This window comes from Trichoplusia ni, chromosome 8, assembly GCF_003590095.1.
Source record: "Trichoplusia ni isolate ovarian cell line Hi5 chromosome 8, tn1, whole genome shotgun sequence".
Taxonomy (NCBI): domain Eukaryota; kingdom Metazoa; phylum Arthropoda; class Insecta; order Lepidoptera; family Noctuidae; genus Trichoplusia; species Trichoplusia ni.
The window spans coordinates 56,067-200,245 of NC_039485.1; the positions used below are offsets into that span (position 1 = coordinate 56,067).

Sequence of the window (144,179 nt, forward strand, 5' to 3'; positions counted from 1 at the left end):
CCAGTTACGAGACGTAGGCTTCATTATTTACTCGTGCTCACACGTTGCTTCGCTCTCTGCAAATATTTACCTCTTAACGAGAAACCTGACTTCACCCGCGGGTACTGTAATAAACTTTTCTATTGTATGCTGCGGTTCGCGTACGTACCGCCGGATAATCGTTACATTGTCTACAGGGTTTTCATTTCGCCCCTAATTAACATTTGAATAGGGGCAAACTTCCCTTATTACTACAACTAACGTTTCAGAATATAAATCATAATTTGACTACATTCTGCTTGAACAATGTCGCGTCGGTCGGATTTATTGAAAAGGAAAGTTGTGAAAGCCAGGTGCTGGCGCCATCTGTCGTGCGTGCGACGAATTTAGCTTTCATTTTCTCTGCGATGAAAATAATTGTTATCGAAGTGGGGCTGTATTAAAATGGAGATTGTTAAAGGGATTTGTCTTTGTTGGACTTTCTGTTTTTATTCGTTTTAAAGGGGTATTAGGTGAACATAAATGTGAAAGCAAGCTGCTTTCGTTGGGAGCGAGCTAAAGTGGGAGTTAAGGAGTATTACTTGATCCGGCACTCGTTCTCTGTCCGTCCATTACTGGTACCTCGTTGCATCACTCTTCTGTGGCTTTACGAGGAGTTTCGAGTGGTAGCGCGGTAATGAGCGTCGCTCAACCATTCGTTTGTATTTATCGTCTACATTCAAAGTGATAAAATGGAACTATGTTCCTAACGATGGTAATAACTTTTAGGGGCAGCATTCTGTACTCACTCTAAATTGTGAATTCAACGTCGTTTCCAAATTCCTTTGATACTTCCAGTGAACTATAAAAGCGATATGTTGAGATCGTCGTTTACCCTACTACGAGTATGTGTGTACACATACACTTCCAACACAATCTTGCGTGAGTCAGATAATGAAAATCCACCTCCATCTATCGGTCGAATTTCTCATTATTTGTTGATCTGTAATGCTTTGAAATGAGCTTCTTTTTACTTACTTCTTTGAGTTACTTACATTCGTTTGTTAATCTTTTTACCTGTATTTGATTACAACAAACACAGTATAATTTTATTTTACTCTTCATGTTCTCTAGAGCTCACGGGTATATGTATTATATATATGTATATTTCATACATAAAATCTCTTGAATACCAGGGCCAAAATACTTCTATTTACGGTGGCCGATGAGTTAATAGAAATTGTATTAAATTGTCACTATTCCTATTATTCTTCCTAAGTATTTTTCCAACACAGTAATTGGATATTTAGCACAGGGCTTACCACTCACAACACAATGAATTTAAAATGATTGTGTTAAAATATGCTTAAAAGATAAGAAATCGTTTTTAAATTTAATCCAATTGCCATTTATTCATCGGCCATTGTAATAGCTGAATTGGGGCCCAGGTGAGAATACATTAGTAATCTAATGCAATATGAATGAACTGAAGCTTTCAGCTGTGACATCCACTGGGTTTCGTTTAATTATTAAAGAATCTTATACTTAACATTAGAAACTAGCCATTTTTCTTAAAATATGTGAGCTGGGTATACGCTAAAGCGTTGCCGTCGGCGAGTACTATATACCCACGCACACCCAGCGCTTTGGGTACATTTCTTTATGTAACTCATACATTTTTTAATTAAATTTTTCACACCTCATTGAATTAGATTCAGACATCTATTTTGTACCGCCTTGTTTGAAAATGAAATAATCATATTTATGTGTCAAGGAACGCCGATATTGGCGTCAGGTCCAACGTCATTTCAAGGTAACTAACGATTTTATGCAATTAATAGCTATATTAATAATCTTACTAAACTTATATTTTACATTTTTTAAAGCATTTTGAGTACTTAATCAAATCGCCAATCGTTTACGACTTCAAATCTAAAAAGAAAACATTAGCAGTGGTCGCTCCCCGCGCTACCGGTGCCTTGCTAACAATGTGGTGGACTCGAAAACGAACATAATTTTCCACAAACAGAATGCATTCGTTTGTATCTTTCATGACATACTTACAATTTCATGTCCATACAGCTCGTAGCCGGTACCGTCCCCCTGTAAGTTCAACAGTGGGCATAAAGATTAACAGTTCACACAAGTTCATTCATTATCATTTCGTGATACAAGTTGGGTGACTTCAAACTAGTCCTTCATCAAATTTATTCCCGATTTGGAGGAGATAGTTACCTGGCGCCGCCTCAGCTTGCGGTACTTCTGGTGATCCGCGCAGCGCCGCGCACGCGCACCCCGACCGGAAACAAACAACGGCCACACGTTACGCACGCACCACTGCAACTGTATCACTAGGCAGGCAGATCCAGGACAAGACTTGTGCTAGTCCGCACAGGCCAAAGTAAGTGTGTCAATAATGTGAAGATTGGCAGGTCGGAACACTCACCGAGTCGCCCTTGTCCCCCTTCTCTCCCTTGAGGCCGGGATAGCCGGGCGGGCCGGGCAGCCCCGGTGCGCCCAGCATGCCGGGAGAGCCCATGTCACCGTATTCGCCTTTTGTGCCTTTAGGGCCCATTTCACCCTTTATTAACATTGAAATAAGATTAAGTCTTAGAGTAAGAGTGATAGTGTTGTAAGTAACATTAATTCTGTCTGTGTGGATGGTGGTGGATGGTCGCAAAATATACTGGAAAGGCTAATAGTTATTGTTCGTGTATTTTAATGACGTGTTTTAGAATAGTGTGTTGCACAGGGAGCATCACAATGAGTGTACTGACCGGCTTCCCGGGCGGGCCCTGCACGCCGGGCAGGCCGGGCGCGCCGTCCACGCCGGGGGCGCCGCGCGGGCCCGCCTCGCCGCCGCGACCTGCAACACACGCGCGGCTTCACTAATGTGCTACGTTCGCTCCTAACTTAATAAATCCACCCTTCAGCTCGTTAAGATTTGTTAAGTTTTCAAGTTTCTCGAGCTTTTTACGTAACTCGCTAAAAGATATTACCATGTGTCGAAAGAAAATGTAGCTATAACAGAAAATGTGGCTAACTGAAAATAGAATAATCACAAATAAATATTTTCACTTAACCACATTTGCCGTGCGAAATATACTTAAGTATATTTAAATTTTGTAAGTTAATAATTTTAAGATGTGTTAAGTACATGTACCTATACAAAAATACTATACAAAGTCCAATCACTTGTAACTACAGACAAAAAAATCGACTTACCTTGGAGCGGTGCGAGTCCTGCGGCTCTTGCGGCCGCGTTGTCTTACTTCGTCTAGTGCCGTCAGTTATCACTTGTACCACAACAAAAGCTACGCGTGAATTAATAAAGGCAGGTGTAACAGAGTTCGGCGAGGCATGCAGCATGCAGCATGCGGCGTGCGGCGTGCGCGTGCGTGCGTGCGTGCGTGGTTACCCGCTTGCCGCGCTTGCCGCGCGCGCCCTTGTCGCCGGGCAGGCCGGGCGGGCCGGCCGCGCCGCCCTCGCCGCGCTCGCCGCGCGCGCCCGCCGCTCCTTCGCACAACACCACTCACCGTCACCTCACGACTCACTCTCCCTTATAAGCGCTACTCTACAACTGCACTACGCGCACTGCGACCTACCGCCGACCTTTACTGCGCTATCTACCAGATATGCATTATAACAACTACACTAGCGGCAGCGTGCAACTTTGTCCGGTTATGTAGATAAACCTTAGAGTTTTATTCATTCGGATTAATTAATCTAAAGTGCACGCATCTTTTTCCGTTTTTGCATTTCATTACATATTTTATTACTGCTCGGCTCCTATTGGCTATAGCGTGATTATATGTATTCGATAGCCTTTCAAAATAAATGTCCAATTTAAAACTGAAATATTTTTTCATATCGCATACGTTATTCCCGAGATTTATGCGTTAAAACAAACAAACAAACAAACAGCTTAATAATATTAGTTTAATTGGTGCCCTTTGCATGATTTATGGCACTATATAGATATGTAGGTTTAATGGATGGCGTTTTAAAAACGTTTCTGGATGGACTTAAAATTATGTTAAAATGCATTGAGCGCTTCTTTTATTGACGTTACTAGTGTGATCGCTGATAAGTCGCTAGTGCATTAATACCGTGGCGTAAAGCATCTATCTAGTACAATACTGGTTACTAAGTTAATAAAGTTACTATTTAGTGTAGTGAGTGCTGGCTAGCCTCATGGTGTCATTAGCGTTAGTTCTCTACGCACGCTGTGCGCGCCAGGCGCAGTGGGCGTGCGTGTGTGAGTGTTTGTGTGTATGTGTGTGCGTAAGTATTCATATGCGTGTGGGTACCAGGGGGGCCGGGCGGGCCGGGGGGGCCCTCGATGATGCCGGTGGGGAAGGCGTCGCCTTTCAGCGTCGTCGTGAAGCCGCGCTCACCCTTGTCACCCTTATCACCCTGGAAGCATCGTTATACCTGTTACTTACTCCATGTCATGCTCTAAGCGTTACTTGCATGATTACTAAGGTACTAAGGTTTTGTTTAGATTCGTCAGTGTCAATGTGTCGGCGTACCTTAAGTCCAGCGGGCCCGAGTGATCCGGGAGGTCCCACGAGGCCAGGTGGCCCTACAGGACCGACTGGTCCTGGCGGCCCCGAAGGACCTGGTGGACCTGCGCGGCCCTCGTGGCCTGGCAGGCCTTCAGCACCCTGTGGCCCTGGAGTGCCTGGAGGCCCTGGCTCACCAGGTTCACCCTGAACATCATGCAGTTGAAGTCAGTACAAGAAGTCAATACAAGTCAGTACATGAATACAAATGTTGGAATCTTTTAGATACAATGCTTTTGCAATACAAAATGGTTATATAAAAGGTAAAGCAAGTCGCATTGTGAATACCGCCCCTGGGATTAGAAATAAACATAATTCTCTCATTAAACAATATTCTATTTCATTATGAATAGCTATAATTTTTAGAGTAGGTATCTGGGTTCCCTTAAGTTATGCTGTGCACAGACGCACTATCTAAAATAATTATAACCATGTTGTATGACATTGTGAACCATAACTAAGAAGCAGCTAATATAAGAGTAGCACACTCGATGTGCATCGTATTCAGAGCACAGATATCAGTGTGACAGTTGTGTCTGCCGCGTCGCGCAGCGCGCCGTCCAGCAGGAGCGCGCATGCGGCTTGCGCTCGAGCTGGACGGGCGCGCGGCGGCCCTACATACTCGTGCAGCCACTCTCAACACACATGCACTACTATACAGCTTGGGTGTTACAGTAGGTACTTGTGCAAACCCCAGAGATCCATTACTGAAAATAGGCAAGATTGTAAGTGTGGCCATTGTAAGATAGTGTTTCTGGACATAAGATTGTATGAGCATTAGTTGTAGTCGCGTAGAGCGGGCGACTCACCTTGAGCTGTATGACGGAGTGCGCGGAGATGTTGTGTCCGGCGGCCTGCAGCCCCTACGTGTACAGAAGCGAGTGAGCGGGCATCACAGTACGCGTACCCGCCGTGAACATCTCTTCATATCGCACTATTCCTAGTAATTGTATCTATCTTTAATCCATTGTTCACAGCGGGTAGGTACACAGTAAAACTTGTGCAAACATTGTATACAAACTACAACAACAAATAAAGCACAACAAAATAGAAGCGTAAGTCGCGGCGGGCGCTAACTACGAGCGAGGAGGCGGCAGTACCTTGACGGCTATGATCTCGGCGCTCGTGTACGGACTTATCTTAAAACTGTCCACGGATCTTTTCACGCCCTGCAATTCCACCAAATGTGTTTATATTCTCACAGAACTCCGATTACCTACGAAGTGATCGTCGTCGGGAGCTGGGAGTCGAACCCGTGTGCTGATCACCAATCATGGAAATCATACAAAAAGAAAGTTTTCCACTAATTAAGGTTAGAATATTACTAATTTGTTGGATCATAGAATGCTTGGGCTTTATCAATTAGATGTTAGTGGTGTGTACCTTGACGGCGGAGAACACGTCGAAGCCAGGACTGCCGTGCTCGCCCTTCTGGCCCTTGTCGCCGGGCCGGCCCTGCAACAGTACACCACACTCACAAACTTCTGCTAATAATATGAGTGAAGCATTTATGTCAAAAATATTTATTACATAACTTCAAAACTAAAACAAGATAATCTAGAAAGAATCGTCCATTTATTTTTCTGAAAAACGTGTTTTAGCGAAGGCGTAAGTTGCGTATTGAAATTATAGCATGGAGGCCCAGTAATTGATAACGGATTTCGAAAGAACGAATAAGACACAAAATTAGTTTTATCTTGACTGCACGGGTAGCCGAGTTGCGCCTACTACAATACCACAATTTAATAGAGTTTTTTAGCTACCTTGAGTCTGTTCTTCTATAGATCAGGGGTTAAAGCAGCCTAAATGTTATTCCATTTCGATTAAAATTCTCGATAAGGCCTCAGCGTGTATCTGTGTCCCTGTTTACGCCTCTGAGGCGCGTGAATACTTCATTACGTTATGACATAAATAATAACAACTTATTATTCGGGCTCTTTAGAGATAAGTATGAGTGCTTACCGGGTCTCCTTTCGGTCCGTCCAAGCCGATAGGTCCCTGAAATAGAAAACAATTTCAGTAGGTATTACAAATAGTTAAAAGATGACTTTCTGATTGAGCTGATTGTGATTTTCCCACAAAATACCAACAAAGCATTAGTCGATGAGTGCACCACCACCAGAAGAGACGGCACTCGGCGGCTCTCGGCGGCAGGCGGCCGCTGCGCTAGTTACTGTTAGTGGATGCACGACATATAGGTACATGTTATCTAAGCACTCGATACCTACAGTTATTAACAAAACAAACTGTAAGTAGATCGTAGTGTTGTTTTGTTAAGTTATTAACGCAAAATGCCTCAAAATGGTACGAACGTGTCTGTCAGTACACTACATGTAAAGCCACACAACACAGCATTAAGCCAGACAGGGACACCAAGCCACCGGGACCTCAACAGCGCCGCAAGCCGCGACCACTTGTAACCAATTATAAAGATCCGGTGGAGCGAGTTAGTAAAGGCGAGCCGGGGAGGGGGGGGGGAGGCACACTATTGCACTAACTGCTTGTTGTCTTACCATAAAGCCTCGCTCGCCCTTCTCGCCCTTGCTACCCTGAAACGTGATACGCGCATGATGTACGGCCTGGTGGGACAGTGTCACCGGTACCAGCAACGACAAGGGGCACTCTTGTTTAGGTCTGGCATTTTATCATGACAAGGTAATTACGAAAATAAAAGTAAATTAAAATAAAGTAAATTAAAATAAATACCGGGAATCCGTTCTTCCCAGGGGCTCCTGTCAAACCCTGTAAATAAAACGTGAAAATAAATGAAAATAAAATAACAATAAAAAATAATTAACGAAGTGATCAATTTAGTTTTTAAGGCAAACTATTTTTTGGAGAAAGCTGGTCGCCAACAGGTTGAGTAGTAGTGTGTGTTATAGCGTGTGCCCAACAATATAGTCGGTATCAGCTGTGTGGTGTGAGGGCTCTCACCGGAGGTCCTGGCTCGCCGGAGTCGCCCTTCTTGCCCTTCTTGCCGCGTTTGCCTGGCGGCCCTGGAGGACCTGCGAACAACGAAACCATATTAAAAAGATGGTCCTAAACATAGTGTTATTCTTCAACGACTAGGACTCTCATAAAGACTACAGAACTAGAAGGGTAGCTTTTGAACCTGCTATTCTTTTCCTGAGAAAAAAAAAACATGAAATACCAATATGCTAGTTCTATGAGGTGATCGAATCAGTGGCCCATCGCGCACTGGTAATTGACGTGGTGATTAACATCACTCTTTTATCCGTGGAGTCGAAGTAAATATAAAGACAACATGTCTACACAATGTACCTATAATGTAGTAGGTACAGTACTAATAGAAATCCAAGTATAACGTAGTAGGTTGCGTTTTCTACAAATGAAGTATTCCCGAGATGTGATTTGATAATTTGCATTGTTGAGGCAGGACCATATCAGTCCGAGTGTTGCCTCTGGCGGAGCGCTGCGGCGCGGCGGCGGTCGAGGCGCGGCTGTGTAGCTTCCTAGTTTGCAGCTAAGCAGGAAGATGGCGCTAGATACACCAGTTTCATTTTAGTTTTAGTTCGTATTAGTTTTTTGGACTCGGTTTGCGCATACTTATTTTCTGTACGACCATTGATCATATTTCTCCATGGATAGTTTACACTCAATAGAGGTGAATGACACAAATCCGTGCACGGCGGATTAGCGTCAGGTCAGCAGTATGCTGTACACACTACGTCTGTTGAAGTGAACGAGCTACGAAAAGAAAAGTATCATTTCGTAGCGTTGCCGCGTTGTCGTGGCGCCATGGCGGCTACGGCCGAGAGAACCTGCACTCGCCATGTTAGAGGGAAGGACGTGACCTGACCACGCCGCCGCAGGCAGTGACGACTACAGGAGCATGACGCAACTGCTGCCGGGATAAACAATGAATTATATTAAAAATAAATTATACCTCAAACCTGACTGCAACGTTTCCCAAAATACCTTGAAATAAAAGTACCAAGTGTAAGTTGATCATTTCATTAAGACACTACAAAGATCACTACAAAGTCGCATATCTAAAAATTATAATTTGTTTTTTTCTGACATTGATTTGTTCAACTTAGCTTATAATAAATTTAAAAACATCATAATAGAAAATCATCACAATATTCATCATCAAAATTAACTTAAATTATAAGCAAATATATTTATTTCATTTTTCAGGCTTATAAGATTCACTCGTTTAAGCTAGTTCCAAATTAAAATATGTTTCTAATTAATATGTGGATAACGTTGTGATTTACACATTTATACATTACTATCTGTAAAATTGATTATTAAGACATAATGTGTATCGGTTTGTTTTCCCGAAAGCGACTGCAGACTTTAGAACATGTTAATTCATTGACTTGCCTGTTGTTGCAGTGATTAGCGCCCGTGGCGTGGGTTCGATTCCTACCTAGGACAAATGTTCTGTGTCTGGGTGTGATTTATCTATATTTATGTATTTAGGAATACCTACGATGATGATGATGAAGAATCAAATATTGAACAATAGACTATAACTCTACTAAGCACTACACTATTTTCAAAAGATAACGAGCTTGTAGCAGTTGTCTTATAAGATTCGTAGCCTATGTTAGGGGCTACGAGTTAGAGCTACGCCGGCCGTAACGGCGGTGACGGCGTAGCGGATGGTGCTATTCCTTAGATTTAGTAATAACGCTCAAATATTTTTAATTTATATCTTGTGTAGTTGGTAGTGGTGAGGTAAATCTATACTCTATACTAATATATAAAGCTGAAGAGTTTGTTTGTATGTTTGTTTGAACGCGCTAATCTCAGGAACTACTGATATTATTGAATAGACCATTCATCGAGGAAGGTTTTAGGCTAAATACCATCACGCTGCGACTAATAGGAGCGAAGATACAATGGAAAATGTGGAAAAAACAGGGCAGGTATAAATCATAACTTATATCTTCTAACCACGCCGACGAAGTCGCGGGGAACAGCTAGTTACTACATAAGTGAGGACTTGTAATTGGTGTGGTCATGTGTATTTATGTAACATTGTATGGAATCATTTAGCTGTTTGTTTTCGATAGTATTTTAAATGTAAGTTATTAGTAGTTCAGTAGTAATTATCTACGATGGTGCCGATATAAGCTGAACTAATGTGTGAGTTAATTACTTTCATGTTTATACTCGTTGCTCCTGAGCATAACAGTTTTGTCCATAATGGTACAAGAGTCCCTTAACATATCCCTAATATAAAATAAAGGTATGAATGATCGTCACTGTAAACACTCGCGGTTAGCTGACGGCCAGGCTGGCGGGAGCCGCTGCGCGGGCTAGTGTCAGTCAGCACCACGTCACAGCGCCATTACCGGCGCGCTCTCAATCTCATAATCGAGTTAATCCACGGCGAGGGGCAGAAATATGTCTCTCGCAGCCCTCCGCGAGACAATTGAGACAAAATCGAGTTAGCCTTGTTTAAGCGTCATTTCGTTTTGAACTTTAGAAAGTAATCTTGTTTTTTTTTTATGTAGGGTGGCCGTGGAGGCTTTGATGTTATACTAAAAGATCTGCAGCTCTCGCTTCGCACAGGCATACGTAAGTTTGTTTTCTTCACCTTGCGCAAGTGACGTGGCATCTTAACTAGTGTCGCGTCGTGTGACGTCATCAGTGGCGAGTGTCGCTGTCAGCCGGAGTGCTGCGGAGAGCGTTCGCGACGAGCACACGCGACGCCGAGTACACTTCGTCAAAACTGCTGTTTTTAAGCTCAGAATTGTCTAGAATAGAGTCGGCCAACTAAACTGATTTTACTAACTGAGAAAAAATAAACGTGAAATATGTTTTCCTTTGCGTTGTGGATAACAGTAGCAGGGGGTGAAAGAGAATATAACGTGAGTGAATTATAAATCAGCCGCTAGTGATAGTAGTATGGTGCTGAAGAGGCTGGCTAGCTCTGCGGATGGGAGCAGGCGGTGCAGGTCGCGGGCTCTGCGGCAGCTGCTGAAGGATGAGTCTGTGACGCGTGACCGATGTGACCTGTCTTGCGATTACCCCCCCCCACCCGCGCCCGCACTCACCCCGCCCCGGCCCGTGCCCGAACCCGCCCCGCCGCACTTAACATTCGTCAAGTTAATCTGTGCCGTCAGTCATAAGATTCGTCGCGTCCGCTGTTGTCTGCTGGGCATCAGCAGTATCTATAAAGTTACAAACAACCTGTTGGTGGCAAGTGTTTGAATTATGATATTTTGGTGTTAGTTGGGCATAACTGGGTAACTTTCATGGAAATGCTGCAAATCGTACAGGGAAAGCAAATCTCTATTATTAGATATTCACTTACTAGAGACGTAGGTCATCCTAATCTCAGATACGTTGTTCCAAGCCGTAATTCACTCACCGTACTTTAGCAGTCGGGTAAAAAATGACAATCGCACTTCAAAAATCGGCTGATAAGTATAGATTGTTACGTAACGTATATGTTAGAGTTACTTTCTTAAATCTCTTTTATCTCGGCTCTCAGATTGCCAAAATCAGTAAAATTTTCAGTGATTGTTTGTTAATATAGTAGCCATCACTATTGACACCAATTTCATCTTTTTACATCTGGGCCCGAAATAGTATGAAAGAGCATCCGTCTCCTTTGTGGGTGGGTATTAAATTCGCCCTCCATGCCACGAGTACGACTCGCACTAGTCCGGATTTTTTAAGGTAAATGAAGCGATGCCAGGCGTCACGTAGGGCTTACAATGTTATTAGATCTCACAAGTCAAAGTCACTTCGTGGCAGCTAGATAGTGCTTGCATAACGCGATGCTTTTTTCCGAGCATACGATTTTTGGAAGGCAAGGCGCTTTCTATTTGCGCCTTTTAAAGTTTTGTTTGCAGTAGGTCCTAACAGCTCGAACCCTTGCCTGGTGCTACTCCATCGCAATTATCTCCTTGTGGACTAACACTTGGTAACAAGTTACTTTATCCCTATGTAAGCTCAACCAAATGCCGGCAACACGCGAATCATATAATTTTAATGGCAATTTAAAAATGGAGTCACGAGATTGCACCCTTTGCGAGAAATATATATATACCGTGGGGCGGCCTCCTGACCACGTGGAAATGTTTTCTATTTGCTGTAAAGCTAATTCAGAAAGTGCGCGTCGTCTGGTCTTTGCAAAAGTTTTTTTTCTCAATACTGAATATATTTTTTTTTTGCACTGAATTCCAAAAAAAAATTATATTGTATATAAAAGATGATTATATTTTGAACCACGAAGAGCTAAACATTCAACAAACCGCAGCACGGGAGAGGCGCGGTCACGTCTTATTTTATGCAAACGACCAGCCTTTGCTAATTTCAAAATTTGTCCAGATTGTTTTAAGTACGAAATTCAATTATTTTTAATTTTAATAATGAAGTTTTCTTCGTCACTGATCACTGGATCACAAAAAACAATACTTACATAAGCTGGAGGATTGAGTCAATCTAAACTTAGGAATACCTAGACTTAGGAATTGAATCCTTTTGTCACAGTAACATTCACATGAGATACACGAAGGCACCTGCACCACGTATGTATCAGCTCTCCGCGCAGTCGAGCCTTCTCTATGGTGAGTGCGAGCACAGTGGTGGTGTTACTCATTACTGTCCCAAAGCAGGACAAAGGCCTGCCTTCGATTACTAAACTTGGATTCATATTAAAATATTCATTTTACATATGCTCACGCAGAAATTAATAAATTCTCAATAGCTACTTCACTATGTCTCAATAGGTAACTGTTTCGCTGTTTAACTGTAGTGTTAAATTCAGTAGAGTAATAAGTAACGTAAAGTAAGTAACTAATTTTTCCGTTGTCATGAGGTACTGCTTAAACTATTTAAAATAGCCCCGCGCTGCATTGGCTCTTTAGCGCGGTAAACGATTATTGCTGCAATCATATCTCTTGTACGTTACAGACCAACAGGTACTGATATAAAACGAGTCGGCAGCTAAATAACAAAAATACCACTCATAGTCGTATTTTTTACGTAAACTTTGTTCAAAGTTGCATTTTTTTAATTTTAAATAATTCCGTAATTTTTGATATTTATTAAAATTTTATATCCATTCATTAATTTATTTGTATTACTAACAAAGGAGCTTATTGGTGATACTCTTTTTGATACCAATACTGGTAATACCAATAAAAATTATGAATGATCATATTGTTACAATAAATGACGGTGTTACTAAAGACATATGTCATTGTTCCTGATTTTTATCAAAAATTTGTTTCTAGCGCTTCGCATGCCTTCCGCAGCTGTAACTTAGCCTACTGTATAAATATAAATCCTACTACTATTATAAAGGCGAAAGTTTGTAAGTATGGATGTATAGATGTTTGTTACTCTTTCACGTAAAAACTACTAAATGGATTTAAATGAAACTTTACCACAATATAGCTTATACATCAGAATAATACATAGGCTAAAAATTTTGAGGTTTCTAATGTTAGGTCGTAATAAAACACATTTTTTGCGCTTACATTGCTAACGCTGACTGAATCCTACAAGATGGATAGAAGGAAGATAGATAGAAGGCAGGTATAAATTATAACTTATATCTACAACCACGCGGACGAAGTCGCGGGCAACAGCTAGTATTAAATATTATTAACATGTCTCTATCAATATTCATTCAAGAAATATATAAAACTAATATTAATTCATAATTCGACCGAATATTCGGCTCGGTAATTAAAGTTGGCACCCGAAATTTCGGTGCATCCTTAGTTCAAAGAATTTTCTAGCTTAGTATAGGCCTCACGTTATTTCATGTCCCAGGTGCACGCGTCACGCGGCGCGTATTACCGACAACCTGCGCCCGCAGTCCGCACTCATATTAACCACGTTTAACTTTTTGCAGCGATTACTAGAGTATGTTGTCCTCGCCCGGTGACGCCGCTGGGATAAACGATGATTACAACCTGAATTAACAATCGTGATTACTTTAATGCTTTAATTTTGTCCTTTCGTATATACGACGGAATTTCATTTGCGGACTATAATAAAACTTTTTCTATGTCAACTAAAGTCATGACATATGAAATCTATACATTATTGCTAAGATTAAGACAAAGGGGCAAGTTTGAGCAAGTTTGAAGTAAACAGCTGGGAGTGTATTTGTAGCGCGAGAGCACTTATGTTAGCCATCTGTCACCGGGATCACTCATTGTTTTCATTTTGTAGGTACCGTGTATGCACTAACCGGTATGGTTTTAGATACCTTAGACTAGTGGGATTGTGACATAAAAAAATGTCGTCTCTCGCGTTAAGAAATTTAATCGTTGTGTCACGGTGGGTCATCACACACAGTATAAGACTTTGTGAACAGTTTGGATTTCACAGTCGTAGTAGGGCAAGTGCGCGATACAAGTAATGATTAAATTGCTGGAGACTAGGAATTTAATATAGAATCCCTTAGGGAGCGGGCGCGAGCCGCGACCGCCAGCGCGTGGCCGCTGCGGCTGTCTGCTTGTACACGAATCATCTACACTATATAACAAAACTTTATTCTACAAAAAGTAGTCGACCGATCAAGGTATCCGTAGGTTAGTTATTATCGGGCGCTGCGCACAATGAGTACAAAGGGTTGCGTTTAAAAATATGCGGAATATTGATCAGAAAGTTATCTTTATTCAAGCGACGCCGCGGGTGATACCGCGCGATCCAATTAAGCCGCGCGTCGCAGTTTACAATAAAACAGGCCGCGATTGCAGAAATCTGTCGCGGAGTAGGCCCCGCCGCCGCGCCGCCAGTCACGCAGCATGGGCACGGGTGTACTCACACGCTTTCCACAATAGCTATCACATTAAAGAGATTATTATTCCCAATAGTCATATACAAATTGACATTGTTCATCTTTTCGTTAGGGGAAATAGCTAGTTGATTGAAAAATGAGCGAGCTAGCGAGACTGTTAGCCACTGTATGCCTCGTAACGTATGGCCCATGCCAAAAGATGCTTCTTAAAATCGACAGAATAGGTCTTAGTTTCATTGGTATCCTGGCTGGCATAGTAAGCGCGCGTCCACACGGGCACTCAGCAGCGACCCTCGTCGCGCGATGCGACAAAAAGTTTTTCAATTAGTTGACCAAAACCGCGCCACCCCTACACTACTGATATGTCTGACTTCATCCTCTTTTATACTCCAAATTGAATTAGTTTCCAACGTACAAATACATCCGGTCCTACACTATCGGTTTTATCCGAACACTCAGCTATTTGATCTACTAATAGCATTTTAAAGTTTACATTTGTAGTTGATGTATCGTAGTGGTTGATATACCATCGGCGCGCGGCGTCGCGGCGTCATGTGCGGTATTTGTTTACCTACTATTGCATGGTTTGTTTGCATTAATTTGTTTTAACATATTCTGGGAGAGGATCACGCTTGTCATTATACAAGCATACCATCTTAATGTTCTCTCGATTAGATAAATTTTCAATATAGCTTCATTTGAAAAAGCTATTAAGATTATAATCGCGGGCGCGCATCTTTAATGCGTCAATTTGTATGCGCGCGTGTGATAGTCTCTTAATAGATAAGGCCGCCAACGCGTATCGTAACTTCAGCCATTACGATAATTACAAGCGTTATTTCTTCGTAATTGACATCTGAAGATAAAACAATCTGAACCGAAGATTAAGGAAGTGTAAGTCGCGTTTACACGAGACCCGCCTCGCGTCGCCGCGGCGGAGCGGCGGCATTCCGGTAATGTGAGTACGATTAAGAATGCACTCGTGGTTGAGCGCTTATTGAAACAAACTTGCACAAAATGCATCAACCCATAAAATGAAAAGTTCGCTGTGAGAATTCTGTGACCGTCAACAGTGTCCAGCCCTTACGGGCCGCGAGCCGCTGCGACTGAATTATGTTATACGAAACTAGCTATTAACTACATTGAAGGAGTGACGCGAGCGAGCCACGTTTATAGCCCGCTATGATGTATTATAATTCATTACTCGTATAAATTACTCGCCGCCCCGTGTTATTACTGGCTTACATTAATTCGTCAAGTGTGGTCCGGTCCCGCCCACGCGTCGGCTTAAATTAAATAATAGTACACGAGAAACAGCGTCCACTAGCCACGCCGCCAACTCGCCGGCCCCGGGCCGCGCTCCCGCAGCAGTTCCACTTCCACCGACACCGGGAGGCAGAGACTAGCGCAAGCTCCCGAACTATAAAAAGTCAGGGCCACGCGGCGTGAGACTTCTGCGTGAGGTCGCCTGGCGAGTGGCGCCCCCTCCGGCAGAGATTAATAACGCCACGGTATCATTTACCGGGCAGAGTGAAGCCGCGAACTGCGTAACATCTATGAAACCTGCCCGATGTGTTGCTGAACTGAGTTACCGCGGCGGGAACGTATCCTATCAAACCTACTATTACTTGTACGAAAATATGAAATCAAAGCGGATGTTAATGTTTGTTTTCAATTGATTATTTATATGTTATTTATACCAAGTGATCTTACGGTGTTCGTGTAAGTGATCTTACGCGCATAAGAACTACCACTAATAACTAGTATCAGTTTTTGTAAAGTTATCGACGCATGAAACTTTACCTTACAGAAGCAAAACATTAACTCCTGTGACTGCTGCCGACAGGAAGTTCTGTTTTAATCGTTTCAGATCGACTTGATACTCTGGGACCCGACACTAGCGCCAATATGAGCATTACAGTTAGTTATTGGACTGAATAGGTACAGGACTTGCAAGTGACACACATACTATATAGTTTTATTCTTCAAAATTCTTCAGAATAGTCTATACTTCTGATTCAGGACTAGCCTTCCCTGACTGTTCGCAGTGCAAGTCGGATTTGCGCCCTGCTCTAACTCTTGTTAGTCCTGCCGCGGATGTGAGTGGTAACCTGCAGCCTGCGGGCAACGATAAGCTTACGTGGGGCCATCCAAGGTCTTTTCCATGGGAGGGACATTTTTGAGTTCAGCACAAAGACTCAAGGGACCTTGTTCCGTAAGCTAAAGAGCATGTCTTAGACAATCAGAACAAAATAATGGTTGATTTGATGTGACAGTTATACTATACCCATAACGTATCTGTTGTAGGAACTGTAACGGTTCTGTTAATCAGTAAAGCTCCATGTATCACGAGTGTCGCCGTGATCGAGTATTTATGGACGCGTCAGGCGTCGGCCGCGGGCGCACCGCTGACTGATGCTCTAAATGTAAATTGACTTGTAGATTATCTGTATGGACGGAGCACAGCTGATTGTAATTCAATTAACCTAATTAACCTGAGAATCACAGAAATTAGAAGTACTCATTCTGTGGGACCATCTAGCACCGGATATCGGATGACATTATGTCTCTTGACGCTTTTATAGTTATTTCGTGTGTAATGTCACTGATGCTTTGGGTTACTCGTCGCTTGAGGCACCCGTACTAGCGTCAAAATATTCACCTAAGTAACAGTAAAATTCTAGTAGGAAGGAAATTGATTAAATAAAATGCCACGATGACATCAAAATTATCGATTAGGTACTATAGAAAATCATTGTTTTACGAAAATTGCAAAGTAATTAAATAATACGTTGGTTGGAGCGGCTTCACATGAGTGTTAACTGAAAAACAGGCAAGGTCGTGTGGGAGTGCTGCGCGCCCGCCACGGCCGCCACAGACTGCCCTGCACTGACTCTTACTTGACTTGGTCGCAGATAATATGCTTGCTCTGGCGTACACGAGGCGCATGCAGGTGCCCGTGGCTGGTACCTAATGCTGACTAATTGTGCGTCCTCCTCGCTTCACGGTAATCCTTCAGCGCGGGGCGGTGCGGAGCGGAGGAGGGGGGGGGGGCACGGTCAGCTTGACTGATTACACGGACATCACCGTTATTGAGCAAACTGCCCCTCATCTATTAATACTATTCTTAAGCAAATCGCTTCTTGACACTACATTCAAGCTAGAGTTTCTAACAAGTTTGTAACAATGACAAGTTGAACAGGACTGTGTTCTTTTTTAGTTTCAGTTCTCAAATGATTTTTGAATTAATTATTATTAAAGCGGCAACAGCAATTCATGATCGGTAAAATGTGTACGGTGAAAACTTGTAACGAACTTGAATAGACGCCAGACGGCGGTATGTATAGGATCTCTGTATAGCGTTACGGTATATAGCCTACGACCACATCCGTATGTCTACGGCGGGCACGCGCTACGAATTGTAGGAAGTTTGTCGATATTTCGTCACACATACCGATCCCCACATTTCGGACCTCAATCGCATGACCTCATTGAAAGTACTATGACTCCGATATAAGTGAGTCATAAAGTAATTCTAGTTACAATTTAATGAATGTTACAGTTAAGGTGAATAAATAGCAGTTATATAATGTCTTTCAATCAGTTGATAGATTGACTAGTTGGAACATTAAAATTGTAAGTACATGAAGGCAGAATAGAATATAGAATTATTTTTAAGTGCAAGTTTACTTATATTTAGTACATCATTCAGGCTTTTTAATGAGCTTAATTCAGTACAATTTATTCGCCGCCTCTTTGAATATTTAAACGTGTCTTGATAGAATATCTAGATTAAGACTTTGGCAGTCGCCTGTATACATACACGTATGTAACTAAAAATTGATGTAATTGCATCTCATTGACAGGCTATACCTGTCATTATCTTCAGTCCCGCCTGCATGTAGGTGTAGATACTACGGCCGCTACTTAGCGAGGGTCGGGAGCATCGCCAGTCATGGTGACGTCACACTGCACCTCAAAGTGTCCCGTGACAGCGGCGTGCCGGAGTGATGGATTATACACGTTAGCGCGAGCGCTAGCTGCGTGAGAACCTTATCAGCAGATCCTGGACTGAGAGTGATAACAATAAAGGGACTTATCTAATAAACGGAGAGGACAGGACCATATTAAAAAAAATGTCGGAAGACGTAAATGATTTCACACTCACAAAACTAGTTCGCACTTCTACAGCGAGGTGACTCGGGCAAAACCCATCTTTCATAAGGCACTATTAAATTTGTGGTGTTCGATGAATGCTCAAAGGACCGCTGCTCAGACAAATTCTACGACAAAAAAGGAGGCCGCGGCGCTGGGCATACTGTTGCCATTGGCATGGTGGCCTAAACCCTCGGCTATACGGGCAGACATCATTAGTTAAAAGTAACAATGCTCACGATCATAGTTCGAATGCACTCATGCATTGGATCTAAAACTGAAATCTAAAAATGCGATAAAATATACGTGCGAAAACCGTGATTAAATAACTGCTGTACAGGCGGACGCCGGACAGTCCACGGACTGGACCAGCATATTCAATCAGTTTATGTTTGACGCATATCATAGATTACAAATGAAAAATTAACTTTCTGACGTATAAGTCAATAGATCTATTTGTCCGCGCTTCTAATGCGTCGCCTCCCTATGTAATCTAAATAATATCGGAGTCAAACGCTGCGTGAATTCCGCCAAACAACAAGGATTATAATGTAAATGTATGCTAATGCTGGGAGGGTGGACTCGGACTGGCACCGGGCGCGGCGCAGATCAAAACATGTCCTCCGCGGCGTCGGCGGGGGACTGATAACGACAGCTTACGTCGTGAAAACGTGAGGCTTTGCGCTAAATTGTTGAAACATGACTTGTTTCGTTAATTCCAGCGAACTTGCCTGGCTAAATGTAAATTATATAAAAAAGGACAAAGGACGTTTTAATGAGATTCCCAAATGTTCTAATTATAAATGTATAATTGCAATATGCATTATGAAATGGAAAATACAATGAGCACCGATAATTTGGCTCAGAATACATTAATATCGATTGTCGTCTATATCGAAGTAAGTTCGTTTGGCGAGCGCGGCGCGGCACGGGACGGCGCGGAGCCGTAACGTCTGTCTTTCAAATAAATGTAAATTGTAGAGACGGTTCTTTAGATCGCATAAAAGCTCAGCTCTGCAATGAATCCATTTAAATGCAGAGTTTACAATTTTGACAGCGCGAGTATCTCTCGACGAGCGAATGAGAAGAAAGAAGAAGTGCAAATTGACATAAAAACTAAAATATAATGAACTTGCTCTTTTAATTGACAATAGTTGTGGTTGTTTTGTCTGCGCTTGATATACATATATTGACAACTAGCTGTTACCCGCGACTTCGTCCGCGTGGTTAGAAGATGTAAGTTATGATTTATATCTGCCCTGTTTTTTCCACAATTTCCATTGTATCTTCGCTCCTATTAGTCGCAGCGTGATGGTATATAGCCTAAAACCTTAATCGATTAATGGTCTATTCAATACAAAAATAATTTTCAATTTGAACCAGTAGTTCCTGAGATTAGCGCGTTCAAACAAACAAACTCTTCAGCTTTATATTAGCGTTACACAGTGGAGCGTGTGGCACCCGAGCGGGGCCGTGCTGGGGGGGGGGGGGTGCAGCACGGCGTTGCCGGAATATAAATGTCTGAGAGGCGCAATACTTTGGCCATTACGCAAAAAACCAGTCGAAACCACAAGTTTTCATACAATTTAAATAGACAATTTGCCGCTTCACTTATTTACGCTTACGGCGACACCCGGCGCGGAGCTTCCTCGCCCTCCCCTTTTTGGAATAATTGTTTGTTTGTCATAATTGGATGAAAAAAGGATATTGTTTGCCTTAATTTAAAACGAAACGCTTTCTTTACTTTCGGATAGAAAGTCTATATTTTTGCTTGATTTTTATTGTTGATTAAAATAGTTGCCAATTGACGCAGTGTGCGTGGTGAGTCTGGAAAACTCTCAAATGTGGACTTGTTGTGTGGTAAACTCGGCAGTTTATCATATTAGAATCCTACTTCCGTAATAATGACTTCTATGAAAGGCGTCTTTCTTAGTTTGGACCTCATAACACTACGTTAATAATGTACGGTCGGAGACCTTACCGGGGCTCTGGTCACAGCTCCCGGCTCCCAAGTCCACAGGGCCCAGCGTGCGACGTTGCATATACCTATTACTCACATAAATAAACATTCGCTGTGAGGTTATCTTTCAGATTGCAATGAACTGTCATCTTGTAATTTAGGCTAAAAGGCTTGTAAGAGGCAACAATTTACAACAAATTAAATATTATAAATGATAGTTAGCCTCTGCAGGCAGTATCGCAGTATTTATGAAGTCTACGTAAAACCAGCGGTCGCCACGCGGGCACGACGCGGCGTCACATTTATCACGTCACGCGACTATGACCTCTTTGTAATTAATATAAATAAAGAAAACGTTGTTTTTACGGAATAAGTGTCAGAGGAGACACAAGATTCACTCTGCGCGATAGACATAGTGTTTGTAGCGCGCTCGTTGTAGCTACAGCGTGCAGCGTGTTATACGAGGACAGTTGTGTCCTGCAGCGAGGTGCTGGTGCTCACCTTCTGTTGTGTCTCAGTGTCCGGTGTACTGTCGCTACCGAGGTGTATACAGCGCGCGGCCAGCGTGCAGCGCCGATTGTTGCATTTTTATACAATTTCAAGAGTATGAGTGTCGCGACACCGTTATAGCTCGACACTTGAATTATTTACGAAGTTCATTAAAATAAAGATCGAGGTTAAGCATAAGCAACATTTGTTTCGATCACATAATTATTTGGTGACTAATAAATTACTGAGTAAGGGTAGTCCATTTTCTTTAGCCTGTTTGTACAGTGCCCTTAGTCGCGGGTTCGACTCTCACTTGTCTAGTTATTTTTAACGACGTACATTGTTTACTCCGAGATTATTTTTCTGCTCGATGCTGAATAGCTTCCATTTGACTGAGTAAAATTTTATCTAATTTAAGAAAAGTTATTTATAAGGAGTCCTTATAAACATTTATAAGTACCGTTTATAGTTACTTTATAAGGCTCGTATTCTGAAAAGGTAAAGGACAAAACTAAAAACAAAATGTACTTTATTTTTAACAAAACGAACAAAGGGGGATGCCCACCTACCAGAGTTATTTCGGCCCTGGATGCACACATATAATAGCATACAGAAATGATATTATGCATCTTAAATAAGCAAAAGGTTAAGGAATTGGTTTTTCAAAAAGTCCGGGTTTTTAAGATATAAATTGGATTTTATTTTCACAAATACACTATTTTAACAATAACTAGCCGTGCCCGCGAGTTCGTCGGCGTGGTTAGAAGATATAAGTTATGATTTATATCTGCCCTGTTTTTTCCACATTTTCCATTGTATCTTTACTCCTATTAGTCGCAGCTTGATGGTTTATAGCCTAAAACCTTCCTCAATGAATAGTCTATTCAACACAAAAATAATTTTTCAATTTGAACCAGTAATTCCTGAGATTACCACTTTCAAACAAACAAACTCTTCAGCTTTATATAATAGTATATATAGGTAAGAGAAATTTGTCGAGGTCTATTTAGAAACCTTTTTTCTAAACGAGAAAACAAAATAATACAAACGTTGATGTAGTTGTCATAACATAATATAATAATGATGATCGATGTTGTCACTTAACAGAAAAACAATAAAGAGTTTGAATTTGAAAAAAATCGAGAGATGATGTCGATTTTGTTTGAAATAAAAAAATCTATATATTCGTAGTTAAGGCTGTTTAAAAGAGGTGCAGAACTTTCTGCGCACCTATAGAGCATTATAAAGACGTCTCAAAAAATCAGGCGAAATATAATCGATTATCTTTTGAGGAAATTATTAATTGGCAACTTTTTCAAATCAATCCACAAAATAATGAATTCCGGATGTCAACAATTTCATTTTTGTATTTTCAGTACTTTTTATTACAGATATTTTTTGCCATCTTTTTTCGATAAATTAATACCGTGACTAACTAACGTTAAACAAGACATTTAAAAAAAAATCTCATTGTTGGGCGTTTCATCGCCAAAAATGGGCCCTTTGTATAACAAAACAAATTATTTTTGGTCGGTAACAAATGTTTGTTTAACTTCCCACCTTTCCCACATAACGTAATAATTGTATCGGATGTACATATGTATAAATAAAGATCGCTCTAAGTGATAAGCTTTGTCGAATCCTGTAATTATAAAGAATATTCCATTCTATAATGTGTTTATCGGGCAGCTGGTGCGAGCTGGTCGCGGCAGGCAGCGCGGCAGCGGGCCGCCAGCCCCGAGCCGCGCGTCCTGCTGAGCGCGATGCTGGGCGCTGCTCGGCGGTCTCAGTGTCGTCGCTGTTCGCGCTTTAATTATACTGAGTGACGTATAATCCGTATTTGTATTTGGCCGCACTCGCCTTGCTCTTATATGGTCGCGTGTGGAGCGTTACTCGCAACTTTACAGCCGCCCTGATGCTGATTTATATTTGCTAATAAGAGTAAAGCGATGTCTGCTTTGTGTCTCCACTCGCAAATAAACACGACCTGCCCTCTGAACACTCCGCGTCTGAGTTTCGCTTCGCGGAATCAGTAATAATAACGTCACACACAATGTCTCGCGACTCACGGTTGGATCTAATAAGAGATCTACTCCCGATTAGTCTCTATTTAGACTTGTAGTAGAATGTAATGTATGTTAATGTAAGTTATCGTCGCATATCTTTTTGCTATAACTCACTCTATTCTGTGACTTCGCTAATAAAACATTAAATCGCAAAAAGAGAAACTTACCGGCGACGGCTGTTTTCTGCGTCCCGGTGACATTCTACATACGCCCACTTAATGCCCTCTTTGAATGATAGCAGATTAATTTTATCCATTTAAATGTTCGCATTAAGCTCGCATGATGCCGTGCAGTATAGTTGCACACATACGGCATGCATATAGACAGCAGCACACATACGCAGTACGGAGCAACTGTCGCAAGTGAACAAAATAAAAGATTGGAGTTTTACAATAAGTAAAAGTCGTTTGTAGACGATGAATTCGTTAGCGGAACGCGGTGATATATAATCGCCGTGAATGCGATCCATTAGTCTTCTTGTCGAGATTGTCGACCCAAATTATTTGTTACAAAAATACATGCACGATGAGTAAGGACGGGGCGGCGCGCGACGTCAGCACCCACCACTCACATGAGAGGGCAGCAGTCAGCTGCGAGCGTGCTGCGCGAGCGCCGCGCCGCGTAGACAAGTGCGCCCGCAGAGGGTGAGAGATCGCTCGCACCAGACCTAGCTTAGTTACTAGGTTACTACAAACCAAACTGACCAATGTTTGTGTGATTGTCGCATGCTTATCCTTAGCCTGGGTGTCTTTGTGCATGGGACTTGAATATCTATAAAAACTCGTATTACACTCATGTACATACATATATGTACATCCATGTTTGGGTGAGGGCAAATTGGCAAATGAATGCTTGCCCTCGCCACGGTGGTGCTGTCGGAACTCGGTTCCCGACATCCCCACCGCGTCAGATCATGACTGAGGACTCTGAAACTAATTGGGCCGCCCCAATATGTACACTAGCTTAATCGTTAAATCAAATTATCACGGATCCCAACGGTAAGTACTAGGTAGATATTGAAAAAATATCAACCGGTACAGAGATTCGACATTGTATGGATTGACATTATTTACCTATTTAAGGTAGCATTTCATGGTGTAGGTAGAGTTTGTGTGCAAGCTGCATTACAGTATCCGTTGAGTATACGGTTAGCAATGTAAAGACGGTCCGGCGATCGGGGATCGGAAGCGAGCCGGCCAATATCGACGATTGCGCATTTCCTCGGCTCTGCTCGGTCTCATGAATTTGGAAATGTGCTCCTAACTTTAATCGCGGGGTACCACTGAGAGAACAAGTTTTATGTATTTATACAATAAAACGGAAACAGAATGAGAATGGTAACGTAATTGTACGAAATTGTCGGTTCTTTTTGTCTGTCTTTTTGCCGCTGGCAAAGTAACAGTCAAATTCTAGGTCTAAGAGCACCACTACTCTAATATCCCAACACATCAGTAAATACTTCGCGTTACGTGAGGGTCGGGGCGCCGAGCACGCCGCGCGCCGCTGAGGCCGAGAGGTATCGCGTCGTAATGAGATCTAACGCGTAGCGGGTAGATGAGGTATGTTGCCGTCACAACGACGCTGTGATCACAATGTTATCACTTATACTCAACGACAGCGCTATAAATGCATGGCTCAAATATTCAAAGTGTCCGGTGTGGGGTCGGGGAGTGCGGGGGCGGCGGGGCCCGGGGGCGCGCTGCGGGGGCGCGTGACTCGAATGCGAAGCTCCCCGAATGAAGACGAGTTATTTACTCGAGTGACCCCCATAAAAAGAAACGTTCCTCCAGGATTGTGCCCCACGTCTCATCGTTTGAATTTTAAACAAACACGCCAGTACAGTATTTCAGTGATTTCCGAAACGTATTTCAGTTCCGACTGCAAAGGGGAAGTAATGCGTTTGTCACACGCTCCGCAGTTTATGTGTCTGTGCGCCGATAACACAACGGTGTCTGCACTGCCTGCAGGGCTGAATCATCAACACCACGTCATAGGGCTTGCCCCAGCCGCCATTCAGTCATAGCTGAATGCATGAGTATGAGACACCAAGACTCTATAGTACGAGAGCAGGGTTTACAACAATTTATTGCAATTTACGTAGTTCTTTACAGTTCATAAAAATAATGTAGATAACGAACTAAGGACGACATTGGCAAATCAAAATGTGTTAAACTCAGAATGGGCTGCGTTGTGTGACCGCCCGACGGTCTCTCCACTCATCGTTTAATTAACTTGCTTCTCTTTCAAAGTCCGCACGTCAATCGACCTGGTCTGGTTTGCGGACTCTCTTGCTACTCGATGCCACAGAGTGTCTACGCCACGGTAGTGACAACACTCGTAATGTTTACTTCGACCTACACCTTAATATGTTGCACTCTGTAAATATCAGTCCATCAGTGTAACGCTACAGCTACAAAGCACATCGTTCACAGTGGACACAGCTCCCGTGATCCCGTACCTATGATGACAGCACGCGCTTCGAACACTCTTCGAACGAAGATCAAGTCTCGCAATCAAATACGATGGTGATTCAAGATATTTCAGTTTGGACGAAGAGGCGGTGTTATGGTTTTTTGTTTAAGTGTTCATCTTCGTTCTTTTATCGTAGTTTAGTCAGTGGATTCACGTTAACAGTTTCTTTAAGGCACAAGTTTTTGTAATGCATAGTTTGTCTGTTCCCTGGGGTTTCTAATTTTCCGTTACGTTAGACAAAGACCATTCGCATCGCTCCCTCTGCGTCCCGCGTTCGCTGTCTTCCTCTTGCACAGTGCAACCCTCTTAATACCTTGAATGTATGCGAGTGGTAACATTGGCTGTTATTAATAACGTTTACTTTGGAACTCTCTTCCCCCCAAAATCAGGATGTCCACCAACCGTTTGGCATTTAAAGTATGGGTTCGTAAACTGTTACTGGAAAGTCTAGCTGAGTTGTCCCTACAACCTTCATCTTACTAATTCTTAAATTTAGTATTATTTTCCTTAGTATATAAATAAGTAAGTCTACATATTGCACTTTATGTATGTATAATTAGGATTTTATATTTTTTTATATTAGCATAATTTTTATGATTATATTATGACTTTTATTTATAGGTACATTACCTCTTGATATCTCCGCCTCACCCTATGGTTGACTGGTAGAGAATGCCTCAGGCATTAAGTCCGCCATTGTACAAATATTGTATAAATAGTGTAAATAAATAAATAATAACAAATCGTGTAAATAAGTACGATCACAGATGAATGCTTAACGGTAAGCTCCGGCGCGACCAAACAGTGCTGCGCTGCTGTAATTGAAATCTTTTAGAGTCACCTTAAGGTTAAACATATTTCATGCCACGGTCGCTATACGAATTGAGCAGTCAGTGATGCATGCGGTGGACCCAATACGCCACGAGAGATCTGACTGAATCTTAAGGTGGGTTTTTTCGACGACGACGATATACACTAAATGCTAGTTAGAAAAGGTTGATTTATAACTAAAGAGCTCAGTACTTAACACCTCTGGAAACGTCCGCGACTGTGTCACTGTCTGGCGAGGCGGTGCAGTTCTTTACAACTACAGGTGCATTCCACCGGAACGACGCGACGACTTTGTGCCGGAGTGAGTCATAAACAAGTATCTATTCATTTATATGTTAGTAGGTGTAGAGAAGTAGAAACAGGAGTGAGATGAGCGCTCAGCAGCTCAGCGCACGTGTTAACCGCATTAGGCAGCGCCGCGCCGGGCCCGGCGGCAATCGCATCAGCTCCCGTGACGTCACTCCCTGCGTGTGCACGTCACGCCTCATTACTGCACGTCTGGGCGCTGGCCACACTGCAATCAAATGTTAGCACGCCCGGACATCGATCTACTCGCCTGTATTTGCCGATATTTATGGAATCTTTTGAACATTGTGTTGTTATCAAAAGATTAAGTTTAATTAAAAAATTACCAATATCTGAAGTCATTTAAACTCTAATAATGTTCAATAGCCTATTGAACATCAAGAAAATGCCTAAAATACTTAATTCTATTTACAATCCATACCAGCTTCTTTAAAATGATAAATGGGAAATAGAAATATTTCTAAACTTAATAGTAGTTAATTATTGTAATATTTAGATAACGTTATCTTGAATTTTAAAAGATGGCGGCGCTCTTCTCTTCCTATTTCTCTTCCATGTTTTCACATTCGTGCTGTCGACCCTAATTACATTACTGCTCCTTTAGGAAAGATGTTCGATTTTCATGGTCGCTGCATAGTTAATATTAATATTGACGTCATAAGATTTTTTTATCAGCTTAAGACGGTAATGAAATGAAGGCTTTTTTACTGGGTTTTTCCTGTAACTAAGTAATAATCAGTTAATTAGCTTTCGATTCGAATTGGTGTGTTACGGTGTGAATACGGAAAACTTGCCTTCATCAGACCAAGAGAAAGTTTGTCATCAAAATGTCTTGGACAATAATCTTAGTTATATGATGAATGTGTAAAAGACTGTAAATCGTAAGAGAGAGAGAGCTTCCAAGACAGGATCATTTATAATTAAAGAAGGTTGTTTTCCCTCATTGAAAATAGAAATAAGAAGCTGTTGCCCGCAACGCCGTATGCGTGCTTAAAATATATAAGACACGGTTTTTTAAATCGGTTTTTATAATCGTTTTAGAGTTATCGTGAAATATAAGTAACTGGTTGTTGCCCGCGACTTCGTCCCCATGGGTAAAAGATATAAGTTATGATTTATACCTGCCCTGTTTTTTTCACATTTTCCATTGTATCTTCGCTCCTATTAGTCGCAGCGTGATGGTTTATAGCCTAAGGCTTTAGGCTATAAACCACCAGACCTCGATGAATGGTCTATTCAACACAAAAATATTTTTTCAATTTGGACCAGTAGTTCCTGAGATTAGCGCGTTCAAACAAACAAACAAACTCTTCAGCTTTATATATTAGTATAAGAGTATAGATAATAAGAAGAAATACTTGAAAATCCATGAACGCTTGTTCTGAATGTGAGTGTCTTGTGCAAGTGATTTGAATGTTTGTGAAAACCCTCGCGAATGAGCATTATTACTATGGTGGAAATTTTAAAAAAGAAATATTTATTTTTGTATTTAATAATACTGTTTTTTTAAAAACCTCCGAAATAAGCGTTGTTGATAGTAAGACTGGTTTCGTACCCAACCGAGTCCTTAATCATGGCTGGTATGAAATACTCGTATTTGTAAACATCGATCCTACTTTTTAAAATACATTTTATCGGTGTAATCTTCCACAATTTATTTCAGATAGTGTTTCCAAAATCTAAACAAATTTTCAGAACTAAACGAATTAGAGTTACCTTGAATCTCTAATTCGACTGGCCTAAATAAAGTCGGGTCTCATTGTTCCCTAATAAAGAGTTCGCCGACTCGAGAATCAAGCGCGTTATCGAGTGAGGCGCACGTGCCCGCATCAGCGATGCCGCCCTCGCGCTCGCACTCCGCGGTGCTCGAGAATGTCAATTGCACCAATTATTGACACTCGGCTATTACTCCCGGAGCAGGTAATGTGGCCATCCTCCACCCACAGGCGAGGCGAGTCGCAGGCCACGCTACCTAATATGACCTTAGTATTGTCTAATTGAGAGTGCACACATCTAACCGGTACTGCAATCTTCGAGCCCAGCCACAACTCGGTACATGTTTAGTATCCATTACTCGGCTAGTGCACGTAGCTATCTCCAATTACCTTTCACGGGCGGCTACGTACGTGAATTGAACGCAGTATAGTCGTCTGACGGTGTGCCTGTGTAGCGGTTCTAGTAATTGAAATAGCGCGCGTTGGTAGAGATGGCGGCGGAGAGCTGAATTCATTAGACGGATATGATCGCGTCGCTCGCCAGCTAATCAGCTTGTTTTGTCGCCTAGTTAGCATTGTTTACGCGCGACCATACTGTGTATCACAGCTGAGTGGACTGCGGCTACTCGGTTCGGGTTTATTTACTTACATTCATTTAGAAAGGGCGAGTAAGGGGCTGCCTAACGAGAGAAATCGAATTGCTAAGTCTTCGCGTTCACGTAACACAATTTTATACCTAAATAAGATCTCAGTATAGAAATTTAAATAGCTTGTTGTGTGTTTGTGTTCACAGAATATAATAAGTATAAGTGCTTATTTATAAATAACGAATTGCCAGCGACATACCGTCTGAAGCTAGGTCCACATAATCCTGACACACAGAAACAATTTGAACGCAGGAAGTAATTTACAAATGATAAAAAGAAGTCATAAGAAGTGGGAACTGCTTACTAATAATATAATTAAAGTGAGGCTGGCATATGTAACACATAATCAAATATGAGTTAGTGTGAGGCGGCGGCACACGCGACGGACGAGATGATGATGTGAGAGTTACAGTCATTACACTATAAACAGTGTTAGCAAACCTACGAGTGTGCCAGCGAGCGCCGCCTTGTAGAGCCGTCTGTGTGTGAAGCCAGCCGCGGCGAGGGACTATATGTTCAATTCTAATACTTCGCCTTAAAGGGAAACACTGGCTGGATAAAGATTTAGTATAAAGTTCTGCCAAGATGTCATGTCGCGCTAGTCGGGGCCTGACGTTCGTATTGCTTGGCTGTTATTAGACTTCGTGAATTATGATCGTGCTGCTTGCCCTCTACCTGCGCGATTACGAAGCCAAGTTTATATTAATGATTATCTGTGAAAACAGGCAATTGCGCCTTGGGCACCACCACAATAGTTCCACTAGACACCTGTGTGCCTGCAGGTTGTCGATGCTGGTCTCTAATATTTTCTCTACGTAGAATGTCGATCCATCCTGAAACAATGGATGGTTTTGAACGTAGTGCGTCGCGTCGGTGCAACACACATATAAATAACAGCAATCAATTAACAATTAGTGCATTCCTCGATGCCGTTGTCAACCAAGAATGTCCGTCACCGCCATGTCTGTGGCTAGGTACCTGCTATGTCAACTGTACGGAATGCGGAGCGACCAGCGCGGGCTAGTTAATGTATAGGTAGATCCAACAGCTAACGGGGTCATTCACACGCACACACACTTTTTGTGCCTCTGCAAGGATGACAACATAGGTACATCCTGCAAGCTAATAATCAGCAATTATTGATCATTACCCCCAATCAGGATAGATTACGACGGTAAACTGGAAATGCCTACGTATTGGGATTAGATGCTTCTGGCAGTCCCACCGGTAACGTTGCGTTTCCGTCGCCTTATCATTAGCTCTAATTCAGCTCTTTTGCTTGACCTGCACAGCTTGAGTAATACAGGCAGTGCAGGCCCGCGCCCGCCGGTCCAGCAGCGGGTCCGTCCGCTACCGACACGAGGCCGCACATCATAGTTCATTGCGCACTCAGCGTCGTAAATAGCGGAGCGGCGATGTACGACGCGTCGTGAGTATTCATTACACGCGCGCCGTTACGACCTGCTCTAATTGAAATATCTGAAAACGTGACACACATATGTAGTGTGAATTAGCGCGAGTGTCCGCTTTGCTCTGCAGCGGTTTAAATAACAATACACCGCCGGCTAACGTATCGCTCGCTGCCTCGTAACCTAACTCTACGAAGATATTTAGATTAATTATTGTGTAATCTACCGACACCTACGCAGTATTCTATCGGAGGTGGAAGATACATAATGAGAACTGCGAATTATTAGATTTAGAAATATATGATCTCTAAAACTTTTATTTTTATACAAATAGTTTTTCATGTAGTTTTTTTCAATCTTTATCTTTTTTAATAGAACTATGAAAATGTTTGCTTACCCCTAAAATAGAAAATTCCGTTTAAGATATGGAATACAATCAATTTACAATATTTTTAATAATATGAGTGCGTAAATAATATACCGAGATTTAAACATATACTTGAAGTCGATGTAAGCCACTACGAGATTTAACTATAAAGTACCAATATAAAGATCAGCAGACCAACCAGGCACCGCCAGCTGCACCCGTTGGCATTACCAAATGTGCGGGTATGGTGCTGGCCGCTCACCGCGACGTACTGCTTCACCTGCCGCACACACCGCGCACGCCGCACAGAACATCCACTCGGCAGTTACACGTAACGAGCGCACATCAACTCGTGCACTAATTGCACGACAGATAAATCACTTACATGCACGATGATTTAACTTAGACATGAGTTCATATATCACAGATATGTTATCAGTACAAAGTATTTGTAAGTTAGTGTTATACTCGACTCGATGTGTGTACTGTCACTTTTGCAGCTGCCTGTAGAGTGCGTTACCCGTTGCTCTGCAGGCTGCTTAGGATTCTGGCGCGGATAAGCAGCACGCAGCTTATTAGACAGCCGAGCATTCGAGCACCGCTCTAATAAACAGGAGTATCTGTTAATTAAGCTCTAACGGGAAATACCGCGACCTTAGCAGGCGCAAGATAACCCACTCCTGTTCAATACTTGCCTGTATCACGAGATTGTGGAATGATGTCATCGCAGCAGTCGTGAGATCATTTCCCGACGTGTTATCTCGATCAAAATGCAAAGTATGTTTATGTAGAGGTATCTACACCTATTATTTTGTATTATTTGACTAAGTGCCTCTTTGACAATCATTGATAAGCCGCTATCTGGCAGATAAATTGAAAAATTTAGCTTTCTTTGTATGAAAAAATCAGTCAAGTAATTTAACGGGAACTTATGAGACGATGGTGAAACAGGCCCACACATTGTGTAAGTGAAGTGAGGAAGAGCAGTAATGATGACTACTAGCCTCGAATTGCTACAACTAACAAAACAACATCATGTCACTACTCACTAAACAGCATCAAGCATTCCAATCATAAGATGTAAATAAAAAAAAATCTGATCTTGCGTCTGTGCTATGGACGTTAATCTAAAATTGGTAAAATTACCAACTAAGCATCCTTCCCTTAAGCAAGCTCCTCCCACTGAGGAGACAGAACTGGTGGCGACGGATGACGTCATATATTGAGTTAGTGACTAGTTTGTGTATGTTTAACCGAGGACATGTTAGCGGGACGTTAGGGCGAAACGTTCCGACGCGCGGGAATGAGGATTTCTCGTAAGTTTCGATAGAGAGAGGACGGTATACGTGTGTACCACCGCACTCGAAACTCGAAACGAACGAGAACGTCTTTCATATGAATGAAGCCCCGGGCCCGATGGAGTACCAACGCGTGCGTTGGCACTGGCCCTGGGGCCATTGGAAAACCGTCTGCGGGGATTGCTCAACTCCTGTTTGGAGCTGGGCAGATTCTCCGCCATCTGGAAGTCGGGGAGATTTGTCCTCCTGAGGAAGGAGGGACGTCCGGCAGTTCGCCATCCGGCTATAGGCCGATTGTCCTGCTGGATGAGGCGGGCAAACTCTTCGAGCGCATCATAGCTGCCCGCTCTACGCCGACGTCGAGAGGGGCGGCGCAGAGCCGCGCATGAGCGCGCTCTCCCGCCCTAACTAGGGTTCTGGGCGACGGCACGGGGGTGTCTGTCGTCCGAGTATATTACCCACGGCGGGGGGCCACATTCGGTGCTATGGATGCGGTCCCAATATGAGGCGAGGAGGCCGACGCTCTTTACACGTCGGCCTCCACACAACACAAGAAAGTGACCTACCGGCCCACATTACTGGCCGGTGGAAGCCCGCGGTCGGTGTATGAAGGATTGCAACGCATTGCCATACACCGACACAAAAACGCGGATGACGTAGCACGGCGGTTCAGATTTAGTCAGTAAAAGTATGACACTACCCATTTCCTCCCCCGAGGGAGAGGGTGTCCATGAGGATTCCCCCGAATAAACAAAAAAAAAAGGGCTAAACGTTCCCTTTTCCTATGTTTGGTTAAGCGCTATAAGATTACAGTCTTATGTCTTAACCAAAAAGCGCCGCTAAATTATTAAATTAAATACCTTTCTGGACGCCATTTAGCCAAGGGCTGCTATGATTTCAAACACAGGAGAAGGACTTATCGCAGAAATAACGCCAGTAAGTCAATAACTCAGCTGCCAGATAACTTAGATTAAGGGACGATTAGGCGTTTCACTGGTAGCCAAGAGGGTTTCGCCACTAACCTACATGTTACATGCACTTGCTATGTATTGAATTACATTAATAGGCGAGTTGACTTTCAAGAGCCGACAGCGCGATTCAACTGCATTCGTTCTTGAGTTAGCGCGTCCCCAGCAACGAGACGCGCGTACCAAATTACAAATCAGCACACACCCTTGTCCCCGCGGACGAGGGCGCTGGCCGGGGCGGGGGGGGGGGAAGCATTTGAGAGGGGACATTGCTTATGGCTCGTATTACTGAACGGTGAACCTTGATTATCTAAAAAGCCACATGACACTTGTCAGATGACAGATCTAGGTAAAGTAAAAGACGCAATATAGTTACTGGCCCGTTGTTATAAGACTAACTCCATTTTTATAATACTTCTTCGCAGTGCGTATTTGAATGAGATCCACACTACTCGGGAAGGGTAGGTCGGGGCCGGGATGCGGGAGGGGGGGGGGGGCAGAGCCGCGACGCGACGTGATAGATCGTTCTCGTTGACGACTGCACCGTGCCGTGTGTGTGCGATTTTATTAAAAAAGTAAATAAATTGCCGCCATTCGACGCCCGCTACACGATCGAGTGGAGTTCTTCGCTAAATTAAATTGCTACTTGGCACTTCTGATTTCCTCACTTTTCGTGCCGACGCGGATCAAAGAGGATACGTTTAAAATCCTGCGTTATTTGTTATTAATCGGCGCGTCAATAGTAGGGCTTGTCCTGAACAAACAGCACACATCGATCACGCCCGCGCGGGGTCCGCTCGCGCGCCCGGTATGACCTCTTCACACTCGGTTACTTGGATAATAATTAAGACACTTTTTTTACTTGTTTTGTACGCAAATTTAAAATAACAACATTAAACACTTTTCAAACAGGGTAATTCATGACTTGGATATACAATAATATATAATTTACGTAAAAAAATGAGTTCATTGAACTGTTTGTTTATCGATATGATTAGTGGCCGACAGGTTTGTTCAAACAACAATGTGGTAATATTTCCGAGAGAGGGGCATCAATAACGCTCCGGTCGTATCTGTGACGACGACGTTTGTGACGCGTCCTCTCGGCGATCTGGGCTCATTGTACTCGCTACACCGACAGCTGCTCATTCTTAAATAGTATTAAGGAAGTAGAAAGTGGTATTACTTACGGACGGGTAATACAGAGATCCTTCATATATTTTGTAGACGTACCTGCAACAGAGAATCATTGTGGTTAATAAGGATGCACAACTAGCTGTGTCACCTTGTCCCAAATTATAAAAACCTTATCACATAATATTTATTCAATTAATCATACAAATAATACTAGATGCTATGGTAATAATACTAGGTGTTAGTTAGACCTTAGCTAGCAGACTATCAGTATCGGTAGTGTTAACAACTAGGACTAGTTATACAAGCGATACGTAAACATTGATTGTTTAGGTGCAGGTATGTGCACCTGTTAATGGCACATTGTCAGTAAGCAGCGCGGGCCGGCAACAAGTGCAGCCACCCGCTCATTACACGCCCGCGCGCGCCGCCCGCCGCCGCCGCGAGGACCTGATATAGTGTACTATATCACGGTCTTCACAGGATCGAACTCGAATGCATTATTACACTGCTAACCGAAGATCAAGCCGAATCGTTACGGTCCGCACATAATTATCAATAGGTAAAAAGCTCAGCGAAGTCTAGTCCATAAAGGCTTATGGAAGCTACCATTTCATGATGATATGTATTGTATGAAGTAGTGAATACAGATTATTGAACTGTTTTTGTAGAAATTAATTCATTTTGGCTGAAAATGAATGAAATATTTCAAGAAAGTTATAGAGTCGAAAGAAAGGACTAGGTTAACTGATATACAGCTAGCGGCTACTAGCGTCGCGGCCGCGATGTTTTGTAATTAGTTTGTTCAGGACTTCGGCACTCACAGGAATTTGTTAAAAAAACCTCTTTCAGTGGAAGAACTGCGGGAGAGGTTTATTATGCGAGTTACAATTTTAAACTTCGTTCCCCAAAATACATTCACCTATATGTTTCTTTGTCAAACGCTAAATATGTAACGCTTCGATTAAAGTCCATGTAATGGAAACATTTTTAATCCTTTGAAATCTCTTTGGCTGCTTTGTCGCGGGTTCCTAATTGCGCCGGGCAAAAAGTACCACAAAGTCTAGATTAAAATGTGCATCCTCTGTGCTAGCCGTGCCATCAAATTTCAACTTTAATTACTGAGTTGTAGAGCTCGTTTTCCAAAAACGACAGTAATAACAAGCAGCGCTTCTTAATGCACGAAGCTTCTAGGAGCAATTAAACGTAGAGAGGTCATATTCCGTCAGCGATATTAAAAGTGTACAGAACCAGCGCTTACTGGAGAATGTGGCTGCAGCATTACGCCGACCGGTACATTGCGTAGCGCGGGCAGTGCATCGCTGTGCGAAGTGCGGTGGGAAGTCAAATTAGGTTATAAAATAACATAACACGTTAAAATGCTATATAACTATGACCCAACTTTGATAGAATGGTCCAGGCGCCGCCCGAACTCAAACAAAATAAACGACTGCAGGAGGAAGACAAAAGTCCATATTTGCATCAGTATGAAAATATTACCATGATGTAAACTGTGGCGGATATCTGGTTTTATGTGGCGTGCATAAATAACGCAAATGATTTTATTGTTGGTGGCTGAAAAGTTGATGTCGTAAAGTTTAATGGGCGCTGAAATGTATTCCGCGACAGAGGGCAGGAGGCGGGGGGGGGACCCTGTGCCTCGCGGTCTGTCTGACTGTATAATGTAAGGAAATGGTGGACGTTACTCCAGACACGGCATGATCTGAACAGGTTGTTATTACTTACATCACGTATGATGTTTTTTTTTCATTAAAAATAACGTTCATTACAGCAGCTAAAGTTATTAAGCAATAGCGTCAAGGAATACGGCTATGGTTATATGAATAATATCGGTTGTTCTATTTTCCAACAGTTACAGGAAGACCTCATGAAACTCTCCGGCCGCGGTCACCACCACTGCGACTGCACGTACCACTCGTATGTAACACCATGGACCCCAGCTTAGTTAATTTCAGGCGTCTCTGCCCGCACCACTAATAATCCGACAAGATCATCGTTATTTATATGTACATATGCATCCTGGTAATGCGCTGAATCTACGAATATGGGACCTAGGCTCGTATTAGATTAAATACCTACATACATACATCCCACAGACAAACTGTGCAAACAGTTTTGTGGGGTTTATGCAAAGCAAATAAGTATAATGTAAACAGTTTAATAAATAAAATAAAATAAATGAACGTTACTACCGGAAAATTATTGGATCCACAAGAGCTAATTGAAATACTCCGCTGAACATTGCAAAGGAGAGTTCATGAGGACGAGGTGTACCGGACTCAGCAGGAAATTCACGGAGAATACAATAATTAGTTTAATTACTACAGCAGCTGAACTTTATCAACAATAATTACACTATTTACAATTGCAATCAATGAAACACAGTTGATGGTACAACGTCGTGCTAATAACACGCGGCGACGGAGCTCGAGAGATTACCTTTGATGTTGTGGCGTATTTATTATTGGCAGGTTGTAATGTCGTTATTCAAAAGAAGCATCGGTAACTTTATTTTAGTATAAGTTTGCTAAGTTTTGTCGGAGCTCTTTTCTTCACATTTTGAGTGATTTTCATGAATGATTTAGATTTTAGAGCTTCTGTTCCTAACAGTACAAACTGGCAAAAAACGTTACGTAAATTAATGCAAAATATCCAAATTGACCAAAACAAGACTTAGTTCAAACTCGTTCGCATTCATTGTAACATACATTTATACAAGAATTACATTACGCACTTCCTTTGAATTTGTAAAATATTGTATGTATTTCACAGTAATAAATTTAATATAAACCGCATTTCATGCACGGTTACACGATTATATTTACGAATGTTTATTAAATGATTATCCAACAAATTGTATTTAGCCGAAGCTAATTCAAAGTTAATTAGTCTCGTCGCTCAGAATGTTCCTGTACTTAATAATTATACCAAACGTATAATGTGTCTTGCTGGGGAGTAACGCAGGCGAGCGCAGAAGGTTTACTCGTTACTCGTCAAGTCGTTACATTATCATGTTATCAGTGAGGGATCTCAGCGTAGAACACAGCGTTATGTCTTAGAAAGTTCTTTTTTTATTAATGACTCATTTTAGTATTGATTACCTGTTCAAAATTAGCATAATTAAATAATTAAATTGCTTATAGGTTTGTAACCGCATCAACCTTGGGTACTTGATGGAAGTGATAAGTTGATCAAAATCGACAGTGATCCTTCGGTACATGGATATAATGTAGTGATTTACTCCCCCCCTCCCCTCCTACACCTACCGGAGCGGGCTCGGCGCGGCACAGCCCTGCACCTAATTGCTGTGAAAAGCGCCACTTGATAATAAGCAGCGACGGACAAAAGACGTGGTTTCCACTCGATTATGACGCGAGAGGTCCCAGTGCAAGGCTTGGACTGTAGCGGGTAACATTTAATTTACATTTACTACTGCTTAATTTACATTATTTTAATAGATTAAATCACAAAGTAAATACAATTGAATATTTCACAACTATTAATAATTATCTATCCTTCGGTATGTTTTCCTCCACGAACTAGGTGTGTGGTATATGCCTTGCCGCTGTGTGAGGTGCTGTCGCCTGGGCCAGCCGCCAGCCTCCGGCGCTGCCCGTCATACCAACGTAGTCCTCCGCGTTGTTTAGTCCGATTATAATTTGCTTAGTTTCTAAACGTTGAATAAGTCTGCAACGTGTTTTGGTAAAACTAATTCGTATTTCATTAAAGACCGCTTCTGTGTCTAGAAATAATGTTACACTGCCTAAGAAAGAATTAGTTGATTCCAAGACTGCTGCCGCCATACCTACAGAGTTTAATAAGGATTGACTTTGTTGATGTCGGGTGTGGAACTTCTGACTTTGAAAGCGCAAATCTCGAATGTCTTTCACATTCTCGTGACGCGATTACAATCGCTTTCAACCCGTTAGATATCGCGCCTGTTATTATGGAGAATTAATTTATGCTGCTTTATTAAACGATTTTATCTCTCGATTATTAATTTAAATGATTATTCGCCAACAAGATATAATAGGCGTTGTCTCGATAATCCACAACCTAGTAACAGAAAACAATAAATACAACTAAGTATCTCTATGGAATATCTTTTCTCAATATCAAACAGCTAGAAGTGTCCCGAGCAATTGAAAGCGGCAAGCGAAAGCTTTCCTAAGAATATTGATTTGGGGACATGTTTGAAGTAAAGTCCCCATTCGATCTTCAACAACTTCGACATAAATAAAAGTGTCACGGAAGGAAGGCGGTTGGTAAAATCTCCGCGGAGCGCGTCCCCTCGGCGGCGCCGCTCCGCACCGCACCGCTCCGCTCCGCACCGCGCCGAACCTATTCAAATCGGATGACGCGTCACCGCCGCACGTGATCGGCTCCGCGCCCCGATACATGCCACTTCTCGGAACAAATAAAACGTGTGGCTTGTGACACCTCGCGGTCCGACTACACAATATTTATGTGATATCTGTTGTTCTGATACTAAATATAAATTCTTATACCTCAGTGCGACGATAGAGGACACTCGTAAAAACCAATTAAGATAAAATGAATGCAGCAATTGGATCTTTATTAGAGGGTAGTGCTAAATGTATTCAGTCGGTACGTCGGCCACTGTCGATCAGATAAGATAGTGTCTGTATTCGATGCTAAGTTTGTGGTCATTTATTAAGTTATGAGGTAAACATGTAGTTATGTGCATCCGACACGATAAATCCAAGCGATTATGAATTGCTTCCTTAGTAAACGAGCGTTCCTAATTAAGATCTTATCTCAGGTCTGACTGACCTGTCGTGGTACTTAATTAGATACATAATTGTGATGTACTGATCGTATTCAGGACACCCAGGCAGTGTGTAACGAAAGACGGTAAAAACATAGGCAATAAAAAAGTAAGGGATGGGTGTCAAGGGTTAGAGGCAGAGGAGAATGACATAAACAAAAGGAGTGCTTTGCCCAACAGTGATAGTTTGGCTTAGGCTGATGATGACAAATAATTTCAGATTAGGCAGTAACCATAGCACCGTCGAGAGCTGACATTAGTCTAATCTTCGCACATAAGTTGTTGAGTAGATCATCAGGGGCGACGGCTGGCACAGTAGACACAAAGTCAGGCAGACAGGAGTATCATGCACAAAAGTGTCAAATTAACAGCATGTAGCCATTAGTGGATATTAAGCTTTTTATTTTGATTTTTCGTATTTCGATAATTCGGTACAGCGATAACATTAGAAGTGAGACAGGGTCTGTTCAAGAGCGCGGGTCGTCAAGAGTGGCGGGACACAGACGTGTCACGTCGAGAGCTTGGCGTGCGCGTCACGTAAACAGATTACCATCAATATTGGCGCGTGTCGCGAGCCGCGCCGCGGGAGCGCACATGTATCACTCATAACTTAGTGACAGAGGATTTGACTCACACGGAGCAGCATGCACACGTGGATGGCACTGCGGCTCTTGAATAGCAAATAACATTGATATTCCTCAATGGAATTGGTTTTTAGTATTAATACGGAACCCTACAGGCTATCTGTTCCAATAAGAAACGGGAACATTTTACTGAGCTAATCACTGTCTGCTCGTCTGTCCGTTTTTTCATTCGTCTTTCAGAAGAGTGAATCTTATGAATCGTTAGACAGTTTAAATACAAAAAAAAACTCGAGTTTAACGGATGGTACGGTCATGAAATGATGGATGACCAAATATTTTAGTCCATTTGTGCGGAACCATCAGAATCGCAATAGCAACTAGTACTTGAGCACTTTTAAAAATATTATTAAAATTATATTATTAATTCATGATTTGTTAATTAATCGCTAATCGGAACATAAGTTTTCCAATTTTAACGAACATCCTAATTAAGTAATGTTTGTTGGTGCAATCAATGATAAATTAGCAAGTAATTACACGAACAGTACGTTATTAATATTGTTGTTTATTTCTGTTCGCGGTCGACCGAGTCTACGCCACGCCGCCGCTGGTGGGTCACATTCCTACTGCCGGAATAATCCTGTCCAATACTCTGAACTCATTCCTTTTTCTTTAATCACCTCTGAAGCTGTAGGTACTTCAAAAATATTTGTTTTGTTCAATGTGTATAATTTAATTGTATCTGAGGTTAGGCTAGTGCTGATTACCCCGTAACTACAAACTCTACCAAAGTAATTATGAAACCCAGCAGTACTAGTAGCGTTTATTAAACAATTTTGCAATGTTGTTAACATTGTGAGAAAATTATAATAAATTAATGTTGCCGTAATGTGGTGTCACTTCATCAGTGTTTATAGCGTTGTAGTTCAGTGAGATACGTTTATTGACTACAAATGTCAACAGAATCTTGTAATTTGCTTTAATTGACATTTGTGATATGGAGGGAACGAGTCGCCGGAGTTATTTGATTACAGCGGCTAGACTAGCTCGGGCTGTGCTCTGTGCGCGCAGCGAGTGGCCTGGGAACTGCTGCGGCTGACTACCTAGCTACTCGTACCATATCGAGGTGTAGCAATTATAATTCTGTTAATCATAAGTATGACTTCTCGATAGATGAGTCAAGAAGTTTTCAATGGACAAAAGCAACTTTGCCCATCATACCAATCCTGGATTAGATTTACCAGTCCTGTAAACAGATTTTTTCGTCGCAACACCGTTTATGTACGAGGTGGTGGCGAGACCGCGGAGCAGTCTGACTAAGAAATGAAGTCCAAGCTAAGCGATTTCTCGATGTGAAAAGTATGGGCGGATATCTCAGGGTATTTTTATAGCATTTTTTATATTATAGCATAACTATGAGCTGCCGCTATGTAGGCAGTAGCGTGCCCCCGCAGAGTTTCCTGTAGTTCTCGGTCAGTGATCACAGCGAGCCGCGAATATTCACTACTCCTTTTTGCCTATAGAAAATTTCTCTAAAGAATTCTTGTAACTGCTTAGTGGCTCCACTGCTATGAACATAACTGAGGGACATTATTGTGTCAAAAAGTTATTATCCTCAATAATTACGACCCAAGTTATGGTGGTGCTTATATTTTGCTTATTTGATCTTTTATTACATTTTTATTTATTTATTTATTTAAAAAACACCTTAAACTATCTTTACAGGATTTCTTATCCTAATACGACAGCTAAGAACTAAAAACTAAGTATTTAAAAACTAGATTATTTACAATCATGGTAATCCACTAAAGTTAAAATTATATACTATTGTGTTTGTAACATAAAATAAATAATAATTCCTTTGCGAATTCACCAAAACAACATGTAAAAACATCAATGCTGCTATGTAGATCGTTTATGATACAGATGGCTCTGGTTATGGGTGCTTTGGCGAGTAAGTTGGTTCTCGCTGTAGGTACCAGTAGCAAAGGCGGGCTTCGCCGCCGCCACACGTAGCGGTCCGGCACACACAGGCTCAAGCGCTGCAGCACTGCCGGGTGACTCTCCAATCCGCGAAGCACCTTCATCAAGTAGGCAACCAGTGCAAACTCTCGTCTGACACGCAGTTGATTGTAACCAACCATGCCCAGAACGAACAGGGTGGGATACATCAGTGGGTAAAACGGATATACCCCATATAGTTTCCTGTACAGGTGGCGAGTAAACTTATTTTGAACGCGCTCCAACATTACCGCGTACTTCGCTTCATGTGGGGCCGAATGGCGCAATAACGACATCAAAAAAAGAGTTTGAACTAAGGCCTTAATACGTGCACGTTAATTTACTTAAAAAGTATGAATCATTACAGGTTTTCACGCCCCGATACAAATCTGACGTGGCATAAAAAAAACTAAAGTCCCACCTACACATGTCACTTGCAGTGAAACAATAAAGGTTTACCGTTATCCAATCAATCACAGTTGATGACCGCGAGCGAGGCGGCTGGTGTGACGCGAGGTGACGCGCGAGCGCCGCATGGGTGGTGATACCACTGACACTAATACAATATTTGAATACAATTATTTTGACTAAATGCATCAGATAATCACAGAAATTATGTAAAGTGCAACAATGGCTAAAGAATCTCGTAGGCATTATCTCTACTATTCAGCGACGGCGCTCAATGATTTTATTTAAAAGCTAGGGCCAAAGCTTTTGCATCGTCCATTTTCAGACATGCCGCCGCTTTTCCGGAAAACAAAGAAAACGTTGCAATTTGGACAATATGTGCATTTGAAAATTAATTATGCAATTAAAAAAATCACACCCCAGACCTTAGTTAATCTAAGCCCCAGACGGACCCGCCAGTCACACATTTCTGCCGAGAAATGTCAAAAGATTTGACATTTCTCTGCTGAGAAATGTCTGTTCAAAGGTTATGTGAGTATAATTTAGATACAAAAATAACCGTAACTGCCTTGTTTAATTTACTGGTCAAGTTTAATCACGATACAAGTACTTCCATGACAGCCTTGTTGGAGAATTGACATCAATGTGCTATTTACATCACACCGTCGAAGATGATTATCTCATAACGTACATCAAATGACTATAATTTATGTAACAAATAGACATTTTAGGACGAAACCTTCATAATGAATCGATCCTTCCCTAAGCAAACCGTTGTGACACGCTCAATTATAATGCTAAATAGCTTCAAACTGCGGCGATTAATTTAGTGAGGGCCAGGGAGGTGCCGAGTCTATTGGTGGTAAGTGACCCGGAATTGAATGGCCACCGCGTCATCATAAATAACTCCACAGATATGATAATTTCCCGAATGCCCCTCAGCATTGTAATAAATTAAAAATCCGTAGAGAATTTAATAAAAGTAGTCAGCTGTAAGCGCGGCGGCGGCGCGGCGGGCCAACGCGGCGAGGCGACTCAGCGGCCGAACATATCGACGCGGAAAATTTCACCGCGAGCGAATTTATTTTATTTAAAACCGAATAAGAGATTTCAGTAAAAAAAAAATCGCAAGTTCGGGTCGGTTCCTTGGCAACGGGTTAAAGCGGTGTGATTAATACGGTGTTAGTAGCAGACGGCGAGGGTTTTCATGCAGATTTATATCTGTTGTCACTATCTTTACAGCAAATGGGTATGACACAAGATAAATATGATTTCAATAACTTAATCCGGTTATGTTGGATGATAAGATGGATCTGATTAAATGGATCTGTTACGCTTCTTTCGATTGCTTTCCAATACGAAGTATGTTTGAATACAGATTATGGGCGATATCATCACAAGTGAATACATATGCGTCGATGCGAGCGTGGCCGCGCTCATGTCATTCCGAATCAAGATTTAATGTCAATAAAGTTTTACGCGAACCGGCGAGCCGCCCTCCGGTCCGGACGCTCGTAAAAATTATATTCATTTGGACGTCGACGAGCGCCGGATAGCCGGCAGGGCGCGCGCCGCGCGGCTCCGTGGCAGTCCGCAGGACGGAAAGTACGATTATGATACAATTAGCAATGTCTATGACACTGCGTACACTGGATTATGAGGGGAAGGAAGTGCTCGATGACGATGGTTTAACTACTAATAAGTAGCCTCAAACTGGAATTATAACGCAGTTAAATTACTTAGTTGAGTAGTTTCGTTTATGCAGATCTTAATAACAATGGAATATATTGACTTCAGGCACCACTCAGTAAAGGCAAATTGAATCGAGTTCCAACAATCATTGTAAGGGCCGAACAATAGTAAGCGCTTTACGTTACAAATGTTCTATTTAGCAACGCTCAGCTCTATAAACAGCTCGTAAATTGCTTTCAACCATTTGAGCAAAGCAAGATTAGATAAATGTGATCGTTTTATCTAAAGTTCAATTAGAAGTACCAGCATCGCTTAGCGCTGCAGTAATGTGTAGCGGAGTTACGCGTTATAGCTTTACAAATATAAATTTATAAAATGTATATCTTAATCATTTTCGAATTATTTTACAAAAACTGCAGTTCCTTAGAAATCAACTGACGATTGAATACAACCAATAACTGTACTAAAGTGAGAAAAAAACAATATTGGATCCAGCTAGGCAGCTGTCGAGTTCATCAGGAATGCTTTTCATTTTGTCAGTTCTTAAATGCTACAAAACATTTAGAAGAAGCAGTAGCAGCAAGTATCGTTAACTGTGGTCCTGTTTGACGGTCTACTCGAAGAAGTATTGGAGCACAGTCTACAGGATATTTTGTACTGACATTCCCTAGCGAATAGTTCAGGGAGCGCAGTTAATTGTCTGCAACTAATCAAACCTCTTTACTAGCCCTCACCAGTCCCCTGAGAGAAGGGCCTCGCCTGGAATTTTAATTGGCATTGTTACAATTGTTACACACTTCGATATCTTGATACATTAATGTCCGTTTATGTACTAGCAGAGGTTACTGGGTAGTATCATAGCTATGTACACAAAATGAGAGCTACTCAAGTGATATGAGAGATATTTAGAATAGTCCTCGCATCACATACTCGGTGTGTACACCAGTACCAGTGCGGAGCGGTCTCCGCGTTCCTCATAAAACTTGCTCTTTTATGGATATGAGTGTTCAGTGAATCAGCGAGTCGTCGCACAATCCCCGGGATATAGGACATCGTTTACGGAACGACGTCCGTTTCACGAGCTCTACCAAAACGATTTTTCTATTATTACTCTACGGTAAAGAGTAGAAAAAATATATGTTGATTGAATGAAAGCTATCGATGAAACTGTAAATAGATTTATTGTTATGTCGAGAGTGTGAGAGAGAGAGAGAGAAATTATATTAATTTTATGTTAAATAAAGTGAGTTGGCATCGGCAGGCGTCAAATATCACCACTTCTATTACGTACGAGTACCAACCTCACACGTATTGAGACTACAGCCCTAGGACCTATTAGATCCAGTTTTAATTAGAACTTGATTAAGATGTCGGTGATGACACGCGTTCAAAAGTCTGATTAAATTCCTGGCTTTTTCACCATTGCTTGCCTTTGCTATGTTATCTATGTATAGTGACTAGGTTTACTTATAATATCGACTTTCCAAGTTCTAAACAATTTTTGTCATGAATGTGATGGCTATAAAATTGCATTGACATAGGACACGGGCACGGGGCGGGCGATGGGCGCGCGGTCAATTCCATCACGCTAATAACATTTGTGTAGCGATCGGGTTACCGCCGCCGCGAGCCGGGCGCGGGACGGGCAAGCATGCTGCGGACATTATTGGTGGGTTCTCTAATACAAAAATTGACAATATACTTTAATTAATACATTAATGAGTGCAGTAAACAGAATACAAGATTTGTCTTCTAAAACACTTTTGCTACCGTGTTACTTGTGGTGGTTATGATTAAATTTACTTAAAAAGATAGAAGCAGCTTCATTGTATTTGATAACTTAATCAAGAGTTGGTGGCGAGGGTTAAACAATGCAGACGGAGAAACGAATAAAATACAGTGCGGAGGCGCGCGGTGCGGGCGCGGTCTGCTCGCTGCAGCTACATGCGGCGGACTGCGGCCGGGTCCCGCCTTGTTCATAATTAAATAAACTAGTTTCATACTATTACAGTCTTAAACAGAACTTCTGACAATAATTCACGATGCTTCTCATGTTGTTTTTGCCAAATATTTGTGAGAAACAATTCAATTAGGGATGTACATAATACACAGTGTAACAAAGTTTGGTCTAAACAAACGCAGTCGGCCACTTCGCTCCGATTGTTTGTTCCGACTGTCTGTGCACACACCACACATGTACTAGCTTGTGTACATGTCTACATACCTAGTACTACCACACATCGACATGAGTGACTAAAACTTATGACTTGCCCTTGAAACACACCATTTCAAAATATATGGTTTGTATGTTAACTGGCATACGTTGAGTGGATCTTTTCAAGTTTGATAAATATTCGTGGGTAACGGATAAGGAACCAAGGTCCCCGATGTAGAATACTAAAATGTCTAGCAAAGTCCATCGTTACTCATCCCTTCGACACTTTCAGTCAGCCTCCACATTGACCTGACGCAGATGTAGAGCTGTCGCAGATACAGTACCTCTACATGAGTCTAAGCCGCTGAGGCTGTAGTAATAGCACATTTATGTACGACTTAATGTTGATTTATTGTCTGATGTTCTAGTTTCGTAAGTCTCGGTTTGTTAGCGATTAGTCGCGCTGCTATGTACACATAAATAAGATAAAGCCGTGTAACATTTGAAATGTAAATTATACAGATTTCCGAATAATCCCAGGTCCGTTAGTTATATTGATTAATTAATCGAGTCTTGTTCTGACTTGTTATTTATGAGCGGTTTCACCATCGTCTTCATAAACAATTTAAGTGAAATCTTGGAGGCTGTGACCATTAAGACGCATCTTTAGGAGCTATCGATATATAGCTTCGAATAACATGGCTTATTTGCTTGCTTCTAGCAATGTATCACTCTTTAATATAAACATCCCAAAAAGGACGTTTGACTCGTTTTAGATTTTCAATAGAGTTACTGATTACTTCCTGTGCCAGCAACAAATAAAAACAAGGTGTTGCTACAACAATAAACTTTAACCGACGCTCGCAGGCCGCGGGAGAAAGGACCCCGTTATTAAATTATTAGCCATTGCACACTATTTATACATTGCAGTCGACTTTATAAACCAACTGAAGTGACCGTAGGTATGTTGTTCCCTGCTCTGTAGTATGCAAATACGTAAGTAAGTAAGTAGTCTAATAGTTAGATGAGAGTTTGAAATTATTTTAATTGTTTTCCTACAGCTACTTTTATTGTTTTTTTATATTACGTCATTTTTAAGCACTCTCATCGATTGTTTTGTTTTCAATTATGGATGTACGGAATTAAGGTTTAAAAGCTAATCCTTTTTTGATTTAGATGAAGATTGTTAGTCCAAGAGATGCGAGTCGCCTTTAATTCATATCTGGAATATCAAATTAAACTAAACTCTCTCTGTAATTGGTATAGGTATGTAGCCTGACTACATTATTATTTATTTTGATAGCTTATTTTGAAAACAAAAATCTATATATATAAAAATGAAATGCTGTTCGTTAGTCTCACTAAAACTCGAAAACGGCTAAACCGATATGGCTTTTTTGAGTCTTGAAGTATTCGTAGAAGTCCAGGGAAGGTTTAAACGGTGAGAAAATTCGAAAAAAATGCGGAAAAGGCGAAAGAATAACAAATTTAATTTACTAAGGTAAAGGCACCATATTTCGATATTGTAAAAAAAACGGTCTTATCAAAGCAAGGTCTTATTTAATTAATAATTTAGCTGTTTTTTAATAATTTATGTACACACACAAATAGTCTTACAAATGATGGCTTTAGTATGTGTAGGTTTTCAAATAATCGCTCAGTTTAAGGCTAGCAGCTACTTGAATGCATGTTTCATACTAAATTTGCTAAATAGTGTTTTAGATGATAGTTTTATATTGTGTGAGTTTTTGTTTAGTTCAAAATATTATATCGAAAACACTTAACTCTTGAGTATTTCTTCACGAATTGAGGATTCATGGCTCATCAGGAAATTAAGTTTTTAAATACCGAGCCTTTTTAAATACTAAGATTGATTTAAAATCCAAAGACAATAAAGAGATTTGCCTTTCTCCTTTCCTAAATATTTTTTACACTCAGTATTAGGAACAAAATGCATTGGAATTAGAATTTTTAAATCGGAATAAGGTGCCTCAGACGTCTTTACATTTTTCACTATTTAACATTTTTTATCTTTTTTACAGTCAATCTGTGAGTATATTTCAAATTAAGATAAATAACACTTCTAATAAAAAATTCCAATTCTACGGAAAGGTATATTAAATACTCAATTTATGTTCTTTTAAGTTATAATGAAAACACCGCGGAAATAGGTGCCTTTACCTTACTTTCCTGTCAAACATTTGACATATTTTGATGTCTGTCATAATAATAATAAATAATAATAATAATAATAAATCCTGGGACAACTCACACACGGTTATCTGATCCCAAGCTAAGCAGAGCTTGTGTTATGGTAACCAGACAACTGATAAACTTACTTATATATTTCTAAATACATACATATTATAGATAAATTACACCCAGACACCAGAACAAATGATCATGCTCATCACACATCATTTGTCCTGGGCGGGAATCGAACCCACGACCTCCGGTATAGCAGTCAGGGTCACTAACCACTAGACCAACAGGCCCGTATGTCATAGTTTGAAAAGTAAATTAAAAGAAGTCTTTATTGTTTTATATATTGTCATAAAACCTACTTAGTAGCCAGCGGAGCAGTCACTTACATTTTACTTGATCAGGTAACTTCACAATAAAACTATGACGATGACCAAAAATGGTAAATCTTGCCCAACGTTTCAAAGGAGCTAAAATATGGATGATCTAAGGTCCTAAGAATCTACTGAAGAGCGTCAGGAGAGAGTTGATGCTTTTGGAGAACATCAGGCTGCAACTCGCTCCGTAGCGTTAATTGCGTTTGATTTCTCAGCGTATCTAGAGACAAGTGCAGAACATGATGCGCGACAGTCCGCTGATCGTGAACGTCACGCATTGTATCGCGAGTTGGAGACGTTAATTTACTGATGGAAAATTATACTTGAGTTCTCAGCGAAATCGCATATCTACTAATAGGTCTTTTGAAACAAGTGATGAACGTGATGGTGAACAGTTTGACCGAGATAAACATAAATTTTACCGAACACTTACACAACAAAATATTCATAATCAATTGGAAAGTCAGAAAGAATAACTGGACAAGAAGAGACAGAAAAAGAGCGCAACGAACATTTGAATTCTGATCGCCTTCGACATTCTTTGAACAATGTCGAAATCATCTGACATAACGTATCAGATGTGTCTCAAAATGTTGCCGTAAGGCATGGCGGCCTTCCTTAAGTTGATAAGGAACGCAGTGCATTTTCCTATACTCCTATGATTGACTGCGCTACAGATTCCACCATCAGATATGGTTCGGTATATATTATGAAGGTGTTAAATGGCAAAAAGAAACAAACGGTATGTTCTTCTCAGTTCGGAAAGTACATATTGAAATATTAAAATCCTTCAGAAATATTAAGACTACTATGCGGTGACCATTCACATTCCATCTTTTAGTTCCACAGATTTAAGAAGGCCGATTTATGCTGACATTTTAAGTGCAAGCCCAAGTTTACCACCTTATTGGTTCGGATGATGAATTGACCTAAAAATTATCCAAAGTTTTTACAAATATATTTCGTATCGAATTATCATGACCAGACATAACACGAGAAAATGACCTACCGGCTCATATTTCGGACCGGCAGAAGCACGCGACCGGTTTGTAAAGGATTGAAACACTCTACCATTCACGGACACAAAAAACGCGTATTACCTACATAGCATAGGTTTAGGTTTAGAAGTTTAAAATAATGTAACTTTCATCACAAGACTTGCTCCCATGCTATTAGACGACTTTGTTTGGGTATATACAGATTATACAGTATGTATGAAAAACCCTGTCCGAGCTTTGAAGGACAAGTGACTTGCCAGACGTGCAGAAAAGTAACAAGGTTTTCTATTTAGTAAAAGAATTTCCAAAATCGGTTCAGCATATTATGTTGAGATTACCCCCCACAATATCACAGACTCACAAATTTTACCTCTCTATGATATTATTAAAAAAATATACCTTAAGTTTATTTTTTCCTATATGCACATAACCTACATATACCGACTTATATTATAAAGCTGAAGAGTTTGTCAGGCCTGAACGCCTAATCTCAGAAATTACTGAGCGGTATGAAAAAATATTTCAGTGTTAGCCCATTAACTGAGGAAGGCAATAGGATATATATCTACCATCAATCTATGATGAATAGGAGCAGGTCAGTAATGAAATATTTTACAACTAAGGGCAGAAACGCAGAAAGACTAATCCGATTTAAAAAAAAACCTACATTATATTTTCTAACCACGCGGACAAAGTCGCGGGTAACAGCTAGTATATAATAATAATCAAAATATAAAAGTTCTGTCCTGACTTATTCTATAGCCCTTGGTACACAGTGATAAGTCTTAAATATAAGATCACTGAGCAGGTACTGTTATAATATTGAAGTCGTCGATGCATGTAAAGTACCAGGGCAGCAGCGCGGGCGCGGAGGTGCGCGCTGCGAGCCGCGACGCGTGTAATCAGCGGGCTCGCGGAGGTCGCCCAGCGCGACGTCTCTATTGAACACTGCCAGCCTAGGGTCGTCAAATAATAATATAGGAATAATTCTTAAGTAATAGCCTCACATTTAATTAGCATCCAACCTTATTAAATTGGTAACTACCAAATGCAAAGGAAAGCAATTTAAATGCGCACGGTGCATGTATGTTGGTCCCGTAACTAAGGACGGGGGCTAAAGGTCCGACTTAGCGGAGACTTACCGCCTGCGACAGTCGCCGGCAGACAAGTTTGTAATTATGTCTTCCGGCTGTTGCCAATATTAGACGTATTGAGCACGCTTCGCAACTTGGGGTTCCTGGATAATAAATCCATCTTACTGTTCCGTGTCTATTTTAACTGTAAGATAGTATAAATCACAGTTTTTAGTATTATTTTGTTGTAGATAAGGGACCTATTATTTTCAGTCACAAAATAAGATGCAATCGTAAAATTCACGACTAGCAGACTCGCATGCTTCATATAAGTTGGTGGCAGCCCTGCCGGTGCGGACTGGCCAGGTATGATTTACCGCGGCTGCTCAACAAGGGCGGGCGCGACAGCCTCGCATTACACTGTGATGTACCGCCGCGCGCCGCACAATATCATTACATTCTGTTTACATCGCTGACTCAGCATCGGCTCAACGGTCATTGCTAACAACTACCCAGTAGCAAAAAAAATATTGTTACATATTTTATTAATACGTACCTGGTGCTATCTCTGTTAATGGTAAAGCATAACAACAAGAATCACTATTTTATTTTAATTTTATATTTTATCTCCCAAAAAGGAATATTAGTAAACTTCTATTTGATTCATCTTCAAAATACGTATGCCAAGAAAACTTGAAAAGTAATGGTAGGTACAATATTAGCTATGGTGTATATGTAGTTATGTCAGTACTTCATGGTGAGCTGTCCAAACGCTTTGCGAAAGATATTCATATTCTGTGGACGTCACCATATTACCGTAATGTCAAATAATAACAGCAGCAAGTATCACAGATATAGGTGAGGGGTGCAGCTTGAGTGCGGGCGACATCGTCAGGCAGTCTGCGAGAGCGCCGCGTCATGCATGACAAGTCCATACGAATGTCGAGTCCCACTCGGACGGGTATTAATATAGCACGGGATACACCGCCGGCATACGGAGCGTAATCAACGAACATTTAAAGTAGCAAAGCGTACTACAACACATATAATTAATGATCAATAATATGTATAGGCGTCAACGGTGAACACACTCATAATCATACTATAAATGGGTTCATAATATCCAATTTCCGTAGACAGACAATGCTCAAGTATTTCGCGGCTCTTATTAAGTTGTCCGGGTGACGGCGACATCACATACGTCATCCTAATGGCACGCATTGAGCTTGTCGCAATCAACGTTCTCTATGTAATTTCCATAAGGCGGCCATTTCGCTCCGACTATCTACTAGATTAGTTAATTCATACAATATTAATCGCTTACGAGCCGGTGAAAGAAATACGTTCAGTACAAATGAAAAGCTATCAGCGACATTACGAAAACTATTTAAGTACACCTTGTACCTTAATCCCAGGAGCTCTTATATTTTTTAAAGCTTTTCCCGTGGACAGAAGCATGTCATGAACATGGCATAATCGCAAGCGTACCTCGAGTAAGTGAACGCATGCTCAATATGTCGAACACTGAAACTGACAGCCATCCTAATTTTTGTCCGATAACTGGGGTAAGACATAGTGCCTAAACAGGGGATCATCATCGGCCTAGCCTTTTCCCAACTATGTTGGGGTCGGCTACCAGTCTAACCGGTTTCAGCTAAGTACCAATGTTTTAAAAGGAGCGACTGACTATCTGACCTCCTCAACCCAGTTACCTGAGCAACACGATACCCTTTGGTTAGACTGGTTGTCAGACTTTTCAAGCTTCTGACTACCTGTAACGACTGTGATCGATGTGAAAAAAGCCGGGACCCACAATTTAATGTGCCTTCCGAAACACGGAGGAACTCGTTATGACAAAGACGGTCACCCATCTACGGACCAACCGCGTCAAGCATAGCTTAACCTGTGAACATTTAACTTATGCGGTTATAGTTTAGCCACCAGCTTCCTAAATTATGACCAGACAAAGTGAACAATTATATTTTATTTAATTTCCATTATACAATATATTTTTCCAGTGCCATTCTAAATTTGCATGCGCTCACTTGTTCCCTTTGACTCTACGTAGCCAATTTTGGAATTAGCAATGTAAACAGTCAGTCATTTTACAAATTAAACCTGGCCTGTGGCTAAACTGAATGATCGTTTCATGCGATTGAATGCAATCATTGTCCGCTTATTACGTAAGTAATACGAAATGTTTAACACGAGTTAAACAAATTGTTTATGTGGAGTAGTTTCCATAGTTATTAGTCAGTTTTATGTAACTGTGCCTTTGTTGCTGTAGTATTTTTTTTTCTTGTAATAAAAGTGCTACAAGTTGTAGTAGTTCGCTGGCGGCCCTGTGTTGCGCCGCGCGCCTGCCGCAGCCCGCGTCGCTCGCAGCGGTCGGGGCGTGCCCGACAGGAATGTCTTTATAACGACGATGTCATTACGACCATCAGATAGATACCGACAATTAATACAGCCACCCTCCCCCTCTCTCCACGCCTCACCGTGCCTCCTCGCAGTGGACAGACAAGCAAACATTATTTTTTCTTATTACTTAATGACATTCCTGGGCGGATAAAAGTGAACTCTTAAAAGGATTAGCGAAAATCTAAGTAATATTACAGTTTAACTTGAACTTATTGATACTTCATGATTAACTGAGTTATTTTAGTTTAAGTTAGTGAAAGATATAAACAAGGTAATAAAAATTATTGAGCACCTTAGGAAAAAAAATAAGATCACAGCTACAAGTATGTACTAAAAGACATGTCATCGTTTGACTTAAATATTCCATTGGATATATATTTAAGTTAAGCACCCTTAAACACCAGTGAGGGTCAACAGGACATCACACTTAATATAGAATAAAAACTATCCGGCCGTTTGATAGTGGACTGTACCAGCGGTAATGATAGCTTCCAACCGTCGTAATTGTATGTCTACTCAATGATATGGAAGTACGAGGCGTGGGGGGGGGGGCAACACGTCACACACGGCATGCAGGCCCACGATACGAATGAGTCGCCTTTACAAATAATCCAGTTCTGCAAGTTTGCTATAAAAAGTATCTAGTAAACAGGGAACAAGGCGGTGCCGATACCAGCCCGAGTTCGGATTTTGTTAATGCGGCCTCTTCCATCAAAGTGCCTGGGACCAGTCAGATAACTGTTCCAGGATTTAGTAAACAGTTTTCCGCAATAAGTTTAGTCAGTTTGTTTTTATACTTATCCCAGCCATAGAGGTACGAGTAAATAAAGGAGTCGCATAGAATCCTTAAAATAACAGGATTTATTGGATACTATAAGTAGAATGCTAAAGACAAACAGTGACAGTCATTGATTTCTTGATCTCAGTAGATAAAATTAGCCAATGTGTTCTGTGCGGCTAATTAGTAAGAAGTGGAATTTCGAACATGCATTCTAATTATGCCTTGGTCCTAGTTGTAGCAATATTTTGGGTGTCGGACAATTTAGTGCATAATCTATGCGTGATAAAATTTGGACCAAACAGGATAATGTATAAACATATCATCAATCTTTATGATATAACGTTTGCACAAAGCAGTATTACATTACAGTGATAAGTAGCAGACGCAGGCTCACCGAGAACGTCGACACTGAGACAATGCTTGCGACGATTAAGAGATGGGACAAAAAGACGGTCAATAATAACATGTACTAATACCCATTCATTACTGATGAACGCCGAGCGAGACACAAATATGTCGCGTATTGGGGGAAGACAGGGATGGTGATAATTGTGATGTAATAAAAGAGAGCTTTAGCGGGAAAGCTCGGGTGTTGAGTAATGAAGTCGCTCTCGGAGGGAAGATAAGCCAGCCCTTACCGGCCGGCGAGTGGAGCGAGCTACGGAACCTGTTCATACTTCTTCATGACTGTTTCACTTTGTCCAAAAGAGTACCTACGTATTTTCATGTTTATTGTCTATTGAATTCTAAACAATGTCTACCAGTACATAATGGATATGTAAAGTACTTTCGATCTATCTAAAGTACTGTACATACAGTGATACTGGTATACTTTTGTAAATACATATATACCCACGACCGACTCTGAGGATGTTCGTCTTTCAGCGAGCCCTCATTATAAGTTGCCTCGTCGATTCTTCGCCATAAATCAATTTGATAAATGTACTGCTGATGTTTAATTATTTATGGCTGCAATACGTCATAAGTACCATCGAAGATATTCAGATGTGAACAATGCCATAGAACACAACTCGGCGTGCATTACTCATAAGTAAATATTACAATTCGTGATTTCCAAGTACCATGCACGATCAAAGCTAATCCGCTTACGAACAATGAAATGAAAATGAATGCAGTCGTGTGGTCAGGAGGCGCCTTGACCTAGATGTCGGGAGCAGAGCAACGCGCCCAGTGACTGATGTACGGAGAGAGGGCATGTCATGAATAATTATAAGACACTCAAGCTACTGGTGAATTACGGACAATGACCGACGCCGAAGGAAGCCAGAAATGAAGGAAGCTTAATCATGAGGAAAGTTCTATATCATGGACATAACTTAGGTAGTACATATACTTGCAAGTTCGTTTAATTATTAAGAAGCATCTTCATAAAGATTGATAGAGATCATGAAAAGTATGTTTCCTATTTGGTTCTCTTATATTTATTTACATTTTCAGTTGATTCCATAGAAATCACTATAATAGCGACAGAGAGAGTGGGCCGATGCCGCGATGTGAACAGGCTCGGCGCGCGGCGGGTCGCGGCCGGCCCGCGTCGCCATGGCGATGGATGTGCGTTAGTTCATAGTAACCTACTTTGCGGATGCTCGCACGTGTGGGAAGATAATCACCTGATATCGTATTACTCTCGTCCTTTGAGAGATACGTCGTTTTCTGATAATATTGGAATAATATTCTAGGTAGAGTCCACTTTTATTTTCAAAATATGCTTCTAACATCAGTCTATCATGTATCATCAGTAAAAAAAAGTACTTTAGTATTATTATAAAATATTGCCTACATTCAGTTCACCGTAAACGGGCGCAATTTGAGCGCTGCTCACTTTCCTCGTAGTATATTAAGATAACATTACACGGAGCTCGGCGGCCACTAAAGACGATCTAGAGTTTAGAGTGGTGTAGAGTGCGCTGTTAGAGAGCACCGCGGCGAGCAGGCCACGTGCACACCGCGCGCCGACACACCCTGAGCAACTAGGTACAGTGGGTGGGGAAAATTAACTAAATGTATTTGTGCGAAATCTATTTGACGTACTATTATTTTTCAAATTTTCTTCTCCTTATCCGTGATGAAGCTTTATGACCTCCATACAGGCAGCTGCATTACTAAATACAACAATATAATCGACAGGGGAAAGCCTGTCTTAAAATGTCATCATATTTATAAAACCATGCCAAATCTCAAAAGATGCAAGAAATATAAGCGCTATTTATTCTCTTGAAACCCTTATAAGTGTTCAGTCGGGAGGACTGAAGACATTCACTGTAGTAGCAAGGTCTCGGGTATCGCATCTATCCTATTACGTGCGCGATTCTCGGGAACACATCAACGCGGCGATTGATTTGCCACAGGCTGCTGTATTACGCCGGGATTAATACTTTAACTGGATAACAAAAGGGGAAACTCACTCCACATTAGAATATAATGTGCAAATTGTGAGCTATGAAAGTTTTCCGTGCGGAGTGCTGCAGGTAACCAACCATATAATGTTTGTAGTACGAATGCATGAGTTGTGCGGGATACGGTAGCTATTATACGGTAGGTCGCAGAACTAAAACTGCTCCATTTACGCGATCCTTCAGAGTGTGAAACTCAATAGAACTCGCCTTGTATTTGGTTGTTGACTGTGTGTTAATTCGTTTTGGTATCGGTCTGATAAGCTTCTGGATAAATAGAGATCAGTATCGTGCACATATCTAATAGATATTCATAATGTATATTTAAAATTATGAATCTGTCGAGTTTGAGTTATCATTTCTTTTTCTTTTTTTCAAGTTTAATGTTAACAAAATTAATAGTTCAGTTTTTTTATAAATTTTTATTTCCAAATCCCAATTATGTAGTCGACGTGGCGCTCGTGGCTAAGCTATAACCGCATAAGTGATTCGATCACAGGTTAAGCTATGCTTGACGCGGTTGGTCCGGAGATGGGTGACCATCTTTGTCATAGCGAGTTCCTCCGAGTTTCGGAAGGCAAGTTAAATTGTGGGTCCCGGCTGTTATTCCTACATCTTTGACAGTCGTTACAAGTAGTCAGAAGCTTGAAAGTCTGACAGCCAGTCTTACCAAGGGGTGTCGTGTTGCCCAGGTAACTGGGTTGAGGAGGTCAGATAGGCAGTCGCTCCTTGTAAGACTGGTAGCCGACCCCAACATAGTTGGGAAAAGGCTAGGCCGATGATGATCAATACATAATTAAAAATATACATAATTTACAAAGCGTCAAAAAAGACATCTTCATCCCTGCCAAAGTCGGGAAACGTGCCCAGAAGGCTGGCTGCATTGCCACGTTGTATTGCAATCTTGGGTAGAGTCGACCAAACGCTTTGCGAGTTTGTTATAAAGAACTCGTGCACCAGGTCCCCATGTCCCGAACGTTTCTACCCGAAACGGGTCAAAAATATGATTACCAAAAGGTTGTTGTATTTCCTCCGTAGTCCTAAATTGTGTTAACAAAACTGATACAATAAGCCATCGGCACAGAATATAGACTAGTTCTAGGTACCGACGGTGCCATGGTTTTCGGGTGCAGGTAACAGGCGCGCATAACCGCGAGCGGTCATCGCGTGGGCGACCGTCACGGCTACTAGAACAATGCCCTGACAAGGCGCACGTCTAATTGACAAGCTCGCCGCTCGCCGCAGCTTTATGCAAAGCTTGAACTTTATCTGTCTCGTTATGCTGGTGCCTCATCGTGAGCGGGGTGACACCTAACTTGTATTCTCATTTTACAAAACGCTAAAGTAAAAAATAATTACTGTCAACGTTGAAGATTAACTTAATTTGGCTGGCAGCCGCCATCTTCTTGAGCTGATTGATAGAGTTAGAGATTAAATGAAATGAGAGATTATAAATCCCTTAAGTTAAACTGTAAGTATAATGGGGAGCATTTTAAATAGTCCTGGTTCTGTATTGGAGTAATCCTCAGCCGCAACACAAAACATACACAAACGTGAAACAGCACATTAAAGTCTCACACGGTCAACAATGAGGCGAAACGCGATTGTTGCAGTAACGCACAATGAACGTCAGGCGGCGCACACCACACCACAACGTTTGTCGCAGAAGGTCTAGCGAAATAGGAAAATACAAATGTTTGGATTGAGAAAATTCAAGCCATTGTTCCCAATCAGTTAATAATGTTGACAATAATAATAACTTGTTTTTGGTGTTTCCATGCATAAGTTACATTCATTCAGACTTTCCGTACGAACGAGATCTCTTTGCTTGTCTCGTGGGATCTCTGGCAAGTTACGTAATAGCTGTTCTAACATACGCTTTGAAGAATTTCTACTGAGTTTTACTTGATGTACCGAGGGAATCACATATTCTACAGGTACTAACGTTTTCTTTCGCTGTGACCTAATTTTTCATATTCAAGTATTTCACTTGATCCCAGATCCCTTACAGTGTCGTTGCAAATTTTAATTTTGAAATACTTTGTAATAAAGTACCTAATACAAATACTTTTTAATCACTAAACTTTATTATTTAGATATTATTCGTGAATTGTGTTGTTGCACCTACTGTGCGGCCGGGGCGCGCGGCGGTTTGTTGTTTCAGTGAGGGCCGGTGCGGATTAGCCAGTTAATTCCGTACTGGTGTCGCTACGATTGCGTCTGACGCCATTCGATTTCCTACTAGACGTGGTTTAAACATTTATTTGTGAATCCAATTACGTAATGTATAATTTTCTATCTTCGAGGGAATAACATCCATCCATCGTCGAAGGGTTATAACATAGGTGTGTTGCATATTCTTAATACTAAATAGCTGGATCGTGCTAGTGACGCAGTACAGACCAGTACAACAAGTAAGTTAGTCCTCCCGGTGCGCGTCAAAGTTTCTCGTCAGCAGCGAACAATACGGCGTGCAGCGCGGTGAGCGGCGCCGCAGCACAATGGCAACAGCGCGAGAGCGGCCCCGGTCAGAGGCGCATTACCCGGGTAATCCGGCCGCATGGCGCGACACACTGTCACATTGTGCCAGCAACAAAACATTGCCAGCTCACGTCTGCAGAACAAATGATCCCGAGGCTTAAGATGCAGCTCCCCAACATTAAGTCAGTCATGTTACTCACAGTCGCATTGTTATATTGTATGTTAACGAATCAATATTCACAGAGCAAACAGTACTATATGGTTTGTAGCGTACACATTTTCAAATCCAAGACTGTGTTTGTACGTTTTGTGTAAGTAAACCATTGTACCCTAATATTGTATGTATTAAGAATCACTGCTGTAATTCCATGGTGTACAATAAAGAATATTCTAATCTAATCTAAACGCATATTTTTGTATACGTAGGGAAAATAACCTATTCTTATTAATATAAGCAAAAACACATTTTTAACAACATCAATTAGTTGTTAAACTATGGATAAGGCAAGGTCAACCCTCAGGTGTGTGTAAGCATGGGGTTTGCTCTGAGGGTTAGCACCGACTACAAAGCGGGCTGGTGGTGTGGCGAGCCGCCCCCGGCAGCGCGTCACAACACCCGCGCGTCAACTGTCACTACACCGCAGATTAAACAGAGCACCGATGCTGTGACACACGCTACACGACACAAGTACGCCACTCCCGGACTATTAGGGGACTGTTGTATTATATACAGTCCATTTATAAATGAAAGTTTGCAATTAATGCGCTCAGTTTCATTCAGGTCATCGTTGTGTTGTCGTCTACCTGAGCAGCTTTAAGACATGGTTTTGGTACAGATAACAGTTTGTGTAGTCTTGGTCTTTTTATAAATAAAATCCAATAATACTGAATTAATTGACGATACTACAAGGTACAGCATTATAAAAAATAACACTTTGGCTCATTCATAAACACGTGGGTTGCTGTGGTTCGTAGGCTGAGTTTACAATAACATCGCGTTTGGAGGAGCTGCGGCTGTGACAATGGTCCCACTGTAATAATACAAATGACACGCCGCCGACTGATGTTCGGCTCATGCCTTTATCAGGACCGCACAAAGGCACCGCCGAAATCTTAGCGCTCACCGTCACACTAACCGCGGACCTCAGCCTATCATAACCCTGATTTAGTTTGTGTGAAACACCCTATAAAAAGATAATTTCGCAAAAACGGTGTGATAGGAAAACACGACATTAATCAGGTTGAGATTTAAACCAGTTGCACAGTTTGAAGACATCCATAATAGTACTTACAGAACAGTAGTTACACACAGTCATTGCAATGCATTACACCCACCATCTTTGTAACTCAATATTAGTTCGCACCTCTTTTACCAATATTATTACTTTCTCTACTGACTATAAACGTGTCCCGTTGTCCAATACTGTTAAATACTGGGTTTTTTTCTAAATTGATTGGGTTTAATCAAACATTACACGTTAACACGTTTGTGTACAAACACTTCCCAATAGAAGCATGTTATGATGTGAGTTGGTGATTCACCTCACTCACGAGGACGTTACACGCAAACATATTAGCTAAACACGCAAGTTCTGGTTTTTTAATTTTTTTTTATTTAGCTTCAACTGTCTCATTTTCTATCTGTAGTCACAACTCGATTGACAATTTGACTCGAGTTTGAGTTTGCAGTTTGATCTCATGGAGAGATTGCAAGAACTCATTCAGTAGTAAAGCAATTGAGAACATTGTTCGACTAGAGTATGTTAGTGTAACGCAGTCCATGTGTGTGTTCGTTAATTCGGAAGTCCATAGTATCAGTGGCTTAGTTATATCCTTACAATAAAGGAGCAGCGGGTCGGATTACCCTGACTTAGACCCCGAGTGGCCCGCAATATGTTTAGTTACACCCCTTCCCCCCGCGCGACCCGCACGCCCCTGCCTCGTCCCCGCACACCCACACACCCGCTCTGCAAATTGTCTACGTCTTGAGCCCGTAATTGAATTTATAATGGGTTAGTTTAAGAGGTATTTAGTGTTTTGCACGGGAGATATACGGGTTCGGTGCCGAGTGTATAAACGCCTCGTTATCCAACTGACTGCTCAAGCGATAAGACAACTCAAAAGGTACGCGTCTAGCCAGAACCACAGCAAGCACCGCGGTGGTGAGGGATGAGAATAGTCGTTCATTATGTATTGGCAAGTCTTAGACTACTCGCAATTCAATTGTTTTGAAATGCGTTATTATTTCTACTGTTAGTTTGTATGTATTTATTTAGTATGAAAGGTGGAGCAGAGTGGATTTTCTGCACCTGTCCTGCAATAAGCACTCACTTAGATCCCCGACTTTAAGCTCGGGAATTTTCTTAGCGACGTTTGGGTAGAATCGTAGCGCGGACCGCTTGTTGGACCTTTGTTTGTGAGGACACGGAGCTCAGCTAAATAAACTCTCGGTAATGAAGTTTTGTTAATTAGTTTTCTTCGGTGAGCAGCAGACAGCGAATACAAAACATTCTGTTATCTCAGCGGGTTTGAGAAATAACGAAATACTAAAGTTAGTATAACAAGCGGTGATCTCGGAGCTGCAGATGTTGCCGGACTCAGCTTGTTGTTTACTCAGATCTACAGACAGCAACACACAGTGTGTTTTTCTTAGTTTTGCGAGAATTCAGATAGGAAATTCATAATTGCAATTTTGTGTTTGCTACGACAGTCAAGTAGCCCCTTTATGTGACGGCTATTTTCTGAGAGTTGAAACTCTCAGGTTCTTACTGGAACCAGTCATAATAAATAGGATTAGAATTATCTCCAGTACCAAACCGTGCAGCCTTCATCCTCGCACAGTGGACATGGACACAAGTTCGTGCACATGCATATGCATAAGCTTCATGTTTTTTTTGCATGATTTGTGCATCTCTACAGTCGGAATATTTTATCATTGAATGCCAATGTGTTTCTGTAGCCTCTAGGGCCAGCTGCAGCAAGACGATAATTTCATAACAGCATTAGCCTGCAGTATGGTAAGATCCGGAGCGCGGGGCCGCCGCCCGGCCGCCGCCCGGCCACGAGTTTAATTGTGTTACAAAACAAGGCGAGAGCGCCATTAGCTTTATTACTGATCATCCAGTTTCTGTTAGTTTCAAACTCGCGGACACTGTTACGGTTTTTGTGGCGGCCACTGAAGTGACCTACGGAACTGGGTTACGGGCCAAGACAGTCGACTGCGGAAAAGCGACTAATTTCATATCTTTTAATAGTTTTTTGGGTATTTACATATTTGATCAAGTTTAATTAGCTCTACGTATTTCAAAATCAATCTTATTGAAGGCACTGAATCAAAAGAAATTGAACTTGACTCTAATAATAAATTAATTTCGTTTAATTTATATTATTTCTCCACATTGAATCAACTAGTTTATACAATAATATTATTAATAAATGTTGTACAAATAGTTTATTCTTGTGGGAAAAAATTGTCATTACTTATCAGAAGCTGAACTCAGGTACTTAAAAAAAAAAGAAAAATAGTCATAGCTGTAGTCGCAAAAATAACAGGCTAATTGTGTTTCTTCGACGAAATTTGTCGACGTACTACAGGTACTACTAGTTCTAAATCGAAACATGTTACCTACTTACGTTACGGGAGTGTTTCTGTAGTGCAGCGCGTACTGTGTGGTAACGCACCCGTTATCAGATTCAGCTCGGCAATGTCAGGCGCGCTCATTCAGCGCCGCAATCCCGCTAATGGCGCGCGCGACACGACTGCGACACGTCGGCGTCGCGTGACGGCTACTTGACGCTGACGTGACGGACTTAATGCAAGCTATCGCCGCGCGAGTGTTAATGCACCGGGTCTCAGTGAAGTGCGACAGATTTAATTACTATTCCGTTAAGTGACTACCATATTTACATGACAATACGAGCTACTGAAGCTACGAGACGAGGTTTATGTATATGTAAAGCCCGGTGCCCAACCCTGCGCCACTCTATGTTAAAGTGGAATTTTAGCCTTACTGCATAAAACTACGCTCAGGTTGCGATTTTGAGAACTTGTGGTCTACTGTTAGGCATGTATTGCAATTAATTTATCAAGGGTCTTCCCGCGTTACGACTGCGTAGCCATACGCGCGCGGCGAGCCGGGCTCTGCCGCTTCACGACAAACTTTTGCATTAACCGAACTCTCGCACTCAGATCCGCCACTTTCTTGCCAAAGTAATATTTCATGTTTCTCAAAATATATTTGCAACATGCAAATCAGAAGCATCTCAAAGTCGAAGAAATTAAGTGCTATTAAATGAACAAAAGAGCTAAAAAGTTGCGGAGTTGGTGCTTGTATCCCCCGGGACGTTGTTGTTCAGCCCGGCGCTCCACTAAACTGAATAATTTATCGGACTTAACAAGAATTAATACGTCCCGAGAGCCTTTAGTATCATCCAGAGGGTGAAGGGCGAGGGGCGAGGGGAGCTGATACGCATGTAAAAACGGAGCTTCTGATGAAACGCACAGTTATGATGAGTCAATAGGAGGTATCTCGATCAAGTGAATGAATGAAATATCACATCGTGTCGGCCTACGTTAAAGGTTACGAGGAAACGTACGGAGGACTATCAGCGGACAATGGCTGGCTAAACATCTGTTTGGAAGGCTGAATTCGCCACAGGTATCGGTGCGCAGTTATGTAGGTGCACAGCAGAAATGTAGCTTATATAATAAAATCTAAAGAAATTCGATCTAAGAATCTCCGTCCCATTTAAAATTTCTAAAGATAAATGTCCAAGCGTGAAATCTGTCAAGTGAGGCGCGGCGTGAGCCCCCCCCCCCCCCGCTCCTGCGTCCGCGTTAGTTCACTGTGACGTTATCAGCATCCGGCGCGAGTCGAACCTAGACCTTTGCGAGTCGTTCACTCCGAAATGTAGCGCAAAATACACTCAATACTTTACTTGAAAAGAGTAGGAAATGTTTGACGTGCGCCTGAAGGCGACAGGCCGGCGAAATACACGTTCTAACTAAACTTGTGTGTAAGACTGTTCTTAGAGGTATGGTAGAGGTAGGTTCGTAGAGGTAAACTATTTTATATCAGACAGACTTGAACGGTCAATATGAACGTCTAGATTATAAAGCTGTCAAAATCAATGTAGTGTTGTCGCACAGTTATGTCGCGGGGTGCACTCCTGTTCCTTATTCTGTAACACATAAATATTGTAATCTGGAAGCGGTGCTCGGCTTATAAGGACATGCAGGCGCAGGTGTGTGATCTGAGAACTAACACTTAATACAGTAGTCACAGACCTTTCTAATATTTGTTTATATTCTGTCTGACATTATTGTATAAGTACGGCTTAAGGTTAAACCAATATTTTCATATGGCACAGCAGGTGCTAATATAACATCAAAAAAACCCAAAAAGAACATTTCTTTGTGAAGCTTTTACACTGTGTACATATTTTAAAACAAACAAATTCCTGTCCATTATATAGGTACGATAACATTTTACATATATTCATTAAAAGTTACTTATTTTTATATTTAATGAATGTGTCTGATGAACTAAAATAAAAATATACTTATACATTTCCATTTTAACCAAATGTCTGCAAACAAATCAAGTTATTCAAAACAATACGATCGTAAAGCTTAGTGGACACTTGCCAACAGCGAGCGAGGCGGCACGGCACGCGGCTGCGTGATACCCGCGCCGCCGCGCGCCGCGCCGCCGCGCCGCGGCCGCGCGAGTGATGCTCGCGTCGGGACGCGGGCGAGGCGCGGGCGAGGTGCGGCGCGGTAACGAGCGACGCAGATGTGTGGAGAGGCGCGATAAAATTTAACGACAGGCGCGGACGACACGCTACGCTGACTATGCGACAATACCTTACGTTGGCTGCGAATTTTGTGCAATACTTATACATACCGTGCAATACTGATTAGTAGCCATTTTTATAGTTTGAAAATCTGACCGATAATGTTCGAGTTAGCTGTCGTAAATGAAGTAAAAGTATTTTACTTTAGTCATATGACTACGGCGTGCATATGACTAAAATTATTTACAAATTATTAGGTAAAAAATTACGTTGCGTTTCTCAAGAAATTACTGGGCTTAACCTTTGACGGTTGATGGTAGGATATATCTAAAGATCACAACATTAAATCTGTCAGTACTACGCATCAAGTAAATTTATTTGAAACACTAGCGCGAGTCGAGTGGAGGGACGTACCGTCTGAACGAGGCACCGTCAAGAGTCTGCTTGACAGTCAAGTGGCCGTAAAGATTTTAGGGCTAATTCATACAAAGTTATTACTTCCAGTGTCATATTTTGTGAGACGTAACCTTTTGTGCAAAGCTTAGCATATTGCCTAGTGGTGGGACACGGCTTTCTGGTATTTCGACGAAATTGTTTACGAGTTTCTTAAGAGGTCTCTATGAGAACGTAACAGAGTATTTGTGTAAATATATTTAAAGTTCGAAAATACTGACATAACCCAGTGCTAGACACATCAGTGCTAAGTGCAATTAAACTTCATTTTATGGAGCGAAAGAACTTTGAAAATATCTGTTTCTGAGCCTACCAGTGATTTAAGTATACAATTGGTGTGCGTAAGACAAGGCAGTCGGTGACCAAGTCAGTCCCCTGTTGCCAGCGCTCCACCCGTGTGAATTACTGAGCTAAAATATGTTTGTGGAAAATTAAATCTATGCAATTTACTCTCAACTTCCATACCACCATTAGCATCAAAATTAGGTTATTATTCTACAAGAGGTTGACATTGTTCTGTGTCAGTGGTATCATTGTGTACATTGATCAACCAGCGATAAGCTGACGCAGCCGATCACAAATTGTTGTGCTCCACATTTCAATCAGTGCATCGCTTCGACTCCATTTGCGGTATAAATCGAGTTTATAAAGTTATATTAGAAATAGGGTCGGTACGACGCATTATTTTTTATTTTCCTCGCACGTTTGGGGATGATCAATTTGTGGGAGGTGGCAGACGATTTCAATCAAATTGTAAATGTGTTCGCATATTTTACGATGTGGGGCATTCCCGTTATATGACACGAGAGATCATTTTCATCTCAAAGTAATGATAGACTCGTTTAATATTGATATGCAGAATGTTGAGAATGTTTTTTGAAAAATAATGACTTGAAGAACTAGCAGACGGGGGCGTGATCTTAAACCAAAGCATTAAATTTATCAAATAGTGAGTGGGAACAGCAGAGTGCGACCGCGCCGGTAACCGATAGGGGACGCTCGCATGGTATAGCTTTCCACAAATACACGTGAGGCGACAAGTCGTAAATTAGCGCGACAGATTGACGCGCCGCGACTCCGCGACACCCGCCTGTCTGCGCTGACTGACTTTATTTTTGTCACGCGCTTTATGCCACTCATTATTGTATTGTGCTGTGCGCACAAACCGAACGTTACACGTTGAGATTGGAACTGGTTCTCGCGAAATTAATATACATTTATTTATGAACATGAGTTTGACAAGTTTTATATAGAATACTCCAGTCTTTAATATTCAATTACTTAGGCGAGCTGCTTCTCATAGATGTTACGATAATAAACTAGCTTATTTATCGCTTCCGCTGCACCAAGAAACGCGAATGTTCGTGAAAGCGTATCTAACTAAGTTTGACAGCGAAACGCAACGTGTGTGGCGACCCTAAGTGCAGAAACATTAAGATTAAGTAAAGGTTTTCACACGTTTTTTATGCAGAGCATTGGCACGTCAGAGCCCATCTGTCACGCCGGGGACGAGAATAACTTGGAGTTACACAAACACGTGGGGCGCAAACAGGAATGCTTTTAAACGCCCCATTGAATGCGTTGACGTATGTAATTTCAGATTCTTTACAAAAAGTAAGTGCGAGCGTCATCGACAATGCTTATTTTGGCGTGTCACAGTTTTTGTCCAACTAAAGGAGCGTGTTTCCAAACACTTTCGGGGGAGATGTTATCGCGAGCAACAGCTTTTGATAAAGTCCATGGGAAGGTAATAATACCGTAGAGGGGCAGGACTTACAAGTAGATTTAATCAAAAACTACCAACTGCTCCTAACTTGGAGTGATTTATTTACACTTAAAAGTTTTCGCCGAGTATGGTGTGTAAATGATCGTAGTTATTCTGAATGTAGCCAACATTGAGCGTTCCAATAACGAGTGCCTTATTGTGGCGAAGGAGCCTTGTGTTAAAATTTTCTAATTATGAAGACTTGAGATCAAAGAGGCGCTGAGGTCTCGTAAAACCTGGCGCCACTTCCACATCAAACACTCTTGACAATGATTGTCAACCCTCGTGGGTTTCCCTCTGAACGCCTCACAATGACTTTTATTTGTTTGACCTCCCACTTGTTTAACATAATAACAACATATTTAAACATTATATTTCTATGAGAAGCTTTAAAAATATTTTCCCTATAACTTCAGAGTTGATTTATAGGGACTACTGATGACCCACTTAACCTTGTATTAAAAATGCAAAAATGTAAATTGGGCGTTTTTTATTGCATCTGAAATAAAATTTGATTTGTAATGCTGTCACAGTGCTGTGCAAACGTAAAATTATGTTCATTCATCACTATCGAGACGAGATCTACCAACAATGTGGGACGTTCACGAGTGGGCGAAGATTTCTTAACACTTACATAAGGCTACGAGCACATGAACAACCTTCATGATAAATGACCGGCAGGTATTAATGACGACACCACCACGAAGTGTACCGCCGCGGAGACGATAACTGATAAAACATGATCAACAAGGACAGTGAAATACCAAGTAATGCTAATGTTTAGATTGGAACTAAATAAGCAATATTGAGACGAAGACGGAGCACATCTAAGTTTGTGGATTCGATTCAACAGTTAATAATGTAATAAGAGATTTCCATATAGACAGCTCGACAAAACACTTGCACCTCGGGAGACCTCATTGCGCACTAATATACATGTAGATTCACCTTCATTAGGTATAACCCCAAAGTAAATATACAAATGTGTTTGCCAACGAAAAATAAACTCGTCTGCTGAACTCAATTGAAACTTATGAAGGGATGTCTTGGCACAGCTTTTAAAGTTATCGATTAAGCAAGTGACGATCATCGTTGTACGTGCTTCCTGCGTAATACAATATTTTTTTAAGCATTCCATAATTTATTATAATCAATGAAATAAAAGTGTCAAGTATCAATAATGTAAAAAAGTTTGTGAAATTACGTAAAATTTGTTTTCTACAGCCCACCTTGGAGCATAAACAACCTCATACGTAGTCGAAATTATGTGCTCGTTTTCCATGTTTGATAACGTTGTTAAGTCAAATATGGAGTGACGCCGACATGAGAGCTGGCTGGGTAACCGTGACTTCCCTAGTAGTACATATTAGGTATTAGTGTGTGGTGTGTAACGAGTGGCGAATCAATCGCGGCCACATTACTGCCGCCAATAAGCCGCGGCATGCAAATGTGACAAGTGTCTCGTCGCGGCGCGGTGCGGCGGCGGCGCGGTGATTCCCGTTTATGAGTCGTTTCACTGGAGGCCGCGTCCTCCGGGCTACGGCGCGTGCCACTACATACCATGTGCGTACAGTACCTTCGGCGGGACTGCTCAGTCACGATGTCAACATTGGTGTTATTTGTTGTGAATATTTTAACTATAATTATAATCAGCAAATTTTATAGAGTGCTTAATCACGGTTAAACTATCTATAATTTAAATGTATAATTTATATTACCGTAGCTTAGTTAAATCTATAACAAGGCGTATTGTCAATATATTCAAAGTTAACTCAACACCATCTTAAATTCAGTCGGAATAGATACAACTACAATACAAATACAGAAAGAAATTCTTTGATTTCGAAACAAAGACTTTATTTTCAATTCCACGCGCTGCAAAACTGGTAAAAATGTATTTGTAAGAAACTCGACCGCGGTAATTAGTCTCGTATTGGATGCAAAATGTTCAAAGTGTTATTTATAAACAGGCGACTAATTCGTTTATTTATTTCACACAGTTTTTTCGAGTACCAAACTGTACTGAAATAGCTGCACGATTGTTAATAAAGTAATCGTGTTGAGTGACAACACAATTAAACTCCGTTGTTGGAGACTAATAACGAGCAGCCGCTGTATGGAACAATAACAAAACAGTTATTAGCGCTAACACACGCCTATTTAAAGATTCCGCAGCAGGCATGGAGCCAGACATAGACTGAATTACAGGTTAGACGGTAACTCGTGCACTGAAATGGTGTTCAATTACAGGCCGGCTGAGAGCCTGAGTGGTCGACTGAATAGCCACTACGGAGGAGCTGGAAGTGTGAGCGACTCGGATAGAACGAAACGAAAGATATGTGTTGAAAACTGTTGATATTTTAGATTTATACTAATTTTACCAAGTTATTGAAAGCCGCAAATAAATGCCTATAAATCGCAGTAACCAGTTCTCTACATTAAAATTCTAAATAAAGAGTCGTGCTTGGCCACCGGAGCCGAAGTTTTCAACAAATCTGGCGAAGCTGTTGAAATATTCATTATCCCCAGGCGCGAGGTATCGCCCTCATAACATTACAATGTTCCTGCGGCGCACTCCAACACGACAGTTTTCAATGCGTCACAATTCGTCATCGCTGAATCATTCATGTGACTAAAAAACACAACAACAACTTCTACGAGGAGCAAGCCCTGTGCGGGGCCGAGCTCATCCTACTTATACATGTATACTTGCTCCTGTTAAGTTTCACACTCCGCTATAACCTTGTTTTACATATAATGGGAATGTGAAGTGAACCGAAAACAGTCAGAGAAAATTATCATCAAGACTTACCATAACTATAGAGAGTTGAAAACATGATAACAGTCAAAAGAATCGTCACCTTGATTTGATTGCTCTATGTAAAGTCGTTCAGAAATCAGCGACCCTCACGCGAGGAGCCGTGCAGGGCTCGGGGAGTAGCGGACACGTCCCGGAGGACTCTCCCTCCGCGCTCGTGACCAACATAACGGTGTAGATTTCATGTCGATTCGAACTCGACGAGAGACTCGTCGACAGTTCACATCTAAGTGCCCCAAAATTTAATAATTTTAGACAATAGTTCTTTTGATTTATATTTATTTAAGTAAGATAATTTAATAATAGATAAAGCTTAACGAGCAATACTGCGTTTCGTTTCATGGCTTGTATAAACAAGACTCGCGCCGTTCCTGATGTAAAAGTTTTCTTTGTTTCAGCTGCACGCGGCCGGCCAAGGGCTCACGCCGCCGATGCCGTCTGGACTCCCAAATCGTTTTCCGATAGTATTTTATACGTAATGGACAATAACACATGCTCGAGGGCCTATTGTAACTCGCGAGTTTGTATTGACGATCCACTTATATTGGAAAACTTTTTCTCTGTGCAGGACCCTGAATTTATAATAGAGATGTTTCGTTTTGCCGTCCGGCGACCCAATACATTGAACAGCGGTCAATTGCTGTTTTATTTTAAACGATATGCGGTTCAAGGATTTGGCTGAATCGTAATAATAGAGATAGGGTTGCGGATTATATAGCTCATGATTGCCAAGGATAGTAGCCTAGGTTAGCGATTTCCGCAAAAATAGTAAGCTTAATATTTTCAATTTATCGACACTTTTATCAGTTACGATTTGCGTGTCATTTAAATAATATTACGTTGATAGTAGCTCTTATACATATGTATATCTAGTATGTCACCTACTAACTAGAGTTTGGCCATCAATCACAATAAGTAGTTAGGCATTGTGTACACGTCACCCTCCTCAAACACCGGGCGTATTACACGCGTCCGTAAACATATGATTATGATTGTCGGACTATTATTTGCCTTAACCGTGGCCCTATATATAGTGTTCGCGGCGCCGCACACTCGCTCAACTGACTGACAGACGGTAATTTCCCAACAGTCAGACGTCATATAACATTCATAATGGCCTCCGGAAGGATTTTAAAATGTTCGCTGGAGTTTACGATTAGTTCTGACACTGTGATCACATTATGGAAACTATATTTTAAATCTGATTTAAGTGGTCAGATACAGTTAGACAGATACCGTTCCTCTTTGATGTTTGTAACATTTTAGTGAAACGCGTGGTCTTAAAATAGAGCAACTAAAACAATGTTTATTAGAGAGATGTTCTGCATATAGCTGACAACAACACTATCATTTAGAGATGATAGTCCTGCAATCTGCCTGGAATGTCTACAAAGGCACAAGGTCAAAACAAACCTGAAGAGTAATGGCTGGAGCAATAAGCGTCAGAAGTGGCCCAACAGTGTGGCGCTTATGGTGGCATTGTGCACGCAAACACTGGCCGAGACCGCACTGCAGCTTTGACGTTAACTGCATTAGAAAATTGATAGCGGTGAAGGGTTATGGCGGTTTTATTGTCTGTGCAGCGGAGGCAGCGCGCCCCGTACTTCCAACTGAATGTTCCTTTGAACTCAACTCGATGTGTTGTGAGTTTTGGAATTGTTTTACCGAGTACGTTATGCGTATACAAATTGCTGCCATTATAGTTTTGGCTGGGTATTTGGATTTCTAGGCTGTAAGTTAATATTGCTTGTAAATAAAATAAAGTTAGGAGTAGAATAAATAGGGAAGTGACTTATCAATTTATATATTCGAGCAAATTTTGAAAACGAACCATTTCTTTATAAAAAAAAGTGCAATGAAATACCCCACAGCACTATAGCACCAGTAAAGTACCGAAATGTTATGACTCAAGAATACCAAATCACAGTGCGATTGACGTTTATCGCTGACCGCCATAAACATTAGTAGTTTTATGTGGTGCTTTATTTATAACTGTTACTGGTGCTATTTCCACGCAGCCAGTTCACGCATGTTCAGTTGGTGTCAATTAGCTTCCATGATTAATTACATTTAACGGGTAATGAGAAACATTGCGTCTAATGAGATGTAGAGTACTTCATACACAGTCGATGTTGCCTGCCACTTATTCAACGAGAGCTGATATTCTGTCTTGGATCAGAGTGAGTCATAAACGGTTCATATGTAGTGCTCGGTCAGCTGCAGTGCTGTGATTGTCTGCGGGTCCCACGCAAATACCGCCCTAATGGGCTCTTTAACGACATCCCATTTGAGAATAAAGCCGTGCTAATTAGACGGGCCGACGTGAACTGATGGGAGCTGCCGGGGAGCTGCCGGGAGGACGCATCGAAGCCGATCGATTGTCGGAGGGTCGCGAGCTCGGACGCGGGCTCTCCCTTCCCACACAAACATTACACATCCCTATTACTTAAGCTGGGAACTTGGGACATAAAAACACAATATCATTAAGAGAGATTAGATTTCTTATACGATGACAATGCCGTAGGGTAACAGGTAATAAAACAATCCATTTAATATTTGCGAGTGTAAACTGTCACCGAGAATGTATTATTTATATTGGCATGAGTTTTACGTCGGCGATAAATATTTAATTCAATGAGTAACTCGCATACTAAGCCGTGGCAATAGAACAGCAATGGCAAGGGAAACGCATTTATGGTGAGTAGCTCTCAAGAGATTCTGAGGGTTTAACTAATTTTGATGCTTTATTATAAGAACTTTCTCAGCAGGTTCTTTTCGAAATAAAGCAGGTTCTCAGTATTTGTTTCGAATTCTGCCAATAATCCAGGAGTATTTTATTGGCGCAGTTGCTAGAGTTGGTGTCGCCGCGGCGGGCGCGCGTCCCGCACGCGGACCGGCGCTCACGACCGTTTGTCCTCCGTGAATGATGGTAGACTGTTTTTATACGTATTGACTCCTACTCCTAGCAACACAACTATTCAGAGATGGCTATAGTGTTCTGGTGGCTCAGGAATATTTAACGATTTGGCTTGTTACGCCTTATTGTTTATTGCACGAAGTTATGTGGGATCTGCATCAGCTCCTCAACATACGGTTAACATAGTTCACAGTATTTTGGAAATGCATATCTATGATAATGATTCAATAGGTGTACTAACTAGGTTTAAAGAAAGTAATTAGTTAAAACGACCATCCAAACTTATTGTACAAATATTATCTGCAAGGTGTTATGTACTGCAAAACCACTTTCTCTTTTCTCTGCGCAGCAGTAACAATCCGCGCGGCGGAACCCTGGGGGAGCTCTGGGCTTATTAACTTCCCTCGCCAGCTCGCTTTATGGACCTCCGGAGGGCAACTGTTTTGTGAGAGCCGAGGATTTACTTTGACCTTTATAATCGATACGACTCAGGACGGCCCATAACTACACAACACCACTTACTTATTTACAACCCTTCGCTTCGTTTTAAGAATACTGTTATTTTAAACGTTGAGCTTGATTATCTCTGGTGGGTTGGGCACGGTTCAATTTCTTTGAAAGATTCATTTTCTTTATAGCTGGGTGGGGGCTGCCAACAAATGTAAGTAATTTTCAAGTTCATTCTACTTTTATATCAAAAAGTGCTTATTCCTCAGACAATAAAAATTTTATATGGCATAAAATATTACGATTTCGTTAAAAGTGAGGCAACCAATAAGAAGTAAATAGTTATGACTGCATAATGGGGCAGTTCTCAAGCAATTCGTCCCGCCGCAGCGTCGTCCGGCGCGGTCGGAGCGCGCGCCGCGACTGCTAGAGTGCTAGCAGCTCTGAGCTCCATCAGGTCAGTGGAAATAAAACGGAACAACTTTAAACAAACACATGTCACCGCGGAGAGTGTCGCACATTTCATGTGTGTATGGTATTGTAAGGCATTTATATTATGAACCTACGACGTTCTATACTCTTGTTTATGAACCGACTGCACTTAAAAATAAATTAAAACAGACGTAAAACCTAGCACCGAAAAGCAAAAAGAAAAGAACAAAATGACTCAAAATTTAATCCTATTATCATGTTTATACTGAGTGAAGTCGATGTCAAGACAAATTTTTTAGCCGACATATTCCGTATCACTAAGTTTTTTATTTATTAGGGCTTGACCATGTCTTCATTCAGTATCAAGTATATTTTTACATTCAGTTTTATTTTGCGCTCTGTTGTAAAAATATGTGTGAGGGTCACCAGGACCTGGCGAGCACTGAGAGAAAACTTCCAAACCGATACATGTTCCGAGAATCTTTGTAGTTCACGTTTTTGTGCTTCAACTGCGAGGATCCTGCTCCCAGGGAACTATAAAACATTAAACATATAAACGAACTAAAAATACACATTTGCGGTTAGATATCATAAAAGTGGCTTTTGTAAATATTGTCATGATTGTTAGGTCCAGTATATAAGGACAAAGGGTTTCAGTGAATATCTAATGAACCATTATTAATGCAACAACGATTTACTTAATGAAAGTTGTGCGAACCGGTCTAAGTTGATGTAAAGTTTGTAAAACACATAAAAAGTGTAAAAAGAGCCGTTTATAGAGAAAGTTTAGTCCGCGGGGAGCGACACTGGCGCGAGGCGAGCACAAAGGATAAGGCCCAGCGAGCGATACACCGGAACGAATTATAACTCAGTTAACTTATCAAAGAAAAACTTGGTATTGATGTTCAAGCAACACGTTTCCCGATACATAACTAAACATCAAATGCTACGCACACACAAATAACATATTTTTTAGAATCATTTTCACCTTTGAACATAGGAAACTCAAATCCCAGCAAACAATTTATGCGCTGTAATCTGACGCGGGGCCTTTTTAATGTATTTTAACGTTATTTCTAACTGGCGGCGGTTTGTCATCGGATTAAAAGGTAATTCGAGCCGCATCCTGTCGTTTGTCCGAGTTATTTACTGTGTTGCGGGTGCGTCCGCAAACACAAATATTGATTCGTAGCACCCGCCATTCAACCGTTATGCTGACAATGGCCGCCGGTACAATGGACGGGTGCATACAACACGAGCGCCCGACGGCGAAGACATTCCGATGGAGAACGGTCGTCAACGCGACACACTCATGTTTAGCGCGGATCACGTTTGATTTCCTGGGAAAACATTAAGGAGAGCCCGCGGAGCCGCGGACGCCGGGTCGAGCAGACAGTATCGCGATGCGAATACACTAACATTTAAAGCTAACATGGGATTAAACAAACACTCTCGAGTCGTCGAATAAGTATGAGTCGGAAGCGAGTGCTCGAGCTATGTCGACGAGCAATGGAACCAAGTTAAGAGCGCAAGGTGTTGATGGCGATTACAGGCTTAAAGCAAAACTTTAGTTGCAACTCACGGCGCGACTGCAAGCGGTGAACTAAGTAGAGCCAGTAGCTACATCACTAACAATTACTCGAGGAATTTGAATAGGAACGTTTGCAGGTAACCTGCGTGGTGAAGGAACGAGGCTTAATGTATGGTTATGTGTTCGCGTGCTGCGCTGGAAATTAACTGATCGCGTGTTCACACCTCTTTACCCGACTAAACTGTAATTGAATTACTTTTTAACGTACACCTGAAGAAAATATTGCCAAACACTGCAGTGTGTTGCTGTTCCTGAACAGTTTGCGAAGGTTCCTCCTACACACATAAGGACTAATGTATTTTTATCCGATAGTTTTGCGTTAATATTAGTCGAACTGGTTTCTAGCAAAAATTTAACTATTGAACACAATACACACGACCGTGCTGCAGGTGTTCGATGACAATATAAATGTTCCCTCTCCTGGAGAAGGCAGAAGTAGATATTGATTACGTCATTTCCGGCGCTCGTATACTGTTGCTACAATTTCCTCAAAAACCTGATAAACGAGTATTATGTACACAACATTTTCTTTACAAAAACATTGTTTCCGCTCCCCCCAAAAACAGGGTGGTAACTGCTAACTTATTCATGGTACAGAGAATCATCGATGCGTACAAACTGTTTCATACTATCCGATTCTCACTACATTCATTCGCTTCTCGCCAAGCGATTCTAAACCATAGCGCCAAGACACAGAGACCACAAATGCATTGTAATGGCTTTGAATACATTTGCTAGACTACATGAGGAAAAGTCTCCACCTGCGCCGCGTATATCAATGTAAAATATTCGTAGATTTAAAAAGAGGAGTTAAACGTGATGCGAGAAGTAAACAGATGCCGAAAAACCCGGCTCCCTACCATAATATGATGTACAAACTTTACAAGTCTTACAAGTTTGTTGCCTACGTGATATCTATTGAACCTGAATATATATTTTCTTTGAACTTACATTTTTATGAAATGGAGATAAAGGCTTGATTTTTTCAAAATATATTTCGACTTATTCATTTAGAATACAACGTGGTTTATAATGTATACACGTTTTATATTAAAGAACGAATACTTTATTTACAGTATTTTCATCTAATAACGAGCCACAATCCTGCGGAACCCTCGGTAACGATGTTAATATGAGGGTTTTTATACCGCTTATGATGTACTATAATATATTTTTGGTATGGTATGCGGGCACATCAGCCTATAAAGATTCGACGTGACTTGGTAGAGCTGGAGATGTGGATAAAAATGCTAAATTTGGTTTAATATTGCGACGCTGCGGTACTGAATGGCTCGACTTAATCCTTGAATGGGCGAATTCCAGTTACAATATTGAACCTAGCCACCGGCGTTCAGCCACCGCGCGGATTACAAGCGAGGGCGGTATTTACTTAATATTACTCTCGCTGCTCCTTTATCATATCAGCGGCGGGATCTTGGGATGGAAGAATAACATGGGGAGTGCAGCTGCGAGTTCCCACGCGACGTGCTCTACACTTGCGGAGGAACACTTAATTTATGGGTAGCTTCGTACTTCAGCAACGACGTTATGACGCGTATGGGTACATAGGTAATATACGACGGACTTGACATGGAGCGCATGATGAGAACGATTGGAATACAATGGAAACACATTTTTTTTTAATGTTTTTTGAGCATCATAACCTAAATTCCATGGTTAAACCATGGAATTATAGCATAATACTCAATTCGCATCAAACGAGTCTACAGTGGCCCATTCCGGTAGAAGCTTACGACTGAAGATAACGAACTTTTCATGTATTAGCATTACTTATTCATTTAATTATATTCTTTATGGCTTCATACGAAGCTGAAGCTTCGCTTAATGTGTTTTAATTTAGGATGGGCTGCATGCGGCACTCTATCGGCAGCTCGCGGCGCCCGTCAAGTTTACTCATTAGCTCGTTACTGCGGACTGAGCTTGCTTTAATTACACTTTTATTTCAAAACGTCGTGTTAATAACTTTGGCCAGCAGAAAATAACTTCTTTTATTGAACACGTTAACCTCGGAGAGCTTTTCTTTAGTCTTTTCAGACTAAATGTAGTAAATAAAAAAATACTATTTCATTAGTTTCTTTAGTATCCTTTGTTAATATTTAATTTTTTAATATCTATACTTAACACCAATCACACCTTTCACCTACTCTACAGGAACTTTAACAGCTGAGTAACGTCGTAGTGTTGGTTTTATTTGTCTCGTACACAACAGATCGATGTAATTAAACAAAGCTGTAACAATACTCGCCTAGCGTCAGTGCTGCGCCCACGCAAGACACGCCGCGACCCGCGCCCACGCAGCCGCGGCCACAACTACACCCAAAAACAAACATGCAACAGAAAGTCAACTCTACCGGGAGATATGAACTGGATTATTTTAAATAGATATAATTGAAGAGTCAAATGAATACAAAACAATTAATTTGGCGATCATCATTCTGCATGAGACTGCACTCATAATGAAAACAGAGTAACGGTAAAGCAAATATAACAGTGTATACGACTTGATCCAAATTGTATAGAGTGTTACTTCTGTAAGCCGTGCGCAATGTCCGCGAACTTCTCGAACACAATTAACCTCACCCGTTCTAACCTTTTTCGGACAAGTCGCTTGACTTTCTAGTGTTTGGCTTCATGTTACTTCACTTGTATGACCTTAGTCTAACTTGTTGGAGCTAAGATTTAACATTACAGTAATTACAGATTTAACACTACAATAGTTAATAAAGCAAATGTCAAACGACAAGACATCGTCGCGTCGTAGAAGCTGACTATTGAAGATTATATTAATACAAGTCGAACAAATGGCTCTAGTCAGAGCAGACCTATCCTTTCATGACGTATTGATGCCCACAACCTACATAAGATAAAACTGATAACAATGATAACAGATACACATTTGAGCGAGCTCGTTAAACCTTCGCCAACGTACAGACGTCGCCCCGCCGAACACACTTGTGCACTTGTTTCCCCAACGGCTTACATTAGGGCTGTTATTTCGACGATAATGATAAATGTTCCTGAAAGTTGTTTTACTTCTCCCAAAGTAAATGTGATGTTTAATACGTTTGAAGTGCCTAATAACATGTACCCTCCGTTAGAATATCAACTTGTGTATGAGAAACAACTTAACTCCCGTAACTCTAACTCTTGAACACGCCCCTAAGTATTATACAAACAAAATTCTATTTACTGTCCCTTTTCGAGGAAACTTTTACAAAGTTTAACGTTTTATTTACAGAAATTTAGATAAAAACTCTTGACAAATGTTTTAGAGAGCTCCTCAAATAACGTTTGGTTGTTCTCGAGATTACTGAGTCAATTTTGCATGTAAAAGGATGTCATACGTCCTCTTGACGAAAAGTCTTCAAAGCGAGCAGCCAGCGCAGGACGAACAGGACCACTACACCTACAGTTGGCCTTTAGTTTATTTTAACGGATTCCAATTACTATCTAAATGTCGCACTGACTAACAAACCTACTTGAGCAGTGAAACAAAACGCGCTTTATTGTAAGGCATTAAGTTCGCGATTCACTTGCAGTAGCAGTGACAGTGACAGCATGACATTTGCGGACCACAACATTACAGCAGGAATAAAAGTTTTACAACAGGTAGCTGGCTTAATGTTGCTTTGTTTGGTTTTACCCATAGTATAAAGACAGAATTCCCATAACTTCTCAGTCACAATCTATTTCATAGCTTAATCGAACAAAACTGTTTTATGACAGAATTACAGGTTTCTGACTCTACCAGTAACTTTAAGCAAAAATTCTAAAAAACAAGTTTTACTTAAAAATATCTTCTTTTTGAACAAAGGGGGCCAAACTCAATGGAGTTGTTTCATTTTATTGTGGACCTACAGTGGTCTGTGGTGGTGGCTTCAGCAATAGTTCAGATCCGTGACATTATAAAATTTCATTGTCACGCAAAATAAGTAGGTATGACTTGATAACCACCAAACGAACAGACAATATAAGCTTGTATGAATGAATAGAAAGAAAATAAAAGAACCTCCCGGCGGCAAAAACTTGACCTTTCAAACTTTGAACTCGACTTTGAGTAGATAAGTGGAGTTTCAAGATATAAAGGTCAAAATTATGTGCGCTGTTGGAAAACATTTTAGTATTCCTAGGCACGCGACGGTGGAAATCTTTTCAGCGGTACATCAGTACTCACGAAACACGATTCCGCGTGCGTTCAACCCCCCCCCCCCCTCACGGAGGTACACTTCCTGCCTCCGCCACTAAACTTTATGACTCGGAAACGGTAACACTACCAGTCTTTGTTACTCACAGATATATGGATTCGCTTCAATAGTGACGTATGCAACGCAAGCGAAACATGTACTCACACTACTTGTTACTCATTGCCCGTGTGGAAAAGGTCCTCCGACCTCGTTCCGAGTACTGGGCATATTGGATACTAAATTAGTACCGTAAAAGTATTCCAATTACTTTATTCTTGCCTTAACAGATATTATACCGACGCATTTTATAGACCGAGACTAATTTCTCAACGCATAGTTTCTATTTTCTAAGAACTTGTCCATTAATAACTATTTTACATTTAAGGAGTGACAACTTGATATACCAGCTCGAGTAGTGTTTGACATGATAGACCATAAACCAATATAATTTCTACCTAAAAATGGTAAATAGAATTTACACGTATAACTTATTACGGCGAGTGGGAAGTGATAAATAGTTGCAGAGAAAAACGAGACGACAAAGTGGCCGAGCGCGGGGCGGCGCGAGCGGAGTTCCCCAGGGCAATGTTCTCGGTCCACTTCTATTGCTCTCCGTGTTAGAATCAATTGTGGGCTTTGTTATTATTTGTAGCAAGATTACTAACTAGTGAGTTGCGTGTAGTGAAAAACTTTGAAAGACAAAATAGTAAGTATGCACTTAATTAGTATTAAGTAGGATCATCCTGATCGGATATCTAATTATGTTGTATGGATGTCATTTTCACGGCTATAACCATAAACATCCTTATAAACAAAATTAGTTTGTTGAGTTGGAATATTTTACCGTAATAAACATGTCCCAAGTCGGGAACGTTGTTCGACAAGTTCCTAACTACGATTGTCTTTTTGTTTGACACAATACGCATCAAACGACAAAAGTTGTTGGAAACAAAACGTGTTCCGATACATGTCCAACACATATACTAACACTTTTACAAAATTGCTACGAAATGAAAATAAATTATAAACCGTATTTCATTTGAAACAAAGTTTAGTATTGATTAGGTGCCCGAAGAACATGTTTTGTAGTAAATCATTTGTGTTCCGCTGTCTTGTTGCTACAGTAATAACTAGTTGTAGGATATGTCTCAAACAACTTTACTATGTAAATAAAGGTTGTATTATACAGTTACCTTCTTATTCGACAGATGTTTCAATAGCACATACCTGGAACAAATAAAAATAAGAGCTATAATTACATATGTGGGCAAACAGTTGTAACAGTTTTAATGCTTATCGATTGGCGGTAGCACACGGAAAAACTATTGATCACACTTTTAAACTGAAATGTCATAAGTGCGATTGTTTCAAATATATTTAAAATAATACAGTAGTTTAGTTTCATAACATTAATGTGTTATTTTTGTCGATAAAATTAATTTACAGAAATGAAATATCCTGATAACTGAATGCTCGTAGTAGCTCCCCAGCACAGGTCTCGGTGTCGGCGCACGTACATTCAGTTGGTGCACCGATTCATTAATACTGTCAAGTGTCGGCGGACACCTCTCACGACAGCTCTCAGGATCGGCCGAGATTGACGCACGGCTCCTGAATAATTCACACGGAACAGTTATCTGGCAAGCGTCGAGTGTCCCGACACCCGGACCACGCCCGGAGTACCCACTGTCCTCACGACGCTCGCTACTGATTCTGCTCACACACTAGGAATAATAGAACACTATGACGACGTGATTCTTTCAATTCCTGAGATCGTTATTAATAGCCTGTCCATCTTTATCAGCTAAAAAATGGATTAGTGATGACGTTTAACAAACTAAATAAATAGCCTTTTAAAGATATGAAAACCTTTTTGTGGAAGCGGTTAGAAAGTCATTAAAAACGATATTGTTGTAGGAGTATTGTGAAACAAATATTTAAATGATTCCAACACCAGCAAGCACACAGAAGTCTTACTTCGATTTGTCTCAGCATACATGTAGCTCTGTACATGTATAGAGAAGTGTTATGACGTCTCGCGCTAATCTCGCGAACCCCTTTTTTAAAGGCACAAGATTGATGCGGCTGCAACAGCAGCGGCGCGCGTCCGCAACCGTTCTATCACTCGAGCGTAATCCAACTCCCACAAAGAAGGATTTAAAATTATTTTACATTTCTTCACGTTACGCTTCGGTTGAACCTGTTTCTGAATGGACGGATTCTATTACATTCCTTACAGAATAGATATTATGATTTATGAAGTTGTTCTCTATTCTAAGTTATTCTGAATCGTGAGGTATCTCAATTGTAATAAATGTCTAAAATATGAAATATTTTCTGCAGGGTACATTAATTTTAAATACCGTTTTCTTAGGACATCTATCGTGTTTTACTCAGGTCCCTTTATACTCGCATTAATGAATTATTCAGCGCTCCTAGCGTCATTCATAATATTGTAATTCTCTTAAATTGAATAACAAAGATGTTCTATTTTGTGTTTTATGTTTACTTAATTGTAGAGCTGTTTTTGATTGAAATCTTTATAAGATGTGACTTAATTAAAGCGTTCAACAAAACTAAGTTGAGAAATAAGGCGTGAAAGTAAGTCATCACAGGGAATACATTAACATGTACGTAAAAGAGATTTCTTAAATGTTTACACTTTATTGCAACGTGTGAAATATTATTTTGTAATAAGCTAACTCAGGCAACAATTTCAATAATTTAATTAAACTACTTTAAATATAAAAAGAAGAGCTCTGTGTGATCCTGATGTACGAGCCTGCACTTAACCTCAGCCCAGCTGAGTGTTCAATCAACTCTCTCTCTGTCCGGATTAGTCCGCCATCACGAGCCTCGCGGCGGAGGGTTATTTCAACTGTATCATGAGCTTGATGGATTGCGCCGTGATTAGGAGGGAGAATAGGTAAGACAATATTAACCGTTACTACAGAATCGGCAAAGTATTTGGGAAAAGTCTTTGTCCAGCGGCACGACGCCATGGCTAACAGGATAGGTTCCAAGCAAAATAAATAATAGACAAAATGAAAGTGTTATAAGGGATATTCTAAGTGTATCCCTTTTGTGAATTATTTATGTAACGGCCTGCACTTAACCATGGAACGTTGAACGAAACTTCCTGCACGACAGAAGTGATGACAACATTACAAATTATGTAGAACAAGTTTATTACTTAATAGTTAAATCAGTATCGATACGAGAACATACGTAGCTGACTTTGACAAAGGTCGGACAGGATACTTAGAAAGATCACATTTTACCAGATTTGGTTCTGCCTAGTAAATATGTATCACAATCAAACCCTTTGGGACGGAGGATGCCTTCCTCAACCGAATCGATTGTCATATTCCTATTAACTTCTAGTTTTATGAAATATATTTTTCTTCAGATCTTAGGTTTTTCTTCAAAACAATTTTATTATAAATAACAAACAAAAATTAATGTAAATTCAAATGGAATGTCTATGCAAGTCTCTTTTATGGTTATATTACCTACATTGATTTCTGTCGTCACTGACCACCTAGTAGTAACTGATGTAAAATAGTAGTACTCTGCTATAATGTAAAGGTACAGTACCCGACGTAACAAGTAAACTTTGTAAGAAAGTACAGAACTCCACAGGAACCGAACAAAAGAGTAAAACAAATAGACAATCATGTCAGCGCGGGGCACGCACTGTGTGTGTGTGTGTGTCTATGTGTGTATGTGGGGTAGTGGTCGGCAATTAACTAATTGTGTGTATAACCAGCCAAGTTATAACTACGCTGTAATTGCATTTGACGTGATAACCTATTGGTCGGTAATTACACTTGAGTCTAGCACCGCCCTCGTTAGCTTAGAGGATAAATGTGTGAACTCATGGTGACAGGGCGCGCTGAGGACTCTCGATGTGACGCCTGATGCCTCGATGGGAATACTCACATTTTGTAGGCCTTCGTTCGATTTATTTGTGACGCTTGACCTCGTTCCTTTTTAACCGAGTGAATTAGGGAGCTGTGACCACTGCGTGTTTATCAAGCCTACAATTAAATGCTGTTAATGTGAAAATAAATTCATTTCAAATTTGGAATTTCTAACTTACAGGCATTTCTGTAATTTCCAGCTTCCAGATATAATCTGTCCAAATACAACTCAAAGTTTAAAGTCCCTACACAAAACGTACATCTAAAGCCATCGATAATGTTATTATCGCGCGATCCATTTAAAGGCGCTCACTGCTACAGAGATGATTTATTACGTCATGTTTTTGAGAATTAATATTGTTACGATTCAACTTGTGATTGATATCGTCAGCTTAAGGATCTTTTAAATCGAAAAATAAATTTTTAAATGTGAGTCATTTGAGTTTTATGTTAAACATGGCGGACCGATCTCTCTAAAGATTCTATGAATGGTCTGATGTAGTTCACGGTATGAATGTATTTTGCTTACGTAAGTTTAGGTACGGAGCCACTAATTAGCAGCGGTAGTACGTAATGAAGTAATTAGCCGGGCGGTCGATACAACGTGTTTCATTGTGTGTATCAATTGGCGCTAATGAACAAGTTCTGTCTCATTACATACTTATGGAATATCATGTGAATGAGTAATCAGGCACATTAGCGGGGTCAGGTCAGTGTCCACCGAGCCCGTCCACATGTTAATGAGCTAATAGAATTAAACAAAAGCCCAGCCGGACCGTTTCCAATAATTAATTTGAGGGACTAAATAAATTAGTGGCTTTCAGCGGCGCTATAGTTGTACGAAACACTCTATACCCGCCTCGTCATCTAAAACTAATCTATCTTCGTAGACTCTGAGTTAAAGTTATATATTTATTTCAAAAAGGTAATCTGGACTTTAATTAACGGTTCAGTTGTAAAGATTGATGACCTAGTGTAAAAGTAACGTAATCTTAATAATCGCAATGCATTTAGAATTTAAAAAGTGTCACGTTGATACGATTACGTGTCGGCTAACAAACGCGAGCAGCGCGGGTGTGGAGCGGTGCGGCGTAACGGGCCAGCGCTAAGGTCCCATTTGTCACCAGGATTTAAACCGCCCGACTAGGTTTCCAATAAGGATTGTCTCTACAGATTCCTGATTGCTTTTTTGCTAATAACGATCGCGTATAAAAGTCGCAAGAACGCATCGTCCGTGATATATGTGCGGAGGCCCGCCGGCCGGGCCGCGCCGGTCTCCCGCCGGCCCGGACCACCTACGTGGACCTCTCGCTGCGCAGCGCAGCCGCGGACCTAGCCCGTCATGCCATTACAATGCTATCACACAATCTTAGTTTTTTCTCGACGTCCTTTTTAATAGAACAAAGAATCATTAAAGGAAAAAACTTGATATTTTTTTAAATTCGTCCTATTACTTTGATTTGTTGTTGATCGCATTCGTGAATAGAACTAATCGAATGGATGATTGAGATATTATTTAGCTGCGTCGGGATTGCTCCTTAAGGAAGCTACATCCGCATAATGAGATATTTATAACAACCCATATCAATTACTTTTATTTAAATGAATAAGTTATATTTGTATTTCCTGCCTTGTTCTGTTACTTTAAAAGCGAAAAATAAGTATTAATTTAGCTCTCGTTTAGCGAAATTATTATTATTGAGCACCCTTTTCACACATGCTCAATACCTGTGTTTACACTACGTGAAATTGGAAACCCTGCAATTTGAACATACTCAAGCAGCAGCTCGGTGCGTGTATTTTCAAGCAGTAAGTGCGATAGTATCGTTTGCATTGTTCCCGGCAGGCGGCGGCGCGGCGCACGGCCGCGGGGTTCCTCGCAGCCCTCTATAACCGCTACGAAAAAATGTTCAGTGAGCAGCGAGCAGAGCATGCTTCCTCCACACGTGATTTATTGTGTTTTGTTCAGTTCCGGGAGTCAATGGAGTTTTTATTAGTTACGACGTTATTATGACACGAAGCGACAAAAAATACCCATTGTGTATTGTAAGTTTTTGACAACTTCAATGTATGGTGATAGCTCAAACAGATGGGCTCTAATGTCATGGGAGCGGAAAGAAATATGACAGAGATGATTATTAATAAGGTAGCATTAAATGGGATGCGGGGTATAAACATAGCAAACAGCGTGTGGGATACCGTGATAAATGAATGAATCGCTTAACTGGACGTGGAATATTGTCTGTTCCAATAAAAGTTCATAAAAATATGATAGTCTACAAAATACTACGTTTTATGTAGTGACTGTAACAGTGCGCCACGGAATATCAGTTTCATCGCGTTAAACTGTCCGTAGTTGTTTGATAATTCAACTTTTTATTACAATGGAGGCTTCAGCTGCAAGTGTTTGTGTTCACAATCGTCGGATGATCTCGTTTTATCGTTGTTTTATTAGTTAAAACGGCCACACATATATCTATATTGAGAATCAAAAAGCGAAACTATGTTAGTATCAGAGTTTTCGATAAGGCCGTGTTGGGACGCGGCCGACACAAAAACAAAGTGATTTGTTGCTCCGATGAAGACCTCAGTTTGTTTTTATTTACAATTCCAATAATGGCTCTGAGGGTTTGTTGATTTCTTGTTTATGTTTGGGGTCATATTTATTTGTTTTGTTTAACGAGAGATAAGTTCTGAGAACTCTATTACAATGTTATTAGGTTTGGTATCACTTTCGCTTCTCCATAGGACTAATATAAAACATTGTTATAAGGTATTCATGTGAATGACGGACGGTAAACAAACTGGTGCCGGTTGATTGGACCACACACAGCGCTAGATAATGTTAAAGTCCCCGACAGACTAGTATCGGAACAGAAAGTTTTATAATAATATGTAAATTCGGAGGCAGTTTAAAGTGAAGCAGCATTTTCAGATCAGATAGTGTATAAACTTTGATTGGAATAGAAATATCTGTAAATTATATGGGGATAGCATTCGATAGTTGATGTTATACCTGAATATAAATTTGCATTGATGATAGTCATCATTGTAACAATTGACCAGCAGAGTGAAATACCCTTAATCATTGGTAATTTCATATGTATAGTGGACACGTAACTCATAAGTAAATCTGTATCAGTAGTATGTCAGGACATGACAGTTCACGACTGTATCATTTCCAGTTGGTCGCTCATTAGGCCGCGCGTCAGTCACACGCGGTCAAAATATAACATTGAATATTTACCGCGCGGTAATAGGAAACTCGATGTATGCCAGATATATCACAAGCTTTATGTACAGACACTATGTCTCTGCGAGATGGTTGACAGAGCTTTTGAGTTGTTTCTGTGGTTAGTTTCATATAGCACCTAGTACAGTATATTTTATTAGTATGAGTCCTTCGCTTCGAATGGTATGTTGCTCCGTTCCCCATGCGTATTATTAACAACAATTTACGTATGTATATGTATACTGTATCATTATTTTTAACAATAAATATAAAATTAAACACTTCGTTTTCCCTCTCAGCCGGCAGCCAGTGCACATTAATCGTAAATCCGCACAAACGCCCATTAACCACGGTTATGATCAAAACACTACACTAAACTAACCTAAGTACTATTTCCAATGAATTTCAATTTGTCGATGACTCTCAGTTATTGCACACGACCACACATAACAATGCAGAGAAGGTTCACTCACAAACTATTCCGAGATTATAATAAAGTCTTACCCTAAACCGAAACTACTAAGATGACATTCATGTGCCAGATGTTTCTTACAGAAAGGAGTATGAAAACTCATTAAAAACAAAATAGTATATTCTAAGTCATTCTTATTGGTAAACGTGTAAATCATAATTATAAAACTTATTTCCTTTACAAATCACAATAGTGAGAGTATTCATTATAAAAATATGTAGTAATGAGTTGTCTTTCTGTCGCGATGTTTTGGTAGTGTGGAGCACCGTGTACCTCGGTAGCGACAAATTAAGATTAATCGCGAGTGAGAGGCGCGCGGGCGCGGCGCGGCGCGGCATGGCGCGGTACCGCGCGACTAAATCAGTGCGGTAATTAACTGTAACACGATTTGATGGCGCGTCATCACACCGCAATCTGTGTAGACGGGGTTTTTCATACGATAGCGCATCGATATCGGTACGTTGCACGTTGTTGCACAATAAGCTGGGATCATGTTAGATCATTCTATATTGATTACCCTCACTAAGTGCAATTCGTTTTAATAAAATTTGAGAAATCGCTTCGGTAGATACTGTCATAGATATTCTGCATATGTAATCCAAACATTTGCACGTGAATACAATACCTTCACAAGCAGAACTTTGCCAATGTAACTACTACCACTATAATATTCACACTATAGTATATAAGACAATTTACTGTAGACTACTACAAATAATATCAAAATAATAAGAGAAATCAACTCTACTTGTTGAAATTGTAATGTCATGTCACTGTGACATGGTACAGTACACAACTTAGTGATGTTGTGGTCAGCGAGGGGCGCGGGCAGGGGGGGGTCTACTTCTTGTAGCCTACGACAGTCTAGTTATCAAACTTGTTTACATTTATAAGTCAACTACATCATTCTGACCGAGATTATTATCCAGTATCAATAGGAGAAAAAATAAGTAGGAAACTATATTTATTGCAAGTGCTAAGGCACCTATGTTGTTTGATATGCTGAAACAATTTAACGCTGTGTTGGGGCAAGTAGCCACTGTATTAAATGAGATATTTCTAATGACCCTGGTCGAAATATATCGATTTCGCGACAGCAAGGAGAGGTCACTCCGGATCATTATGAATATCTAAACCTGCTCCTTATTACACAGTATAAAATTTCCGGCTGGCGGTGTGTAATGTTATGGAGCACGTATGACTCGTTAAAGTCAGTTCCCGTGATTGTAAAATAGATCTGTTTACACGGTGATGGTCTTCCACGGTAGGTTTATGGTGCAAGCCTATATTAGATACCAATAAAGCATAGATTTCACGCAGGCTTTTATGGTTATTAACGAACATAACATGGACTGTGGAGGTCGTATTAAAACGGTAATATTATAGGAAATACTAGTGGGACATAAATTATTGTTATGTTGTATTTATTGGTGCTTGAAGAATGAAATGTATTGAGAGTTGTGAGAGTTCCTGGAATCAAAGTATTTTTCTGATAGATATCATGTTTACTTATTTCGTAAACATATACGAACATTACTAATAAAAACCCGCAGTACAGATGGAAAACATTGATATCGGTCTTTTCTCTGAGGTAGTAGGTGTGCGCAAATGTACCTGAGAGCAGTTTTTTTTGTCTTTTATTAATGACTAAGCCTAACGCTATGCTACGTAAAGGCAAACATGTATTTAAATGTCGAAGAAATAGTAAAAACCAATTCTAGCTAGGTAATCGTGTAAGCTCACCGTATCACGGTAAGTACCGGTTCTAGCGGCGCGCGACGGGACGCGACAGCGACACATAATGATGCTTTATGGGTTGGCTTCCTAATACGCAAGCATTTAATATGCGGCTGTAAAGAACCACTCGCACAAGTTCCCAGGCCTCGGAATAACTGCGGGAAACACAAATATTCATGTGGCGATGATTGAGGAAACAATTCAGTACCGAAACAAGCTAATACTGAGGCTTGAAATGCGCCTGAGGCTCTTAAACCCAGAACTTGGGATAACTCGGAGATATGTGGCATTGACAATTGTCAGATCACAATCATAAATATTGATTCACCTTCGCTTGTATTGTGGGACCATCAAGTTAAACAAGTGTATTAAGAATTCACAACAAGAAGCCAAAGTGCTTACGGTTTCAATGTAAAACTCAAACGCTTTCCCTTTTTACAAAGTTAATGACAATACGACGAAAGTCTGGCGGAGTTTGTGTTATCTTTAACAGTTGTTTGAAGAAAAGTTTATATTTAATTAGAATTCCTGTTACGGACAACCACTTCGGCAAAGTGGTTTGCAACGCGGTGATGGAGACACGACCGACGGTCACACGCTTTGCATTTACATTTTCATCCGTCTTAACAATGCTATCAAAGAAGTAAGTCCAGTCCTAGGAGTCCTTAATATAGTCACCAAACAGGGATAGGGATGTTATCCTTCGACTGATAGCATTAATTCAATCTATTCTATTTGTAATTGAATCGCCAAGCCAAAGTTAAACTTAAATTGACAAACATTAAATTAAAAAGTTTCAAGGTTCTTCTGTATGAACATTCAAAATAACTTTTAAAGTGCTACAACACCGCCAAGTTCTACGGAACTCTGACTTAGTTGAACAACGAAATTGACTTGGCTGATAAAGTTGCTCGCGACGAGCTCACTCGCTGTGACTGGCTCTCGACACTAGCTCACGCTTTCAGTAAACCTTCATTATTTTAGTGTTAATGATTTAAATTCGAAAACAAAACACTTATTTTAGGAGAATATTTACGTAGCAGTTAGAGACGGGTCGTTTGAAATTAATTAATACTAGCCATTGCCTTTTACGATTAAGTTAGTGTGTAGTGATGAGGGGCACGTCACATGCATTCCCTTTTAAACACTATCCACCTCAGAGTGCGCCGTAAAAGGAGTCGCTTAACTAATTACACCCGATAAAATATTCAACAAGCGGACTGACTCTTAATTTACGGTAATTAGCAGAGACGATATAATATTGTAGCTTTGAGAAGTTAAATGAGTGTTAGCTAATCATAGTGGTTTACTTCATACTGAACGCAGTTTGTTGGATTTGTACTTCAGTTGTCTCTGAAACTTTTACAATAAATATACTGAGGCACCGTGTGATGATCAGTAGTAGCGTCGTGTGTAATTTGGGGCATACTCTACATGTATTTGATCTACATATCTATTTACAATCGGTATGAATTCTTGCAATAAATAACATAGTTTCATTCCTCTTTAAAGTGTTAAGAGAAAATGACCAGTTATAATAATTGTGTAAGTCCCACACCTCGTTAATAACCAGTGCGAGTATAATTCGTCGCGGTGTATTACCGAGGAGTGACTAGCCGGCTGCTGGCACTAAGTACTACCAAATCAGTTCTGCTTTTTGCTTCTGCTCTGACGCGTCCCGTCCCATGTTAAGCTTGTAATACCCGCCTTTTTGCTTTGGAGCTTAATATTCACAGTTACCGCGACTCGCTAGGTACCGACTTGCGGTAGTATAGTGTTGTAGAGCCCAAGTATTGAAGACAATAACGGCTGCAGATAAGACGAACTATTGGAGAATTATTCATGAGGCGCTTACAGCGCGCTGCCAACTATTAACATTTTAATCATCCACTTTATTGAGGCGCCAACGTGCAGAAGATTAAATGAGTTCGTTCATAAAACCACAATATTGGCTTACATAGTAAGCTGCTTTAGGTCTACTGCAAGAACAAGCATTTGTTTTACTAAAACTTTATGAAATCATAGTGCTAGGCAAAGAGCTGAATTAAAAAAAAATCTCTTAATTCTAATTTCTTCAGAACGTGAACCGATCTCTTTTATTTAGCAGCAACAGCATGTTATACCCTTAAGGTTCTTTACCTTTCTGTTGTATAACCATTGCTGTACAAAGTGACACTTCTGTAATTACACTTTTGTTCTAACCAGGAGCGTGTAAACTATGAGTTTTAGTTGACAGTTCAAACATTCAATTTTGTGTCAAAGTCCCGGAAGTAAACATTATTAGAGCTACTTTAGTCTCTCCATAGACGAATACATGTTTTATAAGAGGAAATTAGGTTATAAATAAATTTGATTTGATGGCAAAAGTATTTATAGATCTATCAAGAAATTTTTGCTCATAAAATTTCCAAAGCAATTTCGGATTTAATATATGTTCGTTGGGATTATGTTAACTAAATCATTATTGACATAAATGTCTTCAGCAGACAATTCCTTTGGGAACGTCTCTTTACGCGTGAGGCCGCGCACGCACGCTCGCTGTAGCTTGTTGGGACTGTGTTCATGTTCCGAGAGTTAGTGTTATTGTTCAGTACTAGCTTGATTATTTATATCTTTTTAAAGAGATCGTTACGTTCAGCTCAGTTTTCGCTATTTTCGCCTATCGGGATCAAAATACGTATAACACATACTTCAAATTAGTCGCATTCTCAGCGCGCAATAAAAATACACTCATCAAATACATAAAGATTTTGAATGATATAAAAAACGTGAAATATGCAAAGAGCATTATTATTCCATGGCTATGCGTAATATTATTATAATAAATCGCCGATTCTGATGCAGCGCGAGTGCGGGCGCGTCTAAACAGCGCGTTATTGTAGCGGCTGTGGTGGCGCGGCGCGCGGCGCGCGGCGCGCGGCGCTCTCAGATACACGCCGCGGATCTTTATTCACAGCCCATGCTCGTAAATTCACACAAGTGTACATTATTATGGGAGTATTTATATATTTATGGCTTCGATGGGCATTCTACGTCATTTATTCTGAATTCCATAGAGTTACGTGCGTTTAGATTGTCAATGAATATGTTTGAGACGAAGAAAAATATTGTGAAAGCTTGGAATGTCGAGCCATGAATTATTAGTGTGTGATTTACGTTATTGCTGCAAGATTTGTGGCAGAATTGACGAAAAATTCAAAACGCAAAGAAAGACTCTTGTCATGTTAAAGTAGAGGATAAAGGTTATGAATCATGATTAATTGACAGCAAATAAATAAATGTCTGCCTCGACTATTGAGTCACAACACAACAGTATCATGTCGCGTCGTATCGATGTCAGATTAGTTCGATCTAGAATAGCTGGTTAACTGCAGGCTCCTATCAAGTAATCCCGATCACCGTGCACCGGTCCGGTTCCGGAGCGACACGCAAGCCGCTGCTGTCCTTGTAAGCGACAAGTTCTACACGGAACCCTCTACAGGCACGTGCAGTTAATGTCTCAACAAATTGCTTGTGCTCGAGATCCCTCCGTGAATAGGTGTTGGGTGTTAGCATCATAATGTTATGTAAGTGTAGAACGTATCTAATCAAGTGTTCCACATGGCGCGGCGGCGGGCACGTGTCTGCTGCGGCGAGTGTGGGCGGCGTCTGCCTCCCGTCTGACAGCGCTGGCCGCGCGCCAGGCGTACGAAGAAAAAATCTCCAAGGCTTACTGTGCACACAGTTATCATAATAGAACGACCTCCCTTGACTCTTGCTAATCTACTGATAACTGTGAATGCCAAATGCAAAGCTCTACGTATTCAAGTTTCTGAATGTTAACAGACTCTTCGGATCACAATTGACTCGAAATCTGCTTAATTTCCGTCGACACTGAAATATTGTGAAATACTCTAGAAACTAAAGATGAATGAAGGTTAAAGAAACATCATCAATCACGAATTGAAGTCTAAGTAAATCGGAACAATTTATAAAGTTCTAAAATTAAGTCTGGCCTTTATAAATTGACTTAAAGTTTACAGTAACATTGTATTAACGTTGACAAGAGTTTGCTTCTCATAACTTTCTCCTAATTAAACATGGTAGTAGTGAAGTAATCACAGTTTGGTTCCCATCAATACTGGAGTGGCTTTAATATTTCACAGTTAGCTCGCCCGCGCCCGCGCTCGGGACGCTCTCACCGCCGCGTCACACACCACACCACACGCTACTGTCACAGATATATTATTCACCATCACTTAGCTCACACTCCAATTAATTATAAATATAAAGATTGTGTGATTACATTAATATGCTGAACATGAACATGTGGCATGTGGGAAAATCATTAAGATATGACTCCGATAACATTAAGCTGAAAATGCGTTTGACTTCTTTTATTTTTTAACTGCTTATTGTTTAATTAAACATAAATCATGTTATAATTATAAAAATATATATTAATCACCAACAATGCATGGAAAAGTGGAATTTTAGTTATTAAGAGTACAAATCACATTTTAATACAACAAAATGGGCACACAGCGTTATTTTGGTATAATTTATGGAGTAAATTTGTGTTAAGTACCGCGGTGACATTCACAGTAACATAGCGGGAACAATGGAAACATATTTCCCACTTCTTCGTAGGTGGCGAAATTATGGTCACCGTTTAGCGAACAGCGTTTCCCTTTCTACTTCGTAGGAGGATAAACATGACAGGCGCTGTTTCGCGCTCAACTAATAGCATTACCTACGCATTACTTCAAGATTTACACGGTTAAACGACGATAGAGTCATGTAGCTGCTGCCGGCCAACTGATTTAGAAGTCGCGCGTTATATTATAACAAGCTCTGGGCAAAGCCCGCAGTGTACAAACGTAATGTTAATTCGTGGAGCAGTTCACTTGCAAATTGGATGTAAGTGAAAACAGACGGGAGCAGGAGACGCAGTCATTTGCATGCGGCGCGGCTCGGAGCGGCTCGGGGCCGGGCGCTGCAGGGTAAACACAGCGCGCCCGGACCCGCTCCACAGAAAAACATTTGTGTTTTTCACACAATTGTTAAGAATATTCACAGAGTGCTTTTGTGAACTTAGTTAACTAAAGTGGTCTGATGCGGGTTCCTCTGATCTCAGCCGATTGTTTTCCAATGTACTCCGTTTTTACTGAGTCTTAAGGGTTAAGTAAATAGTTTTAGAATTGTGCTATCAGCATTAAAATATTCAGTATTCCATTTTCATTTTCTACCAGTGAACAATATGTTACTTTACGAATTGCGAATTTACACATCATTTTAGGGTTCTTTTCACCTGCTGACTTGCTTTTCTTGAAGCATTTGATTTTTTCAGTAATCGAATAGCTTAATTTATCTCCGAATGAATTCAAACTAAGTCTGAAGGCATAATTCTGCCACGAATCTGCCATATACTAAATACATCTGCATCTTCATCTTCAAACATGACAATTTAATCTTATAAAACTGCAGTCGTTGTGTACGCGCCGCTCCCGCCGCCCGCTGCCGCACCGCGCCACTGTTAGCATACACTAAATAAATTAGCAGCGAGTTAGATGAATAGTAATGTGTTTGTTCGCGCAAACACCACAATAGCTGTATCAGCAAGACGTTAGCGATCCCAAGCTAAACCAGATCCTATTCAGCTGAGTGGAAGGTGTTCAAATAACGTAATGCGGTGCTCCGATACTTAGCGTTACGGGCATTACAAACGCAAGCCGTTAGCGAGGAGGACCTCTCCACGTAATGGGTTAGGTTTACAACAGTTTACATGTTATTCTGTTGATGTTACAATTAGTTCCACAAGTCATTACATTTAAGTAGCAGTTATCGGTATTTCTATCAGTTTTATATATTTTTATTTTCGATTATTGTTTCGCTCTCGTACTTTTTTGTTTCTTAGATCATCATGTTAGTTACCTTATCTCGCGGTATTGTAAAGCTCTACAATAAATAATTACTTCGAGGAGAAATGTAGAAGTTGTCCAACATTTTGATTTTGTAATACTTAGTAAGTAAATAAGTTTGTTATTTGTGTCTGCAGGCAGGATTAAGACCTAATTTATGTCTGTGTTAAGACGGCATAGTGAGCTCGGAGACTTTTCGTGTAATCCCTGTATTTATGGGCTGGGAGAAGTCTGTATAATGATGCCAGCGGCTTACGACGCGCCTATAAACACTAGTTACGAACAATATCCCGGAGGGCGGGGCATTGTTCTATCACGGCCATTACACCTATTATGTGGAACTTTGCTAAAGTTATATTAACAAAGAAAGTAATTACTTACACCTCTCCCCGGCATCATCCCGGGCTGGTAGAAGGGCCGCCTTATAACTTACTAACACAAGCTCGCTCTGACCTTGAGCACTGAGGGTAGGTACTCGACTTGCCTGAGCGCTCGATCCCTCACCTGGCTCAATAATTAATTGTCAGCGCCGAGTCCGGGGTTCCATTTCCGGCTGGAAGTGGTTAATTTAGGGTTCACGATAAGGGCTCGTTAATTTCCGTTGCAAGTCACTTGTCATAGGCGCCACCTCGCGCGGGTTTTGACATTATTTTATCATGCTCATTTCCTGTGTGTATTTTGGCGCGGAACGACAGTGACTGTCATTTCATGTTAGCGTTTCCTTTGTTTTATAAAGTGGGCAATGTTACTTTATTATACGGAACAACACATAGTGTTTCAAATAAAATGTTTCATAGTACGAGGTTCTAGCAGTTCTGCATAAACAATCGCTGCAAGTAATAAATTATTAAAAAAAAAAACAATATTAATAAATTCTTGTTCAACGAACTGAATTTCAGTAACACCAAAAGTATCTGACACCAGAAAAACGCATTTAGAGTCGTGAAAATCCAATAAAATTCCCGACAATAAGTGAGTGAAGCAGTAGTGAAAACATCATTTTGCCCAAATCATAACAATTTACATTTCTTAGCCCTCCCCTCCCCTCCTCATGCCCGGGACTCGCCCCGCTCCCCCGCACCGTCATTACGCGTCGATTGTCGATTGTTATCATCACGCCGACTCATTTGGGGGCCGATCAGTCGTCAGATCTCCTAACTCAATAACAGGCGACAAATTTACCCAAGATTAAACGAGATGCCGAACGGATATTGAAATTTTACGATCCCCGCCCTTTTGAAAGTTTATTTTAGAACTTACGTTGGTTTTGTTTGTGAGATAATGTTGCCAGTTATATTGGGGTGACAGTTATGTGTAAACACAAGATCCCTTTGTTACTTTCCCCGAACTCTGTATGCTGTGATCAAGTTCAACATACATTATTATTTGAGTATGAAGTCCCTTGATGCCAATAGTTATCCGGCAGATTTTAAATAGTGAGTTCGTTTCCAGTACTATTATTTATCTAGATGTTATGACTTAATGGAAATAATATTTTTTTATAAATTGGTTCGGCAAATACTGCAGGTTTCATAGCTGTACAGTTTTGTATGCACGTAGAAGCACCTTCTAACGGGATACAGGGGTGATGATATCTATATCATATTAATTAGTGTTAACCTTGGTTGTTAAGTGTCAAGTACATGATTATGTGATGGAGATACGCAGCTAATTAGTTCGGAGGTGTCGAGCTGGTTGACGTAATTGCCTATTTGCGATAGGATCGCTTCAGCACTGGCCCGAATACACCTCCGTTACCTTAGTCGGTAACTCCGTTTTTAATGCATCTAGATAATTATGAATTATCTGTGTAGAATAATAGAGCTAGGTCAGGTTCCTAACTAGTCTAACTATAGAGTGCTTCATGCCAGTGAAGTGCCAGTGAAACAATTCCCAGTGTTGGTACTTTACTACAATCTTTTACAATCAATAACTTCACATAACAATAAATCTCAAAGTAATCTAAGATCTAGACTCCCTGCCTTGCTCCCCTTTCTTATCGAGCATCATGAAGATAAATACGTATTTAGCTGGATATCGCGCACTACATAACAGTTATTAATACATAACTCGGCACATAAATAATGCAAGATAAGCAGATTTTAATTCAGCAGTGAAGTGGTCGCGTCCCGCGGGCATGCCTTGTCTAAACAATGCAACAGATCAAACAGAAGGTCCACGGACCACGAGTGTGACGACGGCTCTCTTTTGATCTCCTCTGAGTTGTCTCGGTCTATGATTTAACGTTAAATGTTAAGTAATTTTCGTGAAACCTATTTGAAATGTAGAATAATTGCGGAAGTGCTATAAAATATGTTTTTGGATGAACACTGCTTGTCAAATGCTATAGTGTGCAACGAAAATTCAGTTTGTCCTATTTTTTTGTGACAAGAGTTGTAGGCGGGAGACGTAGACTTGAGCTTCGGCTTGTCCTGCCTGTTAACCTCCCGTATCTGGTGATGTAGTCTGCGGCTCCCCGCGGGCTCGGGCGACTGTCCCGGTACCGCTACATGCAGATAATGCTTTGTTTGTTTATTACAATGACAAGGTGTAATTTTCGTCATTTTTGTTTGGAACCAAACTGAGTGAGGTCGGTCTTCACGAAAGGAGTACACTTTGAACATCTAAATACGATGGAATAACACGTTTCGCAAAACACTAAATATATAACCTGGCAAGTTAAATTGCGAGCATAAGTTAGAAAAATACAAATTAAAAAATATTCAAAAACGAAACTGCAAGTAGTTTTGAAGTTTCTTGCTATGATGAAGAAACGAGGAATGGCTAGGTGATATGAATTATTAAAAAAAAAGCAAGTAAAAGAATTGGGGATTATAACTCGTAACATTAAAATTTCTTTATCGTCACATATTATACAGAGGCGAATATCCTCGCTAATTAGTTAGGGTTATTAACCTCGAGAGGTTTATGATAATTTTAATGAAGCAGGTTTTTAATGGACAGTTTTAGTACTGCGCAAATAATTCTTGTCGGTAAAAATATTACATTTACGACCCCATACGTACAGTTCCTATTCTTTAATATTTTTCGATGTAAGTTAGTTTGAGGCTTTAAGTTCCGTCGTGTCTATAGTTTGATGTGTGACAAAAACATACCAAGTTGGACGTACATGCAATATTAAGTTTGTAATGTAAAATAAATTTTCTAACAATATGATCCGATCTCTCAATCGACTGCATATAAAAAGCCCCAAATGAGGCAGACGTTATTAGCTATCAAACAAATGAATTCGAGCGTCAAAATAAAGAACGCTACAATGAAAGGCAACTTAATAAAGAGAGTGGAAACAAACGCGGAGCAGCGAGTATTGAAAACAAACATCTGTCGCAAAGGAAACTAAGCGAGACCGACATTACAACACATTCTGTTGCGCAGATTCTTCTAGAAATTGTTTTCCGAAGTCGAGAAAGAAATGAAGCAAATGCTGCCTTTGTCGACGATACAAAAAAAAATACATTTAATATAGCTGTTCCATTAAATGGCACTTAGTAAATATAGAGAAGAAAGCAAAAAATATTTGAGCAGCAATGAGAAGATAACAAAAGTATTGTAAATTGAAACAACCTTTTTTACCAACAAAAAATTTCAAGTTTCGCTGTTATTAAAATCATGATTATTAAGTACTAATAAGCTAGCGTTTAAGCTAGACAAGAAAATACTATACGAGCGAGTAGCGACTTTCGAGATAAACTCTTATAATTGACGGCAATGATTGCGACCAAGTTATCCCCTCGAAGGCACGAAGCATACCGGTCCAGATGCGCCGCGGACTCTCTGCTCTAACATAATTTCGCGGCCATTACAGCCGCTCCATGACCAGTGGATAATGAACCTTCATGAATAAGCCAAGGGCCAGGGGGCACAGCGCTGCACAGTTAAGCGCGTTAATGTCTGTCAGCCCCCCGGGCCCCGGCGGGACCAGATTACAATACTATTAAATATGGGGATTAAAATGACAAGTGTATTTGATTTCGATTTGCTACAAATGAAACTATTTATCCTTTGAAGATTAAAAGGGTTCCATAGTTAACAGGCAATTTATTTGGTGATGGAAAAATAACAAAAGCAGTCGATGAACTATTTCATACATGAGTTGCTATTGTTAACAGCATGTAAGCTGTGACGTATGATATAAGTGGCTCTATACGTGTGACGGGTTGTTGAATGGTCGTCGTTATGCGTCAATTGTCAATCGTCTATTGATTGGAATATATCAATGTCGTCAACGAACCGTAACAAATATCACTTATTATACAGTCTAAATGTTTATACCACTTTAAATACCTTTTATAAACGGTCCGAGCTTTGACCCGAAAAGGTAAAAAATGAAAGCGAAACGTTTGTGAAGTTCTAAATAATGCCGATGACAGCCGCAAACAATGAGAGTACACATGACACGTTCATGTATAAAATGACATAAAAATCCTCACAAACAAAAGGTTGGATGAAACAAAAGTTTAACATTAACTGGGCCTTTTAAAGACATCGCGTCGTAAATCATTGTGGAACAAAGATTAGCCGGGACGCTTGCATGGGGAGGGATTCAAGACAAATAATTCAATAACGAACAGCATTAAGGTAAGGATTTATATTTAATGCCTTACACTCATGTTGTTGTACGCAATTTCTATTCGACTGATCTCTTTTATGTCTGACTTTATGATTTGGCATGGTCCGTAATCGCCTAGTGCATTTATTTAAACTCTCGATCTCTTCCAAAAATTTACTATAAAAAACTAAAATACCATCCATCTTGAAAGACGTAGCACGTCCCGTGCTTTGTGGTATTTCCTGCTATGTATCTTACTTAGAACCTTTTGTGCGAAGTAATCTGGTGGTAATTTGATATCATTAAGCTTGAAGCTAATCCTGCTTAGGGCCTTCCATCGTGCTAGGGTACAATAAAAAAGACACAATGCCGCTATCAGTGTCGCGGCAAGTGGCGTCAAGTAGCGAAATCCGAGGATAAGCGCGCGGCGGCGAGCGGCAGGTACTGTGGGGACAATGGTGGGCCGTGGACCAGTACGTGACGAATGTCCACGTTAGGATGTCAGTTATCCTTCTGCGTTTTCGATACCTCACAAGAAGAGCTGTGTCTGTGCCCATCGATAGCCAGTTCCAAGATGGAGTATATCGCGTGTTCCACAGAGCTAGGTAACTACCGCAGTACAATTAACTAGTCATTAAGGATCATTAGTCACAGCAGGAGTTCATTACTCGTCGGAGGGCTAAGTTGCTCTCTTGATACTTTTAAAGGTTTGCATGGTGATCAATCATTTTCTTCGAAGGAAAGAAATGTTTTTAACTGTTGGTCACTATAGTTTGAATTTTTACTAAGTTAAGTCATACTATTTTTGTTGTGATGCGATAGTCGGTTTTGACCGGTAAAACCGTAACAGACGCTTTTGACACGTCTGACTTTCATTTAAAAAATTCCAAAGAGTCCAAACAACATGTAAAAGAAAAGAAAACAAAATGACACAGATTTTCAATAACTGTGACGAACAAAATTTGTGTAGTCAACTGTTGACGAGCCGAGCCGTCGCCAGCGCATTAATGAAAACATAAAATTATCTTTATTACATTGCTGGCTCAAGAGGTGTGACGTCGCGCGACGCCAGAGCGTGAAACGCGACGAATACAATACATGGCTCATTGAGCACATTCGTGGAACGAATCCGGGTTCGCTACGGAGCGGGACGTGTGGTGATGCGGTGCGCGAAAGGACACCACTTTAAACTCATTTGTTGTTCATACATTTGTTACCAAAAAATAAGTACAAGGAATGAAGCGAACATCAAAATTTTCTGAGAGTAGCAAATTTTTTAATTTCCATAACTGTTCTCTCGTATTTTATTTTATGTGCGCTTATCTAAAATGGGATGTCACACTTATCGCAATACAATGCTAGTTTGTCCTGGCAACCGTCTCCTCCATTACAACAAGTAATTCCCACTGGTAACACAATAAAGGGATTTTGTCATCCGTTACGAAACGCTCCCGTCCAGTCTGTCAGCAGATATTAAATAAACTATTAATCTCTATCCAAAGGCAGTATTAGCATAGAGATATTAAGTAAGATCCGGAATATCTCGCAACAAAGGGTGTACGCGGCCCCGGGCCCCGGGCCCACCAGATATGTAAATTGTTGTACAAGGACTTACAAAAGCATTATGACGCAACGCTCGGGAAATTTTAATAGTCGCGCTCATTCTTAGAATTGTAAAGTTAGGAATTCAGATTGAACTAGCTTCGTTTGAGTGCAACAGCTTGATTGATTGGATTCATTTCTCGTTTCGATTACCATTTAACGAATCGGTTCATTTGAAGGATTGCTGACTTAACTCCCGTACTAGTCGATTACACTTAAACCTGTATTGGAAGTAAGTCGGTGACTTAGTATTTAGCCATACATACATTTCAATAGTAATGTTAAGAAACGTGAAAGTACGAGAATGGTAAAATAATGCTTTACCAAAATAATATCCTTATCATTTAATCCATAAACTCATTTTACCAACCATCGTCATAGCTTAAATAGACATTGCTCAGTGTTTTACAGTACTGATCAATATTATACAATACAGTATTGAGTCGCACGCTTGAATGTTAATCTAATTAAATATATATTTATATTAGTTTATTTAATATTCACCAAATATAAAACTGTATTATATTCGAGTCATTGACAACACTCGAGTGGCTGCACTCTCCGGCTCACACTGCAACAGCGTGTTGTTCGAGATATTTATTATCATTTCAGAAGCTGCTGTATTTAAGTTACGTTAATCGGTTTTTATAGACCCACCGCGGAGCCATCCCGATTTAATGGCTCGAACGAAATACACAGTTGCAATTACGATCACTGTCGCGCAACAAAATAACATTATTTAAATACAATTTGATATTCACAAACGAGTTTCGTCGACTGAATGGATAAAAGTGCGTTTACAATAAAAACAAGCGAGGATCGGTCGCGCGCCAGTCGCCACTGTGTACACAGTCACACGCGGTGCCCACTGTTGGGCATTTTATCATGCAAATGGGAATGTTAAACAATGCGCGGCCACAGAGCACGGAGCACGCGGCAGCTGCGCGCGCGGCGGGGCGAGCGCGCGGCGCAGACATCCAGCTCTCAAATAACTGATTAACTACGCCTGATGCAAAAGAGCACAATAATTTAATGTATGTAAATAAATATATTTACGTTTACACGTTATGCTACGTGTGGTCGTCGAGTGAAGTTGCGTAGTTTAACTGTCGTTCAGTGAATCGTTAACTCTACAGACGTAAATGTTACTTCCCACGGCCTAAGATATGAATTTAACGCTGCTCTATTGCGATCTACAGAATCTATTTTGGGTTTCAATTTTAATATACTTTTATAGGACTATTTTACTGTGTTGAAATATTTATTCGTTCAGATGGGTACATTTACTTTATGCTTCCGGAATTTGTAATTTGTTTCTGTTTCCGAGTTTAATACTTCAGTGTAGGCCAATCAAAACAAACATCTTCATCTAGAAACCCAAAACAAACTCATAAAACACAAACTGGTTAAACTATTGACACAACAAAACAAAAACATTGCTATTGAAGGGTTAGGCAGCCGGCGCGGTGCGGCGCGGTGCCCGGTGTCCGAGCGGGGAGCGGCCTCTGTGGGGCGCGGGCTGCGCTCCCGAGGCTCATTGTGAAGGGCAACAGGGTGCCGTGCTAAATTACATTCACCAAATGTGCTTTTGATAAGGATGGATAAAGTACTCATTGTAGAATGGGTTACAGAGAAAAAAGGTAAATTGCTGATGAAAATGGAACAAACTGTATTTAAAATATCAATAACTATTTATAATATATAAATTTGGTTAACTTTTTTGTAGGTACATTGTTGTTAAAAGTTTTGCTAAAAAGTTCTTAAAGGAAACTCTGGCTGCTACGAAACTATCTTTACTCAAGTTTTTCAGTCAGGGACAGCGTTGTAACACTTACATAAATTTAATTGAAACGAATCTTCTGCATTAAACGGTATCATGTCAGAGTGCAATACTGAATGTATCAGATAACTCAGTAGGGTGTATGAGCTGATGTAATGATGGATTATGGCATTGACGCACATCTGGTAGGCTGAGCTCCACAAACAGCAACTATAATGATAATGGTGTATTGTTCACTCCTGGATAGATAAACCTTGAGTTTCAGTCATCGCTTAAACGATATAAAATCTACTACCATACTCCAGTTTCGGTATCTAAATATTTATTAGTGCTTCACAATAAGTATCTAACACGCTGATACTAAATACTGTAAAACGCCTACCGCAGGACTAAACCATAGCTTACAGTTAAAACTGAAACGCGTTTAACATGTAACAATGGAATGGGCGCACACACCGCCGTTAACTATAAATTAAGTGAGCGCGCATCCATCTTCATTATATCGAGATTTGCTGGTCGCGAACTGTGATTCACCGAGGCCCACGACACTATCCAGGGAAAATACATTTACATGATGACATAATAATGACAATTAATGCAACGATAAAATCCTGCGAAATACTCGACTATTTACAGGTCTTTACAATTCGTTAATAACAAACGTACGGACAACAATAAAAACTTAAGAGCATAAACCAACAAAACCCCAACACAATTATAATACAAAGTCACCCTTTAAAACAACAATCAAGTTTAACGACATAAATTGAGCTAATAGTAATGTATAACCATTGCGTAGTTACACAGACGTCGTTAGCCCGCAGTGCTGCACAAACAAGCAATCAACGTGGAAAAATAAAACAAACAGATGCGGTCGTGTCACGCGTATCAATGTGGACCATGACGGCAAGTTGCTTTTATTTTTATGAGGGTTTTACGAGCCTCAAAAGGATTTGTTTTAGAGCGTACGTGATAAATGCCCCGCCGGGATTGAATACGTACCATTGTACTTGCTAACACTTGCTAACGTTCGCGGGGAGTGCCCCGATTACCTACAGATGGGAGTCTGATTCCCGATCGTGCGAGTGGAATGATGGACGGATTTCGTGATACATTTTATGTTACGGCTTTCTCTGAATTTCGTACGGATAAGAAGTAAACATTACTTATGTAGCTTTTACTGTTTTCGTGGTTATTGAACTCAGAAAAACGAAAACAAGAATATCTTTAAAAACCAAAAGTCTAGTAAAAACTGATAGGTCCTATTGTCGGCGTTGACGCAATGAAAAAATGCTTTTAATTATGTAGAGTTCATTAGCCCTAGTACAGAGGTAAGCAGGAAGTAGTTATTTCATTAAGACCTAATCATAAACATCTCTGACGAAACCCCCGCCCGCTTGCGCCACGGCCTGCACGTGGTCTCCGCCACTGGCTGCAGGCGCGCGGCGCGGGACCGGCGCGGCGCGGGCCGGCCCAGCAGCACGTGCGCAGGGTCCAGAGATCGACAGATTAAATAACCAACACGAAATAAGCGGCAACTTGGTGTTACGTTAATTATTACTGACTATCTAAAACATTAGTCAACGCATAATTGAGTGGTCTAAACGCTCGTTTATACATTAAACGAATACAATTAATTTATCAGTTATTAGATTTAGTCTCATTGTGAGGCTGTATTGCTTTATTCATGCGACTGTTTGCGGTCAGCGGAATACGGAATTGCTGAATAGTGCAATGAACCACATTACGGCAAGTGCAAAGTAATTTCTGTTATTGCTTAGGTTTGCTTGGTGTTTACTACAATAACACATTATTTGTTACTTTTCACACATTTACACGACAACATTCAAGTCTAAATTAGAATGTAATTGTATAGGAAGACCGTCGGAGATGCGTAAATTTTTAAAATATATAATTACTTATGTATTTATTAGAAATAAATAAACGTTTTCTGTAAGTCCAAACTAATATTATAAATGCGAAAGTAACTCTGTCTGTCTGTCTGTCTGTCTTTCTGTCTGTCTGTCTGTCTTTTCTTCACGCCTAAACTACTGAACCGATTTGTGTGAAATTTGGTACAGACATAGTTTGAAACTTGAGAAAGGACATAGGATAGTTTTTATTACAAAAAATAAAAATAAAAAATAAAATTTATTACGGACATACTATATAATAGTGCCATCTATTGGTCAAATGTCGAGCTGTTCCTATGCTCCGTAGATAGATGGCGTTAATCGCGCAATGGTGTCATTACACGTGTTCGGTTCATGTTATTGTTTTAATTCATCGGAAAATCCATCAGAAAAATGTAAATAAACAGTAAAAAGGTGTAAAAAATAATATTAATATAATAAAAGTTTTACTACAAAGAAAATGCTCTAACGGAGTATAGATAATTCTATTAGTACTACGCGCAATGGTGTCGATGTTGAAAAATCCCGCGAGATCGGGAACTATGTGAGTAAAACCAAAAATCTGCCGGAAGTCACTGTTCCACGCGAACGAAGTCGCGGGCAAAAGCTAGTTGTATATATAATAAATACATTATATTTCATAGAGGAATGCACGCGACATACAAAGGCGCGATACATTTGAAGTGTCAGTAGCGGGCACAGTCGGCGCAGTATAATGTAATGGGCAAACCGTTGTGCTTTTGATCGCGAGGTCAAGAGTTCAAGCGCGGAGTCGCGCTCACGTTAACCCACTGCCGCCATGCCGGACCGCACGAGTATAACAGGACTGGTAGCGCTCGAGATTATGCACTCACTAATCAATAGGTGATTTCTTAGCAAGCAGTTATATTTCTGGAAGTATTTCTTAGCACTCTACACTTGGTGCTCGAGGTAATTTTCTTCTTTTGCTAAATCATGATGTCAAGTTATAAATGCAATGTTATCATTAAGATACAAATTAGCAAATAAATACAACTCACAATAAAATTGATATCCCTATCAGAGAACGCAGGCAATAGGCAAATTTGTCCGTACATTTAAAATCGAATAAGTCAGTACGCGTGTAAAGTGCTTTATTTACTATTACTACAGCATACAAGTGAATGTGTAAACGTTGTATTAATAGAGCGCGTAACACCCGATGTCCGCGTCTATTATAAGCTAATGTCTCGGAGAAATTCCGCGCTAAACGCAGCTCTAAGCGGCGCTAACCACATCGACACATCGACACGGCGGTGAAGAGCCGATATATTTTACACGAAGGAATGTGAAAACTATGGATTGCTAAAGATCCGTAAAAGTATATAAATTGTGAGTTATTTTTTATTAAAAAAAGTACGGCTCCTGAATTAAGGAATTTAATCGTATTGTCGCGGGGGATTTGACAAACATTCAAATCACATTCACAAAGACACCCATACTCGGAACAAGCATTCGTGGATCACCTAAATGCTTGTAATACGCACAGATTGACACCGCGACACGTCGCGCTCAAAGTGTTCGGCGGGGTAGCCTCAACCACTGCATCCATGCAGTCATTACATACTCATACTCTTCTTCTCCCACTCCATACACGCGGGGCAATGGCTCTTTCGAGTAGTACACTTACCATCGCGCTTTATCCTCGCTACCAGCTAAATTATGTCACATAAAAACACGTAATGTACTTAATCTATCAATCAATCAATCAATAACTTTATTGCATTCCATAATGTGTACAAAGTTGGTGGGTAAAAATAAGAGAAACAATTATGAACCCTGTCGGGCTTACTTAAACATAAGCAAACACGTGCGATGATCAGATTACAAGTGATTCCTCTTTTGTCTACCGGATCCGCACTTAGAGTGTCTTAGCTGACTGCGATAGCATTGGCTGTCGGAATGACAAGAATATGATAGGAAATAGATCTTAGTTCAGAATGAATTGAAAACATATTTTCTAGCAATTTTCAAATAAAAACCAGAACTGGTTGTTTTGTTTAAAATTAATTCTAAAGTATACCTGTTCATACTATTCTTAAATTAAATTTCTTCATTACATTTTTAACTATGCAATGTACCTATTATACCAAATCAAAACCATATTGTTTATTTTGAATATTGATTAAATCGCACAGTCTTTGCTCAACTTTTACGTCAATGCGGCATATTATAATTATAAAGTACGCAACCTATCAGTCAAGTCAAACGTTCATTTAAAATACAAGGAAGTAATCAAGCAATTAAGCGTAACATTTTCATTAAAGAAAGGGACAAGTTAATTGAAACATATCAAGCAAGTATTTCAACAGCGGCGGCCGCATCCAAAACAATTTCCCTAATACGGTGTACACTCGTACAAAGTCAACAAACACAAGAATTTCCAGCGAAGAAACGTATCGGAGTAAAGGCATTAATTAGGGGCTCACGAGCGATAGATATGTGACACGCGACACACACATGCAGAAGGATTAAACCACAATCTCTCCAAATCATTTACAGTTTTAATAACAAAGTAGTAATAAGTAATCTCCCTCTCAGTCTCTCTTCAAATTTTCCGATTTATAATTATTAATATGCAAAAAATGAAAAAAACTAAGAAGCTATTTTCCAATACGTATTTTGTTAAGAGATAAACAAAGTTGCGATTAAGTGACATGTGACTAATAAAATATTGCATGCAGTTTCAGAATCATAAAGTCTTATTTATCCATTTCGAGATAAACTAGTTATGTTCTAGTAGTATAGTTTTGTACATAGCAGTAGGTATCTATCGCATGCTTCGAGACCAAGACTTCTGTATTTACATTTGTTTAGTGATTGAGCACTCAATTACTGAGCAACGAAACTTGAGTCGCAGCCCAGCGAGTGCTCCTGCTCAACAATTGATAGAGTCAACATGATCACGAGCATCGCTACCTTTGTTTGAGTGTTTAACTTTAATAGTTGTTTGTTTTCAACGAGAAATCATTTTTGTTGACAGAAGATATCTTTTTACGTTGTTAAAGTAAGTAATCACTTGGAAAGCTATCTAATAACAGTGGAGAAAAACCTTTTTAAAGATGACAGGCCTGGCAACGTTAATAAAATCTAAAAATATTCAAATCCCGTTCACAGTGTATTAGCCAGGCCGTGTCCAGGCTAGTTAACATGGCGGCGGCGTGCGGGGCGTTAGCGAGGCGCGCCATCTGACGGACGAATCAATTAGTTGCCATCAGCTTTGCTTTCCCTGGCATTCTGTACGAACTCTGAGGTGAAGACATTAATTTTATGTAAGTTTCTTACGACGCACCGCAGCAGTGTGTCTATGTGTTGGTGGGAGTAGGCGTCCTCCTGGCGTGCCTCCGAGCCACTCCGAGATATCAATTAATACTGATACATCAACTTTCAAGACGACTTTTAGACTTTGCATATTGCGTATTTTATCAAGCTGCAGTCAAGAACTAAACAAGAAAATTTTAATAACCGTTTATTAATATCATCCAACCTGCACCAATTTCCTCGCTCTTTATTTCAAGAAGTTAGTCATTCTACGTTAAATATTGTTCTATTGAATGTTAGTTTAACGATAGCAACACACTCGACTTCCCGTACAATCCATTTAGATCACGTCAGACGTTTAAGTTAAAGTTCCGAGCTAGAGAGAACACGGGGTGTTAAAATACCTGACCGTACTTCTATTACCGCTTTGAGTTTCTTTACGAGGAATCAATTACTTGTTAACTGCTTCACTACGAAGTGAATAACTTCGCCGCGGCATCTTCTTTTTAATTAGAGTTTAAAAGCTTTTAAATGAGATCTGACTTAAAGCTAATCAAGGACACATTCTTTGATACGATCGAATGATTGGAATATTACGGAACTTTCATAGTAAGCTAGTATCGATATAGCGTGTCTTATAAATAAAAATAAAATATTGATACATATGGTTTTCCCATAGGGTAGGGTAATTATTTTTGAAGGAGGCACGCCACTTTTTATCGTTTGTAACGACACCAAATCCAAACGGTCACAATACCATCATTAATATTTAAACAAAATGTAGATCCTCATTTATAAAGTTCGACACAGTAAAGTTTCAAACTATTTATTCCGTTAATCTCGTTAAACTAAATCCAGCTAACGTCTCGAGGGAATATATTAGCTGTAACTAAGTCTATTGTAAAGTTCCACAAAGTTGGAGTAACTTATTAAATAATCGATTCCGAAGCCTGCATCAGCGCTGGAGTGAGGAGTGTTAAATCTATTAGAATCAGCGCCATTAGCTCCTGGCTGCGTCTCGAAGGTATCAATTACTTCCAACTACTCAAACTTCACCAACTCGCTTACGTGTAAGTAATTTAGTAAAATAATCATCGTGTAATTACGGGACCGTTTACCTACTCCTGTGGTGGCTTATACCTCGCTAAGTAATTAATAAGTTCTGTCAATATTGTAGCGCTCAACTTCCTCACTCCAGACTCTCATAATTTAAAACAAAGTCTTGACTTCGCAAAGAGAGGCCATGTGGTTGTTTTGTAGCGATTATGTATTGCCTCAACGGGACACTCTCTTATAAGAAGTTTATTCATTAATTAAGTGCTATCTTTTAAGCAAGAACTTTTCACTGTATAACCAATGCTTTTATATCGGTTAAAACAGTAATTACATTAAAAAATGAGACCGTGATGAGTTCTTTAAAACGTTTCAAAAATAAATAATGTATATTCATGTTTGAGCCATGCATTAGTGTCGCGCACCGCGGGCCCCGCTGAGGCTGCGGTTGCATGGCGCCGCTACATTAGATCCATCTCGTACGGAGAGCGGACGAATCAATTAGTTCGACACCGCGCCGCCATTAGCGTTGCCGTCGCCTGGAGAATCCTGCGGCGGCACTAGTAGCGAGAGATCAGCGGATATCATCAATTCTGTTGAAATTACTAGCATTCGGTTACAAAAGAACTTGCATTTCTTAAAGGGTGGAAAAAAATATTATTAATTTAACAAAAATCACAATCAATCATTAAGCCAGCTAAACGTAAAGGCTCTAGTCCAAACCCAAAGAGAAAAAGAAAAAAATTAAAGAAAATCTAAATAAATTCGACTCTACATTATTAGTATTTCATGTGATAGACATCCCCCAACTAATGCCATATAGTACACAGACATTTTAGCTGCCATCGTCAAAAACGGTTAGAACCCTTGAAGGTAATCTCGCTGTCGCGTATGTTTTGGGCCACATAGCCCGCGGCACATAGCGCGGCTGTCTCGGTGGTATTCGCGGTTCGACTCCCCTGCACCGGCGCGCGGGCTCATCGTATCAGCACAGGTGACGCGCATTACGTACATATTCATAACCGAGGTGTGTTAACCTATCAGGACATTGATTTTAATTAAGTTTAATATGTTTATGGTTTAGTATAAGTAGTTTTCTTGTAAGTATACGTGTACATGTTAGCATAAAGTTCTATTAACAAAACTTGTTTTCGCTCTCCTATACTAGTTTATTTTAGATATTGATTTACAACTATCTTCTTTTTAGTCCATAGACCTCGTAACAACCTCGTGTTCACAAATTATTGAAATATCTACCTACCTACGTTTGGCAATGGACACAAACTTGAACCGTAACATCAAAACAAATATTTATTTCGTGCCTTCAGTCTTGATGACTCGCAATCTTTATTGATAAAAGCCAAGCATCCATCCAGTGCGCCAGCCGTGCGCTGAATGTGTCGCGCGGACTGCGAGCTGCGCTCGGACACACCGACCGAAAGGTATGGCGCGCGTCACATCACCAGCAGCTGGAGCCCACAAATAGACACCGTTTTAGCTGGCACTCACTTATCTCACACGTCTCCTCACTATTCGTGTTATGCCGGACAGGACAATTAAACTGAGACATACATGACACCTTGTATTCTAGTAGGTTTCTCTCTTTAATTTATCTATCACAGGAATCTTACACATCGATCTTTGTAGACTCTTGTTTTAATCATTGTCGCCTTTCTGATCGACGAATAGCTAACAAAGAATCTATTTATTTTATTTGTTTGCAATAATTTGTAGCGTTAGGTGTTTATTATGAGAGGCGATATTTTAGTGTAGACATAAATCATCGGGAGCAGGTCAGTGCGGCTGACTCACGCTGGAGCAGGTATACCGGGAACTCAAGGATGACTGCCACACGTTATTATAATGTGGCTTGTTTTAGCTAATGTGTCGCAACTGTCCACGTAAATCAACCACTCGCATAGCTTCTGCATGCTTAGTTCCGTAGGCATACACTCGAGCCAAATCAAAATTAAAACTAATGTATTTTACAAAAAAAAAAAACGAAAGATGAAATTGTACAAAATAAGCCTGTTAACTAAAACCTGATGATTTGAAAAAAAGGAAATAAAATTATTTCAATTTTAATAACCGCTGTGTACACGAACAGAGAAAAAACTAAAAAATTGCTCGGTGATATCAAAGCTGTGCCATTATAAATATTGTGTAAATGAATCAGGCTGATTACTGACAAACATCACTGTCGGTGGGGACGTGGGTGCGGGGGTTGAGGGGTGGCGAGGGAGGAGGAGGGGCACCTTTATGTCAATCGGTAATCGTACCCGCGACTGCTCGGTAAATATTCAATTAGATGCGTTTGAACCGCGGGGGAGCGCTGCGATCGATATTATGTGCACCTCAAGACTACACATTTACAGTTAAAAATAAAACTGAGGAGAATTATGTCTCCTCAATATCATTTATGACATCGGTCAAGTGCGAGTCAGACTTAGTTCCGTACGAATAGGGTGAACAAAATTGCTTTAAAATTGGTCATCCATCACGTGTAGGACTCTACGAACCGTTCAACCGTTGCTCGGTGCTTATTATTTTTTGTTACAATTGAGAGATTTGCAGCAGCTTCACTATTTCAGTTCATGAGATATACATGATGGTGGCAGACGCACAGGCGAACAGACGAGCCTTAGTAATCAGTCTAAAATCGGCGGTTTTTTACTTTCACTTGATTGTTATTCAACAAAATTAAGTCTATGATTTCTAAACTGTTTGTTCTGCGTAACTATAACTGATTACAGGAAAATGTTCCGTTGTGAGAGGTCAGGTCGCCGTGTCGCTTTATAAAGAGTACCTTATCTATAATGTAGGTTATTTCGCTAACGAACTTTACGAGTCCAGCGCGTAGCTTCAGGGCGTATCGTAAACTAGCTTATTGTTGTTATTCGCAGCGCTGATAGCCTGTCGCCAATGGTGACGGATTACGGCCCCGATATCAGAACCTACTGCGAAAATATTTCGCTCCGAACAGATTGACGGACAGGCCGACACGAAATAATATAGTGTTTTTAGTTTACGTCTAGAATTTATTTAAAGAGAAGTTGTATGAAAAGGAAATTTTCATTTTGATTTGCTTTAGGATTTCTTTGAAAATCTGCGATAAAAAGTTATGTAAATATCCTGGCGATCTGAAACCTCTTTCAATACTTTTTACAACTACTTCAAACGGACGGGTCGACTTTCTAAGGGGCTGTTTATTATTTGACTGTAACTTGGTGAATAATAGTTCTGAGAACGCTTTAAGAGAGTAGTCAATGTCAAGTTTATGTTTATTATCATTCAGGTAAATGGCACTACAGCGGTGTTTCCATCGGTTCCAATAACTCAGGCGCAATCAAGTACTATTGGCGGCCATCAATCGCGGCTCTAGAGAAAGCCAACGCGGAAGCCGCGACTCTTGTGCAATCACACTTTATGTGCTATATCCTGATTATAACGCGACGAAATACTTTTCCTAGTTTCCATTAACTTATGAAAAAAAATCTAAGCTAATAAAGAAATAATATTATGGCGTTCTTATTTCCACAAACCGCCCGGGTTTGTCAGGAAAAGGTTAATTACAGAAAAACAAAGCCGAAAAAAGTCGCGCTCCATATTTATTTATCAATAAAATAAAGCCTTTAGAAATAGGTGAAAATCGCTGTATGTTCATAACTTCGAATTCTCGCAGTCGATAATAAATTATAATTTATATTAGTGTTTTGCACTATTATCGTACACATATAACAAAACAGTGCGCTAATCCGGTCAACATTTAAAGCATGTTACCGTTTAACTTTCCATTTACAATATTAGTCACGTCGTCTAAACTGCGCTAATACTGGCGATTACTTCTGTTTCGATTAAGCGCAGCTCGAGCGATTAAACTTTAACGATCGGTATCTCGGTAATGTTTGTTAATACGATAACGAATACTATTAAAGTTTTGCGCCTCTATTTACATCCAGCAATGTTTGAAAACTTTACTACCGAACGCGATCGGTTTCTGTATAAATATATTGGGACGAGTATACTTTTGTTTCACATTTCCACGAATATAATAAAATAATAACAAAGTGTAAAGTTTACGCTCGTTTCAAATATTGCCAAAGAGTATCAAAACTTGAAATGTCTTTATTTTAAAGTCTAGATAATAATGTGAGCTATGTTTAGCGGCAGCACAACGTCTACTTAGCATTCGTATGTAAAGCGGAAAGGGCGATACCATCGAGCCGTAGTAACCAGTTGTGAAGCGATTATGCAACAACGATAGCACCGTAATTGTGCGATTATCATTAATTTCAATTATCTAATAAGATTACTGTTAATTTGTTGGTTGCCGGCTATTTTATGTGGTCACGCTCACAACCTGAATTGTTGCTCATGTTAATTAGTAACTGGACATTGTAAAGAGAGCTTTTTATAGTCATTGATAATGTAAGAACATGGTGGAACAGATTAGTTAAATAATGAACTTGACGCAGGTGGGAAACAATTTTATTAGAGCTATGAAGGCTATTAACTTAAAGACTTTATCTTCTCAAATAATAGTCTGCAGTTTGATTGCAAATCGCGGAGTGAGCAAAAGCCAATAGTGTAGCTACGTAAAGGCTAGGGTTCAAACTGCGAGGCTGTGCGCCGCGCGCCGGAGCGATGGCGGTGCGGCGCGCGGCGGTGCGGCGGCGGCTTAGCCGGATTTATTGGGTTGTTGATTAGAAGCCAAAAGCTGACCAGGGGAAACGATTACGTGATTTACTATTCACACATTTTGTTACGATGTGAAGCTAACGATAATTGTGCACCAACTAGCATTGGTTTAGGAAGCACAAGTCTAATTAGATATTGAGATGAATGTTACTGGTCACATAAGGGGTACTTAGTAATTAGCATTTGTTTACTTTTTTCTTTAATAGAGATGAAGGATAGGAAAGGCATACTAAGAAAACTAATTAAAAACCTAAAAAAAATATGATATCAGACGCATTTTTTTAAAGAATCTTCGCCCGCAATACTGGAGGCACTCGGCTCTCCGTGCCGTTGCTTTTCAATGAACTTCTAGTTCATGATGCGACAATTTGTTGGTATTGTGACGTGTGCCCGTATGCACCGTATGCCGGCGTCACATATCGGGTGCCGCACAGCGGGCGCGGGGGACATCATAATCACCAATTGATGTGATATCTAATTATCCAATTCCGCCTCGTTTAGATCGAGGGGTTTAAAACAATTTATAGCACTCACTCAAATACCAGTATTTCAACTGATTAAGATAAACAAACACACTTGTTCAATGTTTAAACGACGGCGTTCGTTACTTTATACTTGGTCTATTTGTTTACTGTCATGTTACAAAGTTAAAATTGTAATTGTTTACGTAGTTTTGCCTGAAATATACATTTCTTTAATAACCGATTTGCGTGCATGATGTTCTTCTCCTGCACATAAATGAATTTTTGAATTTCAGATAAAGTTAGTAATAAAACTTTGACTTCCAAATTATGTAAAAACCGATATATTAGTTACGCTATAAAAGCCTTTTTAAATGATTATGTTACTATAGAATAAGGCAGTGTTGCTGTTGATCCTCAGGTTTTGATGTGTATTATTAAATACAAGAACTTCACACGCAAAGGCGAACTTTCATCACAAAAAAGACCTCAATTACATATCGTGTGAGGATCCAAATTACTATTAATGATAGTCGTCGTCAGGGACGCCGAAGTCAATTTCATACAAAAACGCTTTAACTAAACACGTAGTGATTAAGGGCATTGCTGGCGTCACTTTGATCATGTAGACTCGTATTCATTCCCGCAGCGGCTAGGACAATGCAGTGAGACTGAACGGATTAGTTATGGCTGAGTCGCGGAACAAAAAGCTGGATAATTGCGTCGCGGGCGTCGGACGCCGCGCGCCGCGCCGGTGGGTGCCAACTAGTGAATAGCGCCGAGCTACTGATATATAGCGAGTGGACAACGTGCAGGCTCTAGCTGAAAGTAGGAAGTGGGAATTGAGGGACCAGCCACTGTATTATGAGAAGAAGAGCAAACTTGTGGTATGGAATTGGTGAATTAAAAATCTTTTAAAACTATATTGAATTTGTACTATGAAAGAAATGTTGGAAATGATTTCAGAATACGATTATATTAAACTCACGTTTGGCTTACACTGTTTATTTCAATTGCAAGTACCTAAATATATCAAAAGTTTTTGTTAAATAAATTTTGGATAAGTTAAAGTAATTCATAGTTACCATCAATGGCACTATAATATAAAAACATGACGTAGCTTTTATTTTATAAAGTTATGAGTTTTTTTAAACTATTTTATTCTGTAATGAAACAATCCCAAATCCACATAAATGAAGCATACGTAGACGTTAGAGGGTCAACTGAAGTAAGTTCACATTAATATTGTCCGAAGCAATGCAGTCGTAAGAGACACAGTGATTAAGTAACTTTACGACTTTCAGTTAAGTTCAAGCTACGGACTTTACTAAATACCAGTTCGAGTAAATTGTTGGAACAGCGTTAGTGATTGTGATGATTTAAACTCACTTATTATATTATTAAAGCTATTCCTTGGTACAATTGAAGGAAGACAGAAGATAAATCCTAAACATATTATTTTTGTTTTTCATTTCGGTAACAGAAATACATCAAAGAAAACATTCGTTGACGTAACCAACAAATCAACTTTTAATTTTAGTTTTCCAACTCCCGAGAACATTACAAGTCGTTGACCATAAATAGTCTGGTATCGAACCAATTCCGTAGAGTTACAGGCTACAGCAACACCTTCACAATACGCAGCGAATATTACATTAAAGCTTAGCCTTTATTGCCGGGGACTTGGCCACTATTTATGCGGTGAAACACCGTATAAATCTGGCCAACGACTGCAGTTCACAAGTCAACGTCTCGCCTTAAAACCTCCGTTTGTTTAGGAGTTATGGAGAGAATTCATTATGATCGCTTGGCATTATTTGTTGACAGAGGATAATAGCTATTTGTTAGTTATTTTGATCTCTGATTGCAGATTAAGATTAACATGTGATAACAGACTATAAGTTTTACCGCATCGTAGTAATTTGTTAAGGGACAATTGAAACGTGCCATTATCATCAGATCTCGTTTCAACATTTAATTTGGATACCACACGTGACAATATTGGAGCATGTTGTTTAGGAACATGTCCATATATTACCTGATACAGATTATTGTGTACCATGTTTGAGTTGAGATAATTCCGTGGCATTTTACGTTCTCCAAATATAAGTAACATTGGTACATTACCCTACAAATTATCTGATTTATTCAATACGTAGGTTTATACAGCCGCAGCAAAACGCGTGGGATCTAAGTGTAGTCGTCAATACGCGCTCAATCAATTGTCCTAAATCGTTGTTTTGTATATAAATGCCAGTTGCAACATTCAGGCAGCCAATCGGTTCGGCCGATCGCTGGGCGGACCCTATAGGCCGTGACGTGACTCCAACTTGAAAACAATTTGGTTTACATCGTTATCTATTTCTATTACTAGCATTACTTATGTAGAAACTTTAAATAGAACGTGTTCAGATATATTACGATGATGTCTATTATATTCGAACTCTACACAGTTATTGACATGAGCGCATTAATAGAATCTACAATATCCCAATTTTCCGTCGGCTGCACATATTTAAACGAGTCCAATCAATTCAATTACGTACTTTTACAAGTTGTTCACAAAAGCGTCACAATGCTTGGTCCGGCGCGGTCCGGACGCCCCGCTCGCCGGCGCGTGGCGGCCGCTGCCCTCCACTTCGCGGCACCCAATAATCCAAATAAACACCGCGCTGTCAACGACACGCGACACTTTTATCGCTCTAGTCCGCCACCCCCGACTATGTTTTATTGATTGGACCATTGGTTCCCATATTACGCCACTAACTCACCCAAATTATCGGGCTGAACACGTAAGCACAAATATTATTGATACGCTTCATTTAACATCATTATAAGCCGAAAATTCCCGCGCCCGTTACCGGCATTGTAACGAATGTTTGCGACATTAACCCTGTATTTTAATAAATAATGGAGGAAAACAAAACATAAACAAAAGGTTTTATAATCATCAAAATAAACTGGCGAACCGCGAGTAGAATATCAACGACATAATTCAAATTCAACAGCAATATCGGGGCAAACAACAACTCGTAATAAAAGCTCAACTGCTTTATTATCGCGGGCCGCGCCATCGCCACGAGCCTCTACTCTCCGTCACCCGTCTCCCGGCTCTCCGGCTCCCGCACGTACTCACACCATCCGGCGTTTATCATTTTTTCCATCTCGAGCCGCGCCTGATAACCATGGGGTTAGTGACAGCTTTCAACTTCGGATTAACTTCGTATTGCGGCAGAGGAGCGCCGAGCGGGAGAATATTTAATAGCTTCAGGAAAATTGCCTCGCAGCCCTCGCTCAAGTGTTACTTACTGTTTAGGGACGTTTTCGACCCTATAATTTAAAAACTATTTGCCGTGATTGCCAATTCAAGTTGATGAATATAGTCGTGCGTTTAACAATATTGACACTAACCTTTTGAAATTCAACTAACAAGGACCAGACTCAATGCCTCATAAATTATTACCTGTGTAATTTAGTTCGTCATTAAACCGCTAGTTATTTCAATCAAGTCATTAATATCACAAGCATTATAAATAATAATAGTGATGAATACGAGATGTCCTCGCCTCATGTTACGAATGCTTTGATTAATATTACATTGATACTAGATCACAAAATAATAAAGATTTAGGTACTATCAACATTCGAGTTGTAATTTAATCTGAAATTATTTTGTGAATCAAATATTGACATAGTTGATCAGTTGGATGTTAATGTTGGTACAAACCAAGTCAATAAAATCGAGGCTGCTTGTGAAGCAAATATACTTGTTATAATAATTATATTTGTTTTCACCGTCGCGCGTCGCGTCGTAACAAAAACATGTTTAAACCAAAATTAGTTTTAATTTTGTGTACACAATATGTACAGGGATATTCCACCTAGTATAAAATTGTTTATTTGAATGTAAGGCAGATGGTGTACTTGCCTGGCGGGCAGCCGCAGTCGGCGTAGTCGCGAATGCTCCGGCGCGGCCTCCAGGCGGCGGGCGGCGGGCGCGCCAGCACCTCGCGCCGCAGCCTCTCCACCAGCGGCTGCTGCGGCTCCAGCACGGCGCTGCGCAGCGCCAGGTGCTGCTCCTCCAGCAGCGCCAGCCTGTCCGTCAGGCCCTGCTGCTTGTACAGACTGTAGCCGCTCGAGATCAGGCTCATGGCACACGCACACCATAACACCACACAATATGCCCACGGGTCCGTCGGACACCGCTCCTCACATTTTTCCCATTTCTTTTTTGTCTCTTTCTTCTCTTCCTTCTTTGAGTCTTTTTCCGCGGTCGTCTTTACGCCCGCAGGCAGCTTTACACCCATCTTCAAAATCATTTTTTCTCAATGTGTTTTTTCATGAATTGCATATATTTATGAAATGGAATGTCAGCGGTATAGTCTTCGACATTTTCAACGTTAATGGCTAACCCGATCTATGTTCAGATGATACATTATACTCACAAATAGATGTCTTCGAGTTAGGAGCTTTTTGCGGTAACCTATCTTTTTCTTCAATCAAATTTAGTTTAGTATCTTTGACTTACGCAATACAAATAAAGGGAATAACACAAGAGCGAAAACATTACGAAAATTAAAGATACTCTAAAAATATTTGAATGTTGTTAAGCGTTCGTCGTAGTTGTGTACGTTGCGATCGTGTTTGAATTCGTTAGGTTCGCGCGCGCACAGCGTAGGGACGTGCCGTCTGGTCGGCAGGCGGAGCGCCACTGAGTCCACCGAGCAGTGTATCCAGTCGGCGCGGCTCCGCAGACACGGCGGCGTGCGCGAGCCGCGGGACACCGGCCGACGTCAGCATTACGGAATTCTCCTTCAGTATGTTGTTAGCTATTTGTATTTTTCTTTTGAATGTATAATTTCGTAAAAGCTTCTATGCACCTTAATTTACTCCTCATTTCGATTTCGTTGCACGTGTCGAATAAAATTGTATTTCAAATGTGTTTTGTTACAATTCAGAATAATGAAACCGTTAGTTTTGTTGGCACGGAAACAAGTATAATGATCGGGAACTGGAGAAAATCCCACTTTGCATGCAAATTTAATTAACGGTACTGAAAGGACAACTGAACAGAAAGTTGTGGATCATTAACCTTTCCCATGCTTTGGAAACGATTTCGAGAATCGAACTGGCGCTTTTATTGGTGAAGTTTTTTTCATCGCAATCAAGTTACACGGCGTGCCGGGGCATGTTTTATAGTCGGCAGTTGCGAGTTTGTCGGAAGGTCCATATTAAGGGGATGCGTGCAAAAACGTGCAGGCCCGAGCAAGCCGCCAAATTGGGCGCTAGCTCGCGCGGAAGACCCGAGGGGGGGCCGATCCAGTTAGTGGCTCACCCCCGCGTCCAGACACTGAATTGTAACACCGGTTTAACTTCAACTTACGCTGTCTCATCTTTTAATACGACTACAAGCTGAAGCTAACGATGAATTTACATTCCTAGTATGGGGACAGTATTGTTCCCGTAATTCTAACTAAACAAATGCAAATTGATGTAAGAGAGCTTTCGTTTTGTTTACATATTTCTGTTTCTAGAAGTCATTGTGCTAGAGGGGTGCATATGTTAATTGTATGTTTGTAATATAAAATCCACTTATCTAATACTGTTTGCAAAATATTTATTGCATTGCATATGTAATTTTGTTTAAACACTAAAATGTTTGTAGTATTTGTACCTGTAGATATGGTAATATCTAATATAACTAAGTATATCTGACTAATCAGGATTAACAACGGATAAAAAGTAACGTAAAAAAAATAATAGCCTCAGTCGACATAACCCTTACCGTCCCAAACACAGTTCTATACAAAAGATCTATATCGACATTAATTAAATTTGTAGAGAATGTAAAAAGTACGGATGTTTTTTAAACGATAGACGCTATTAATCTCTTTAATAGAGTCATTAAAACCGGAGTGGCGGCCGCAAGCGCCGACTGATACAAAAAATGCTACGCCACTTGAGGCCTGACATGCATTACGATCCTTTGTAATAAAGCACTCATAATAAAATTAAAAGATAATCCCGATAAGGGTTCATCACGCGCATACCGATCTAATAAGCTGCGGTGTCCGCGCGCCGCCTTATCAACACCAAACACATCTAAATGGTCATTTCTAAATGTTTATTATTGTTATTTACGATCGCCATTACAGTTCGGTTTTAAGTTACGACTCCATAATTGGATTTCATAAAAATTTAATACAATATTTACAGGATTGAAAAGTACGTTTCGAAGTTTAATGACAACATTATTTTTGATGCGTTGTTTGAGTGGTTTAAACGTTCGCTCTCAGCCGCCTTTCAGAATATTTAAACACTGATCACAGAGATGCAGGCGACGTGATGATTTTACAAATTACAAGATCGCTTCGATTATTTAAAAATTCAGTCTCGATTACTTTTCGTAAGCGCCGTAATGAATACGTTAAGAGCATGCGAAATTGGTCCATCGGCGACACAATCTGCAACATCGGAGCGGAGACAAATAGCAGCAATTAAAACTAGATTGTCGTTATTTAGCAGGAGCGTTGTAGCGGACGTGTGCGGGCGGCGCGCGGCGATCCATCTCCGCGCGAGCTACTGTAAATTTAATTTAAACTTTTGTACTTCGTCAAACGTTGAGTTTAAGGCTTAAGACACCCTCTCGCACTGACAGTTTATATTTTTTAATTTAATCTCGTTCTCTCTTGAATAATTGAACAGCACGATCTCCCTCGGACGCGACTCGGCTGCGTCCCAACGACATTCTTGTTGAACTTTAAGTTTGTCTAATCACTATGTCAAGGGAAATCTTACGACGTATATAAAATGATGTTTGTTCTTAACTTCCTTAGAATTATTAAAGTTTGCTACTCTTCCGTAGTGTTTAATTTAGAAATTATGAATAGGTGCTTAAAACTGGTGGATTGAGTGAGTTAATAAAAACAGCGACCGCTTGTAAGTACATGATATTAAATTAAAAGTGCAACTCAAAATAATGATTATGAATGTTATTTAATATCGGATACAACATCTTATATTACACTTGTTGTCTGCGTTCAATTAATAACAGGGTTAACAATAAAGAAACTTTTTAACTTCAACTCGGCAAATCGTGGTCACTAAGTAAGCAATCCTTTCCAATAAAACCAAAAATGTTATAAATATGTTCCATTATTCATGGAAACACAAAAGAAATGCGGATGATAGCCAAAGGGGCTCCGCAATAGAGAGACACAGCAGCCGCCAGTGTTAGATCATTTCATTCATATCGACAGTAGTTATTTGATTCCCAAAGATAATACAATACCAGCTTGTCTTGGGTTCCTATCCCCCGTGCTCCCAGCCTGGCTCTGCTGGATGAAACTTCTCTGGTGTGAAATCGTATTGATATTTAAGTCAGTATTCCATCACAGGATCTCTCCAAATCCAAAATCAATTGAAGCCAATTAATCAATGTAGCGGATACTCTCGGAGGGCTCTGTAATTGTTTGTCGGAACATTCAATTTCCCTCAACCAATCAGAATCGTCTTGACCTTGTTAAATCCATTCCAATTTCAGTCGAATGAAGGCGTAAATATTACCAGTGGCGCGAAATGTAAATAGCTCAGTATCGCCGAAACGAAAGTGAAATATCTCTTCGTCCGTGCACCAAATTGGAGCGGCCACGTTATCGGATCGTTTGCTTTATTTACAGTTTGTGGTGGAATTGGGAAAAGTTGTGAAGGGAGGGGAAGTCGCGGGGAGGGTGTGAACTAAGCCAGCTCCTCCGCTTTATGAATTGTCGGCGGTCACCTACTTGCGAGTTGGCGACACCAATACCGAGTCCCGATGTTTCGCGCCCGTAAATATTGAACTTGGAAAAAAATTGCACTCCGCACTGCGGTTGCGGATATTTACTGTTATTACTTGTTTGTTCTGCGTCGCTGATTAAAACTCTCATTTGTGTTTATTTAAAATTAAATTGTTATCGGAAAAGTTGAACAAGCATTAATGCTTAAAGTTTTCTCTTGATTTCTGGTTCTGACATAGATTAGAGATTAGAAATGGCAAAGTTATTTTTCGTTCCACGGTTCTATACCAATAAAAATGTAAATAAAGTCAGGTTAAGGTAGAAAAAAACACACGTAGCAGGGCAACCCATAGTTACAGTTTAGTATGCGAAGAGCTGAACCGAAAGCAATTAGACGTTTCGATTCTATCTGAATTCCAAATGGGTTTCGATTGGGACAAATAGTTTGGACCCTTCAAATGGGAGTCGAGGTGACGCGTGATGTTCTAATGTAATCACTCCGAGCCAGAGGTTCAGTCCAATTTGCAGGCTTATGGGAAAACTTCGACCACTATGATTTTGCGAATAGTAATTGTGAAGTATTAGGACTATCGACTTGTTCGACAGTCGCAAGTTTCTATGTACGTAACGCTGCAATGAGTTAATGTTGGTGTCACGTTCGTGTCTCATAAGCAGTGATTGCAGTTCTAAGCGTTCTTGCAGTTACCTCAATAGAGAATGCCGAGAGCAGTCACAAATCATTCTTACATGTTAATATTTTAAACATGGCTCACAACAATTAAGCGTTTAAGTCAGAATTTATCAAGAACTTGATATTTACAAGATCGATTAAAGTGGATTGCTATCCGTAGAGATCTTAAATTAAAAATGATACGATAGTTTGTAAACTTTAAAGATTAGAACAATAAAGATATAAGGCAGGCGGGGCGCGCCGGGCCGCGGGCCGCAGACGAACGCCGCGCTGTAAATCAAGCGCAGCGACGCGCAATGTTAAACTTGCAAAGCAAACATTACTATTGTAGATATGGGTTAAATTAATAACAAACTGATAACATGTTATAAATATATAAGTCCTCAAATTGCTTGTTATCTGTTACTCATTTTATTAAGGTAACGTTTGCCAACATTGTAAAATTATATAGCGGTAAATATTTAACCGTTGCTTAAGTCCCTGCCGTCCTTCCGGACTTATGTAAATTAAAGACTGTAATTGTGTAGGCATTTACACACCGTACTTTGTTTGTTAATTACTGTAAAGGACCTACTTTACATACAGACTGAACTTTTAGTTCTTGTCCGGCACACATCGCTGGCTGAAGTAAATTCGCAACAGATTACACACAAAATACGCGATACGAACAACAAGTAACGCAATAAAATTATTCAGCGACCCCAAAAGGTAAAACATAAAGAGTAACTTCGGGCTCGCGTCGATTCCGGCATCCCCATCGAAATAGTGCGGCGAGCATGGTTCCCGCAGTCGGCGTCGAATCGTGACCGCGTCCAGCCACTGACACACAGCGCGTCCCGGTGTTTATTACCCGTCGCTGACGCAGTGACGCGCCAATCACCAGCTTTCTAATGTCCCTCTCGTGATGGGAAGCGCTCATTGTTACAACATAATAATGACTTTATATGGCCTCACTGATTGCTTGTCTTATTTCATCGTATTCTTAATGTGATTAGGCAAAACTTGTGTTATAACTAAAATGGGGCAATAACGGGATTTTAACCATTATGAGCTTTATATGATGTTATTCCATATTGGATTTGTATTCATTGTTATATAAGAAATGTAATAATATTTGTATAATATGTTGCTAAAGCGGAGTAAAATATTCTTCTTTTCGATATTTTCAAACGTAAGGGATCTAAGATGAATTGTATGAAAATCTCTGAATAATTTTGATCCTAAATATACAAAAGTCATCGAGATGGATCCTATCAGAATAGAAATCGAAGCAAACAATAACATTGTGGCGGTGTCCCGAGCTCGTCAACAGGCTTGGGAAACTCGGGGCTGTGATATAAACTGATAAAGAAACTATGCAAGCGGAAACTTTAACACCGCCCAAGTTTGGACAAATTATCTGTCCGCAGTGAAGGGTGTGTGTGTTTAGGACCGGCGTGTGGCAACAACTGGGCTGTTAAGAAAATTTACCTCAACCAAAACAAAAAGAGCTTAGGCCGTTCATTAAGCGCCTCCGTAACAGCTGACGCGGGTGAGATGTGGAGATGTGTGAGGGGGCAGGTTACGCTGGCCACGTCGACACTTGCACGCGACATTTGCGGGCCGGCCTTTAATTTTCCTGAGTCGCTTGTTGTCGTTTGTGGAATTTATTCACGCATATGTTTTGATGATTTTGTGTTTTAGGATTGCGTCAGCTTTGTTTTGGTAACAGATTTCAAAAAGGTCTTTCTGACGCACTCGTGACGGTTGATCACACTCTGTAAGCAAATGAAGGTTTTGTTGTCATTTGTAAGGGTTTCATAACGTTTTGTTTACGTATAGCATTTTTCCATATCCAGTTCCTGGTACGCCACTGGGAATTTATAATTTACTTTGGACTGGAATACTTCAAATGGTATTCTTCAACTTGAATCATAAATATTTTATCGATTCGAGGAATACATCATTTTAACTAAGTAATTCTATTCGCCTCGGGTAACGGCTTGTGGCTTATTCTTATGTTGATTTTATCCTTTGAGAGCTTATCATTGTCACAAATCAAGCAATATCATCGGAACTCACAATTTATGTTGTACGTGAATTATTTTATCAATTTATCAATCTCGATTTGAGTTTGATTGAAGCGAAGTCCTAAAATTCCTTCAGCTCATGAAGCCCACGCTTCGTTGAGTCATTTAGTTAAATTTATCATGAAACCAAGTTATAAGTGATTTGTAGCGCCGCGCGACCATAAACTGTCCCCTTTATTATAGTCGTGATATTATTTTGAGTTAATCTTATTTACTTTCATTGCCTTAAGAATTTATTACGTTAAGATGTAACGATTAGTATTTGGATGTATAAACAATATCTCAGTATTATTTAGATTGGAGATAGTTTTCTTGTAATAATTTATAAAGTGTTGTACTGAGTCGGCTTAAAGCAAGGGTCTTAATGGTTATCAATATAACATCTTTATGACTGTATTGAATACTTATAGGTAGATACTATCAACCAAATGATATAACACTTTTCTCGTATTTTCAATAGTTGTATGAGTATGTGTTTTCAACTATTAGGTAAACTTACTCATTTATAAAAGAAAATCAGTCGATAGTTTTTTTTATGCTGAACTTTATGATCATCTCTCAGAGCGTTGATTTTCCAGCTTACCCGTCACAACAGTAGTAAACACGTGTATTATATCGGAGTTATAAATATGAGCGGAGAAAATGAATCGCGATAAGGCGCGCGCGCGCGGTCCGGCGGCGGGCGGCGCGCGGCCGGCCGGCGGGCGCTCGGGAGCGGCCCGGCAGGACGCGCCCGGCGCCACGCACATCGCGACTTTGTTCGCACTCATTGAGCTGTGGAAAAAGATACAGCTCCCCTATTTCATTTATACCATGTTTATCTAGCCTTTATAAATTGCTTTCATTTGCCCAGCAATTTTCTTTTTCGCTTTGATCTCAACTTGTTTATTTTAAACGGGATTTTAAAAATTCAATTTATATCACGATACGTCCCTAACGCTTGCACTCATAAAACTCATCCGATTTAACAATCAATAAAATGAGAACTTGAATAAAATTGTTTCCTCGTTTTAGTAAATTACGAGTACGTTTATGAATGGAGGCGACAGTAAAGTTCCTCGGTCGCTTATCTTGAATCTCTAGAGCGGGCATCACATACTTTAATAGAGATTGTAAAACACTAATAAACAGACATTTAGATTGTTGTTGACGACAAATATACACAACACGATATCGTTCGGTTGATTAAAATTGTGTAGCAGTTACGTAAGCTTCTCATTACTAAGCAATGAGCTAGTGATATTAACTATGTACTTACAATTCGTTATGTTTATCATAATAATAAACTATTTGCGACTCTATAATACGTTCCAAGATATAAAAAGGAATAAAGTAAAAGACAAACTGACGAAGCAGAAAAACCTTACGCTGTGACAATGACAAATAAAGTAGCAAAGGTAGCGAAGTAACAAATGTCATAGGAGAGCGACAAATCCGCGCCCGCACCGATGCGATTTAGCGAACGATGCCTCTCACCGCCGCGAGCCGCGCCGCACCGCGCGCCGCCGCACCGCCGCCGCACCGCCGCCGCACCGCCGCCGCACCCACGCCATTTATATCCCACCGTATGATTTCTGCAGGTATTTCCCTTTATCAGACGGACTCATTCATGCTATTCATGGCGACTGCTACGGAACTATTTGTAACCGACTCTATTACTAGACTGCAATAGATACTGAAATTGAACTTTACGTAGGACTGTAAATCCAAAATATTAGTTTAAGAATCTTCATTTTACTTATAATTATTGAGTGAATAGAGGAGGCTCTAAAAGATGCTTACACAATATTCAGGAAGATTTATGTTTCCAAAAACACATTTGGCGGACAAACTTCTCCAACATAATTCTATCAACGCTACACGGTTATGCCCTAAATTACAGCCATCAACGGGTCCTATGACAAATTACGAGGGACAAACTAATAAACATGAGAACATCTAAATAGCATCTGGTGTTAAAACCGGGACGTCTCAATAATTCAGAGCGCCGAGGGAGGGGCGGGGGGGGGGGTTTCTAAGGCACCGAGTAATGTTTGGGCAAATGTTTGCGTATGACCCATCCCGGCCCCTAATACGGGGGAAATTATATGCGAATTGGGGGCGCCTAGTTCACACTACTCAACGGAGCTACAGACTGAAATAATGCAAAAGCAAAATCGGATTTAAAAATACGGTACGACAGCGATGAGGTTGGGGAATTTTCTATTCTGTGTACATTTCTGATTTCGTCGAATAAAAGTGGGTATCACAACACGGGGATTATTTGAAGCGGCAAATATAACGGCGGACTCAACTTCTTTCAGCACGTACCGCTCCTGCGGGTATCGGGACTGCACGGCCGGCGCGGCACATTAAATTGTAGGCTCAGCGTTCGCAGTACTTGTAATTTGTTGACTGTTCGTTCGCAATTGATGTTATTACATTGAACTTAAAATGTGGACGGTTTAGCGTTATTTGTTGGCTGTATGATAAACCAAAATTTATTGCTGGAGGAAGTAACGACAATAAAATAAAGAGGTAAATGTTACCGGAATGAAAACTATCAAAATACACAATATGACTAGTGGATATCAACGAAATAAAAAAAAATGATTTGTTTTTGTATCCGAGTAGGGCTGGAGAATTATTGTTCATTTTCCATTAATATCCAACAAGTAAAAAATCATAATGACTAGAAATGAATTATTTTAATTTACAAAATGTAACAATAAAATGCATATTTGTGCATTTTGAATTTTAAGGATTTCTAGACCTAGACTACGACTGTAATTCATTGCCTTCCGTGATCAAATATATCGTCTTACATGGTAATCAATTATATCAGTTTTGGTAATAATATTAAACAAACACTGCGATCCTGAATGGTAGGGTTATTTGGTCAATATCTAAACGTAGCGTTGTAAGGGTCACATCTCCTCAGAATTACAAAAATGTAACTCGAAATACTGTTCTTTTTATAACATTTATCATCAAAAGATTTCACTATGGTATATTACTGCAACAGCAAATAGTCTTTGTGAAATAAGGAACTCTACAATTGAATTTACCTAATTCGGTCTTGGTTCGTTGGTTCACTTGTCCCACGACGGAACTATGTTGTACAAGTATGACACGTTAAGACAGCAAGTCATGACGAGCCTTATAAAGCATTTAACCATAACAGGGCTTTCGACAAGTCGAGACTTGTCTAAAACTAAATTAATAGTCATGTCACATGACAATATCCACGAACAAAAACTATCGGCTGAAGTTCCCGGCGATTACCCAAACACAATTTAGTTGATAACCGATGCCCTCCCATATCCCTCGTCAAACAAGTCGAAACAATAGCTCTGAACAAACACGGCGCGGAAATTGAGACGTTTGTCTTCGAATCTACATTACAACCAACACCCTACTTAAATAGAGGGACTCGTGACGCGAGGCGTTATGGAAGTATCCCTTTATTCTAATATCGGGATTGGCTCAAACAAAATTGCTTTTGCGCTGATTTGGAAGCAGTAAATATCACAAGCTTTGTAGGTATTGGAACATTAAGTAGCTTTTAGGATACACTAAACCTTCAGGAACCTTTTACGCATTGAATTTCAGGCACGTTGAATGCATTGAAGTTGTTTAGTTACTTTGAAAATTCACCGGACGATTTTAGAATCAAAACGATATTAGCAGCTCTCATCTTGATGTAAACTAGTAATTCGGTAAATTAGGTTCGCAGATGCTTTTCCGAGATGAGTGTAACACGTTACAAATATTCTGTACAGGGTTTGTACAAGAACTTGTTCACAATTAACAATTATATTAATTCCGTGATTGTTAGTTTCTTTTGCCTTTCAAAAGATACGAATATATATAATATATAATATATACATCTGGTGTGTAGGCGTATAACAAAGGTTAGATTAACATTAAACAATTTAGAATGAAATTACAAATAGAAATTAAGGAATCTAGATGTTAGTACGCCGCCGGTTCCCAGTCCCCGGGGGAATCTGCTGTGAAATTCTGACAGAACAACTACATTGCTACGAAATATATTTTTGTTTCTGTAGCTACAAATGATTCAGTAGGTAGGTACATTTATTGAGTTTAAAAAATGCTAAAACATTTTAAATAAAATCTTTTGAGTGTTAATCTTCCGAGCAACCAATTGAAACATTGACGTGTTTCCATTTCCTCGGAATTAGTGCGGAAGTATAAAATATCATGGAGCAACATACACTTAGCTGAGTTTACTCCAGCCAGTACAGTTGTGGAGTCGATACAATTGAAGCGTCGACACAATAATAAGGTTAGGAAGTTAATATTTCAAACCGATAACAATGAATCAGTCATAGCTGGCAGGGCTCGCGGCGATCACCACAGATTAATATCACCAGTTGTGCATATTTTGTCTCTCGAACACAATTGTTAAACGGGAAGCGTGCTCTAAAACAGCGCAGTTCGTGTTTTGCAAGTGGCAAATTTATTGCTGGTCGGATCTTATCGCCAATCGTTTATCTATTCAATCTAGAATCATAAATCTGTATTGTATTGTAAATCTGTTGGGTCTCTCGTCTGGGACATTGCGGGACACAAAAACCTCGATTGAACTCTGGCACAATAACAAAAAGACATTAAATTTCAAGATGAAGCTGTAACGTGTCGGCAGACTGATATATAATTTTCTTTTCATAAATACAAGGACCCAGAATAAAAATTAATGCTTTTAGTAAAGCATTGAAGAAATAAATCGTAAAAGAATTTGTACGTTTTGGAATAACAAACACAGAGAGTAGATGAGATAGCATCGCGTCTACTAAGGACATAAATTATCCGCGAACAATTCTCGCGCCAGCTCGCAGTCGCGATATACCCGCATTGATACCTACTAAATTCGTTTTAATACGAGCAATATTTGAACAGCATTACAAACAAAGAAAATCTCATAACAAAATTAATATCAATATAACGTAGTCAAATATGTACGTAGTTGGTATAACGGAATGTACCGAACCGAGCAATCTAATGGCAGGATCAGACGCGCGATCCCCGGCGACGATACGGCACGCAGTCGCGAGAGTTCCCAGCGCACGCTGACGCACCCGCGATCACAGATAAACCTCACCTCCTTGCTCTGATCCGATTGTTCAAATACTATAATTGTGTGTTGTTACGAGTCAGGTTAGACCAGACGGCCATTCGTTAAGGCACTCTGAGGTGAATCACTGACGACTGACACTCCTTTGTTGTTTTTAGTTGAGTGCAGCTGCGGAATGGAAACCATTTTAGATTTTTATCCAATGATGCATGTCATGACGCTATACTCACAAAATTAACTATCTATATTTATTAGCTTGTTATACATACACACGCTGTTTGTGCTCACATTGCTATCACAACAAATTTCAATTCCAATGAATAACGCTCGAGGCAAAAGTATATTTACAAACCAAACAACATGAATGAAATACTACATTTCATATGAAAATACATCGTATTACAGAAAAAACGTCAAGAAGGTTCGAGTACCCGCTGCTTAAATAGCTATCACAAACATAATAACATTAGGATTCACGAGAATTTAGTAAATATCTTGTTTGCGAAAATGTTAATTTTGTGTTTCCACTGAATATAATGTAGGTTACATTTACACGTGCTAGTTGCCGACAGGCATATTTATGTAGAGCAGTATTTACTCAAGTAAGCATAACAATATGCCTACATCTTGTCTAGTGTTCAGTAAACTCTGTGTGAAATTCAGTGAAAGGAGCTTTTGTGTATGTGCGGCCTCGAGACGGGAAAGCGACTTACGTGATGCATCTTAAACTGTTAGCAATGTGTTGTCAGAGAGATAAACCCGACCGACTATTTGGATATATCTGAGAAATTTACGATTATTGCTACAGAAAATACTTATTAGATAATTATTTTCTCATATATCACAATGGTACTACATCTCTATTAATTTTACTCCACATACAACATCCCAACTCTGGATGGAATACAGGCTAACAAGCATATTGAAGATCCCCATTTGTTTGGGCAATTACTTCCCACTATCAGCCATAATGTTCAATCAATTGTAAAACCCGCGCGATTGTCCATCAATTAGGAGTGTGCCACTAAAAGAGTGGAGCTCCCAGCTGCGAGATGCGCGGATAAGCTCCCGATCACAATTGTAACCAAATTACGATTAGCAGCGAATTGTGTACTAACAAGGCAAGTGCTGTAGTGCGGGTGAGGAGAGTATGTCAAGTTGGGAAAAATATTTTTCAATTCGATTTAGATTAATAAGTATTTATATCTGCTTATTGAAAATGTAATCAAATTTAGACATGGATTACATGTGAATCTGTGTCTAATATCTGTCATTGCTTTCATCTCAGTTACATTCTTTTTCAAAGGTAAGGTACAACTAAAACATATAAAATGTAATGTGCAAGTCATTAAACATGTAAGCGGTGTTTGCACGTCCTCGTTTTATTTCCTATTCCATTTGTCAACTTGGTAAAACTAGAATCAGCTGGTTAGCATAAGTGAGCCGCTTGTGCCGTAAACTGGGTGGCGAACTGAGCTCGCTCCGAACTTTGTAATACTACAAACTTTACGGTTTATTTCGTGTCTCCTGCTCAGATGTGCTGCCTTTATTTCTAACACTAAAAAAAGCATAACACGAGAAGTCTGGTGCAGTGTATACTAACTCATGTGTTCCAGTTATTTTATGAGGAAACTTTGGAAGATCTAGATACTGTCAACATTTTAGAGACCTCATACAGTTTTATTTTCTAACGTCAACTTTTGAAGATTGGATTCTCTAAAAATATTATTTTTTTGTATGATTTCGATGAGCAAGTTTCCGCTAGCTTTGCTTTGCTTTAATTTTAATATTTATGTGAATTCATTTTTGTGCTGAAATCAAATACGCGTGCCATAAATATGAGAGTTGTATTACTGCAAGTCGTGACACTGTACAGATTATCTGGTGGCGAAGCACTCGTTAATAAATTCATGTGTAGATAAGTCCGGTAACACCCGCATCCAATCGAGATGTCACCGAATCGCGATCGTTATCATCGATTGTTGCACGGATTATAATTCGAATACAATAGAATCGATGGTCGTGTAACATATCGAATGACTCGTTCCACGGATATGTAATTGGTGGTAGGCGATTGACTGAATCGATAATGACGTCAATTATTTTTTATGGTTTTGGGATTCTATTCTATTATAAAAAGATGATTTATAACGGTTTGTCAAATTGAGGCTTAAGGGTGGATTTATAAATTGTTTTATTTTAGAATTAATAATAGAAGAGGATAATCGTAGTTAAGTTGTTAAGTTAATAGGCAGGTATTTTTTACAGAAGCGTTTTTTCGTTTTTGTATGTATTATTCATAGTCAGAGACTTGCTCGTTTTTTGTGGGAGTGTATTTTTTAGTGAGTTAAGTGGGTTATCAGTGGCAGAGCACGTTTTCCACAAAACGTTACTTTTAGTTTTAATATTTCAAATAACTCACGTTCGCAAACTATTTTTTGTAAATTTTAGTAAATTTATACAGGGTGTCTCTTACATCGTTCTCGAAATTGAGTTGGCCTTTTAGTCCAGGAAGGTAATTTGCTATTTTTCACAATATCATAAAAAAAAATACAAAACAAGAATTCCCAAAACTCACCTTCCCAACTCGATTGCATCGATAGCTCAAATTGAATTACTCATTAGATACATGTAGTGCCTCAATAATAAAAATCTCATAGTTCTAAATGTTTGGTGGAAACAACACTTTAAGCTGTTAGAAAAATTTAACTAAAAGAGAAAGCAGTCTTTAAATTTCTTCTAAACTTCTCTAGTCTTTTCAACGGAAGTAAAATAAAAAAAAAAACCTTGAAATAATTTTAAATGTAACTCAATTTAGGGCAAATCAGGCTGATAATGGATAAGGGTGAGATTGAGTTAGTTAAATGGAAGTAAGTAGCTGGATATTTCTACCTCTTACGCAGTCTTAAAAATGTAATTGATATTTACAAAAAAGGTTCAAGTATCTCCTATGGAGCAACTTGAGCCATATAAAGTGCTAGCTGTTGCCAGCCACTCTGCCCGCCACAAATCTAAAACAATACCACAATTCCGGAGAAAATCTTATATGTTAATCTAGGTTATATGGAACTATCTGTGTACCAAATTTTGTCTGAATTTGTCCTTTGGTTTTTGCGTGAAAGCGTAACATACATAGATCTATCCAAACAAACTTTAACGTTTATAATATTAGTAGGAAGTAATTGATACTCAAAACGTAACATTAAAATATTAATGTTAACTTTGCATCTTCAGAACGGGCAGAATGACTTAATTGGCATTACCTTGCTGTAGGCTTCTAAGAGCCATTGATAGTGCCAGGCCCCCATAAGCGCGCAGTGATCGCCAAATTCGCATGATTATTGCGGCCACATAAACAACGGGCCGTTAATGGAGTGTTATCCGCGGTATTGGTCGGAGGGCGGCGGCCGGCAGTTTGGCACGCAGCCGGCCGCCGCACGGTGGTAACCCTCCTTATAACGCCATCTCAAAAATGATTTTTGCGAAAATAGGTTTTCCCGAATTCTTTTGACGAAAATCAATAGTTTAATGAACAGGTAATTTAATTTCGATATAAATTATTTTTTTATTTATAACCGAATTAGTAAAATGAGTTGCTGAAGTGCATAGAGTCAGAATATTGATTCGACTGAATTATTCATACAGACATTTCAAATGAATTTCCTAGAAATCTTTCATATAGAACTATATATGTGTTATACATTTTTGGAAAGCGCAAAGCTTGAAGTAATTATAAAAAATACAAACATAATAATCTATATTTTAAGCAAGATGTTATTTTCGTTTTAATGTGACTCTTTTTTTACGTGATTTTCTTGGTATTCAAATAGACATTCGAAGTTTAGCGCTGTTTGCCGCTGCTTTGTTACTTATCTTATTAAAATATTTGATTACTCTAATTTACAAAGGAACAAAAAAATTTTGCTCCTTTTTTGCCTTTTTCTTGTCAGACACAAAAATATCTCTCAAAGTAAAATTTTAAATTTTGGCAATATTTTATTATTTTCTGATAGTATTCCCAAAATGGACACAATAAAAATAATATTTATTCACGAGGTCTGATAACTAAAACCAAGATAAAACAATCAATTTAGTGGTAGGAACTTGTAGTGATAGCTCGATAGCTCTAATTGTGGGTAAGTGATAAAGATATTTTTTTCAATAACCGCAAAAGATATCAAAACCACGAGTACGTATACACATTGCACACTGCACTGCGATCTGAATCATATAAATTCAAGTTACAATTCATAGCCTAACATTCATAAAGTGACTTTTCAGTGTTTAGTATAGTTGGTAAATTCCTAACTATTTATTTATTACAATGAGTGACTTTGTTTGTGCTCGTAGGGTTTTATGTGACTTTTTCATAAACTCGGGCACAAATTATACTGAATTAAAAAAATATTTGATGGACACTTTTACATTGTCATCAGAGAGAGCTGATATAGTTGGAGCAAGTATTCGGAAAAATTTACTATCTAAATTTAACGATCGATGGGAAAAGGCGAGAAGAATAAAAGATCGCTTTGAAAAAAGTAACAGTGCTTGGTTGGATGGTGAATTCAAGGTAACATTTGAAGATAATACTCCTACAACTTCTTCAGGTGAACGTGGTCGACCTCCTAAGCCATATGAAGAATCGTCAGAGAAATCAAAAAAACGAAAAAATATGGAACTCGTACAAGAATATGGGTTTGAATTTATACATAATGCGTATGTCCAACATTTACGGTCTATTGGTGAATCAGACGAAGCCTCTATTCTGAGTATTGTACGAACTTTACCCAAGAAAGACAAAAAGGAAGTCCTTAAGAAGATGACAGATGATACGGAATTAATAACTCCTTATTCAAAAGATGAAGCTCTGTGTATGTTTATTGATTTGGACTTAACGAAATCTCAGTACGGATTATTAAGGTCTCGTTTATCTGAAAAAAATGTATTTATCTTTCCGTCATATAATATGATATTAGATGCTAAAAAAATGTGCTATCCCCCAAGTTCTAGTATCGAAATTAATGACATTGGAGCTTCTATCAAACTCCAAGATCTTTTAGATCATACTACAGCTCGGATTCTTCAAATTAATTCGGTATACAAACCAGGATACAGAAATCTGAAGTTATACGTTAAATGGGGCTGTGACGGATCATCTGGTCAAAGTGAATATAAACAGGCTTTGCCAGGTGAGACCCAGCTAATATCAGATGCCAATTTATTCATTGCTTCTCTTGTGCCTATAAAACTAATTGACTTATCAACAAATCTTGTAGTCTGGCAAAATACTACGTGCTCTTCTGTTCGCTATTGCCGACCCATTTCCATAAAATTTGTCAAGGAAACTCCACAGCAGACTAAAGAGACTGTTGATAATATCAAGAGACAAATTGATGAACTTACTCCATCACTGATAAGCAAAGATGACACCGTAGTTGAAGTCAAACATGAACTATTGCTGACCATGATTGATGGAAAAGTTGCTCAAGTACTAACAGATACATCATCTAGTTCTGTGTGTACTATATGTGGAGCAAGACCTAGAGAGATGAATGATCTAAACAAAGTTTCTTCTAAACCCGAAAACGAAGAAGCTTTCCAATATGGCCTTTCCACTCTTCATGCCTGGATTAGATTTATGGAAACCATTTTGCATATTTCTTATAATCTTTCGTTTAAGAAATGGTCAGCAACAACTCCAGAAAATAAAATAAGCAAAGAAGAGAAGAAAAAATGTGTGCAAAGTAGGTTCCGAAATGAACTTGGCCTCCATATAGACAAACCCCGACAAGGAACTGGTAACAGTAATGATGGTAATACTGCGCGGAGATTCTTTTCAAACTACCATTGTTCAGCTAATATTACTGGTGTTGACGAAGAATTGATAAAACGGCTATATATTATACTACAAACAATGTCATCTGGAATCGCAATAAATGCTACCAAATTCGGTCAGTACGCAATGGATAGTGCTCAAATATTTGTAAATAAATATAATTGGTATTATATGCCATCCTCTCTCCATAAAATCCTTATTCATGGGGAAAGTGTTATAAGACATTTTGCAATTTTACCAATAGGCCAATTGTCTGAAGATGCACAAGAAGCGCGAAACAAAGATTACAGACGATACCGATTACATCATTCCAGGAAGTGTTCTCGTTCAGCAACTAATGAAGATGTTCTACATTCATTATTATTTACATCAGATCCATATATTTCAAGCCTGAGAACACCAACCTTTACTGTAGACAAGGAATTGTTTGATGAAGCCAAAATGCTCTTGGATTTGCCTGAAAGTGAATAATATAATAAATAATATACTATGATTTGATTGATAAAAAACTATATGGTTGACTTTATAAACACTAATTATTTCATAATTTTGTTTTTTTTTTGTATAATATTTTCGACATTTCTATTTTTAAATATTTTTATATAATAAAGTTTAAAGTTCAATTAATTAAAACTTGTTTCATTAAAAAGCCCATACATTCAATAACATATGTAGAAATTTTCAAGTTGTTATCACTTAAGACAAAAGAGATACACATTTTTGAGACAGTGAACCCGTTTCGGTCCCACTGTGCGCCGTCACAACATAGCCTGCTAAGCCTGCTGCTCACCGGACGACTAATGTTAGGCTGGGGGCGACGCGCGACGTGTTGCCAAACATCGCACCGTGCCAGATCTATTACTAAACTTATACCTGGCCACTTGCGAACTATAGACAAAACATACTGAGTAATAACAACTGAGCGACTCATGGAAAACTATCAGGCTGGCTACTTATGCTATGAACTAGATTGTATTTAAAAAAATGGGCAAGTTAATTTCTAAAAGTTAAAATACTTGTAGATATGTAAAATTATAATCGTTTCAGTTTAATTAAACTAAATCCGCAAATTCGAGCGCCACATATAACATTCTGTTAAAACAGTTTCTGCCGAAATAACAATTAATATAAATTAAAGTTTGAAACAACGTTTGCTGGGTAACATGTTGATCAACACTTGTGTGCCCAGCACTTACGGAGGCTCGCTATTTACGCAGTAGCCGTTTGCTGGTTTATTGTCCGACGCTGCGGGGTTTTATCTGCGGGGGAGGATGCCAGCGGTTTACGGACGGAACAAAAAGTTATGAATCCTAGCCAAAATGTTGGTTAGGAACTGTTCTAGACTTTATAGAGTTGTTCGTTTATGGCAGCACTAACGTTTAAGCTGTTTTTTAGGTTTCACAAAAAAGGTGATAACGATTTTACTTTTATAGACAAGTTGTGATGAAGTCACCGCCGCCATTTTAATATTTAATAAGTAAATTTTACGGTCATGTTTCTAGCATACGTCCGAGTATGTATATTCACAGAGAACCATCACCAACGCTCGGAACACGAATGCGTAACAAATTGTGAAAAACGGGCATCTGTATCTAAGCCTCGGATCTCATTCCGCGTAACAGTGCGCCACTTTAGTGGAGAATGGGCGTCTATTTCAAACAGCCGATACTACTACAAAGCCTGCTATTAACGTAATGCTCATATAAATAGTGTGATTTCCTCCAAACCGTGTATCGTACGAGCGTTCCTTAAACTGGAGCCTCCGCTGATGGGATCAATTTGTATAGCTTCCCTCAAAACCTCTAAACAACGGGCAATCGAACAAATTACGACCTTAATGGGAGCACTTAGAGTTAAGTTTCGCTCATAAACCGTGATAGCGGTAGAGTCACAATAAACCGGCGGCTGGGGTTTGGGAGCGCCCATTACAGTTTGATCCTTAATTCGTCTCGGCGAGTTCCGCGCGGTCAGTCCCGTGACGTCACTGCGCCCGCTGTATTAAGTTTGCCTTTATTGTCTAGGTATACTGCGCAACAATGAACGACAATAAACAAACTTAACGATAGATCTGAGATCTAAATACATTTGAGTTGTACGAGTATGTATTCAGTCTTGTTTATCAGGGGTTGGTCTCTTCTTGGGATTAGTGACATGAATATTTTTGGGGAGACACGGTAGGTTATGCTTTTAAATGACTACGGCAATCTCCTGTAACTTATCTACTCCTTAAGTCATCTGGTATAAACAGAACAGATAACTAAAGACTTGCAACTATGCACAAGTCTCCTAAATTATTCTTCCGGAAATAAACTTCGTGTTAGTTTTGACGAATTTAGAGCTCCTACTAGCTGTACCTGATTACGAAAGGGACTTTTTTTATCCTTCATGAGCATAACTTTCAGATAAGTATAATATCAAGAAGATATCACTAGGCAAACACAAAACCCGGTTGGCATAGGAATATACCATAATCTTCAACGTGTGAAACTCATTCCATAATTCCATATCCTTATATGAAGCTGTGTGAGGTTGTTCATTCTTCACAATTAGTGCGTAAGAGTCTGGCGTACATTCGTTAGCGCGGAGCTAATGGTGGCCGAGTTATAGCCAACCTAATAAAACTAACGCAGCTCAAAAGAGGTGTGAGGAAAGAGGCTTGAGTGTTTTAGCCCTGCTCGGTATAAGAGGTGTTAAATCTTTTAAAGACTTTTTATATTTTACAACCAGGCGAAGAAAGTTTTGAATGACGAATAGTCGAGTTTAAATTTCAATTACCTATTTAAACCCGCGCTATACTTTAGATGCCTAAATCAAATATTAATCTTTTATTGTCGTGATCCTGAAATCTTTGAGGAACCTTAATATTGTACCAAAAAATAAAAAAATGAGACATGTTAAAGTTTTAATGTCATGTGATTCAAGTAAGTAAGTACGTATCTTTCAATCAGTATTTGTTGCCGACTTCGTTATCACTTAGATCTAATTCGCCAATAAACCCGTTAACGTCCCGGCGGGCGCGCGACTTGCGCTCGATACACTTTGACAAAGTTCTATTAGCGGAGGGACTTTATCTTCCGCGTGACTTTTGCAAATTAAGCTCATTAAAGCGAACGGCCACGCTTATCAACTTCTACTGCATTCAACAACTTATTTCCTAGTTCCGGAGCTCTTTGCTCCACAGTAAAAACTTTTCATAAAAGAAATAATTAAAAAGGAAGAAAAGATTATGGCGAGTTCGCGACCCGTCTCTGGGTACTGAGTACTGACACTCGCTCCCACAAAGGAGGACTCATAAATAAGCTTATTGAGTTATTTTAAGGCGATCTTTGTATCAAACGTCTTTTCTGTGTCGGTATTAACTGTGATAAACCTTTATTGCGTACAGACGTGTTACGAATAGAAAGCTTCCAACCATATGTTGTTTGTAAGGTAAGTATTACAGGGATGTTACAGACGAGCTAAATGAAAATATTCAAATACATCGTGGGAGTGTTTTGTTGTTGTTACAAACAGCCTTTTGTGATTTTGTTAAGCTTCTCTTGAACTTCATCATACAACACAAATACCACCAGGAAATTATGTCTGAATCAAAAAAAAAAATCAGAAATCTTTTTTCAGAGTTCACAAAGATCTTAAGCATATTAATAGCGAGCAAAGCCGCTCGGTATCGCTAGTCCTATATAATATGCATAAAGCTTGCACTTTTTATGCGGCACGGCGGATAAGCAAGTTGGGATTCTTCGAGCACTCGGGGAATTTCCCACGAAATGAGCTGATGTATGTACGCGGGGGAAACTCTCAACTGCTGGGGAATTATAGTTCTCACACGCGGGATTTTTAATACGGCTGGTTGGGTCTCGGTGCTAACTTTGTTCAACACGATATACAATTCATTTTAATTAGGTGTTCAAAGATAAATGTTTCATGTATTTTCATTTTAGGTTCTTTTCTCGACACAGCCGCGACGATTAAAAGACATAGGTTTGCGCATCATGTTAAGGTTGAGACTTAAACTCGTAGTTCGGATTTTCTTAATACATGCTTTCTTTTTAATTATCATATTAAAAGCTTGTCTAACAGAGTGCGACCACAATGAATTTAATTTCATAGGTATTTTGTTTGGTCAGATTAGTATAGCATTCGATATCCACAGAACAACAACAACGATTGTTCGTATTATGAGTATTGTCGTTGATTCACCACAGGTAACATTTGCCCAGCAGTGGGCTCCGGCGGGCCATAAACCTGGCTCCACAATCACCGCACGGCACCGGCCCGAGCGGCTCCACTTTCCCAATCTACATACGAGTAGGTTTTATGTCTTGATTACCATAGTTTAACATGCATAGGTGATGCCACCTTTATGGTGCTGCGGCAGACTAGTGCAGAGTCCCGGGTTTGTTCGGGGAATTGGCTTAATTCAGGTTAAGCCAAAATTTGTTGTTTGCAGAAGCGAAGGTTATATTTGCTTAGCTACATTATTACCCACGATATACATATGTATATAATACTTTGTTTTCTGAATTACCTACCTAGGAATAATTTAAGGAGTACCAAGTTATTATTTTTCGCTTTATACCAAACTTTTAAAAATTAAATGCATTTAATAAAAATTGTGAGACCACAAACTGACAAGCACACCTCTTGATCCTATGGATATTATTAAAATAACTTATGACAAATAAAACGTTGGTAACGACATACTGCCTTATTACATGCTGTCCAGTTAACTTTAATCGCTTCATTATATTTTATCTAACTGTAAAACATAGTATTAACTCGTTTTAATTCCAGGCTCGGGCGATAACGGCGCTATCATCGCGCGCGAGTGGAGGCGCGCCCGTTAAACGTGGTTTATGACGTCATCGGCGCCTGCGCCGCGTTTATTACTTATTAAATATATTAAGAAAGTTTATTTACGATCTGATCATGAATTTCTTAAACGGAATATTAATGTTGGGATTGTATTAGTGTTATTGGGGTCACGTAATTAATGTGACACTGATGTACGCACTGCCGCCCTGCCACGCCGCCATGCCGCGCCGCGCCGCCCTGCGAGGAATTCGAGATAGTTCTGTTATTGGAAACGCTTGTGAGACGACGCGGAGTTTGATTGTATTCTATTAACCTCTGATTAGTGCTGGTCAGGGTCCGTAATTCAGTAATTAATGTAATGTCAAACGAAGCGTGCCTAAACGACATACAAGTACGTATAGAACTCAAATGAACATGGAGCTAAAGACGTTTCTGAAATAGATAATTGTAATTCAGAGGTAAATATTGAGTACTAGAAAATACTTAAGCAAAATAATAAGCTAAGAAGTTTGTTTTCATAAGTCCCAAATGTTCCAAAGTGAAGTAGTAGCAACAGCCATCAATACTGGAATATTTTCCATATAAGTTCGACTCCAGCCTAAAATCCATTTACGCCTGCATGCGCGGCGCGCCGCTCTCCGCCAGCCGTAAATGGATGAAATCTTGAACATTTCTCGAGCCACGCTTACCCAATGCACCAATCAAACTGTCAACGGACACGACCAATATAAATAAAGTCGTAGAATTTTCTACACTTTAATCAATTTCTATCTCTAACAGTTCAATAATAGTAATCAATAAGTCATTCTGAGGCACTAAATCATGTTCTTAGCTGACTCCAAGCGCCTGCCTCAGCTTACTAATTGATAATTTCCACAATATAACATTATCATAATAAAGACATAATCCCCTGATTTATAGTTTACGTTCAAACGATTTCACTTACTTTACTAATTAATGTGAAGATAATTGTTATTTATGTCCAAAATATTTATGCTTTGCTATAACTTTACAAATGTATTCATTTGTTTGAAAAATGTATTGAGAAGTAAACGATTGCCGTGAGATCATGATCTGAGAAACATAAATATTTAATGGGAGATGTAATATAGGTACTCAAGTTTTTATTTTTATTTTCCGTTTAGATAGTAGATCACATATAAAGAGTTAATTCTGGTTAGGACTGAAAACTGAACAGTTTCATTGTATATTTAATGGAACTGTAATTAACAGGCCTAAATAAACGTAAAGCCTTCGGGCTAAATACATGTTATTGTGGTTTAATTCCACATAGTGAGTTTGATTTGAATATATTAACACATAGAGAGTAATATCTCCAACCGCAGCTATGTTTGCAGATATATTTGGTAGGGATTAGGCACACGTGTAGGCACGGGATTAGCCACAACGAATCGACATTGTGTGACTGAAATAGATAGGCATTTACTTCATCTCAGAACATACCAATGTAAGTTGGATTCAGGATTATTATATACTACGCTTTATTGCGTTTCTATTCATTCGATATTTGCATTTATGTCTTGCAGCAGGTTTTAAACAACATTATTAATTTATTGTCTGTAATATAATGTTGTTTGAATTTAATAAACACTTTCATCAAAAATGTAGGCCACTAGTGATTAATGTCTTTGTAGCCGAGGTTGAACACTTAAAGCCTGCAGCAATGGGCCGGCGCGGCTCGGTGCGGCTCGGGCCGGGCGGCGCGGCGCGCTGCGGCTTGTCATACATAATAGACACATGGGTGTAAAGCCATCCATTGTGAGCAAACCCTTGGCTTCTATGGGTGTTGGCAGAAGTGCATTAATCATATCCAAGGCGGATACGGACGCTGAGTTTTTATTACCACTGGAGGGCTCCGGGGATCAATGAGGGTTACACTCGCGGCAGCACGAGAAGGTTTACTGCGAGTGGACTCTGAATACAGCGGCGAGCTTAACTTAAAGAATGGCTTCACTACTTTTTTTAATACTTGAGATTGAACATTCTCCAGTAGCGATGTAGAGCTGTATTCAGATTGTATTAGACAATTCAATGTTTACTAATATTGGATAACAGAGGTGATTATCCGACCTCTTACCTTAATTAATATAAGCCGTGTTAGAGGCCCACCGACCACCGATGTAGCTGAAATTAAATATCTCAAGTGGGTACCTGAAACAATAAAATTTAATAAATTAGAGGAAGCGCTTCATTACACAAACCTCAAAGAGGACTAATTAACTCTTTAGGGAATTAATATAATCGCTTGTTTCTAAATTAAATATCATGTTGATGGGTAACGACCTTTTAATTTTACTCTTGGTGTTTCATCATTTAAAATTGTTACAAGTTGCCGGCACTCCTATTCATGTCTGAAAAAGCTTACTCTAGCAATTGAGTATATAAAATAGTAGCTACAGTTGTACAAAGCTGAACACTCGTTTTAATTACCTAAATAAAGCCCCAACTTTCGCACAAGTAAGAGATATTAATATATGAGAACATTCGAGTGTGGCTCTAACGGTCCTCACGGGAGCCTAGCTACACGGAGTAGTAATTCTGTTGTTTGCCTGTGCGGTGCCAGGTCTAGGGGTGTTTGTCGGCCGAGCGGCGCTAGCCGGCGGCGCGGGATGATTTACTGAACAACATGACGTGTGATGAAACGCTCCAAGATCAGCGGAACACGTAAAAAATAGAGATAACGCGAATGAAAGGCAACGCGTCAACCAACAAATGATTAATAGTTCGGAAGCGCTTACTTATTGAAATCGTATGGAAATGCGCTTTATCCGGGTGCTCGCAATTGATTTATTGGAATATCATTTACACAGTTGTCGACTAAACGAATTTTAGTACGAGTGAGACTTAATTCCATCATCAGAATTCATAAGGACACACTTTTTGGTGTTTTAAAAACGGGAAGGAAAATATCTCTTAGAATATCTGATGTAATACATTTTCCATCTAAATGTACAAACGTGGATTACAATACAAAGCTAAGGAAATTTAATTCAAATGTGAAGACAGGGGCTTACAAAACAATTGAACATTTAAACGAAGTCAGTCATCTCCGAGACCGCAAGATGCTTAGAGGTTGTGTAATCCAACCAAATCGTGCGTAATATCTGCTCAAACAACCACATTTCCTTATTAGGCGTCGCACGCGGCGCACGTATGTTCGGCAGGAGAGCGCCGCGTGCCGCCTCGCCACAAATCCAGCTGAGGCTCAATTAATAACACCAGACGACACCGTATTGTCACAAAGTGGGTAGGCAGAGGCGCAGGCTCTCCGTTCTACACATTTACTAACGCTTTCAAGGAGCAACTGTTACATGGTGCAATTGTTCCTTAAAACGTTGTTACAGTATCTTATTTATATGTACATACGTACATATTTATATTTGTGTTGACGTATTGTTACGGCTACAAATATTTTTCAATCATTTATTGAAATAAAGTCATACTAATAAAAACTATTTAATAATTAGAGTTAAACCTTGTTTACAATTTTTTTTAGACAATAACTCTACATAATTGTTATAAAGTTTTGACCTAGTCAAATAGTACAATAGCATCTTGACGTAAGAGGCTTGAGTTCACTATCTAATACCAAAACAAGAAGCGTTCTGCCGCAAGCAATTAATAATTCCCCGCACTCGAGGCGAACCCATTCTGTAGCTCATACGACAGATAATCTAAATGAAACATATAAACCAGATTTTCCGTAAGACTACCCGGGTCATATATCAGGCAGTATGAGTTGAGTCGATAAGAGAATCCTCCAGGGATGAGAGGGGATATAAATCGCTCTAGGACCGGCCCCCCCGCCTCGCCCGCCCCCGCGGGCACCCCTCTGATACTGTTGACCGCAAAGCAAGTTTTTGTGGGAAATCAGCGAAAAAGCCTAATGTACATTTTTGGTCGTTCCTGCAAGAAATAAGTGTAATTAGGGGTAAGCTACGTTAGGGCGTAGGTAGTGCCTGAGGGTTATTTATAATGTCACTGGAGAGATGAATCTAGGTATGTTGCGTGTGAAGATTAATGAGAGCAAGACACGATGGAGTGGCATTTGCAACGGTAGTAAAAAACAGAATAAAGTTGCAATAAATTACTTTATACATTTTCGGTTGACGATTCCTTCCTGCAGCGTTAAAGAATTCCTTGAAAAGAAAAGAAATAATTAAAACTACTCTTAACTTTTCAATTATTCTGATTAAATAAGCAGTTGCATCCTCTACAAGCCACAGCAACACATTAGACAAAGCAGTTAAAACTCAAGTTTCCTTTGAACGAGAAAAACTTTAATGAAAGCGAACGAGTAACGAGATATAACCTGCTCTTATAGACATTCGCTAACGTGAGCCCGCGGCGGCGCTCGGCGGCGGCGCTCGGCGGG

At 40.0% G+C, this 144,179-nt stretch overlaps 1 protein-coding gene across 6 annotated transcripts; it reads right to left on the bottom strand.

The window, feature by feature from the left end:
• Positions 1-1,368: 1,368 nt before the first annotated feature.
• On the bottom strand, positions 1,369-119,126 carry LOC113496838 (collagen alpha chain CG42342). 6 transcript variants are annotated; one of them, XM_026876203.1, is made up of 14 exons: positions 117,449-119,126; positions 7,458-7,528; positions 7,230-7,265; positions 7,037-7,072; positions 6,486-6,521; positions 5,907-5,978; positions 5,624-5,692; positions 5,333-5,386; positions 4,491-4,670; positions 4,269-4,374; positions 2,736-2,824; positions 2,405-2,539; positions 2,194-2,217; positions 1,369-2,070 (listed from the first exon to the last, which is right to left on the bottom strand). In XM_026876203.1, exons 1-14 carry the CDS (start codon positions 117,837-117,839, stop codon positions 2,008-2,010), a joined length of 1,362 nt encoding a protein of 453 aa, XP_026732004.1. In that variant the 5' UTR covers positions 117,840-119,126; the 3' UTR covers positions 1,369-2,007. The 6 variants fall into 6 exon arrangements, with proteins under 6 accessions (XP_026732004.1, XP_026732003.1, XP_026732005.1 ...); XM_026876202.1 differs by having other exon boundaries at positions 2,194-2,220; XM_026876204.1 differs by lacking the exon at positions 7,037-7,072 and having other exon boundaries at positions 2,194-2,220.
• Between the last annotated feature and the right edge of the window lie 25,053 nt (positions 119,127-144,179).

What these genes read in the sequence shown, in the direction of transcription:
- LOC113496838 (XM_026876202.1), bottom strand. Translation starts at nt 117,839, where the DNA reads ATGATTTTGAAGATGGGTGTAAAGCTGCCTGCGGGCGTAAAGACGACC. An exon ending in CTGGGAAGAACGGATTCCCG is followed by an intron (nt 7,073 to 7,229) that starts GTATTTATTTTA and finishes ATCACGTTTCAG; the next exon opens with GGTAGCAAGGGCGAGAAGGG. An exon ending in AGGGGGACAAGGGCGACTCG is followed by an intron (nt 2,221 to 2,404) that starts GTGAGTGTTCCG and finishes GCGGATCACCAG; the next exon opens with AAGTACCGCAAGCTGAGGCG.